The 144179-nt window shown below is 33.0% G+C and overlaps 3 protein-coding genes, 1 long non-coding RNA gene and 1 other non-coding gene across 7 annotated transcripts; 3 read left to right on the top strand and 2 right to left on the bottom strand.

The window, feature by feature from the left end:
• Nucleotides 1–10803: 10803 nt before the first annotated feature.
• Nucleotides 10804–15558, bottom strand: LOC110638962 (uncharacterized). Of its 2 annotated transcripts, XR_009148220.1 has the most exons (4): nt 14262–15558; nt 12114–12261; nt 11618–11676; nt 10804–11028 (listed from the first exon to the last, which is right to left on the bottom strand). XR_009148220.1 is itself a non-coding variant. In XM_021789708.2 (1 exon), the coding sequence occupies exon 1, from the start codon at nt 15460–15462 to the stop codon at nt 13729–13731; it is 1734 nt and encodes a 577-aa protein (XP_021645400.2). In that variant the 5' UTR covers nt 15463–15547; the 3' UTR covers nt 13655–13728. The 2 variants fall into 2 exon arrangements, 1 of the variants encoding a protein (XP_021645400.2); XM_021789708.2 differs by lacking the exons at nt 10804–11028; nt 11618–11676; nt 12114–12261 and having other exon boundaries at nt 13655–15547.
• Nucleotides 15559–34398: 18840 nt separating this feature from the next.
• Nucleotides 34399–70733, top strand: LOC110638964 (mannose/glucose-specific lectin). Of its 2 annotated transcripts, none has more exons than XM_058145538.1 (9): nt 34399–34712; nt 37974–38070; nt 46509–46715; nt 49416–49847; nt 63880–64323; nt 65108–65554; nt 67845–68288; nt 68425–68443; nt 68523–68700. In XM_058145538.1, the coding sequence occupies exons 3-9, from the start codon at nt 46521–46523 to the stop codon at nt 68555–68557; spliced, it is 2016 nt and encodes a 671-aa protein (XP_058001521.1). In that variant the 5' UTR covers nt 34399–34712; nt 37974–38070; nt 46509–46520; the 3' UTR covers nt 68558–68700. The 2 variants fall into 2 exon arrangements, with proteins under 2 accessions (XP_058001521.1, XP_021645402.2); XM_021789710.2 differs by adding an exon at nt 69884–70733 and having other exon boundaries at nt 34401–34712; nt 68425–68856.
• A 1120-nt stretch (nt 70734–71853) lies between these two features.
• LOC110638952 (receptor-like protein 6) lies at nt 71854–75529 on the top strand. Its single transcript, XM_058145539.1, has 3 exons — nt 71854–73369; nt 73413–75123; nt 75243–75529. Exons 1-2 carry the CDS (start codon nt 72027–72029, stop codon nt 75100–75102), a joined length of 3033 nt encoding a protein of 1010 aa, XP_058001522.1. The 5' UTR covers nt 71854–72026; the 3' UTR covers nt 75103–75123; nt 75243–75529.
• On the bottom strand, nt 73803–76955 carry LOC131179256 (uncharacterized). Its single transcript, XR_009148219.1, has 3 exons — nt 76797–76955; nt 74138–74355; nt 73803–73928 (listed from the first exon to the last, which is right to left on the bottom strand). It is a non-coding gene; the product is annotated as an uncharacterized LOC131179256 (long non-coding RNA).
• Nucleotides 76956–108662: 31707 nt separating this feature from the next.
• Nucleotides 108663–108769, top strand: LOC131179662 (small nucleolar RNA R71). The gene has a single exon (XR_009148550.1). It is a non-coding gene; the product is annotated as a small nucleolar RNA R71 (small nucleolar RNA).
• Nucleotides 108770–144179: the final 35410 nt, after the last annotated feature.

The following is a 144179-nucleotide window of genomic DNA, read 5'->3' as shown; positions in this document are numbered from 1 at the left end:
ACGGATTTTACTGTGTAAAATTTTAAAGTTGAGAGGGTTTATATTACATTTTTAAATTGAAGGATTATAGTGTTACAACTATATAAGTTCAAGGACAATTGTTAAAATTTACCCTAAAAAATCTGTCACTTAAATCTTTGTCAATAGTTTTTGTAACTAAATTTTTGTAGCCGTCGTTAAATTTTAACAACAACATTAGCATGTTAGAAATAAATTAGATCTTTATAGATTACATAATTAAAGAATATGTGTACCTGAAAATACGCTTGTATCCATGATTTCCTATGAAAAATGAGGAACGAAAGCGAAAAGGTAGGTTCACAACTCTCAATATCCATAGCCTTTAAATTCTATATGAATTCTATCTGATGTTAAATGAGGTTATCAGAAAATATATATAAAACTAAGAGTTGGGGCCTCTTCCTTAGTGGGCCTATGGACAACCTGACCCATTACAGGCTTGCCCAATCACATGACCCAATCCATTTAGATATTGTCAATTACTAAACTTATTATTTGATATCATTATTGAATCTGTCAATGAGCTTAACAATTGATTAATGCTAATACACATTCAGATACAAATAAATAATCCAACAATCTCCCACTTGGATAGCAGTAATCAATTTATTAAACTAAAAGTACAGATTAATAAAATATAAAACAATATCCAATAACAAGTAAGCAATTTAACCTATAAAATCCACTTAATGTAATGGCAAACAAAATAATATTGAATCCGATAGGGAAAATAATATTATATATATGTGCCAACAAAATCTCAAAAACAAAAGCTGAATTTAAATGGAATATGTGACAAGATATGTTCAAAAAATAATGATCAAAGCATTCCATATAAACACTAACCCAAATGTAACATAAAACAGACTCCCACTAAACCAAAGCATCATCAAAAGTTTTTACTACACCCATATGTGCAACATGCTTCCGAAAAATACTAATGGGCACAACTTTGGTTAACGGATCCCAATCATTCGATCCGTGGTAATATGTTCAATCCGAGTATGTGATTCACGAATCTTCTCTCGAACAAACAGGAATTTGACATCAAAATGTTTAGTTCGACTAGAATTCCTGTGATTTTGAGAGAAGCAAACAGCAGGAGCATTGTCACAATAAATGGTCAAGGGCCTTGAGATGCTCTCAACAATAAGCATACCAGAAATCAATTTCTTTAACCAAACAGCTTGACAAGTGGCCTCATAACAAGCAACATACTCTGCTTCCATAGTGGAGGTAGCGGTAAGTGTCTGTTTGGCACTTTTCCAAGAAATAGCTCCTCCAGACATCATGAAGATGTAACCAGAAGTAGATTTTCTATCATCTACATAGCCTGCAAAGTCAGAGTCAGAGTACCCAATGACTTTCAGATTGCTAGATCTTTTGTAAGTCAACATATAATTCTTAGTACCCTACAAATATCTTATAACTTTCTTTGCAGCTTTTCAGTGACTCCATCCAGGATTACTCAAGTATCTACCGAGGACACTAATAGCAAATGCTATATTAGGACGAGTGCATACTTGAGCATACATCAAGCTCCCAACTGCAGAACTACATGGAATCTTTTCCATTTCAGTCCTTTCCTTGTCATCCTGAGGACACTTAGCTTTAGAGAGTTTCTCACCTGAAAGAACAGGTACAATAAAAGATGAGCAAGTGTGCATGTTAAATCTCTTAAGAACTCGATCAATATAAGTTTCTTGAGACAAACCCAATGTGCCTCGAGACCTATCACGGTGAATCTGAATACCCAGAACATACGTAGCCTCACCAAGATCTTTCATGTCAAAATGACTAGAAAGCATGTATTTTGTCTCGTTCAAGAGATTGATGCTATTACTGGTAAGAAGAATGTCATCAACGTACAACACTAGAATAATGAAAATGGCTCCCACTCACCTTCTGAAAGATGCATTGACCTGAAGCATTCTCCTCAAAACCAAGAGAAGTCAAAACTTGATCAAACCTCAGATACCATTGTCTAGAAGCCTATTTCAACCCATAAATGGATCTTTTGAACTTGCACACTAACTGTTCTTTACCAGTTTCTATGAAACCGTTAGGTTGAACCACATACACATCTTCATACAAGTCTCCATTTAAGAAAGCTGTTTTAACATCCATCTGGTGGAGTTCTAAGTCATAATGAGCAACTAAAGCCATAACCACACGAAAGGCATATTTAGTGGACACTAGGGAAAATGTTTCTGTATAATCTATACCTTCCCTCAGATTATAACCTTTTGCTACTAGTTTGGCCTTGACCTTTCTACTTCACCTTTGACTCCACGTTTGGTCTTAAAGACCCATTTACAACCTACAGCTTAACAACCATCTGGTAATTCAACAAGATCCCAGACTTGATTGTGATACATAGAAGATAGTTCATCTTGCATGGCTCTCATCCATTCTGAAGAATTAGGATCACATATAGCCTCCTGATAAGAAATAGGATCAGAAATATCAACACCATCAAACTCATGTTCCTGCAAATAGACCATATAATCATTTGATATTGCAGGTCTATGAATCCTTTGAGATCTCCTCAAAGGTACAACTTCATCAACTGTATCAGGCCCCTCAGCATCTATAACTGGTGGTTCTAAATTGACGTCAACAGGATTCTGAACTTCATCATTGCCCTCAGGAGGATTAAAATCTACCGAGGAATGCAGCAAAGGCACAGGAAAGACAACAGTCTCATTTCTAAGATTGACAACATGAGGTATTTGACTCCCATTATCCATCTCATCCTCAAAATAAACAGCATGATCTGATTCAATCACTCTAATAGAATGAGTTGGACAATAAAATCTACTACCTCTAGAACTTGTATAATAGCCAATAAAGAAACCACTAACAGATTTAGCATCTAGCTTTTTGATCTAAGGGTTATATGGCCTGACTTCTGCTGTGCAACCCCATACATGAAAATGTCTCAAACTGGGTTTCTTACCAAACATTAACTCATAGGGAGTCTTAGGCACTGATTTACTAGGAACTTGATTAAGAATGTACACAGCAGTTTTCAAAGCATCATCCCATAAAAATTCTGGTAAAGAAGAATGACTAAGCATACATCTCACCATGTCCATCAAAGTATGATTTCGCCTCTCTGCAACTCCATTTTGTTGTGGAGTCCCAGGCATGGTGTACTGTGCCTCAATCCCACATTCTTATAAATACAAAGCAAAAGGACCAGGATTTCTACGAGTCTTAGTATACCTGCCATAATACTCACCACCCCTATCTGACCTTACACATTTAATCTTCTTCCCAGTTTTCAGTTCAACTGCAGCCTTAAATGCTTTAAAGGCATCCAAGGAACTAGACTTCTCATAAAGAAGATCAATCCAACCATATCTAGAATAGTCATCAATAAAAGTGATGTAGTATTTAAAACCTCCCATAGCAATAGGAGAAATGGGTCCACAGATATCTGTATGAATCAAATTCAACACATCTTCACTCCTAATTGCCCCTTTGTTTCTAGGTCTAGCAGGAAATTTTCCCTTAATGCAATCAACACATGTATTAAAGTTAGAGAAATCTAGACTATACAAGACACCTTGTTTAACCATCCTTTCTCATCTTTCCCTAGAAATGTGACCCAAACGTCTGTGCCATAACATTAAAGAGTTCTCATTAACTCTTTGACGTTTGTGCCCAATAACAACATTGATAGGAACATTAACAGATTGAAAAGGAACTGAATTTAAATCCAACATGTATAAACCATTGCATAAAACAGCAGAACCAACAATATCAGATTTAAAATAAGTAACAATTTTTCCATTGCCCTGAAGAAACACATAACCATGCTTATCTAAAATAGAACTGGAAATTAAATTTCTCCTTGAAAAAGGAACATAAACAATATCATTTAATTCCAACACATGTCCAGAAGATAAATTCAAAGAAACAGTCCCTATGAGTTCTACTATTGTAACTCCATTTACTCCTAAAATAGTCTTCTCCTTTTCAATTGGCTTCCTCACTTGTTTGAACCCCTTCCTTCTCATGCTTCTTCTTAAGCTTAAAACAGTCCTTTAACTTATAACCAAGCTTCTTATAATAGTGGCACTTGCCTTTGAAGGGCTTCTTCTTAACTGTTAAATTATGATCATGCTTAACACCATTCTTGTTCTCAAATTTAGCTTTAGGTTTCTTGTCCTTCTGAAATTTCTCATTAGTCTTGCTATTAGACCCTTTAAAAAACATAATTAATAGAAGGAGTATTCCCTTTCCTCATAGATTCCTCTTCTTGGCACACAATGGCTATCAATTGATCAACTGTCCACTCCCCTTATTGGGAGTTATAAGAAGTCTTGAGAATTTTGAATTGGGGTGGAAGAGATTCAAGAATGCGCCAAACCAGAAAACTTTCTCCCAAATCATCAAAAGACTTGAGCTTGTTGAAATAACTTATAAGTGTCATGATGTGTTCCTGTACACCACTGACACCATCATATTGGGTGTGCTCCAGCAAAGAAAGATAATAACTCTTTTGAGTCTTGTCAAACTTTTCAAACTTTTCAGCAACAGCCTGCAGAAATTCCTTAGCAGTCTCCTTATCAGGAATACCTTGTCTTATGGACTTATCTATAGTATACTTCATCACCATTAAGCAAACCCTATTAGAATTTTGCCACTTCTCATGATAAGTCTTTTTAGCAATAGTGGATTCATTAGTAAGTTCAGCAGGTGCATCAACCCTTAAGGCTAAATCCAGTTGGGCTATTACTAGGTACATGCTCAGAGACTCTTTCTAGTCATCAAAATTTGAGCCATTCAGAGTTTTCACAGCAGATAATTGCATAGAAACAACAGATGGAATTAAAACAATAGAGGAAACATAAATTATGTATATAACATAATCACAAAACTAAAGCTTCCTTTTAGATCCAGCTAAGTAAGCAATTATGAACAAAACTGTTATTTATTATAATCCCGCTTAAGGGTCCCGGAATACAATAAAATCAAGAAAAACTCATTGAACTCATCAAATATATATATATATATATATATATATATATATATATATATAAACAATAGAGGAAAAATGAATTATGTATATAACATAATCACAAAACTAAAGCTTCCTTTCAGATCCAACTAAGTAAGCAATTATGAACAAAACCGTTATTTATTATAATCCTGCTTAAGGGTCCCGAATTACAACAAAATCAAGAAAAACTCATTGAACTCATCAAATATATATATATATATATATATATATATATATATATATATAACATCTTTAACACTTTTATACTGATAGGGTATTAAAAAAAAATATTAAAGACAATTAACAAATAACATTACAACCAACAATAACTTATTATATTATATTAATAGTGTTATACCGATGGGCATATCCACTATTAATATAATCCAAATAACTCCTGAAATCCATAGAATGAATTTTAACCAAATTAACAGAACAATTTTATGACTAGTCCCACGATAGGTGAGCTTATAATCACAAAATGTTTACCATATTCAGAATTTCCATGGACACCATATTATGAACATAGTAACAATGTTACTACTCATGAATATGTTCTCAATATGCTTGAACATAATTAATCCAACAAAACCAACAACTATTAATAAACACATAATGTTATCATAGTTAATAAACACATAACCAAATAGAATTGTAAATATTTTATGCTATTGGCTTTTGTTAAATTAATTAAATATGATAGTATACATGTTTCATATGGGCTATAAAGTTCAATCATATTCAATCATAATCACTATATGAGTATATTATGTACTATTTCAAAAAACCAACATATAGCCATGTGGATTTTGAAATTATATATATATATATATATATATATATATATATATATATATAGGACTGAGAGTTGGGCCTCTTTCTTAGTGGGCTTATGGACAGCCTGACTCATTACAGGCTTACCCAATCACATGACCTAATCCATTTAAATATTGTCAATTACTAAACTTATTATTTGATATCATTATTTAATCTGTCAATGAGCCTAATAATTAATTAATGCTAATCCACATCCAGATACAAATAAATAATCTAACATAGCAATGGCATATTATCGTGAATAATGTTAGTGACAATAGATTATGTTGTCAATTTTGTTGTTAAGTCTCAATAACAATCAAATGAATTTCAATAATGTCATTGTAAATCAGTCACTAATTTTTTTGTTTAAAATAATTCATAGCAGATTCGTTAATAATTTGTTGTTAATTTGATATTATTCATCAATAAAATTACTTTTTTAATTTCTTCCTAAAAATTTATTAGGATAATAAATAAATACAATAGACCAGTAAGTAAATAAAAATTCAATCATATCATGTTTAAATTTCAAGGAGTAGAGTTCTTAAAGGCCAACAATATCCATCTTTACCCAAAAAAAAAAAAAGAAAAAAATGCTTGCAATACATTTGAATCACAATCAAGTTTCAACAAGTCACTATGCTTAGTCAAGCCATGACAATTTGGCCAATTAGTCAAGCAAAACTTTCAATAATAATTCTTGGAATCAAGAAAAGTGAGAGAGAGAGAGAGAGAGAGAGAGATTATCCAATACTACAAAAGCAATAATTAATGGATTTGATTCGTCATTGGTATGGGTGAGTATATTTCGGTTCAAATCAAAAAATTGAACCGAATCGAATCAATTTGGTTCAATTGGTTCGGTTTTAAAATTCAATCAGTTCGGTTCAGTTTTGAAGAGAAAAAAATCGATTAAACCAAACCGAATTGTATAGTAATTTTATATATTCAAATCGAATCAAATCAAACCAGATCAATTTTTGAATTGATTTATTTTTATGGGGAATTTATGAATTATATTTAATTATATATATATAAATTATTTATTTTTATTGATTAATGGTTATTAGTTTCAAACCAAAGTCAAAATTAGATCAAATAACTTGAAAATCAAGTCTAAATTAAAAAATCAATCAAAAATTAAATCCGATTGGTTTGAACCGAACCAAAATAGAGCGATTCAGTTCAATTTATTTTTTCATCCATTTCAATTTCATTTGGTTTGATTCAGTTTCTAAAATATGTAATTCAATTTTCATAATTGAATTCGGTTCAGTTCGATTTGATTCGATTTGAACCGAATGCTCACTCCGAGTCATTGGTATCCAATAGTTCCTACCCAATTACAAGAGCACTCATATTGTAAATTTATTAAATTTTTTTCTTCTATAATTCGTAAATTTTTAATTATATTATACAAATTGTATTTTTATTTTGTTGTAAATTTATTATTAATTCGTAATGAAATAATTTTATTATTAAATTGTGTATTTATTATTGACTCAAGGAGGCAAGTTATCAAAGTCCAAGTTTCAACTTGACCGCAACAAGCCGTAATCAAAGACCATTTTGGTTGACTTCAAAGTCGTTTTACATCCAATATCAAAGTCTAAAGTGTAAAAATGGTGGAAATGGAATGACTTGACTTTAATATATTAACGTCCAAGCCAGCATACAAATGCAATCAACGAGTTCTTAAGTGATAAAATATAAAGCTATGGATAAAACTTGTAAAGACTTCACTATAGGAAGAGATGATCAAGAATTCATCCAACTTAAACTACTTCAATAATTTCAGCAAAAGCAAACCAAGCAAGTCCAAATGAAAGTGAGGGAAGACAGCTCAAACATGTCGATTTATAGTGGTCTGGCACTCACGGGCTATATCCACTTCCTCACAAATCATAGTTTGAGAGTTCCTCATCGCTAATGGACTATTTTCACAAGCAAGAGTTAAGCCACTCAAGGTTTTCCTTAGAGCTTTAGAACCAACTACAAGAGAATCCTACGCCTATGATATCAACTTTCGCTCAATGCTTTGAAAATAATAGATTACTTTTTCTTGTAAATGCTTTCAGCATAGAAAAGTAATATATTACTTTTAAAAATAGATGTTCCATTTTCACTGCTATCCCAAAAATTTACACTTTTAAAATAGAACTTGAAAAATTTTTGTGATACTTTGGGACGTATTTCATGTTTCTAAAGATATGTAAACATTTAAAATAAGTACTCATTGGAAAACATTAATTAAAATGCATAATTTTCTCACTACCCTTACAAAGAATCTATACATAAGGTGATAAGTGTTTTTACGAATTTTTAAAATTAATTAAAAATGGAGTGTTTAATTAGAGAAAAGCAAAAATGCAACAAACTCATTTTGTGGGTTTATTGAAGTTACTATTGAGAAAATCACCTTTTTAAATACACTAGTTAAAAAGTATTAAAAATAATTTAAAAATTAAATTTAATAAGCTTAATTATAAGAATATTAAAATAATAAAATAATTTTTTTCAAATTATTTTTTTTAACGGTATCTAAAATAATATATTTTTTTTCTTAAAAGCAAATTTGACCCTGCATTCTCAATGCCAAACAAGTACTATAAATACATCTAAAATTAAGCTAAGCAACATAATATTAAATTACACATTTCTTGAAAATGTTTTAGGAAAAATTACTATTTAATTCATATAATTTAATAAAACTAAATATTTGGTCCTTATATTTTGAATAATACACTATTTAGTCTTTGATTTTGCTTTCGTTAAAGTATTTAGTCTCTTTGTCAAATTTTTCTTTAGTCAATACCAATTAAACTACTATTTAATTCCTCTATTTTAAAAAAATTAATTAGTTGATTCCTATATTTTAAAAAAACACTACTATTTATCCCTCTATTAGTGAAACTAATTAGTTGGTCCCTATATTTTGAAAAATATATTCTTAGATAAAAATAAAAATTTTATTATGTGGAGATTAAATCTGAATTTATATTTTTTAAAAGTATTTTTATTTAATTTTTTGGATATTATTTTTGCATTTTTTCTATTGGATTAACTTCTTTGTATAAACAGCATGTACCATTTTTTATTGAAATATGAAAAATATAGAAAGAACGAGGAGAAGAAGTGTGTGGGTGAAGAGGAAAAAAAACATAAAAAGAGAAAAATAAGGGAATGTAAGGGAGAAATAAGAGGGAGAGAATTAGGGTACTTTAACTATAAGAAAATAATTATAAGACTAAATAGTTATCAGAACAAAATTACAAGGGTAAATTAATGTGTTTTTTAAAATATATGACTAACTATAATTTCACTAAAATAGAGGAACTAAATAATAATTTGATTGATATTGACTAATAAAAAAATTGACGGAGAGACTAAACAATTTAACAGAAGCAAAATATAGGGACTAAATAATATATTTTTCAAAATATAAGAACAAAATAGTTAATTTTATTAAAATACAAGTACTAAATAATAATTTTTCAATATTTTATTTATTCCTATGCAATTTATTTATTTTAATTTCTTTCTCTTCTTAATAATTATCCTATTTATTTTTCTTAAATTTAATAAATTATTCATACTCTCTTGTTCTTTTTAACCTTTTGCTCTAATCACTATATCATATAAAATCTAACATACACACACGTATATATATAATTTATTATATTTTGTAGAAAAAAAAAAGCTAATTTTAGTCATGAAATTAAATTTTTTTTCAAAAATATGCTAGCACAAATAAATTAAACATCATGACATACACATCACCTATTTAAGCTAATAATGTTATCTTTATTTTTTTTAACATTTTATTCAAATTTATATCATAAAACACTTAACTTACCATTGTATACTAAAATGCATATAATTCATAGATATTTTATTCATAATAAAATTATTATTATCGATCAACTATATATTTTATTTTAATATCATACAATTAACTTATAATATTATTAATTAATTAATTTAAATTTTATGCAAATTTATGTCACTAATTCTACGAAAAATCAAGTTAATCAGAAGTACAAGTGAAGCTATAAATATGCACATAACGGGTATATTGTACCGTCCCTCTCAATTTTATGTAATTATTTGATTTTAATCACTCTACTTAAATTTATTAAAATAAAATCTCTTAACTTTAAGTTTTGTTTTAAAAAATTCTCCTAATATGCATTAACAGGTTTCCAACTTAAATTGAATAAAATTACTCTTTTACCCTCTTTTCTTTCTTTTTATCTTTCTTAGCCTTATTATTAAATTAATTAATAATTATTATCAATAAAATTATTTTTTATTTTAACTAAAATTATTAAAAAATTATTAATTATATATATGCTATTTATTAGTAATTAAATTTAATTTGCAACAATCTTTAATAATAATAATAATATCGAAATTTTAAAATAATATTTTATTAATATATCATATTTCATCAATATATTATTTTTTATATAACAAAATAAAAATAAACAATAATAAATAATTTATAAATTTATTTTAATTAAATATTAATTTAGCGTTAAAAAAAAACCTGAAAACTTGTTATGACAGGTCAAAGGAACTTTATATGAAACAAAACTAAAATTGAAGAATTTTATTTTAACAAATTAAAATTGAGTGACATGAAATAACTATTTAAGTTGAAAGATAGTTGATACAATTTATCTGCACATACTCACTTTAAGTGTCACAACCCAACCTATGGGCCAGATCGATACTAGGATCTGGACCAGCCTAAAGCCCCCGAGGCCCGTAGTAAGCCTAACTATTCTTCAACCCAACTCTAAGGCCCAATTGGGCCCAATTTCAAGAATTCAATCAAACAGAGTCTGACCATAAAATGGACCATTCAACGGGGAGTTTTGCCTCGCCCGACCTGTAAACTCAATATATAATAAATTAGGGAGCTCAGCTCACCCTCCACATAATCAAAATGTCATAACTCAAATAGGAGCTTAGCTCCCTCATCCAATCCCATCATGCATACAGTTAATAATTTTACAGGTCCAACATAACTTTTATAATACAGGCCTAAAATAAAAATAAGTGCTTCTAACACATGCGGAATCTAAAATTTAACTCAATTGTACAAAATACATTAAATACTATTAATGGAACTGCGAAGAAGAAGAACAGGTTAGCCACAACAAATAATCCTCCTGTAGCATGAAAAAATAGATGAACAGGAGTGAGCGTTCGACTCAGAGAGTAAAATACCAATTTTAATCATAATCTCTATAACTATCTAAAGTTAATGCACCCTGTGGAGTGAAATGCAATATCGTCATAATTTTCATATCATAACAGCAAAAAGGCAATTTGAAGCACTCACACACCCAACACTGTCAAGCAATACATATATGGGAGCTGATCCCCTATACAACCCTCTTAATCCAACCTCTGCCAGCGAGTGTCTCTCAAGCCGGACTTTGGCTTAATAAACCAAATACGGGGTCCCAGCTAGTGTCTCTCAAGTTGTGTCTACCCCAAAGGACCGAGTCCCAGCGAGTGTCTCTTAAGCCGTGTCTACCCATCCTGTCCATATCCAATACCATACCACACGCAAGCCACGCACACACACTGCTCCAAATTACCACAAACAACATCTATGGCACTTCAACAATTATGAATGTAATATAAAATGTGCCTAGTGTTTAACTACATAGATACATATTTATAAGTGATGCATGGGCAAGCTTGAACATATAATAATATCGAAATTACAATTAAAATTAATATTTTACTCACAAACTTGAATCGAGGTCACTGCGGTGGCTGGGCGGAGGAGAAAGGTTGTCCTGGCTCACCTGACAATTTCATTGCAATTATTTAATATATTTGACTCAATACAAGTTTAGAAAAGACCAAAGACACCCTAAGTTGTGCCGAAAATCTGGCAGAGTCTCCCATATACCTATGACCTACCCAACCTGCAAAATGGTTCAAATAACACTTCTAAACTTAACCCATATCTCATCATCATTATATGGCCCCTCCTCGACCCTCCAAACCAAGTAATAATCACAACATTAGACAACTCAATTATAAAACTTCAAAACTAATATTTTTCAAAAACTATCTAAACTAACTTTAAAAATTCTATAAACATGCCCCGCGGTCCTTAACAATATTATAAGGCTATTGCAATAGGAATCGTAATTTTTTTATCATCCACGAATATTTTATAAATTTTATTCTAACCCAGTACAAGGCAAAAATTGAGTAATGTAGAGTTCGAGTTTACCTATGCCAAATCTGACAACTGGAACGCGTCCAGAACGTCTGAAAACGGTGGGGTAGCCTATAATCTTGACCCGGTTCTGAAATGGTTCCAGCAGCTTATCTGCTCGGCTCGAAATTGCAGATCCGGGCGACGATCGAATTTCCACGAAATGAAAGTACATACGCGAAGTCCACAATACCAGGGTTAGAATAAAAAAAAAAAAAAATATATATATATATATATATATATATATATATATATATATATATAATTATTTGAAAATTAGGGATGTTACATTAAGAAAGGGTGTTCAAAATTTGAATTGAAAGTTGAGTATTATATTTAATTTTTGTTACACCATACAAGCAACAATTATTTAATCAATAATCTCTAATTCAGTAATGTTAGAATAATTTTTAAGTTTGTGATATCTCAAATTGAATCCCAATTGAAACTAGTTGTAAAAAAAAAGCAATTATTTAATATAATAATTAGTCTTGTAAATATTTATTCTTTTTACCAATTTATTCCAACTTCTATCACTTAAAATTTAACACACATACAAATCTACCATATTTGGTAGAAGAAAAACTATTTTAATTATTTTACACTCAGCAATATAATTAAATAATAATTTTATTTAATATAATAAATTATAATTTTTCCTTCTTAAAAATATAATTTTACAAATAAATTGAATATTATCATCCATAAATCACTTTTTTTAATGTAATAAATTACCTTTAACTCTTAAAACACTTCTATTATATATAAAAGCCCAGTTTAATTTAGTCTAATACTAAAGGCTACTTATCAGGTTCGAATCCTCAATCCCATTGTATAAAAAAATATATATTGTATATAAAAAGATTATACATAATCCCTAGATATTAAAAAAAAAAATTATTGCTAATAAATTAGTTTATTTTTAATATTAGAAAATTAATTTCTAATGTTATTATTTTAAGAAATGGATATATTATTTCTAATGGGTATTCTTTTTATTATTGGGAGAGATTATGTAAATCTTATTTTTATTAGAAATCTTTTTGCATATAATAATTTAGGTCAATATAAATAGGGTTATAATATTTTCATTTTCATATAGCAAAAAGTATGTAATTCCTCTAAATATAAGCACACTTCTCGAATCACATAAAATTCTTATATTCGTTTGTTCTTTCTTCTAGAGAGTATTCAGCTAAAAAGAGAAAGGCTAAAAGCCAAAAAAATAAGCTTAATTCACCAGCATTTTTTCTGTTTGATAAGCTTAATTTTATTAAAAGAGAAAGGCTAAAAGACAAAGAATAAGCCAGAAAATAAGCTAGAGATTTTTTTATCAAATTTAGGTGCATAATAGAACGTTCTATCAAATCATGTATTTGGCCTAATTTATGTGATTCTCTCCATTGCAATTGCAACAGTGAAAAGTAGTAGTTTTCTTGTATCAATGATATGTCCCCTAGGCAGTTTCCAAATCCAGCAATGTAAGATGAAAGGCTTTGAAGGGGCTTCTAAATTCCAAGTAATTAACAAGTGTATCTACGTATTGTTCTGAAGGATTGGGCACTAAATATATGGCATCCAGTGGCATTAAGAATAAGTTACAGCTAATCATGCACAAAGGAAGAAATAATCATGCATTAGCAGTTTTCTCTTGTACATTTTGGGTAAAACAAGGACTTTTCCTATGGATGACGAAAGGACACTGGCTGCACTGAAGAGCCAAGTCCTGGCAGGGGTCACCAATGTTTTCACCAACAGAAAAGGGCTCAGCACAATAATCACATGGAGGGTAGTGCTTTTTCCTTTGAACTTTCACGAAAGGTTTTTGGACTAAAGTAAGCGGATGTGGGTGAATGTCATACAAGTAAGCACCCCCAAACTTGATGTATGGGTACCTTCCAAGAACACATTCAGGATGAATTGAAATATCGCATTCCCTGCACCCATAGAACCAGGGTACACAATCAAAGATATGGGAACCCGGGTCTATTATCCACTCGCAAATCGCACAGTAATGCTCTATGTCTTTGCCACTAACAAAATTGTAGTCCAGTGTAAGAGGATGATTCTCATCAAATCTGTGACTAACCGAACTTGGCAAACTAGCACATCTAAAGTCCAACGAGAAGTCACATTTAGTGCAGTCAAAATAGGTGAACTTACCACAATAACAAGCACTACAATAAGAACCGTAGCTTCTTTGGCCTTTGACTAAGCGGAGGAGGTGATCATGTCCATGATGTTTAAGGTTTTCCGTAATGACAGAGCATCGAACATCAATAAAGAAATCACATTTGTCACAGTGGTAGCAAAATCCATGGCAATATTGATCACAAGCATCACATTTGAACAAGCCATCAACTGTTTGTGCCTTTGAGAGGAGATTGAGCGAGTGTTGATGAAGTGGGTGCTTCTTCTTGGTAGGTAATTCAGAACATTCCTTGTGAAGGAACATATCACACTGTGAACAACCGTTGATTGGAGCAGACAGGGGTAACATACACCCATCACAGCGTTTGTTGCCTCCAACCTCATCAATGATGCTTAATCCATGTTCATGACTGAAATGTTTGTTCTCTGTTTCCACTTCTTCCTCGCCCATAGCAACTTGTGACTCTAGGGATGAATCTTTGAGGGCGTTAATATTTAGGTTGTGATCTTGATCAGCTTCATCTTCAACCCTTATGTTATGTTGTAAGGCGCAATTCACATGAACACCATATCCACAATCTGAACAATAATAACCCCCATGGTCTATGTCCACTTGGGCATGACAAATTCCACATATTTGGGCCAATTCATTACTTTCTTGAAGGAAATAGAAGTGGGTAATTACATGTGCATGCTCTGTTATTCTGATAGTTTTTGGCAGATCAATGCATTTTTTATGAACCATAACTTGACACACAGTGCATAAATAAGGAGATTGAGTCCCTTCCACACCACATGCATCGCAAGTGAATGGGACACGGATTGACCTGATTAAGTGAATGAATTGATGACCGCGATTCCCTGCAGATGTACCAGTCACGCATGGCTGCAAGGCACATTGGATGTCGAGGTCGAATTGGCACAGAGAACAATTATAGACCAAGTTGTCCAAAGATTTGTCGCAAAGATCACACACGCCTTGTCCTGAAGGATATGTTGAAGCCATGAAGAGGGCAAGAGGGTGTTTGCTGTGCAAGGGATGCTTGATCTCTCTGGGCAGCTCTGCACATCTCTTATGAAGAAAGAAACTACATTTGGCACAATTGTAGTTAGGACCTGATATTTCCTTCTTACACCCGCAGCAAGCAACTCGCTCGTCATGATTTTCACTGTAAATCAGACGATGAATGTGGCTGAAATGTTCTAGCTCCATCCTCTCTCTCTCTCTCTCTCTCTCTCTCTCTCTGCGTTCACCCACCCTTCCCCACCTCTAAGACTGTGCGACTTTAACACCGTGTTTGGATAATCTTTTTTAGAAATGAAAGAAAATTAAGGGAGAAAATTATTTTTCCTTTGTATTTTTCTCCCTTTTATGTGGATGGAAAAATAAAAAAAAATAATAAATAAATTTATTTTTCTTTATTTAAAGAGGAGTGAAAATAAAGAGATGAATGAAAATTATAATGAATTTATATTTTTATCAAATATATTTAAAAAAATTAAATAAAAAAGATAATTTTATAATTTTATCATTAAAAAATAACTTTTCCTTACACTTTTTTGTTATTATCTCTTCAAATAGCAATAGGAAAAATAAATTTTATTTTCGTTTCCTTTTATTTTTCCTTATTTTCTAACCATGAAAAATTTCAATTCTTCATTATTTTTCTCAATTTAATTTTGCTACTGTTATTTTCTACACATTCAAACAGAGTGTAGGTTAACGTTGACTTTCACATTATTAATTAATTAATTAATTACTTTCTCGGTTGGCAAAGAGCAAATGGGAGACATGTTCCCACCTCTTTTAATATATATATATTTTAATTTTTAACTCTTTTAAAATAATATAATCTGGAATATTAAATATTTTTACTTGTCATTACATATTTTATAAATTTTTATAACATTAAATTCTTTTTTACTTTAATTTTAATATGTAAAATTAATCTATTCAAAATATATAAATAATAAATATAATTAATCATTTTACAAATTAATTTTATATATAACATTATCTTAAAAAAAAAGAATTTCGCTCTATGCCTGTCGGTTGGTAACACATTAATGTCATGAAATTTTGTAGTGTGCCCGCACAGTCCACAAATCATAATCCCCTCTCCTCATAGTTTGTTTATAGAGTCAAGATAATAGAAAATAAGACAATAAAGTAAGATAATAGAAAATAAGATATCAAAATCTCCCTAAGCCCTTGTGTTGGGAGGATGTTTTTTAAAATAATAAGAGATTTTTCAAAATTTAAAAATCTTGAATTTGTGTTTGAAAGAGTGAAAGGTTTTTTAAAGTATGGTTTTTGGAGTTTTTAAAAGCTTCTAAAAACCTCTGTTTTCTAACCTATCAAATTGATGAATTAACAAGATTTTCTCTTTAAAACCTCTAAATATTTTAAAAAATCTTTCCGTCCTTTCAATCACTAAAAAAAAAATTAAGAAGGCTTAAAAACCATAAAAAAATCTTATTTTAAAAAACCTTACTTTATAAAACCTTACTTTACTCTACCTCCTTCTAAGTGTAACTGATGAGGAGCTACAAGAACCACTTCCATTGTTCAGAGGAACCATTACTAAAGTAAGGGCAAGGGAACTATAAAATCTGGTCATTAAGCATTGGAGGCACTAGGAGAATTATGCCAATCACATTGGACTATCATGCTTGCTACTGGAGACTAAGTGGATCAGTCTCGCCTAAATAGGTAATGGAGATATGCCTCACGGTGCCACATTATCATCCAAGTGGTGACATGGCACTCACACCATTCGGCCAGCCTTGCATTTGGAGATTACTTGGCTATCATCTTGCTTGTACACATGGCTTGAGGTGATTCAGCCTTTTGAATTTAGGAGTGAGTCCCATGGAGAATGAAGCCTTTTCCTTGTGGTCCCAAATCTGGATGGTCCCCCCCATACCAGCCGCCACCTTTTGAGGGGAGAATATCCTCATTTGTTATTTTGTAGTGCCATGTAGGCAGAGTTCTGTTGGTACCACATATATATAAATATTCATCTTCTTCATTTTTAGGGCAACTTTTAGAGTCATTTTGAGAGAAAAACACTAGACTTATTCGGCCACCATTGTAGATTGAGTGAGCTATATATTTTCTTTCTTATTTCTTGTAAGAACTTGGATTCAAGCAATTTGATCACATTGCTTATCTTATTTTGATGATCAATGTGCTCTTTAGACAAGTTCTAATTGTATATTAACAATTGATTAATACATTTTGGACAGGTCCTTTGCATTTCTTCTTAGTGCCTTATCACATTGGTTGATATTGTGTTGAGTAAATGCAAATTCTACCTTGTTGGATGGATGAACTTGGGTGCTGTTTGTGAGTACTTATCATTTTGGTATCAGAGTATAGGACGTCCAAAACAAGGCATTTATTTCTATTATTAATGTTTATTTTCTGTTTGCTTTTTCTTCCATACTTGTGGTTTGGTTCTAGTTACTAAAATCCAATCGATTCTACTATAGCCTGTCTAGGGTTCATCTTGTGCCTGGTTCTTTATTGCAGGACTTTATTTTGCTTCTTAATGTGTCTCTTTTATCCATGTTTTATTCATTGTATGCTTGACCAAAATCAACTCTCGGGGTTTAGTATGATTTTTTTCTTGTTTGTTTAAAACCTGTTTTGTTGAGTATGTCTTAGGGTTTTGGGTTGATCAAGCTATAACCATCTTTCTAGCTATCTATTTTTACTTCTTTGAGTTTGATATCAAGCATAAGTGGTTGTTTTGGAAATGAGTTACTGATTGGGATGAGTTTTGTGCTATTGATGTGATTTGTTTTGCTGATTTGTGATATATTTATACCTAATGGCATATTAGACCTAATTAGTGACTTGATTGGTTCATTGAGTTAGACTTATCCATTCGACCTAAACTTTTACCAGCATTATTTGGGTGTGTTTAGGGCGTGGTATGTCAATTTTGAGGGTTATTTGACATTGTTTGCCTACTGAGCTAAAATTTCAGGTCAGACCTGATCAAATTTAGTTCACATAACAAATCAAACCAGAAAATTCTAAAAATTTACAGGTTGTTTATAACCCATTTCAGTAGTTTTCATATTAAATTTCAGCTCAAAATCCAACCGTTCGCGTAGGAACTGAATTCTGGTCACAGACTGCTTATTTATTGGTTTAAATAGTAATCCCGCCTAGAAAGTCCTAAAATTTCACGAATAATTACTCAGAATTGGGGTGCATTTGCCTACCAAATTTCATATCAAAATACATTCGTTTGTTTGGTGAACCAAAATTCATGCATTTCTTGGTGTATTATGTGAACTGTTGGTATTTGTGCTAAGTTGGTTGTGTATTTGAAATTTGATCTTGATATCACTCCCTTATGTTGTCTCTTTTTCTAGTTTACAAAATCTTTTCATTTAGTGTCTATCTTTTATTTTTGACTCTAGTATCACATTGCCTGTTCTTGTGTCACGTATTGTTCCTTATCGTTCTTGATCATTTGATAAGTTTGCAAGTGTTTTAATTGCTTTGTGTTTGAGTTCCCTAAACAATTAAAGGAAGGAAAACTGAGTGGTAAAAGGCCAGAGTGTTAAGAGCAATTAGATCATAAAAGCTTGATTGTGTGCTAAACACTTGAGAGGGTGAGTCATTTATCTACTAACCTTGTTTCTTTACAGCTCAAATGGATCAAAACATTTGTAGTAATAGTGGAGCTGGAGGTGAAGAAAGGAATTTTAAAGATGAAAGATTATATAAAGAAGCCTTGGCACAACAATTTGAAAGGATTTCCTTGCTAACAACAAATCATGATGAAGTGTTGAAGGAAATAAGGACTGATTTGAATAGGATGATGGAGTATTTGATGAGGAATGAAAGGAGGCCTAGGAATAGAAGGGAAGAAGAGGAAGTGAATTTGGGAAATGAATGTAAAGGCAGAAGAGGTGTAAGGGCAGAACCTAAGATGGAAGAGTATGATGAGCTGGTTTGGGATGAAGATGAGTTTGAGGAAGCATATGAGCATGGGAATAATCAATTTGGTGGTAGGGGATTTCGGCCACTAAGGGGTAGAGGAGTTAGAGGCAGATTTGGTGGGAGAAATTTCAGATATGATGACTACAAAAATAGGGAAGTGCATAATGACGTAATTGATGCAAATGTGGGGAGCATAAAGATGAAAATGCCATCTTTCTATGGTAAGGAGGATCCGGATTCATATATTAAGTGGGAAAGGCAGATTGAAATGGTCCTTGAGTGCCATAACTATAGTGAAGAGAAGAAAGTGAAGTTGGTAGCAATCGAGTTTAAGGATTATGATTTGGTATGGTGGGATCAATTAGTTGTAAGAAGAAGGAGAAATGGCTTGAGGGAAATTAGGACATGGGCTGAAATGAAGGAAATAATGAGGGAAAGATTTGTGCCACCATATTATGGTAGAGAAGTAAAGTTGAGATTGCAATAACTTACACAAGGAGCCAAGAGTGTGGAGGAGTATAACAAAGCCATGCAAATTGCTATGATTAGGGCTGAAGTGGAGGAGGATGAAGAGTCTACCATGGTTAGGTTCTTAAATGGCCTAAATCTAGACATTAGGTTTATGGTTGATTTGCAAAATTGTAGAATAATGGAGCAAATGATGCAAGTTGCCATTAAAACTGAAAAGGAAATGAGAAGAAAACGAGCTGTTAAGAACACTCAACCCATATACAATTCAGCCTCCAAGCCTCCATGGAAACTGAATTGGAGTGGCCCTTCCAAAATAGAGAAAGAGGAACCTAAATTCAAGAAGAAATAATGGAAGGGCAAAGGAAAGATGGAAGGGAAACCAGAAGAAAAGAATAAGAAGGTGGAGACCCGAGCTAGAGATGTGGCTTAGGAAGAGGACATTATGCAAATGAGTGTCCTAACAAGAGAGTGATGTTTATTAGAGATGATGGAGAATCGAAAAGTGGTGAAGAAGGTGCTAAAGGAAACAAGATTTCAAGATCATATTTTCCAGAACTCAACCTTCATATGTCTAACTCAATCTCCAATTGGAATCACATCAAAATCAAATCAGAAATTGCATAAATAATTAAAAAGGTGCAACCTGTCCAGAATCCAGTACATGCAAGATAGTAGTAAGGAAATGCAAAAATATCACCTAGCAGCTACCACAATTAGCTCTTGGCCATAACTACAAGGTTTTAGAGCATTCAATAAGTGTTTCAAGGACTCAAGAATCACATCATTTTAAGTTTTGTGGCTCCAGTTATGATTTATTGAAGGTGGCTATCCTGTTGCAGGAAATCAGCAGAACAGAGTCCACATCTGAGCAATAAAAATGTTTTGTCCTCAAACCCTAACCTAACATTAGAATCAGGTCTAACATAAAACTACAAAGTTTTAAAACATTCCTTAAGGTTTCTTTTGACATAAAAATCACCCTGATCTGATATCCCTAACTCCAGTTATGAATTTTTAAAATTTACTATTCACTCATATACTGTACAGATTCCAGATTTTCACACATCTACAAGTTCCTATGGCACCTAGTTGTAGGATTTACTAATTTCTTCCATAAAACACAGAAATAAACAGAAGTTAAAGCACTAACCTTTGTTGGAGAGTTTCTCCCACTTGCAAAACTTCTTTCTTTCTTCTTCTAATTGCTGCCTAGAGATAGTTTAAGATGTGAGGATGAGTTTTTGTGAAGCAAGCTTAGGATTTAATGAAGTTACATGTAAAAATTAATAAGGTGGAGGCCCATTTCAAGTCCAAAAATGAGTGACATGAGAAATTGAGTGAATAGGCTACCTTTGATGTGATTGTATCAGTTAAAACATTAATTTATGAGTTTAGTGCAAGAATTTGAAACTTTAGAATTTTAGGACTAGGGTTTGAAACTCAAATATGGGGCTAGATGCAATTGAACACAAAATGATGTTGTAATGGTCATTTAGTGACCATTTGGTAAGTTTTAAACTAAGTATGAAGTGAATTGAGTCATTGAATGTTGGAAAGGGTAAGCTGCCTTATGTGCCGCAGTCTAGACTCTTGGAGTCCAGTGTGTTTAGAGAGCCTTAACTGAACTTGTGTAGCTCCAATTGGTGCAAGGCCAATTGGAGGTGAAACTAGATACATAATGCCACAACTTTGGTGAAGGAACCCTGCCCAGAGAACTAACTTAAGTGGCCCTAAAAATTGACCTAATCTGGGTGACCAATATGCTGTCCCTGGAAAATGACCAAATGAACAGTATTCATTCATTTGGTCATAACTCAGTGTAGAAAGGTCCAATTGACCTGAATTTTATACCGAAAGAAATCTGAGACATAGCCCTACAACTTTCATGAAGAAAATAAACCTAAATTTTGATCATAACTAGTCCAAAAACTCACTTGCAGTCAGTGTACAAAAACTGCCAATATCCAACAATTGCCCAGAAATTCTGGGTAAAGGCAATCTAACAAGTTATGGTGAAATAGCCATAACTTGAGCTAGAAAATTCCAAATGGAGTAATTCAAAAAGTGAAATGTAACTAGACACAATAAGGAACAACTTTGATGAAGAACATTTGGCCAAATTCTCACTGTAGAATGGCCTAATGGAACAATGAACTCTAGCACCCAAAACTGAAATTTTTAATTTATTCTCTATTGGTTAGAAGTATGGATTGGCAACTAATGCCAACACTTTTGGGAACCAAAATGTGGTAGATCTATGTGATTAAAACTCATGTAACTATTATATATGAGAAAGTCAATATTTTGACTTAAATGACCAAATGAATAGTAACCTTACATGTTAAGTACAAATATTCAAGAAAAAACTTTGTAATATGCCCTAGTAGGCCTAGTGTGATTGGTTTGGATAGGTTGGCATGTCAATAGGGTTCTGATAGCAGTACTGCATATAGCTTCATGCCATTATGTGATATGATAGCCTATGGCTATACTGATTATGATGTTATACTTGGCTTTATGCCTTATTGCTTTTATGGCTTATTAGCCATTCTGTCTGCACACCGGGAGACACATTGTGACCGATGGTATGACGGCCCGAGGTACCTGGTACCCAGTGCTAGTTTACCCATTTATCCAGTCCAGTCAATTTATATAGGTTACTTGGGTATGGAAAAGTATTAATAAAATTAAATTAAGTTTAAAGGCAACAAATTGATGAAATATTAAGTTAAGAAACAAAAAATGATTCCAATAAAAATAAATGTTCTTAAGGATCAGAAAATAAAGATAAATAAATATATAAGGCTTAAAATCATTATGGGATCGATTAATAACATGCTAAGAAGAGTTAATATCATAAGATTTAATTAGCCTTAAACAAAACAAAAATTTAGAAATTATTTATTATTCTTATAAGCACAATAACTAAGAAATTATTATTTTTATTTGCATATTATATTTTCTTTTATTATTGGCACCACTAAGCTTTATGCTTAGTACGTCGCTTTTGCAACGCGTAGGTACTGAAAATTTGGCCAGAGAGCCCAGCAGACCACAAACTGGATGAGACTTGTATACAGATCTACATTGTGTCCGTGTCACCGCACAGACTTCAGTGCATTGGTAGAACACTAGATTCCATTTTGGTATTTTATACTATTTGTAATTAAACTTTTATTTTCTCATGTATAAATTGAAACTTATGTAATATAAATTGGTATGAATGTCAGTATTTATAAATTTGTGTTTATAAATGAAATGTATATTATTATGATGTTAAACGAATGAATGAAAAATGGAAGAATTTTTTAGAATTGATGAGAAAAATTGGGAGTTGTGGAATTGAATGACTATTGGAAGTGTTTTTCACAGGTTCTGAAGAATTGTTTTCTCCATTTTTAGCCGGTACTCTGCCGGATTTTCTATAAAATTTTTGGAACCTCAAATGAATTTATAATTTCAATAAATGACTTAAATGAGTCAAATTTCACAAATTGCATTTCATCACCATAAAGAAATAAATTAAGAAAGGATAAAAATAATTGAGATAAAATATGGTGTTCTGATACACTGTGTGGCATATCTTACTCTGCTACACTGTAGATGGGTAAGGGGTGTCACAGATGATGTCTTTCTGGAGGAGTTACCACCTAGATTACTACCCATTCGAGGGATTAAGCACCAGATTGATCTTATTCCAGGGGCGCCCATACCGAATAGACTAGCCTATAGAAGTAACTCAGAAGAAATAAAGGAGCTCGAAAGGCAAATAGAAGAACTCTTAGCAAAGGGATTTGTGCGTGAGAGCATGAGTCCTTGAGCAGTACCGATGCTTCTTGTGCCAAAGAAGGATGGGAGTTATTGCATGTGCATGGATTGCAAAGCCATCAACAAAATCACTGCAAAGTATAGACATCCCATACCTCGACTTGATGTTATGCTTAATGAGTTGTTTGGTGCTTGTGTGTGTTTCCAAGATTGATTTGAAAAGTGGTTTCCATCAGATTAGAATGCAAATAGGAGATGAATGGAAAATTGCTTTCAAAACTAAGTATGGCTTGTATGAGGGGATGGTAATGCCATTCGGTCTCACTAATGCACCTATTACTTTCATGTGTTTGATGAATCATGTGTTGAGATCATTCATAGGCAGATTTATGGTAGTTTATTTTGATGGCATTTTTATCTATAGCAAATACATGGATGAGCATTTACATCATTTGAGACTTGTGTTTGATGTGTTAAGGCATTAGAAATTATATGCAAATGCAAAGAAATGTTCTTTCTGCTTGGAAAAAGTTGTTTTTTTTTTTATTTTGTTGTGAGTGGCAAGGTTGTTAGAGCTGATGAAGAGAAGGTCAAAGCCATTAGGGATTGGCCAACGCCTAAAAATGCATCTAAAGTTAGGAGTTTTCATGGATTGGCTAGTTTTTATATGAGATTTGTGCCTCATTTTAGTTCTATTGCTCCTTCTTTGAATGAACTTATCAAAAAAGATGTTGCATTTGAGTGGAAGAAGAAACATGAACTTGCATTTGCTGAATTGAAAGATAAGTTATGTTCTGCACCATTGTTGAGTTTGCCTGATTTTGATAAAATATTTGAGATTGAGTGTGATACTAGTGGTGTAGGTATAGGTGTTGTTCTCATGTAAGAGAAATGACCTATTGCATATTTTAGTGAGAAATTGCATAATACTACCTTGAATTACTCTACTTATGATAAGAAATTGTATACATTAGTTAGAGCTTTCGAGACTTGGCAACATTATTTATAGAACAAAGAGTTTGTCATACATTCTGATCATGAATCTTTGAAGCATATTAAGAGTCAAAATAAGTTGAGTAAAAGGCATGCGAAATGAGTTGCTTTTGTTGAGATGTTTCCATATGTGATAAAATACAAGCAGGGAAAAGAGAATGTTGTTGTTGATGCTCTTTCTAGGAGGCACACACTATTATCTACTCTTGATGCAAAGTTACTTGGATTTAGGTTCATAAAGGGTTTGTATGTTAATGATGATGATTTTGCTGGTGTGTTTAGTGCTTGTGAGAAAGGTGCATTCCAAAAGTATTATAGACATAATGGGTACTTATTTAAAAAGAATAAGCTTTGTGTGCCTAAATATTCTATACGTGACCTGCTTGTTTTGAAGTCTCATAGTAGTGGTTGATGGGTCACTTTGGCATATCCAGCACTTTGGACATATTGCAAGAACACTTCTTTTGGCCTAAAATGAGAAAAGATGTGGAGAAGTTGTGTTCTAGTTGTGTTAAGTGTAAAAAGGCCAAGTCTAGGAGTATGCCACATGGTTTGTATACACCATTACCTGTACCTTAGGAACCTTGGATATATATTTCTATGGATTTGATATTGGGGTTGCCTAGGTCATAGCACAAACATGATAGCATATTTATGGTTGTTGGTAGATTTTCTAAAATGGCACACTTTATACCTTGCCATAAAACAGATGATGCTACATATATTCCTTATTTGTTCTTTAAAGAGGTTGTCAAATTACATGGCATACCTAGGACAATAGTAAGTGATAGAGATGTTAAGTTCCTAAGTCACTTTTGGAAATGTTGTAGGGTAAGTTAGGCACTAGGCTCTTGTTTTTCACTACTTGTCACCCACAAATTGGTGGACAAACTGAAGTAGTGAATAGGACACTTACCACTCTATTGCATGTTTTGATTCAAAAGAATTTGAAGTGTTGGGAAGATTATTTGCCTTTCATTGAGTTTGCTTATAATAGTGTTGAGCATTCTTCCACTAGTTTTTCACCTTTTCAGCTTGTTTATGGTTATAATTCTTTGACACCATTAGACTTGTTACCATTACCTATTGATCATATTGATAGTCTTGATGGTAAAAAAAAAAGCTGAATTGGTTAAGAAGTTACATGAGCAAGCTAGAATGCAAATTGAAAAGACAAATGTTCAATATGCAACTCATGCTAAGAAAGGCCAAAAGGCACTTGTGTTTGAACCAGGTGACTTGGTTTGGGTGCATATTAGGAAGGATCGATTTCCTAATCAAAGAAAGTCGAAATTGCATCCACGATGTGATAATCCATTCAAGGTGTTGGGAAGGATCAACAACAGTGCGTACAAGATAGAGCTACTTGGTGAGTATGGTGTTAGTCATTCATTTAATGTTTCTGATCTTTCTCCTTTTGTTGATGCAGGTCCGAATTCAAGGACGAATTCTTTTGAAGAGGGAGGAGATGATGAGGAGCCACTAGAACCACTTCCATTGTTTAGATGCCTCATTACTAGAGCAAGGGCAAGGGAACTTCAAAATCTGATCATTGAGCATTGGAGGCACCAGAAGAATTATGCCAATCACATTGGACTGTCATGCTTGCTATTGGAGACCAAGTGGATCATTCTCACCCAAATAGGCAATGGAGATATGCCTCACGGTGCCACTTCATCATCCAAGTGGTGACATGGCACTCACACTATTCAGCCAGCCTTGCATTTGGAGATTACTTGGCTGCCATCTCACTTGTACACATGGCTTGAGGTGATTCGACCATTTGAATTTAGGAGTGAGCAGAATGCGCCACTTGTCCCATGGAGAATGAAGCCTTTTTCTTGTGGTCTCAAATCTGGAAGGTCCACCCCCCCCCATGCTAGCCGCCACCTTTTAAGAGGTGAATATCCTTATTTTTCTTGTCTTGTAGTGCCACATGGGCAGAATTTTGTTGGTACCACATATATATAAATACTCATCTTCTTCATTTTTAGGGCAAACTTTTAGAATCATTTTGAGAGAAAAACATCAGAATTATTTGGCCACCATTGTAGATTGGGTGAGCTGTGTTCTTTCTTCCTTCACATTGTTTGTCGTATCTTGAAGATTAAGGTGCTCTTTAGATATGTTCTAATTGTATCTTAGCACTTGATTAATACATTTTATTAGATAGGCCCTTTGCATTTCTTCTTAGTGCCTTATCACATTGGTTGATATTGTGTTGAGTGAATGCAAATTCTACCTTGTTGGATGGATGAACTTAAGTGCTAGTTGTGAGTACTTATCAGAAACCCACCAATTTGGTGGGTTAAAAAAGTGAGGTTTTTAGAGATTTTAAAACTTCTAAAAATCTTATCTCTTTTAAAAACTTTCTTCTAGACAAGCTCAATACTTTAAAACCCATACATTACCTTTAAAAACTCCCTCACAAACATAATGTTAATGTTTAAAATTATTCATTGAGTAAATTATATATTAATTTTTGAAATCTGTCAAAAATTAGATATCAATATATGTATTTCTTATAAAAAATAATTTATTCCTCAAAATTTGATTTCTTTAATAAATTAATTCTTGCCATTTACATTAATTTTTAATTTCATTGCTTTTTTTAATTTAAAATAATTTAATTCTTAAAGTTTTGTTTTATTAATAAAATTAATAGCCCATATATTTAAATTTTATATTTAAATAATTACCTATTTTATAATAAATAATTATATATTATAAAAATATTAATTATTTTTACAATCACTATTATATAAATATAAAATATTGAAAATAAATAATTAGATAATAAATAATTACAATCACAATCATACATGATGACCTTTATATATAGGCTTTGATTCCCATTAGAATTAGGAGTTTGTAATTTAGTGGGACTAAGAGTCCACTCTGTTTGAGAGTCCTTATGTGCATAGAACTTTGATTAGGACAATTATCTCAGGATCAAGTGATCCGAGTATTCATGAATATGATTGGGCAAGTAATATTTTATCCAAGTGTCCAAGTATCCTTCGGGTTATATATTACTTGTTACTCGATTATTCACTATCCGTATTCCAGTACTGTTTTGGTGGTTGTAACATTTGTTGGTAGAAGAAACTAGTATTTCGATACCCATCCTTCAACCAACTCACCCTCAAACTGCTGCATCCATATATTTTCCTTCAATTTTGATGCCCTGTCCAATTCACTCTCCAGCATATGCATTTCATCAATCACACTCTGGTTTTGACTTTGACCTTACAAAACAACCATCCATTCCCAAATTCTTTTTAACTGATTCCTCGTACTACCAAAGTTCTCTCGCTCCCAAACTTACAACTCCTAGCCATATAATAATAACTTCTTATCAATACTACCACTCACTCATCAACCCTACTGTCCAACCCTCCCTAACTATTGCCTTATATCTATCGTTACTCAACCACATTTTTGCAAATTTGAATACTATATACGGACTCCAATTTTACTTGCTGCACATAACCTCAGCTAAGAGAAGCGGGGAGTGATCCAACCTATGCCGTGGCAAGTGAGTGAGCACCATATTGGGAAAGATTTCCTACCATGCTTTATTCAAAAGACATTTATCTAAACATTCCTGGACGTTGTGCCCATTAGCCTGTCTATTCGTCCATGTAAACGCATACCCGAGTAAATCTAATTCTCCCATATGACAAACAATTAGGTTATCTTGAAAGAGTCGCCTGGCCCCAGTCGGTCTCGAGTCACTGCCTCTTTTCTCACACGGCCTCAAAATCTGATTAAAGTCACACCCGAACATGGCTAAAGAATCGATGGAAGTTGCTACAACTAGCGAATGAAAGTAAAAGTTTGGTGTTTATTCTACTCTTCAGGCCACCCATAAATACCCGTAAATACCAGTTCCTGTGTCCACTATGACTCTGAATGGACATGTCAATGTGGTATAGAGAAAAAGAAAGAATTTTTGTAGAAATTAATCATCCTAGAAAAAAAAAAAAGAAATCAAATCCTTACTTCTTCGATGACCCTTCTCATCACAATCAACTGCAAATGCATTCTTAAAAACCAATTTTACACCTAACCTCTCTACTTCAAATTGTTTAAGACAAGATTCCATAAGAAATACAATAAAAGATTTACGAAATCCTGGGAACTTTTTAAGGAATTGAAGCTACCACAAGTCCCAAGCCCACAACAGTTCCATATTGAATTTTTCATAGCTGTCGACGGGGCTGGGACTCAGCCTCCGCCGTTGACAAAGTTTGTTGAAACAAAGAAACTAGAACATCTTCCTTAGCTCTCTTACCTAATGAAGCAACCACTGCATCCAAACCAAAAACCAAGTCACCATAGTATTTCCTTTTATGTCTCAGACAAACACTCAGTAGCCCTTCTTGAGAAACACCGTCTTATTCACAGGCAAGTTGCTCCACACTTGTCGCTCAGGACCCTAGTGGGCATCAGTTAAAACTTCTTGAATAGTAGGAGAAGTAGCTCGCCACAGTGTTTTAGGAGAGTTTTCCTTAACCAGGTTAACGAAATCGGGGTCACCAACTCTGCCTCAATCTGCTACGTCTCATTAATTGGTTTTTATCCATCTCCTTATGACCCACATCATCTTCGTAACATTCCATTTCTTCTTGCATAGACAGGTCCAGCCGATTATGTATGTTTATTCCATATAATTGCCTATTAATAAAAAGAGATGCATGATTTGGTACTTCTACTGCTTGGTGCTATATGTTCTCCGCAGTTGCTGCGGCATGGAGAGCTAGGAGGTTATCTTTAGATACAATTTTTTGAGGTTGCTCCCTAAAAGATTTTTATTTGCAGATAAACCATCATTATCTCCCTAATCAAAGTGTTAGTGTATATGTATTGTAGCCAATGTGTTAGTTATAGGTGTAATCATTTAATACATGTATTTATATTTTGTTATTAATAAAGGCTACATTATCTTTAATGTTCAATTTAATTTTAATGAATATTAACTAATAAAAATAAAGTCCATGAAACTTATATGTATAACAGTAAAAATTATATTGCTGTTATAATTATAAGGTTTCGACTGCATTATTACATTGTTTCAAAATATTCCTGGTCAATGTTATATCGAGATTGGACATTGATATAACTATTGAGACTAGTACATGCTGCGTTCTTTCCTTTATGAAAGGAAGCAACAATTCTCATTAAGCTTAAGTATATGTGATACCTAGAACCAACGTGTAGGTGCTATGGTGACAAGTTCACTAAACTGATTTGCACGAGGATTTCATATGGAAGTTTACCTATGTTTATGGAAAGACTCGCGTGACAGTCATGTAAGTGAACCTTAAACATAAGACATTAAGTTATCTTATATATGAAATATTGTGTTTTGATATTGCTCGCATGTCATTCTATATAAGGATAATAAATGTGACAGTTGTTGGATACAATATAAACTATATGGAGATATTTGATTGTCAAGATAAAATTCATCACCCTAGGTAATTAGGGAAAATATTTCAATTGTTCTTGGTCAGTGTGGATTGTTAAATTATTACGCAAGGTAAACACAAGATTGAGATCTTATTTAATTAATCAATCACATTAAGATGACAGAATTTATTTGTAGATAGCAGATATATTCCATGCTTTAATTTATAAATCAGAATATTATGATGAATGGATATTAATTACACTGACAGATTGATCACAGAAAGGTTAGTCAAACTATTTTGACAAGTTCTAATATTTAAGTGATCATTATACATTGCTAGATGTTAATAATGATCTATAAATATAATTAATCAATTATGAATTAATGATAAAATTAAAGTGTTAATTTTATTTAATTATATTTGTTGCCAATATATTAGGAACCTAATGGGTCACACATATAAAAACTATAAGTGAGAAATTAAATTGGGTTATCAAGTTGGACTTGATAAAAATAAAATAAAATTAATTCTGAAAGCTTATGGACTAAAACATAAATTTTATTTAGACTGCTTAATGTTCTAATAATTAAGTATGGACTTAATTTAAAGTTTCAAGAATTATGTGAATTAATTATGTAAATTTTAATTCCTATAGGGGCCAATATATAATTAATAATTTTAAAGGGTTAAATTTATAATTATTGAAAGTTGCTCCCTACAAAAGGAAGCTCATCTTACATTCTTGATAGAGCTTCCTTTTACTAGAGCTAACACTCAAAATTACAAATTCTATAAAAGAAGTTTTGGAGAATTTCTTTACAATCAGTCTATGTGAATACTATCAGAGGCTGGATATCTAGACGGCTGGTAGTCTAATACAACCCAGTTTAGTGGTTAGCAAATTCCCAAAGACATTTGAGGTAATTTGCTAGACAATGAAATTTTAAATTCCGCCATTCCATAGTTAATTAAGGTTGATTTTTGGGTTTAATTTTTCTGCTCAATTTGTTGTGCATTAATGCTTCCTAACACAAAGTGGTACCTAGACTTGTAAGAGAAAAGAGAACATTGAGTTGAGGAACAATAAGAATCCATGCTAAGTGAACACCCACTATGCCATGCTTCACTAGGGAAGCACTGATCCATTCTCCATATGGCAATTCATCACTATCAGTAGATGGGACTTCATCATCCATCAAAACACCACAATACTTGTGCATATGACCTATCTGTCCATAGAAGTAACAGAAGGATGGAAGTCATTCGTATTTGACAGGACCATAAATACTTGCATCATAGAGGGCTGGTCATCTCTAGATACATCTTTCAAAATAAACAGTATGCTTATCAAAGTGCCCAGGTTGAGATTCCAACAATTTTTGCTTATCGCATTAGTGAAAGAATTGAAAAGAAAAAAATTTTCTTGAATCAATCTCGTCTCCATTCTTTTCATTGGCTTCCAAGCTTTTGTCATTGTCTCCATGAAAGCATAGGTGTTGAAATGCTATGTTGTCCAGAGTTTACCAATAAGAGATAGTTTTGCTTTACTACCCACATCTCCTTTAGTACCCTCTAGAACATACACTTTGTCTCTTTCGCCAATCGTAAGATCTATTATCTTTGGAGGCTTTATTAGGAGATAAGGTGAGCCACTACTGAAAACAATGAAACCCAAAGGTACCTCTAAAACAGAAGAATTAAAACATACCAAAGAAACATTAAAGAGGATGTTTAGCTTGAATACTTACTTTTAATTTTTGACTTAAAATATATTTTTTTAACTTATAGGCTAATTTAAAAATAAATAGTTAATTGTTTATTCAAACTATTTAAAATTAACTTCTAAATAATTTAACTGTTTCATTAAAATGTTATTAAAAGGAACTTAATTTATCAAAATGACTAAAAAAGATATATCATTGAGTGTTATGGTTATTAGAATGAGGATGGTGTTGATATTTTTTTTTCAAATTATTATACTTTACTCTATCAAAAAATATATTTAAAATAAGTAAATAATACTTTCACTAAAGGAATTTGCTTATTCCTCAACTGCTTCATCTCTTTTGTTAGAATTGCTACTGGTTCTTCATCATATGTAAGATCTGGATTGACTTTAATTGACTCTAATGGCAATATATGTGAAGGATCAGACTTGTATCTACGAAGCATAGATATATTAAATATAGGATAAATTTTGACAACTGTCCCTGAACTTATATAATTGTAACATTTCAGTCCCTCAACTTAAAAATATAACATAAAACTCCATAAACTTTCAAATTTTGCACAGTAAAATCCATCTAACCTCCAATTATCAGTTTTTCAGTTAGACACTGACCTAGACAGTTCCAGCATTGAGCTTAGTCAGTATTTCTCTCTTCTCTCTCAAGCCATATGTAAATTGAATCCTTTTTCTCTCTATAGACAGAAAAATTTTTCATGTATAAAGAGAATAATTTTACACTTTGCATAAGAAAGGAGAGAGAAATATTGATAAAGTACCATGCGAGAGCCATTCACATCAGTTTCTAATTGAAAAATTAGTAATTGAAAGTCAGAAGGATTTTACTGTGTAAAATTTGAAAGTTTATGGAGGTTTATGTTACATTTTAAAGTTAAAGAACTGTAGTGTTACAACTATATAAATTCGTGAACAATTATTGAAATTTATCCATTAAATATATTATGGATTTTGTCTAGTTCCGATGGTAAGACTATTATATGCCAAAGGACCAACTCTCTCTAAAATCTCATACGGCCCAATGAAGTGTGAACTGAGTTTAAGTAGTAAAAATGGCCAAATCCCCAACACGGATAAATTTTGACAACTGTCCTTGAACTTATCTAGTTGTAACATTACAGTCTCTCAATTTGAAAATATAATATAAAACCCCATTAACTTTCAAATTTTACACAGTAAAATCCTTCTAACCTCCAATTATCAGTTTTTCAGTTAGACACTGACCTGGACAGTTCCGGCATGGAGTTTAGTCAGTATTTCTCTTTTTTCTCTTAAGCCATGTGTAAATTGAATACTTTTTATCTCTATAGACAGAACAATTTTTCAAGCGTAAAGAGAATAATTTTACACTTTGCATAAGAGAGGAGAGAGAAATATTGACAAAGTGCCATGCGCGAGCTATTCACATTAGTTTCTAACTGAAAAATCAGTAATTGAAAGTCAGAGGGATTTTACTATGCAAAATTTGAAAGTTTAAGGGGTTTTATGTTACATTTTAAAGTTAAAGGACTATAGTATTATAACTATATAAATTCAAGGACAGTTGTTGAAATTTATCCCCCTAACACACAGTGGAGAATTTTAGAACCTACGTGAACTTTGCTTGTTTTGAGGGGATATGGCAATGTGATAATTGCAAAAGATAAGAATCTAGATGGGAACCGATTTACCTGTGCGATATTTTACCGTGGGCAAGTAGATGGCAAGGAAAACAACCACAAAATTGGCAAGAGGAGTAGAAATTGAGTTTTGGAGATGGATTCCCACCTAGCACTTGTATGGAACTGGTGGGTGTTGCTCAATTGGGACATCTACAATTGATATTGACAATTGCTCAGATTTATTGTTTACACAAAAAAGAGAAAGAGGGAAAGGAAAAGGAATATGGAAGAGGAAGAAGAGGTGGTGTGAACAATTGAGTAGCGAAGGGGCAAAGGAAATTGATAGAATAAATTTCAGCAACTGTTCCTGAACTTATATAGTTGTAACACTATAATTCTTTAATTTTAAAATGTAACATAAAATCCCCTAAACTTTCAAATTTTGCACAGTAAAATTCCTCTGGCTTTTAATTACTGATTTTTCAGTTAGAAACTGATGTGAATAGCTCCCGCATAACGCTTAGTCAACATTTCTCTCTCATCTCTTATGCAAAGTATAAAATTATTTTCTTTACCCATGAAAAATTATTCTATCTATAGAGAGAAAAATGATCCAATTTACACATAACTTGAGAGAGAAAAGAGAAATACTGACTAAGCTCCATGCTGAAACTGTCCAGGTTAGCATCTAACTGAAAAACCGGTAATTGGAGGTTAGAAGGATTTTACTGTGTAAAATTTGAAAGTTGATGGAGTTTTATGTTACATTTTTAAGTTGAGGGACTATAATATTAAAACTAGATAAGTTCAGGGATAGTTGTCAAAATTTATCCGAAATTGATAGTTTATAGGAGATGAGAAGAACAGAGAAAATGAGAGAGAGAGAAAAAAAAAGAAAAGGAATGGGGTGGCTTATAACCAAATAACCTATTATAAGAGGTGAGAGTGATTATTTTTACAATTAAAATGAAGATAATGAATTTCGTTTTAACAAGTTAAAATTGAGTGATTGAAATAAAATAACATTTAAAATTGAGAGACAGTTAATACAATTAACCGAGTAAAATAATCATCCTCTTATTTTAAATAATTTTTTTAATTTATAAGTTAAATAAATAATAATTTATTCATAATTTTCTTTTTATAATTAGATTTAACTAATTTATAAACAAATAAAACATTTAAACCTTGAAAGCCCTCAACATTTTGTTAAGAATTTAAACGTCGACTTCCATACTCAGTCCCAACTCAAAATCCAGAGTCGTTCTCCACCCCCAATTCCCAAACACCAACCCACTCTTCTCGACTCTCTGTGTCTTGCCAAACAAAATAAAGGAGAGGGATGTAACAAAGCGTCGCTCTCGCTCCCAAATTCCCACCCTAAATCCCTAATTTTTTTGGTCCTTTGTTTTCACTATCATTTGGCGCTGTCTCTCTATCGGTCTTCTCTCTCCCAAGCGTCACTCTCCCCTTTGCCATCGTCGTCGCCGTCCATCCATAGAATTGGTATGCTTCTCCCTTTATGTTTTGTGTGCTGCTTCCTTTATTTTTCTTGGATATGCGATTCTTGCTTCTAGAGCATCTATATCAATAATCTTTTATCCCCTTTTTTTCCCTTTTGGTATTTTGTGTGCTTTGCGCTGTTTTAGTGCTTCCCTTTATTATCCTATGCACTATTTTTAGTATTTTTTTTTCTTAATTTTGTCTATCATCTTCGTGATTGATAGCTTGTCTACTATTTTTATGGTGAATTTGAAGTTAAAGTTACCATCTTGAGAGGTGAATCAAAGAAGATATTTAATCTAGCATATTAAGGTCTCTTTGAGAAACATTTATTCTTCAAAATCATATTTAAGATAAACATTTATTCTTCAAAATCATATTTAAGATAGGCTATTCCATACCCATCAGTTTGCAGAAGATGAAGGAACATTGACCTTGCTTATTACATGGAATTTAAGTTACTGTAATCCAGTTTATGACATGTCTAGAAGTCAAGATAGAAAACTGAACCTGCGTACAATTAAACTTAGGACATTGTAGGAAAATGGATCTAAGGACTTCTGAATTTTTATAAATTATAGTGACCTGTGCTGGACTAGGTGTATCATGGTATTGGGGATTTGGTTTTGAAAAAAAAGTGAGGAAAATGAATTGAAAAAGAAAGATGAACCATCTTATAGTATTAATTTGAATGATCCTGCTTACTTCATAGCTTTAATTTTGTCGTTTTAATGCATTACTTTAAAATGTTCATGGAAAATGGTAATATCTTGTTAAACCAAAGAGTATATACTGGTACTTGCCTGATGTAAAATGGAAAAGGGGGTGGTGATCAGATTTCTTGCATTGGATTTAAAATATAGGCCTCTACGTTATTCATTAAATGAATTTTAAATATGTTTCTAGTTTAAAGAAATGTGTGGTGACAATTATTTATTATATGGTCAGAAGTTATCATACCTAATTTTTCAAGGGCTAACCTTTGGACTTCTCTTAAAATGTTTGTATCAATGGTAAAGCGTAGTTTCAAAATTCTCTTTAACTCCCTTAGGTTTCTAGATCCAGGTAGCATGTTTCTAATCGCTTGGGAGCGCGATCGGGGTGATAGATTTCAAGATCTAGCTAGCATGTTTCAAATCGCTTGGGAGTGCAATCTGGGTGATAGGTTAAGCAATTTCATTTCAATGCACAAAGAGAAGGAGGAGAAGGAGAAGACAAAGAAATAAAGGAGAAGAAGAAATCCCTTTCATTTTTTCATTTTTTTTTTTATTAAAATAAAGGTACCCATAATGTCAATAATTTAATATACAAAGAAGAAAAAGAAGAGAATTAAAAACAAAGAATTAAAAGAAGCAGTATTAAAAAGAATTATAAGAAGCAGTATTAAATCCGAAAAGAAGTATGCATTGTTGAACTACATATGTGAATAAAATTATCATTAAAATGTATTATATTAATTTATTTTTAATTGTATCAAAGTTTTAATTTTTAATATTTTTACTGTATATTTAATTTAATAATATTTTACTATACATAATTTAAAATTATTTAAATTAGATTTTATAAATATATTATAAACAATTATGTATTTAATATAAAAATAATTTATTTAATATTTAATTTATAAAAAATAAAATTAAAAATGCATAAAAAATAATAACCATAGCCATTTAAGCTAGCAGCCCATTTAAATCACCAGCGGATTACCATCTTTAAACGCTTGGCACTGATGCATGCGACAACCTTGGATTGGACTCTAAGAAAAAAAAAGTTACTCAACAAAAGAAAAAGAAAAAAAAAAGTGAGAATCAACGAAGGAACAAAAAGGCAGAGGAGCATATCACTTCTTCAAGAAGCAGGAAAAAAATCCACCCAAATCATATCTTCAAGAAACAGTAGAAAAGCAAGAAGAAAGAATGAAAGAAAGAAGAAAGAGAAGAGAAAGAAAAAAAAAAAAAACCTGGAGATTCTTTTGTTGGAGCCTGGAGCAGCAGAAGTCGAGCCTTTCTTCTTCTTCTTCTTTTTCCTCCTGATAGTCTAAAGAAAATGGGTTTCTTGTGCCTGATGTGGCTGGGGCGCGCCTTGTGCCTCGGCTGCCTGTGTTCGCCTCATTAAGATTACCTGCCTGGAGAGCTTCAAGGCATTGTGTCGGGAGTTGGGGTCGCCTTGCGCCTTAGGCGCGTCCTTAATCTTGACTTTAGGAAATCATACAAGGACAAGAATTATATTTTTGATGCCTAAAATAAGGACTGTCTGTAATGTTCTACTTTTAGAGTAAGATGATCATACGAACCATTCCTGAAAACAGAAATGAAATTGTATATCAAAGTGATATGAATGGTTACAAAAGCCACAATGTCCTTATGCACAGAGTAGAGGTAGTGATAAGTAGCTCGTCTGCTAGTAATGAATTGATGGAAGTGACCAAAAGGTAGTACAGTTACCAGCTTTGACTTTGATAGCAAGTTTCACTATACCTCTGATCTGTAGCTCGGCTGCCCTCTATTTTGGTATCTCTGCTACTCCTCTTATTTGTAGCTCAGCTGCCTTTTGTTCTGGTAGCTTCGCTGCACTTTTGTTTAGCAACTTTGCTGCCCTCTGTTAAGCAATTATGCTTTAGTGATATTTTGCATAAATGTGTTGCTTCCTTTACCATGTTTGCTTAATCTTGAATGATGGATAAATTTCCAAGTTCTGCTTAGTGTTACCGTAATGAATATATGAAATTGGGTCTTGATGACTCACCATGTTATTTATGTTCTGTAAATCCTTAGAAAAGGTTGAGATAATGAACCAAAAACTTGTGGACTGAATTAACTAAGAATATAGATAACCTTATTTGCAAACAATTAGTTCTTTTTTGTCAACTTGCTAGATTGGCTCATGATTATCCTAAATGTATGGAAAAAAAAAAAATTGACATTGAGACCCAAAATGGTAAACCGAATGTGTGTGGATGAATATTTTTAGTGTAAGAATGAATATGTAATGACAAAAAGGATAGTAGAAATGAGTGCAAGGAAGTGAAAGTGCACCTTAATACGGAGATTCTTAATATTAACTATGAAAGTCATTTTGGAGTGTGATATGTGTTTGGGATTGCGATCTAACATGTTGAAAGTGATATCAGTGGCATGACTATGTTTTGATTGTTGCAGTAACACGCGTATATGAAAGTGTTATGGAACCAAGCGTACTTGTAACTTTTAAATTACTACTTTTATTATTTCTCGTTATTGAGAGTATTTTTCTTACTACTTGTAGGTATCCCATAGGAGATGGGTAGAGATAGCATATCAAAGTTTTGATGCTTTTGTTTCCTACAAGGGAAGAACCATAGACCTACTAGACATAAAGACAGGTAAGTTGTAAGAAATTTTGGTCATGTGCATGAGCATGAACATGATCATGTGTTATTTTGGATGTTTAAATTTTATTTTCATATTTATTATTCTGATTGCATGCATTATAAGCCTAAATGGAAGCATATTTTAGAAATGGATCAAGTGAGTGCCCAAGTCTCATTTATTTAAATGATATGCAAATTAACAGGTGGATAGGACTTTTATTCATAATACTAAATTAGCTGGGAATGGTTGAGGCCAAGTTGGTAGAAAAATTTTAGTTGGACACTATTCAGTATTCATAGATAAAAATTAAGGTTGAATTTATAGGGGAGACTTTATTGAATTTTTGGTAGAATATCCCTATTTGAATGGCATATAATGATGATGATTCAATGATGTATCAGAAAGGGGAACCTCTTGGATTATTATAGCATCCCTGACTGTGGTATTAGAGTTGTACAAAACTATAGTTATTGAGTTATATTATTTATTTTTTTTGAGAGGTGAGTTATATTATTTATTGATTATATATACTTATATTATTTAATCGGATAAAGGAAACTAAATTATATTAATCATATTAAATTAAAAATTATTTGCATATGTAAATTAAAGATTAACTCAATATTATATATAAAATTACTGCAATAATTAATTTTTAATGTAGCTTTATAAATAAATTCTACCAACTAACTTTAGATATTTGGCATATCTCGTTCATATTAATTTTGCATAATATGGGTTCTGATGCTACTAGCTCTCACCAAATAGTTAATATGCAAATGATACTACTCAAATACAGGGACGGACCTACAGCTAGGGTGAGGGGGACCTATATATATATATATCTCACCAAATAGTTAATATGCAAATGATACTACTCAAATACATGGACGGACGACCTACATTTGCATATTAACTATTTGGTGAGAGCTATATATATATACTACTCAAATACAGGGACGGACGACCTACATTTGCATATTAACTATTTGGTGAGAGCTATATATATATAACTACTCAAATACAGGGACGGACGACCTACATTTGCATATTAACTATTTGGTGAGAGCTATATATATATATAACTATTCAAATACAGGGACGGACGACCTACAGTCTAAAATATGATGCATTTATATATATATATATATATATATATATATATATATATATATAAATGCATCATATTTTAGACTTATATAATAGTAAAAAATTCAAAAATAAATGAATTTTATAGAAAATAATAACACAACTGAAATATATAGAAGTAATTTGTAAATTTTAATATTTTGATATTTCATTTTTAATTCTCTAATTTTCTATTTCAGTCATTATATTAAATTTATAAAACTATACTTTTCATTTTATGTAGTTTTAATTAAAAGATAAAAATTTGAATTTGACCCTTAATTCGAAAAAAAAATCTAGTTTCATCTCTGATAATAATGAAGTTTTTCTTTGAAAATTAATTTTTAAGAAAAATGATACATGAGTAATTTTTTTGCAAGTTAAATTATTTTAATTACTTTCAATAATTTTTATTTGATCAAATACTACTATCAGAAAAATCAATAATCAATCAAAAACATATTATTAGTTAAAAAGATAATAAATTATCTTTATACATGGAATTTATTAGGTTTTATGTATAAATAGTATTTTAAGTATTAAGTAGTCCTTTATAAATTATGACTATATATAGTAGTTGATCATATATTAATTTATAGTAGTGAATAATATGGTTTAAAAAGGATGCCAATTAATTTCTTTTGATTGGATTGAAATGGTATTAAGTATTAAGATTTTTTGTTTTCATACATAAGTTAAACTTATCAATTTAAATATGAAAAAAATTAAATTGATAAAATTTATTTATGCAAATATAAAAAAAATATAAAAAACACTTTTTTGTCAAGATTCCAAAATAATCTTCCTTATAATGAATAGAAGTTGGGTGGTTGTTATTGCAATAGGTCTATTTTTTAATCTTTATTTTTTGTTGAATCTTTTCTCCATCTCTCAGATTATGAATGTATGCTTAAGATTTTCTTACCTTTTCTCAGATCATAATTTTGCAAAAACAACTTTTGAGATTCTTACTGTAAATAGACTAGATTTGTAACAGATTTGTAGTAACTATGTGCATAATTAGGTCCTAGAATCATGTACCCTAATAAATAGGGGCGAACTTTTGATCGGTTTGATTTTGAACTGGACTGAACTGAAATAACTGAAAACCAAAATTCTCCTAAAATCAAGACCTAACCGAACCGTTTATTGAAGAATAAGCAAACTGAACCAAACCAACAAATGTTGGTTCGGTTATTGAAAAACAAAAATTAATTTTCTGTGACAGAAAATGCATTAAGCCATTAAGCAGAAATTGCAAGGTAGTTGCACTTGGTAACAATCAAATGAGTGAAAAATATAGAAAAGGAAATCTCTAAAACTTGTGAGAAGAAAAAATTGAACCTTGGAACAAAACTTTAATTCAATTCAGGGATGATAGAACAATAATTTAAACAGAATAATGTGAACAGATAATTGACTAATAAAATGAATAAACATATAAACCTATTTACTCTCATAGAAAATTAGAACATAAAAATTGCATGTTCTACCTGTTCTCTAATGTTGGTTTCTTCAAAGCCACAGACACAGATAAAGAGCAGGTATGATGGAGATATTATGACCCCATAATTATCACTATGAATTAGGAAATTTAAGTTTGTGCTTTTTCCACAATTAGGATCACTATCCATGCTTTTTCCACAACTACATAGTGGATTGGAAATGGAAAAATTAAATACTAAAACATAAATGAAGAAAGTAGAAATTGCCTAACAAGAAGAGAGAGTAGATAAAAGTAGGCACAACACACCGCACAGAAAAGACACACCAGTGTTAGTGAGCTGGGGGAAGGGATTTAGCTTTAGGGATTTGGGGATTTTTGTTTTGGGGGAGACGAGATTTGAGACTTGAGAGAGGTAGATAGTAAGAGAGTAGTGTAGTTTTTTAAGGTTCCTTATCCTTATTTGTCCCAAGCCTGGGGTGTGTGTAAACCTTGAGCTCTAGTTTAATACCCCATAGACAAAGGCCTTTTTAAATTCAGTTATTATGTTTTAATTGGTTATAATTGAAAAAACTATAAAACGAAAAACCAAAACTCCTTAAAATACATAACTTAATAGTATCGATCGGACCTGAAAAATTGAACCAAACAGCCCATTTCTTTTCGGTTCAATTTTTCGGTTTAAACCGAATATTGCTCACCCTTGGTAAATTAAGTTTGTAATCTTTATTCTTCCTTTTTAGTTTCTTGTAAACAAGTATATATACCCTAATAAGGTTGAAGGGAATAATCAAGCTTTACAGTTCACTCATAACGTTTTATTTTTTGCTCTTCTTCTATATGGTATCAAAGCCTTGTAAGCAAAGGCCTGTGTTTCTCTCTCTTTCTTGGTGCACTGTTCCTACAAGAAAAGGAACGGCTATTCAAGTGTGAGGATTCCTTGGAAGCAGTCAGCCTCACTGCTCCTCTAAAAAGTTTCCCCTTCCTCTGATCGGCCTTTTGCCAGAGTTTCATAGTCTGAACCCTTGCCGGCTACTCCCACACGCCATCATAGCGTCTTTAGGTCCATTACATACACTGGCGCTTGACGTCAACTCCGTCATCCTTTCTCATTGGAATCAACTCTTGCCATCTTGCCAGTCTCCAGCGACTCATCCTTGTGCCAACACCTCCTATGAATCTTTCGTCGTCTTACTCCCAAAGGGAAGCAGTAATTTGGCCTTAACCTAATCTATTTTTTCTTAACAAGTTCTTCCTCTGTGACTTATTCAACATGTCTGAGAAAGCTGAGTCATCAAATACAGGTGCATTCAAACCCTTTTCTCATCTATTTCTAGTTCTCCAATTGTAACTACTATTAAGTTACAAGGAAGTAATATGTGTCTTGGGCTGCATCAATAGAATTATGGTTTATGGGACAGGTATATGATGACCATCTAAGTGAAATGCCCTTGATATTGCTCTAATAGAACGAACAAGTTGGATAAAGATTGATGCTCAATTATGTAGTCTTTTGTGGCATTCATTAGACCCCAAATTACTTCTTTTTTAGTTTTGTAAAACCTGTTGCAAGGTCAAAACATTGTATGCTAATGATGTGAAACGAATCTATAAAGTAGTGTCAGATATAGTCCATTTACATCAAAATCATTAGGATATGGCGTGGTCAGGTAGAAACACTGAAAGATGGATTTAATTCTCTCATGCCCTTCACTAATAGTGTTATTGAACAACAATAGGACAGGTTTTTCATGGTCTTAGCTTTAACTGGGCTTTGTTCCAACCTTGGTTCTGTTAGAGACCAAATATTGACTAGCCTAGTTATTCCTACTTTGAAGGCTATCTCTGCCAGGCTTCTTCACATCTCTTTCAGTAAGAATAATTCAATAGAAGTTGAATCTTTAGTATTGGTTGTGCAGAATGAGAATTAGCAAGGATAGGGTGACTATAGAAAAGGCAAAGAGAGAAAGTCTCATTGCACCTACTGTGATAAAGGTGGTCTCACATGTGATACCTGTTGGGCACTCCATGGTCGGCCACCACGTACCAATCAGTCTAACAATGGTGTTCGATCAACTGCACATATAGCCCAATCAAGTGGTGATGGTTTACTTTCATTACTTCATGCAAAGGATGGTGCAACAGAGCTGGTCACCTTAACTAGAGTAGACTATAAAGAATATTTGTAGTACCAAGTAGGTAAGTCCTCAGCCAAAATTTCTTACTCGAGTAATTTCTTTGCTTATTTAACCAAGTCTTTATCCACTGTTCCGTGGATCCTAAACTTCGGTGCTTTTGATCACATAATTGGTAATAACAATATTTTCTCCACTCTTGTTTCTCCTTCCACATCACCCAAAGTCACCTTAGTTAATGGCTCACAAACAGTAGTTAAAGGAGTAAGAGAATTAAATCTTCTTCTTTCTATTCCCTTAACTATAGTTTTATTCATCCCGGAATGTCCATATAATTTGATCTCCATTACTAAGTTAACTAAAAACGTTAATTGTTCTATCACCTTTATCAATGACTCTGTTGTTGTGCAAAATCGCGGATCGCGGTTCGTAAAAAATGATTGGAGCAGGACATGAGTCACAAAGACTCTACCATCTCTCTACTCCAAATACTCTCGTTGCACTTGCCTTCATAACTTTTGCTAATCTTATTTACAGTCGTTTGGGCCATCCAAGTCTTGCCAAGTTACAAAAAATAATTCCTAGTCTTTCTGTATGGTCTTCTTTAGAATGCGAGTTGTGTCAGTTTAGGAAATAAACTTGTGTTTCCTTTCCCAAGCAAGTCAATAATAGGGCTACATCTATGTTTGATATTTTCATTAAGACATATGGGTCCATGTTGTGTCAGTTCAATTTTGAGATTCATGATTTTGTTAATGTTATTAATGATTATTCTTGTTGCACTTAGATATTTTTAATGAAGAATCGTTTTGATTTATTTTCTATCTTTCAAAATTTTTGTGCTGAAATTCGTAATCAGTTTGGTGTTTCATTAAAAGTTATACGCAATGTCAATGCAAGAGAATATATCTCCTTTGCCTTAATTCATTTCTTGCCTTCTTGGGGCATTTCTAATCAAACTTCTTGTGCATATACCCCTCAATAAAATGGGGTCGCCGAGTGGAAAAATTGGCATGCCTGAACTTTACTCATACATCATAATGTTCCTCTTTCTTTCTAGGGGGATGTTGTTTTTATTGCTTGTTATTTGATTAACAGAATGCCTTACTTTGTTTTGTGGCATCAAAATCCTTGTTCACTTTTGTTTCTAGACTAGAATTCCTATCAACTAAACTTGTGTGTGTTTGGATGTGTATGTTTTGTTCATAATCACACTCTTAGAAAAGACAAACTCCAACCTAAATAAATTAAGTGTGTTTTAGGATACTCTTGTTTTAAAAAAGGTTACAAATGCTATGATACAACTACAAACATATATTTTGTCTCAGCAGATGTAACCTTCTTTGAAACGTCTCTATAATTTTCATCAAACAACGCAGACATAAATCTCATTCCTGATGCCTTGCCAGTTCCTACTTTTCCGTAACCTCGAGTTAGCCCATCATCTCTTCAAGTTTACTCTCGTCGTCTTCATCCTCCTGCTAACATCACAAATGTTTCTTCACGTGATATAGGTACAGAAGTAGCTCCTAGTTATTCATCTCTTGTTCCATCATCACCAACATTGGTCATGCCTCTAGCAGAAGCAGCAACTCTTCCTATTGCCTTTTGAAAAGGCATTAGATCATCTCATACCCCTCATCCAATTTATAATTTTTTGAGTTATCACCGTTTCTCCATCCTACTATGCTTTTGTCTCAAATGTGTCTAATGTTCCTATACTAAATAATGTTAGAGAAGTATTGGACCATCCAGGTGGCGTGATGCAATGGTTGAGATGACTACCCTCCATAATAATGGAACTTGGGATTTTGTGCTACTATCATAGGGTAAATCTACTATTGGATGTAGATGGATTTATACAGTTAAGGTGGGATTTGATGGAAAAATTGATAAGTTTAAAGCTCGTCTAGTTGCTAAAGGGTACACATAGATATATGGGCTTGATTATAGTGATACCTTTTCTCCAATAGCCAAGATTGCATCAGTTTGTCTTCTCATTTCCTTAGCTGCAATCCAACACTGGACCCTTCATCAGCTAGACATTAAGAATGCTTTCTTACATAGTTAGCTATAGAGGAATTGTGTATGGAGCAACCTCCTGGTTTTATTGCTCAAAGGGCGTTTGGCTTGGTATGTAGTCTTAAATGATCTTTGTACGGCTTAAAGCAATCTCTGAGAGCATGGTTTGGTTGATTTAGTACTGTGGTCCAATAGTTTGGAATGTCTCAGAGTGAAGCTGATCACTTTGTATTTTTCCGACATGTTGATCATGGTCATTGCAATTTCCTGGTGGCCTATGTTGATGAAATTGTCATCATAGGGTTAGGGAATGATCACGATGGAATTTCTCAATTGAAACAACATTTGTTTAGTAACTTTTAGACTAAAGACCTAGGGAAGTTGAAAATTTTTTTTAGGGATTGAAGTGGCACCATTGAAGGCTAGTATTTGCTATTTCTCAAAGGAAATATGCTTTGGATATATTGGAGGAGACTAGGATGTTAGATTGCAGATATGTAGACATTCTTGTGGATCCAAATATTAAACTTGTTCTTGGATAGGAGGAGCCATTGGAAGATCCTGGAAGGTATAGAAGACTAGTTGGTAAACTCAACTATCTCACAATCAGACGACCATATATTTCCTTTGTTATGAGGGTGTTTAGTCAGTTTTTCTAGGCACTGTACAGTAGCTATTGGGATACAGTTATTTGTCCAAGGTCTATTATATGAAGATAAGGGTCATTCACAAATTGTTAGGTATTTAAATGTAGATTGGGTAGATTCTCCATTAGATAGGCGGTCTACTTCAAGATATTGTATAATGATTAGCAGGAATCTAATATCCTGGAAGAGTAAAAAGCAGGACGTGGTCGTCAGGTCAAGTGCTGAAGTAGAATATCGAGCAATGGCTTTGGCAACATGTGACCTTGTCTGGTTGAAGCAACTCCTTCAAGAATTGAAATATGGGAAATTAAGCAAATAATATTGATGTGTGGCAATCAAGTTGCCTTGCATATCGCCTCTAATCTAGTTTTCCATGAAAGAAATAGAGGTGAATTGTCAATTTATTAGACAGAATATTGAGTCCGTATGTATTGCCTCTAGTTTTGTCAATTTAAATGATTAGTTGGCAGATATTCTTACTACATGCCTCAGAGGTCCTCAAATTGAATATATTTGTAACAATTTTGGAGCATATGACATGTACACTCCAACTTGAGGGGGAATGTTGATGAGATTCTTACCATAAATAGACTAGATTTGTAGTAATTGTGTGCATAATTAAGTGCTAGAATCATGTATAGTAATTAAGGCTATAATCTTTATTTCTTCCTTTTTACTTTCTTGTAAACAAGTATATATATCCTAATATGCTTGAAGGGAATAATCAAGCTTTACAGTACTCTCATCACCTCCTATTTTTTGCTTTTTTTCTTCTATAACAACATTAAACAGGGAAAAAAAAAAGGTTTAGGACCGGTAGCTCAACACCGGAGAGCCAAATTGGGCCTTATATCACCACCCACCACCATCTAAGACTTATCAGTGACTCACCACCCATCTGTCAAATAGTACCAACTACCTTATCGATTTTACTAAGTTTCATCTCATAATAGGCATTGATTACTATTTGTAGTCAAGTTATTCAATGTAAGTTACATGTTATTTATTAAGATGTGGTCCTTCACTAAAAAAATTAACAAAGCATACACATATCTTCTGGAAAAATTTGACAGCATTTGAGCTTCATGAAGAAGACGTTAATTGCTGGGCCATTTGGAGGTGGGACTGGGAATTTATGGGATCATGGAGCTCATACCACAGTTAGACAATTGATTATAAGATCTGGAATGATTGTTGACTGCATAACTGTAGAGTATGATGAGAATGGGTGCTCTTTGTGGTCTGAGGCAAATGGCCATTTTGGTGGAAGTGCCCATGAGGTTAGTTGTTTTCTTTTTCGATTAGTGCTTTAGATACTTGCATTTCTTTTCAATTTTTTTTCTCTTAATTACTCCATTACTTGTGAATGAATATAGTCAACTCCATCTAATTTGGGATTAAGGCTTAGTTGTTGATTGTGTTACTCCATTACTTCTAAATATGCATGAAAATTTGTTTGCTTGTCTAAAATAATAACTATATAAGTTCAAAGAATTGGAAACTCTTCAGAAAATGTGTTTACTATAGCTTTCTTTCTCTAATAAAACTGTATGCAACTTCAATAGGACTTGAAACTCTAAAATTCTATTGATTGTTTAGTTGGTTAGGCCATTATAAGAACTCAATAGTGTAACAATCCAATTGCTAAACATGATTAACTAGCTAATCCTTTGGTTAGTTTGTTATTGATTTGCAATGGTATGTTTTTTTATCATTAATTAGTGACAGATTTGGCCGTTGGTAAATTTATAAAATGATTTATTATACTCGTCTTTTTGTTGAATGCTCATTATTAATCCGTTGTTAATTAGCAACAGAGTAAAGCAGTCATTAACTAGCAATGTATTTTTTTCATCATTTCTTTTATATATGATTAAAGTATTTATTTTTTAATGAATAGCGATAAATTTTGCATTTGTGATATGTTGCTATTTATTAAGTTTTTTTTTTAATTATATATTTAAATTTATCTATTTTCCCTTGTAAACAACAAATATCATAACTTGTTTCAACTATATGTAATTTAACTCAAAAGTTTTTCAAATAAGTATAAAAATAAAAATTGCGAAATGAGTAATAAATAATAAATAAATACAAAAACTATGTCCTAAAGTCATCAGAAAGTTAAAGTCAACAAAGTGCAATCATAAGAAAACCTAAACTAAGTAGCAGAGTCAAAAAGGTCTTTGGGACTATCTAAGCTATATGAAGAAGGGAGATCGATTCGGTTGGGCTGTATACCTATGTGCGAACTAATGCCAGGGTGAGCTATTACTTCATCTGAGCTTTTTTTTGTTTAATTCTTTTCCATTCTTTCTTCTTGTTGCTCAAGAGCCTACCTTTGTTGCTCCCAATTGCGCTCTTTCTATTGTGCACCACAGAAGCGTGTAAAATACAATGACATAAAGGAAATAAATCACAACAGAAGGTTACATTTATGGGCATGCCATCTTCCACTATTTTCAAAATAATTATCAATTACAAGCTCAAAGCTATCTACCTATCAATCCAATTCATTACATAATTGCTCATAGTAAATACATTAGTTAGTCTTCTTAGTTACTTTTAGACATAACTCAATATATTTAGTACTTTAACTACTACACTATAAAGGGTGTCTTCAATTATATGGGCAATAGCCCCTTTATCAATGAATTTGAATTCTATCCTCTTGAAATTTATATTATTTCTTCACCTTAGGCTGAAGCCTTTTTTCCTCCATGGGACTGAAATAGGCAATTGCCGCTCTCCTCAATGGGCAAAAGTCTTTTCTTCCTTGGGCAAAAGCAACTCTTCTCAATGGGCAAAAGCCCTTCTCAGTAATGGGCGGAAGTCCCTCTCTACAATACTCCTATTTATAATATTAGTCCCCTTAATTCCAATTTGATTAGGAGTCCTACTCAATTAATGAATAACACTATAATAAGAAAGTTATACTCTATATAGGAAATATTTCTCTATACAATTAAGGAATATTTTTCCAACTCAAATTAAGAAAATATATCTCTCCAAATCCAACTAGGATTTTGAGTTGCAAATGTAACACTTTCTTTGTAAGAATGGTCTCCAGCTCAAATATCATTGATGTCAGCTGCTGCTCTAAGTCATAGTATGCTTTAGATGAAGATATTGCTATGTTAATGAAGATAGAAAATATGCAAACGCCTTTGAGCCTAGGTGAAAGATTTTTTACTTCTCCAACTTGTAATTTGAATAAAAAATGGTGTCAATAATTTATTTTATTAGTGTGTTGAATAATAAAGTCATTTTTTATATCAAAAGAAAATAGACAAAATTTTTTCTATTTATTGTGTTATAAAATTTTAATATATCAAATTCATATTATAAAATTAATTTTTATTTTGATTAAAGAAATAGAGTAGGGATAGAAATGAAAAAAAAGAGTAAGGAGAAAGAGGGCAAAAATGTAATTTTTTTTGGCAGCCAATTAACCTGTTATAATAGGTCACAGTGACTTTTTCCGAACAAAAATTAATATGGAGTGATGTTTTTATAACAAATTAAAATTGACTGACTGAAATGAAACAATGTTCAAAGTTGAGTGACCATTAGTGTAATTTAGCCCTAATTTGTCCTTCCTGCTTAAAAAGGAACAATATTAAGGATGTGCCAGCCATGAACATCCCTAATTTCAATTTGATTTACTAAAAATGGCAATAAATTTATAATATAAAAATTTTCGAAAAGAGAATATTCCTAACGTCAATGCATCTAGAAAATTATAAGCAAATAGAAATCTGAGACAGTACCAATATAGCAAAATGCATTGCATACTATATAAAAATTAGTGGATTTCAAACAATGGAAAAGGGGATGCAATGGTTTGAAATTGTTAGCTGGTATTGATTTTACTTGTTTTTCTACAAATTGTAAGTGTAGTGAATGTTAATTGAATTTTAAGTATTAATGCATACAATCACATGCAGGTTAGCTAATTTTTGGATATGTAACTCTTGCAGATAAAACTAGATTATCCGGATGAGTATCTGACCTCTATCTCAGGTCACTATAATGTATACACAGGTCATATTTTTATCTCTTCATTATATGTAAAAAGCAATAAAAGAGCATTTGGACCATTTGGCACTAAAGGAGGCAACTATTTTTTGGTTCCATCTACTGCTGGCAAGATTGTTGGGTTCTTTGGGAGTGTTGGTCCTTACCTTAAATCAATTGGAGTACATGTGGAGCCAATTCATCCTTTCAAATCTATTGGTCCATTCGGAGGCAACACTGGAATTTCTTGGGACGATGGGGTGTACACTACTATAAGGCGAATAATTGTGGCATCTGAATCAATAATCAACTCCATTCTTATTGAGTACGACAAAGATGGGAGCTTAGTATCATCTTCTAGGCATGGAGGAAACAATGGAGGCAACACAAATGTGGTGAGTTTATCATTCTTTGCGTCAATATTTATGTAGTTTATTACGATTTTTTTTTTCTATTAATAAAATAATTTGCTCTCTTTTATATGATAGCTTTGTTTGTTTGTTGAAATTCTTTAAATTTAAAAGATTTAGCAATTGATTTGGGAGCACAATATATAATTGGAGTTTGACATGAAATCTTAGACAAGGAAAAGAAAAAACATTTATTGATTTCTGTTTCTATATCTAACAAATAACAACATAAGTTCTATGTAATCAACTTGGAACAGTGGTGTATCAAATTTCATTCTTTCTCAATTTACTTCATTTATTGATTTCTGACTCTACATCTAACAAATAACAACATAAGTTCTATGTAATCAACTTGGAACAGTGGTGTATCAAATTTCATTCTTGCATAATTTACTTTGACATACACTGACGCAGCGTAAGCTCTCATCTCTTAAGAAAATCACATGCTCACATACAAAGAGAGTGTTTGAGAAAAATATTATTTGTTGAAATTTTATTTAACCAAAACTAACCTGAAATTACGTAGTAATTAAAGGTATTTATAGAGGTTTTTGTCTCCCAGACCTAATAGAAATTAAAACTACAATTTAGGAAGTTAGATACACTCAAAGTGGAATAGGAATCCTAAATAAAATAGGTAAATAACTGAGACTTAAATAGAATAGGGAGGTAGCTAAGTCCTAAATAGAATAGGAAAACAAAATAACAAACTATATTTATGTCTCACCCAATACAAGAAGCTACATGGGTCTGGCTGGAAGTGGCAACCTGGGGTGTGTTTTTGGCCTTGGACTTGTGTTCCTTTCTGCCTTAATTGGTCCTCCAACTCTCAGCATAGTAGATGAAACATTTCTTTTTGCCTTAATTGGCCCTCCACGTCTCAGCATAGTAGATAACACGCCAAGGGTGTGTTTCTTGCTGCCTTCCCTGGTTCTGTCCAAAAGGCACCATGTTGTCCTCCCTCACATGGAAAAAAAATAAGGACAACAAGAAGCAATGATCCAAAAGTATTATTCCATAAATTGGCATAACATTGTCCCTCACTTTGAATAAATTCGTGCACGGATTTTGAATCGTAAGAGAATCAGAAACTTCGTTAGGGGAGCACACTGCCTTCATGTTTGAAGTAGATAATGGTGAATTGAGCAAGACTGAATTCGGCAACTTCACACTTCCCTTTGTATCCATAAGAACACTTCGAGAAATAAAATTAATGAAAAACAGTAGGGTGTAAAGAATTACAACCGTTAAATTTAGAGAGTGCGCTGATCAAATTACATTTTAATTCATTTTAATGCGGGCTTGTATAAGTAATTAGATTGCTTTACACATTAAAATGACTAGCCAAGTTAATGTTGCAACAAAACCACTTATATACTCTTTAATTTTTGTTTATTTCCGATGTGGGACATGGATTCCTAGTACTCCCCCTCAAATACAACCACATGGTTGTCACTTAATAAGTAGTTGGTGTTAACCCAATATGGGCCCCAATTATACATCCTTATGGGTGGCTGAAAACTCACAACTCAGTCAGGGCTCTGATAAAATATTAAATTTTGGAGAGAGTGTTGGTTAAATTACGTTTTAATTTATTTTAATTCGGGTTTATATAAGTAATTAGATTGCTTTACACATTAAAATGACTACCCTATTTTAATATTGGGCCACCTACAAATGTGTTTGTGTACAAACTTCACGCTCAAGCATGAAGTATCAAGGTATGGTATCATAACATGTCTAGCCCAGTTCAATTCAAGTGTCAAGGTTTCTGGTATTGCCACGATATCAAAATTCAAGGTTTAAGGAGAATTTCAAGGTTCAAGTGTCAACAACAATGGTTGCCACTTGAGAGGAAGGGTCAAGAGTCCCACATTGAGAGATTACGAGAAATTCAATGGGTTTATAAGAGTGAAGAGCTAGATAACTAATTAGTTAGTTTTAACCTTTTAGTAGTGGTTAGTCGTAGCTCGAGTAAGCCCATCTCATTTGTCACGGACGCTTGCCTCGGCCCACTCATTTACCTCTGCTTGTTTAATTCAAGTTTGTAAGATGGTATCAGAGCCTCTCAGGTAATGTTTGGGCCTCTCACACTCCAGGTATTCGGTCTTGAGTGTGAGGAGAGTGTGTTACGATTCTACATTGGTTTGAGATAGGGGTAATGTGTCTCTTATATGGCCTTGGACACTCCTCACCCTTGAGCTAGCTTTTGGGGTGAGTTAGACTTGGTCTATTTTCTTAAGAGTAACAACCATAGTTGAAGGTGTTACAATCAAGGCTCCAATTGATTAATTTTTCCCTTTTCAAGAGTCTCTTTTCCCAATTCTTCAAGAACACTTGATGTCTCTTTCTTTAACTTTTGCAAAAGTGTCAATTTCCTTCTTATAGATTCTTCATACTCAAAATCATCCTCCACATCCTCACCTTCTTTAGGTTCATAAAAAATTTCCTTTTGGTTTTCAACAAAACTCACGGTTTTCCTCCTTGGACATTCGTTGCATCAATACCCCTCCTCATTGCATCTATAATGTTTGATAGAAGCTGCTTTGGCATGGGGTTTATTACTTTTTGGAGGGTTGGAACTAGTTTCCTTGTTATTCCCACCTGTTGAATTCTTTTGGCTTGCTTTCTCCCCATTAGCAACACTAAGAACACTTTAGGAAATTTCCTCTTCCTTCATCTTTCTCATCTCCTGCCTATTCGTTGTCTCCACCATACCTTGGAAAGGATTCATGGTGAGTCCTCCCATACTTCATCATCTCCGCCTTTAACGTTGTATTCTTTACCTCGGACAATGGTTGCAGCACGTAGACTCCAATTTGATCTTTAATAGCGGGCCTTAATCCTTCCAAATTCCTTGCAACTTGTTGCTGTTCAGATTCTTGAAGATTGCTCCTCTCAGCTTGTCTCATGAGCTTAGCGGTGTACTCATGAACCGTTCGATTCCCTTATTGACACTATTGATAGTGTTGGAAAAGAATTTATTCATAATCATGTGGTAAGAATTCCTATTGCAACAAATATTTCATCCTATAACACGTACAAATTGGCCCCTTTCCTTCTCTCTCCCTCCTAGCTTGTAACCGTTCCTAGCAAGAGGAGGCTCCAGCCTTCAATCAACATACTACTACTTTGACTCTTCTCTTCGAAGCAGTCTCCATGTAGTGGAAGGATCTCTCCACATTGATTATCCAATCCAAGAATTCCTCGATATTCAAATCCCATTGAAGTTAGAAATATCAACTTAGAGCGAGAATTCTTTGCTACCTCTTATCATATCCTTGAACACCCCTTCTCCCATAATCACCTTCCATCGGTTTCTAGGATAGTAATAGTCATAGGGGGTTATAGATGTCCTCCTCTTCTGAATCTTCATCATAGACATTGCCTACAAGCAGGGATTGGTCAATAGCTGCACCATCTTGTGGCCTTTTATAGTCAACCTGATCCCTGTTTGCATTAATTCCCAAAGTATTAAGACAATATGCAAGCAATTTCTTTGAAGCATCTCTCTATATGCCCGAATCTGAGATCCATCTATTGCTCTAGATGTTTCAATTGTTGCAACGTTTGGTCCCTATAGTTAAGGGCTCTAGTTCCTCGATCACCATCATGAGAACCACTGTTATTACCATCTTCATCAAGGTTAGCCATTTTGATTGGGCAATTTCCCCACTTTGATACCACCTGACAAAGCGTAAGCTCTCAAGAAAACCACATGCTCACACTCAAAGAGCGTTTGGAAAAAAATCTCTGCTGGAATTTTATTGAATGAAAACTAAACTTAAATACATAGGAATTAGGGTGTATTTGTTACAAATAAGAGAACTTGGTTAGAAAGAATAAGCTCAGTGTAGTTAAGTGAGCTGACATGAGTTGTTAGAACAGCTGGCATGACTTGTTAAGGATGAGTTTAGGTGGGGAACAATTACTTGTAGCAGTTATTGCTGTATAAAAAAGTCATAACAGCCTAGTGTAATTAAAGAAGAATCATTACAGAAATAATAAACTCGTTCCTCCTTTCTTCCCATTTTCTTTCTATTTGTTTCCAATCCTCTTTCTTCTATAATTTCTCCCTTTTCTTCTTCTGTTCTTGTTTTATTATAGAAAGAATAATTTTTTAGGGATCAATAACCCTAACAATTGGTATCAGAGCGTTGTTGATCAATGGGCATCACTTGAAAATTACTATTTGGGACTCGCATCATGTCTAGATCTCAGGTGGTGAGTGTTGAAGTTGTGAGGATGGTAGAGTTGGAGGAGCAATTCAGAATTTTGAGAGAGACCTCTCGAAGGGATTTTGAGGAGATGAGAGCTGAGGTGAAGGGTATTAAAGTAGATATGAGGATGAATATCAGAGAAGAGACGGAAGCAGGTTCTGTGAACATCAAGATTGCAATCCTCGATGAACTGAAATCCTTGTTGAATTTGATGAATAATAAGGAAAAAGGAACCAATGTTGGAGATGGGAGGTGACAACAAATGAGGATGGGGATTTTGCCCATGCCATGGAATGAATAAAGGGATCAGGGCAACAACTCTCAATCTACAATTGCTTTGGATTCTTAAGGTAACTCTAGCATTCTCCCTAAAATAGAATTAGTTACTTTTGATGGCAAGGATCCTAGGGCATGGATTAGAAATTGTGTGAAATATTTTGAAGTCTATAAGGTTCCTAAAGAACAAATGGTGAGTATTACTAGTCTCTTTTTGGCGGAAAGGCCAGATGCATGGTTCCATAATTGGGTAAAAGGAGAGAGGACTAATGTATGGGAAGAGTCTGAGAAAGGATTGTATGCTAGATTTGGGGAACAGCGATTGGAAGATGTTGTGGAGGAATTTATGAAGATTCGGCAAGAGGGTAGTGTGGAAGAATACCAAGATAAATTTGAGAATTTGAGAATTAGAATGGAGAATTTTATGCCAGGGCTTGGACAAGCTTATTTTCTAGATTTAAGGATTTGAGAATTAAAATGGAGAATTTTATGCCAGGGCTTGGAGAAGCTTACTTTCTATTTGGATTCATTGGGGGGGGGGGGGGGGGTGTTAAGGGATGATATAAGACCTATGATTAGAATGTTGAAACCTACTACACTATACCAATCATTTGTAAGTGCTAGATTGCAAGAATAGTCAGTAGAAAATACTAGAAAATCTAGACCCTTCACTAAATCTAATACCTTTAATCTTGTGACCTCTAGACCTACTTCAACCTACCAGAATTGCAATAATTCTTGTAGACCCATCACAGCTAGTCAACACTTCATTTAACCACAAAAATCGCCAAATATTAAAACTCCACAATCCAGGAAACCTTAAACCAATAATTTTACTAATTTCACAATACCTACTGTAGAAAGAGATGATTCTCCTTTAATTTCAATTAATCTGTACATGAGTATATATATACAATTGATTTCTATAATTGTGTTCTACTAATTAGGAAGAAATCCTAAATAAGAAATCCTAAATATGAATACAGAATACAGAATACAGAATATACAGAGAAATAACATAGTGATTGACTTTCCATAACATTCGCCCTCAAGTTGGAGCATAGATGTTAATTATGCCCAACTTGTTACAAATGTAGTCAATCCTAGCTCCATGCAGAGCTTTTGTGAAAATATCTCCTAACTGCTCTCCAGTTTTGATGTGTCCTGTTGAGATGATCTGTTGTTGAATCTTTTCACGAACAAAGTGACAATCAATCTCAATATGTTTGGTCAACTCATGAAACATCGGATTAGAAGCAATATGGAGGGCAGCTTGATTATCACACCACAATTTCGCAGGCAGGGAGGTCTTAAAACCTGTCTCATCTAGTAATTGAAGTATCCACATTACCTCATATATTGATTGTGCCATGGCTCTGTATTCCGATTCAGCACTAGATCGAGAAACTATACTATGCTTCTTACTTCTCTAAGACACCAAATTTTCTCCAATAAAAATGCAATATCCAGTAGTTGACCTCCTGTCAACCTTAGATCCAGCTCAGTCGACATCTGAAAAACATTCAACATTCAAATGCCCATGATTACCATATAACAAACCTCTTCCTGGAGCGCCCTTCAGATAACACAGGATTTGTCGCAAGGCTTCCCAATGAGCAACAGTTGGGGAAGACATAAACTGACTTACCACACTAACGGCATAAGCAATGTCAGGACGAGTGACTGTAAGGTAGTTCAATTTTCCTACCAATCTCCTGTATCTCTCTGGATCTTCAAACAACTCACTATCCGCTGCTAACAGTTGCTTAGCACCTAATTTTTCTGTCTCTGTCAATAGATCGATGATATATTTTCTTTGAGACAAGAAAATACCCTTTTTATTTCTCATAACGTCAATACTCAAGAAATACTTTAACAATCCCAAGTCTTTGGTCTGAAACTGGGTTTGGAGGAAGGTTTTAAGAGATGATACCTGTAGAGTCACTCCCAGTGATGACAATGTCATCCACATAGACTACCAGGAGAATTAGACCAGTCTTAGATTGCCTATAAAATACTGAGTGATCACACTTACTCTTTTGTATACCAAATTCCTGTACTGCTTCATTGAATCTGCCAAACCAGGCCCTAGGACTTTGTTTCAAGCCATAAAGAGGCTTCCGAAGCCTACAAACTTTATTCAACTCTCCCTGAGCAACAAACCCAGGTGGTTGCTCCATATACACTTCCTCCTGAAGATCACTATGAAGGAAAGCATTCTTGATATCCAACTGGTGCAAGAGCCAATCATATGTAGCTGCTAAAGAGATAAACAAGCGAACATAAGTAAGTTTAGCTACAGGAGAAAAAATGTCAGAGTAATCAACCCTATATGTTTGAGCATATCCTTTTACCGCAAGGCATGCTTTTAACCTATTTACAGAACCATCAGAATTTACCTTTACTGTAAATACCCATTTGCAACCAATAGTTTCTTACCAGTGGGCAAAAGCAACAGTTTTCATGTACCATTAGCATCTAAAGCCTCCATTTTTTCTTTCATAGCAGCACACCAGCTAGGATGAGACAGTGCCTTACCAACAGTATTAGGGATAGAAATAGAGTCTAAAGAAGTAACAAAACACCGAGAACAAGAAGACAATTGATTGTAAGAAACAAAAGAAGAGATAGGGTAAGTGCATGAACGCTTACCTTTACGAAGAGCAACGGGTAAGTCTAGGTCAGAATCATGATCAGTATGAGGTACAGGATCTCCCAACGAAGTAGCTGGTGGAGGATCTAAGTCAGGAATCTCTTATCTCCTGGAATAAACATGAACAACGGGAGGTCGAGTAGGTCTAGAGACAGAAGGAATAGGTTGTGGGAGAGGACTAGACATTGGTTGGACAGTATATATGAAGAGATCATCCTCCTCTCCTTGACTCTCATACACAGATGATTGAGGAAAGAATGGAGTGGACTCAATAAATGTGACATCTGTAGAAACAAGATAACGATTAAGAGTAGGAGAGAAACAGCGATACCCTTTTTTGGAGCCGGGAGTACGTAAGGAAGACACATTTGAGAGACTTCGGATTCAATTTAGTAACCTGTGGATGAACATCATGCACAAAACAGGTATAACAAAAAATAAGGGGTTCAACAGGGAATAAAGATCTTGTAGGAAACAAAACAGTATAAGGAATATCCCTATTAAGGACAGAAGACGACATACGATTGATCAAAAAACATGCCGTAGAAACTGTATCCTCCCAAAAGTGTTAAGGAACTTTCATATGAAAAAAAAGAGCACGAGTTACCTCAAGAAGATGCCTATTTTTTCTTTCGGCCACGCCACTTTGAGATGGGGTATCAACACAGGAAGACTGATGAAGAATGCCATTTTGTGTCATATAAGACTGAAATTGTGCTGAAAAATATTCTTTGGCATTGTCACTTCTTAATATGCGCACAGGAATATTAAATTGAGTTTTGATTTTATTATAAAAGGCACAAAAGATAGAAAACTTAGAACCATTCTTCATTAAATATAACCAGGTAACACGAGAGTAATTATCAACAAAAGTAACAAAATAACGAAATCCAGTTTTAGAAGTAATAGAACAAGGACCCCAAACATCAGAATGAACTAACTCAAAAGGGGATGAAGCCCGTTTATTGACTCTAGACATAGAAGGCAAACGATGATGTTTTGCAAACTGACACGACTCACATTCTAGTACTGATAAAGACTGAAACTGAGGACACAGCTTCTTCATGGTAGACAAAGAAGGATGACCCAATCTATAATGAGCCTCAAGAGGTGTTAAGGTACTAGAGCAAACAAGCGACCGCAGTACATGATTTTCCATAATGTAGAGACCACCTGACTCACGTCCTCTACTAATAATCTGCTTCGTCGTAAGATCCTGAAATAAACACTGGTCAGGAAAAAAGGAAACAAAACAATTTAAGATACAAGTAAGTTTACTAATAGAAAGTAGATTAAAAGAAAATTTTAGTAGACACAAAACAGAGGACAAAGAAATTGACGAAGTCGAGTTCGCAGTTCCAGAACCTATGACACAAGAAGTAGAACCATCAGCTAAAGTAACAGTAGATGAAGTGAGATTAGACTGAAAAGCAGATAGAAGACTAAAATTATCTGTCACACCAGAATCAATAACCCATTTGGATGAGGAAGACACAAGGCATGTAGTGGATTTATCTGACTCAGAGATTGCAGTGACAGGGAAACTGGTGGGCTTTAGAGATGCCTGATACTGGGAAAACTGGGCAAAATCCTCTGCAGATATCAGAACAGTTTTCTCAGAGGAAGATACTGTAGAATCCTCTGCTGCCATATTTGCCATCTGTGATTGCTGATTTTTCTTATGAAGTTGCTGACTATTATATTTTATATGGTCAGGCTCATGGCAATAATAACAAATGACTCCTTTTGAGTCCTGATTAGAACTAGCCTCCCCATTACGCTGATTACCTCTGTTGCCTGTAATTCCTCCTCTACTTTTTCTTCTATTATCCTGTTGTCCATTTGGATTACGGCTAATAAGAGCACTACTGGCAGGCTGTGAAGATTGAATACTCTCTGTACGAAGGACCCGTGTGAGCGTTTCATGCAAAGAGGAAATCTCAGAACTGGAGAGAATTTGAGATTTAGCAGTCTCATACTCTGAAGGAAGGCTTGCAAAAAAACTCATAACAGCCAGTTGCTCCCGTTGGGCCTACTGAACTTTCACATCAGAACTAAAAGGCAATAATACATTAAGTTCCTCATATACCCGTTTAAAATCCATAAAATAAGCCGTGAGAAACTTATCCTCTTTCTCAGCATGGTAGAATGCCTTACAAACATCATAAATAAGGGAGATATTCCCTTTACCAGAATACAGAAAATCTAAGTAATCCATCAATTCTTTAACAAATTCACAGTGATTAATTAAACTAATTACCTCACTGTGAATCGAGTTCCGAAGCTGCAAAAACAACCGAGCATCCTCCCTTAGCCAAGTTTGCTGTGTATCATTAGTAGGTGGGTCTTTAGTAAGGTGATCATCCTTATCAATGCTACACAAATAGACCCTAACAGTCTTACTCCACTCCAGGTAATTCGAACAATTAAGTTTGTGTTCCGTGATCTTAGTCATCACCGGAATCACATCAGAAATAACATTCTTATTGTCTGTCATTTGTTGAGGCAAAGAAAACAAACTAAAGCGCTAATCCAAAGTGCTTACAGCCGCAAAATAACCCAAAATCACAAATCAAGCAAATACCGAAATAGGATCTGAGAGCTAAACCTCAGAAGTCCTTTAATAATGTATTGGATCAAGCAATAGCACACAGTGGTGGAATGAGGTGGTTGAGGCGATGCTAGTGATGCTGGCGATGCTGATCGGAGTCGAAATGGTCGGCAGACGTGCCTCCACGCCCCGGCGAGTAAAGAAACGGCGAGAACCTGAGTTGGGCGCGTGAGCCTCACGTGCTTGGATTCCGGCGACTGGATCAGAGGGGATGGCCGGTCGGCGGCCAAGGTCTCTCCTGAGCTGGGTGGTGAGAACAAATAGTTACCCTAGATAGATGACCTGCTCTGATACCATGTAGAAAGAGATGATTCTCCTTTAATTTCAATTAATCTGTACATGAATATATATATACAATTGATTCCTATAATTGTGTTCTACTAATTAGGAAGAAATTCTAAATAAGAAATCCTAAATAGGAATACAGAATACAGAATATACAGAGAAATAATATAGTGATTGATTTTCCATAACACCTACCATTTCCCAACTTGCCACTAGTAACTCTTTAGTCAACCAAAATTCAATTAAATGCAACCCTCCAAACCAACGACAACCTGATGAAAGAACCTTCAAACCTTGCTATAGATGTGGTGAAAAGTACTTCCCTGTTCACACTTGTAAACCAAAGGTAGCCATGGCAATTCAATTAGAGGAGCAGAAAGAGCAACTAGTTGAGGAGGGATGTCTTGATATGGAAAATGAGTTGAATTTGGGGAACCAAATGAAAGAAATGACACTTTCGGTACATGCAACGAAGGGAAGTCAAGGAGTTGATACTATTAAGGTGTTGGGAGCTTTCAACAATAGGTAGTTGGTCATTTTTGTTGGCAGTGGTGATACCAATAGTTTCCTTGAAAAGGGAGTTGCTGAAGAGTTGAAATTGTCTTTAGTGGAGGCACCAACTGCTTCTATTGTGGTAGCTGATGGTAGAAGGATTTCTAGTTCCTTAATTTGTCAAGGATTCACATGGAAAATTCAGAACAATAAATTTTCCTTTGACATGAAGATATTGGACCTTGGGGGCTTTGATATTATCTTAGTAGCGGATTGGATGAAAAGCTTCAATCCCATTCTTTTTGATTTTAGAGCAGCAAAGATTTCTTGTAAGAAGGATGGACAGTGAATTACCCTTTATGGGAAAGGAAAATTTGCTGAATAAATTCTATGATTGTCTTGCAGTTCCTATTCTCAATTAATGCACAAGCAAGGTGCAGATTTTACCACACCAATGTTTTGCATACATTTTTAGAATTCCGATTCAGTTGAGAATCATTGTATGGCTGCAACTTCAGGTGTACCTGGCTCCTTCCTTATCTTCTTTACAATTACTACTACAAAAGTATAGTAGTTTATTTGAGGAACCTAAGGGGTTACCACCATTTCGGACTCACATTCATGCAAGTCCTTTAGTACCTGGTTCTCAACCAGTAAATGTGAGACCATATAGGTATCCACTTTATCAAAAGGCTGAGATAGAAAGGCTGGTGATTGAGATGCTTGATTACTCTATAATTCAGCCTAGTAATTGTGCCTTGACTCCATTTGAGGCTCCTTATGGGTATTATCCACCTATTCTACCTATTGTGCCTCTTGAGCAAGTTTCAGTTGGAGAGTTGCAAGAATTTTTCCATGAAAGGCAGCAGATGACAATTTTATTGAAGGCTAATTTAGAGATTGCAAGGAATAGAATGAAGCAACAAGTGGATAAGAACAGGACTGAAAGGGAATTCTAGGTTGGGGATATAGTTTACTTGAAGTTGCAACCCTATAGGCAATCTTCAGTGGCTATGCGAAAATCACTGAAACTGTCAGCAAGACTTATGGGCCTTATAAAGTGCTTGCAAGGGTTGGAGCTGTTGCTTATAAGCTGGATTTGCCACCCTTGTCATTTGTGCATCCTGTGTTTCATGTTTCCTTACTTGAAAAGAAGGGGGAAAATGTGGTGTCTATGATAGAGCTTCCAATCTTTCAAGAAGATGTGGTGGAAGTTGTTCTAGAACAAGTGCTGAAAACTAGACCGATTTCTAGAAATGGTCAGCAAGTGGATCAAGTTCTTATTAAATGGAAGCACTTGGCTGTTGAAGATGCCACTTGGGAGGACGAAGCTCTTATCCTCAACCAATTTCTTGATTTTGCACATTCCTTTGGACAAGAATGTGCTTAAGAAGGAAGTATTGTTACATACAAAAGAACTTGGTTTGGAAAGAGTAGGCCTAGTATAGTTAAGTGAGCTGGCGTGAGTTGTTAGAATAGCTGGCGTGAGTTGTTAGAATAGCTGGCGTGGGAACAGTTACTTGTCGCTGTTATCGCTGTATAAAAACAGTCATAATAGCCTAGCGTAATCAGAGAAGAATCATTACACAAATAATAAACTCCTTCCTCCTTTCTTCCTATCTTCTTTCTATTTGTTTCCAACCCTTTTTCTTCTATAATTTCCCCCTTTTCTTCTTCAGTTCTTATTCTATTCTAGAAAGAATTATTTGTTAGGGTTCAATGACCTTAACAGTATTTATCGAGGTTTTGATCTCCTAAACCTAGGAGGAATTAGAACTAGATACACTCAAAATAAAATAGGAATCCTAAATAAAATAGGAAAATAACTAAGACCTAAATAGAATAGGAAAATATCCAAGTCCTAAATAAAATAGGAAAACAAAATGGAATAGGAAAACAATTTAAAAAATAACACGTTCATCTATGGCTTAATTAACTGGCCTTTCACATCTCAGACCAACAAATAAAACGCCAGGGACATGTTTTTGGTCTGATTAACATGCCAGGGAGTGTTATATGATGTATATGTTAAATATGCAAATTATTATAAAGGCCTTTATTTTTAAGTTTGAACTTTCAGATTGAATAATTTTTTGATATGATATCATAGCTTTTCAAATAAAAAAGTTCAAAGTTTAAATCACAACTACTCTTATTTATTAATTAAAAAATTTTAGTATAAGGTAAGGCATTTCAATAGTTTTTTGCTAGAAAGTATTTTTCACTTGTGACCTTTACTTGAAAAGTCATATGACACTCTCATCTTTAGTTATATCCTATTTGATGCAATTGGTGGATACGTGGACATGATTTACATGTACTTGACTTATCTTTATACTTTTATAAAGTTCAAGTATTTGATAGTTACACTTTATAAGTTTAGGGTTAACTAGTTATACTTTTATAAAGCTTAGGTATCAAATAAGATGCAACTAAAGGTGGAGGTGTCAAGTGACTTTTCATATAAAAGTCATGAGTCAAGTAATATACAATTGGCCCCTTTTTCTTTTTTTTTTAGTGATATACTCACAAATTGATCTGAATTCATTTCTGTATAATAATCTTATGAGTAATTTAAATCAATATGTAATCTTAAATGACTTAACTCGAATTCAATGACCGAACCCCATTTGTGACCTCTACTCTTAACGGATCATTGTCTTCATTTGTATTGACTTGTGAATGAAGATTCAGAAATGCAACAAAAATGTTTTTCTAGAAGTTCATTAAAAAAAAACTATCAATTGTGTTTTTTCATAATAATATTTGCCACGTCAACATAGGAAATGTTATAAAAAAATCCCAAACTTTGCCTTCTTTCACAATTTTACCCAAACCTTTTTTTTTAAACAAAAATATCATGAACTTTGAACTTCACTATAATTGAATTCCATGTTAGTTACCCCATTCAATACTAATAAAGGTACTAGGTAAGTACTTCTAATTCTCAAATTAATACTAATTAAATCTAATTTACAATAAAAGATAAAGAAAAATCATTTACAGCAAAATTGATATCACTTCCACCAATAACACATGGTTCATCTTCTACCTCCCCACTCCGCGACCACTAGCTCCTCTCAACTTCTATGCCTCATAAAGCCATTCCACACCTATCTCTTACACTCACTCACTCCACCTTCACCGACCACCGCACTTATTCCTGCCTTACTACATCATAGCATACAACCTGTCTCAACCATCCTTCATTACCTCAACAAACCATCACCTCTATGACGCTTATCTTTGCCTTTATGAAAACTCAACCTAGCTTCCCATCAACATCTGCTTTCAACAACTCAACTAGACCTACCTTGACAACCTCAAAACAGGGCTCATTAATTCATCAATTATGGTTTAATTTATTGTAAATTGTGTTCTTTTGATGCATGGTCATTCCTACTTCATTGTGTTTGAACATTAAGGCACAAGTATGCAAAACCACACACGCTTATCTTCATTTGTTTATCATTTTTGCAGGTTGAACTAGATTACCCAGATGAGTATGTGACTTCAATATCAGGATACCATGGTGCAAACTCTTCTCCTATTGTGGTTCAGTCACTTAATGTCCATACTAACAGACGAGTTTATGGACCTTTTGGTGTAGAAAAAGGAAAGTACTTTTCTTTCCCTCCAACTGAGGGAAAAATTATTGGTTTTCATGGCAAGTGTGGTGCCCATCTATATTCAATAGGTGGACATTTAGAGCCTACCTCAGATCTGTATATGGTGAAAACTGTTGGTCCATTTGGTGCAGGAAATGCTTTATCATGGGATGATGAAATTCATTCTGCCATAAAGCAAATAAGAATAGTGCATGGAAATTTTGTTAGTTCCATCTCTACTGAATACTACAATGATGGTGGTTCACTAGTGTGGTCCACTCTCCATGGTGGAGATTATGAATCCAAAATTGATACGGTTAGTCCATTTTGCACATGTTGTTTATGAGTATATTGTTTTAAATGATTTTTGTTATAGTCACAAATTTTCAATTTGTTGCAATTATATTATTTTTATTTACGTGATTTACCCTCTCAATATTGGGTTATATCTATGGGTATGCCATTTTATACCATCAATAAAATAATCAATCAATCATAAGCTTAAGGCTAAGTGTCTATCATCCCAATTATAGTCAGAAGAACCTTCATTGCATAACTACTTATAGTAAATACATTAATTAGTCATCTCAGTATCCTCTAGACATAACTTAATATAGTTATTACTTTAAGTACCTTATACACGCCAGAAGTGTCTTCAACTACATGGGCAAGAGCCCTCGTCATTGGATAATTCTTCTTGAATTTTCTGCCTTTACTCCACCTTAAGCTGAAGCCTAGTCTCTTTGATCCTAATTTAGTTAGGAATCCAACTCAATTTAGGAGTATCACTATAATACTCCATGTATTAAGAAATGTTTCTTCCGCTCAAAATTAAGAAAAGATGTCTTCCAAATCCACTAGAATTTTGATTCACAAATATAACACATTCAACTCAAGGCTACTTTTTATAAAGGAAAAAAGCAACATTTATATCATGTTAGATTTCCAGTGAAATTCTTGCTTGAATCTCGCTGAAATTTACCATGTAATTAATATAGAGAGTCGTTGATATGGTTTATTCAGCTTGCAGATCAAACTTGACATGGTTTATTCAGCCGTTGACAGGGTTTACCATTTAATTAATATTTTGGAATTTGCAGATCAAACTTGATTTCCCAGATGAGTTTCTAACTTCAGTTACTGGTTACTATGACTCTGTTAATGAAATGAACGATTACGCATTTACATCACTAACATTTCAAAGCAACCGAAGAACTTATGGACCATTTGGTCAACAATTTGGTACGTATATCTGCTTTCCATCATTTGATGGCAAGATTTTAGGATTCCATGGAAGATCCAGTGGCTATCTCTATGCAATTGGGGCACATGTGGAGCCAATCTCATATCCAAAACCATCTGAATTCATTGGGCCATTTGGAGGTCAAGGTGGTGACCCATGGGATGATGGAATGCATACTACAATTAGGCAATTGGTAATTTCTTGTGGATCTATGGTCAACTATGTTTGCATTGATTATGACAAGAATGGACACTCTTTATGGTCTTCAAAGCATGGGCAGAGCGTTGGAGACAAGACATACTCGGTTAGTTTAATTTCCCTTCTTATAATAATTTTATTTCCAACTATTTAGCCAGTAGTACAATTATCAAATCAGATCCCCTAATACCAAATATGAGCTTCATATACACTTCATTTCTTTAATTCACTAATTTGTATACAAGATAGATATTAGTAGGGGTTAAAAATCAGCATATAAATAATGATAATATAACAAGATAGATATATAACTTTTTCATATCTAAATTTTATTGAAGTTGTGGAAATTTTCTATATTATGCTCTATAATTAAGCAAAAAAAATTGTTAACCAAACAATTTCAAGCCAATATTATATCTTGATTTCATATCCTTGCCTTTGTTATTGTGCTCATTGGCTTTAGCAAGTACACTTAAAACTCCTTTCAAGCATCTGATCAATACCCGTTATGCCTATCAATACTATTGCAAGAACCTTGATTTAAGTTTCTTGGCCATTTCTTCTCAATTTTCCTCTTTTTTCTCTGCAGTTCAAACATTGTTTGTTTGACAGGCTTTTACTGGACTTAACATATACCGATGTTGCTGCCCAACTCTTGAAACTTTGCCATGTTTTCAAATCTTGAAACCTAGTAAAGATTTAGACTGCGATTGTTCATAGAAAATAACTTGTATATGAAAAATATTTTCCATTGAAAATGTTAAGCTAATGGTATGTGTTTGTGATATGCAGATATAAATGTTTTCACATTTTAATAAGATTGTCAAAATCTAGAAAATTACTTTCTTTTTTGAAAAGAGGAAGTGATTTTCCTTAAAAATAATTTAATTTTTCTATATTTTACGTTGACCCATATCCTTAGTGCCCCAAACACTAGAAAATGCAAAAAATATTTTCAATAAAAGAAATGGAACCCTAGATCAATTATGCCCTGTTTGAAAACTAGAATTTTATAAGAATTCAATTTAATTGATTTCTTTTAACAAGTGAAAGAATTCAATTCTTTTTAACTTAAAAAAATTTTTTGAAAAAAAAAATTGAAATCAAGCATGATTGCATAAGAATTCAATTGAATTATTTTCTTACAAATAATTTATTCTAAAGAAAGCCTTAAAGAAATATAGTAACCCGCTAAAGAAAATGAAAATGGGAATAAGTGAAAAGAGAATGAGGAAAAAGAGAAGGATAAATTCTGAAAATAAACTATCAAATAGGTTTTATATACTCAATAGAAAGGAAGTACATAGAATTCTAATGTAGATTAAATAGAATTCAGAAAATAATAAATAATTACATATAATATTGATTTTTTATAAAATTAAATATCAATTTCTATAAAATTTAGAAATGAAAATTATAAAATTCAAATAGTAAATTAGATAGTGTTCATTCAAAAGAAGATTCAAAGTTTTAAATATAAAGAATGTAGAATACAATTCATAAAAATGGTAGAGAAGATAACTCAAAATTTTAAATATTAAAAATAGATAAAAAAATGTTTTTTAACATATAGCATAATTATAATATATTAAATATAATTTTACTTATCTCATCAATGTGTGGTGGCTTAACGTGCTTTAAAAGTGCTTTCCTTTGGATTTCATAACTGCATACAAATTTGATCAAATGAAATTGGCATAGGCTTAACAAATCATTTACCTGGAAGACTTTGAGAGTGTTTGGTTTAATTTATGAAAATTATATGCTTATAAATTAATACAAGTTTATAAGCATTTAAAATTTTAAGCAATTATATGTTTGATTAAAGTGTCTATAAGTTGCTGTTAAATAGTTAACACATTTGATAAAAAATATAGATTTTTTTTTTTTCATTATAATTAGGGACTTTAGCATATGAGTGATAAAACACTTAATGACCTTAAAAGTAGTAACGTATTGATTTTTTTTTTCCATTATAATTAGGGTATATGGGTTCGCAAAGTTAGCATTGGAGTAATAAAACACTTAACGACCTTTAAAATGTTATTGTGACGCATTAAAAATACTTATATTGTCTAATGTGCTTTTATGAATTCCACATAAAAATAATATATTTTTTTTCTCTCAGAGCAGAAATCAATCCACCCAATTTTTTTTATATGGTGGGCTCTGAAAAGAAAAAAGTTAAATTGCCATTGTTCCAATTTGTGAATTGTTAAATTTGAATAAATTACACATTAATTGATTTTAATCTAGCCAAGTTAATGTTGTAACCCAATCACTTATATATATATATATATATATATATATATGAGTGTAAACTCTAGTTTTATGCCAATGGCTAGGTTCATTTTGAATTTTTGATCTCTTACCTCTTGCTACACTCTCTGGTGTAGATCAAACTTGATTACCCAGAAGAGTTCCTCATTTCACTTTCAGGCTCATACAGTACAAATGCTAGTTCCACCATAATTCAATCACTTTCATTCCAAAGCAACAAAAAAACATATGGACCCTTTGGTAGTGGGAAAGGAAACCATGAATTCTCGCTTTCATCTATAGCATATGGAAAAATAATAGGATTTCATGGAACATGTGGTGATTATCTTCACTCTATTGGAGTGTATTTAAAGCCAATTCCAATGTCATATCAGTACCAAACTTGTGAACAATGTGGAGGACAAGGACAGCATTGGGACGATGGAATTCACACTACAATAAGGCAATTGATCATAGGAGCTGGATCCATAGTTGATTCCTTGCATGTTGAGTATGATAAGCATGGTCGCTCTCTATGGTCTCAAAAGCGTGGTAGTAGCAATGGAGGCAGTAAATACATGGTTAGTCCATTAAAATTTTCAAATTTTTAATGGTCCTTGTAAATATTATTTTGATGAATTATCGATCAAAAGTTAACAGGGTTTAATAATCTGATTACCATACAAATTCTAGTGAGTTTTGATTGTGATCTTGCAGGTCAAACTTGACTACCCTGGTGAGTACTTGGTTTCAATCTCAGGATATTATGGCTCATTTACTAATAATAAATATATATGTTCTCTTACAATTCAAAGCAATAGAAGAACATATGGACCTTTTGGTACTATGAGAGGAATCCCTTTCTCAACACCATCTTTGCATGGCAAGATCATTGGATTTCATGGTTCGGCTTATGGCTATCTCACTTCAATAGGAGTACACGTCAAAGCAATCTCACCAGTTGTTCTTGGCCCGTTTGGAGGCCAAGGTGGAGATGCATGGGATGATCAATTTTACAGCACAATAAGACAGATACAACTAACAATTTGTGAATTTGGAATTGAATCTGTCCGTTTTGAGTATGATAAAAATGGACAACCTGTATCGTCTCCAAAACATGGATCAAAAGCTCAAGGCATGTTGAAAAAGGTTAGTAACTCTTGCCCTTTTATTATTATTATTATTATTATTATTATTTGATGGAAGCACAATGAACCGGATAATAATCGATGGCTACAAAGCAGAGTTAATCCTCTCATTTCTCACCATAAATGTGAATAATCTTGAAATAGTTAAATGGGAGACCCAAACTTGATACCTCCCCTCCCTCCACTTTTAAGGTGGAGGAAGACCAATGATACTACCCCTGATCGGCAATAACTCTTTCCCTTCATTTATTTATTTCATCTTGTATATAATAGTTATCTAACCTTGTTCCTCTTGGATTGAGATCATCCTATTTTTCTACTTTAAATTTATTTTTATAATTTTGAAAATGATTATAATACTGTTGAATAAAAACTGATCTTGTATTTTAATTAAAATCTTATTAGCAATATTTTTATTGTAGGAATATTATTAGTAATGTTTGATTCATTCTGACCCTTATATTCAAAATTGATGTATGTTAAATTATTTTTAAAATTCAAATCTTTGCACATTGTTATTCATAATAATGATTGGATATTTATATTTAGTTTTTTTGTAATGCAACCATAACCTTCATTCATTTGGCAAAAAAAAAAAAAAGGTATCCGATACATATTTCTAATTGTAAAATTAAATTATTATATAAAATATAAATAATATCAAAAAGTTGAAATGAATTTTATATATATATATATATATATATATATATATATATATATATATATAAGCCAATATTATAAAATTGGCCATATTTAACTTTTAATCCTTACAAGATTAAGTATCAATCTTATTATTTGCATTTTTTACATTTTATTTAAAAAGCATATATTTGTAAAATTTAATTTTTCTAAAACAAATACAATAATAAACACAGTATTATTTAATGAATATATGAATTCTATGAATATATATATATATATATGATCATACAGACATTAATGCAATAGATAATTAATGAAGATATAAATTTTATGAGGTTTTGAAGATATACTAGGATGGCTTATCTTCTAATTGATAACTCTTGCAGGTCATATTGGATTATCCAGGTGAGTTTCTGATTTCGGTTTCAGGAACCTACGGCAAGGAATATGGTTTAGAGATTGTGCAGTCTCTTACATTTCAAAGCAACAGAAAAACCTATGGACCATTTGGCTTAAACAAGGGAAATCACTTTTCACTGGCATCGGCTGGTGACAAGGTCACTGGGTTCCATGGAAGGTGTGGTTACTATCTTGATGCAATTGGAGTGCATATAGAGCCTATCTACCATTTATAATTCTCAATTACAATAGCTATTTTGGCAGAGCCGCAAACTTTCTTTTTTCTCTTGTTCTATTCTTCCTTTCCATAGGCGACTTACTCGTTTCACTGCCTCTGTCTGGCTGTCCCCTACCCTATCCAGGTAGGGGATGGCAATCGTCCTTGCTCGAAAGTGGGTTTCCTTCCCTCCACCTCTGGATAAGATTGTAAATGGTAGGATCTTTTGTTGATTGGGTTGCTAGTTGTGCTTTCCACTAGAGAGGGAGCCCGGAGATAGACGTTCTCTGTGGTGTTGTGACTGCATGCAGGGGGTCTCTCGATTTGGAGCAACTGTGGTGATAGCTATGCTGTCTATGTTGTGTTTGCGGTGACTCTGCTCTAGGGGTTTGATTTTATGGGTATGGTACCCTAGGAACACCTATACTTGCTGAAAGTCCTAGTTTCTAAATGGACATAGAATGCCTAAGGGCTCTGCCATATTGCCCCCGTGAGATGTTTTGGCCTCTTATTCAACTGTTGAATCTCTACGTTTTTTATGCTAACTGGAGATGCTTTTTGGCCTCATCTGAGCTCCAGTTTGTGAGAAATCAATTGCTTTGAGGCCTTCCTGCGTTCCATGTTACTAGCGTTGATTGGTGGTTAGTTCAGTTCGAAGTCAAACGTTGATATTTTTTTTTCTAAATTAATTTTATTTATTTAATTTTTTAAATAAACTAATTAATTTTAGATTAGAATCTCAACCCTGTCCTTAAAATAAAATTCATTTTAACTCGGTGGCCAAATTCAAAAACTATGAATTTGTAAATTGTAATCTGAGACCATCCCTTACAACCCGCAAAGACCAGACAATTTTTTTTAAATATTTTTTGGTGGCTTCCTCACATGCTATGCCCATCGATTTCTGTTTGTTGCCATTGAAAGCTTAGCCTATAATTTATTTATTTACTTTTTTGAAAGAACTGGGAAGTGAAGACTTGAACTTGAGTTTCCTGAACTTGAGTTTGTTAAGTTGAGCGATGTGCTTGTAGTCGATAAATCAAGTCAGACTAGCTAAGAAATAAAATAATTAGTCTTTGCATTAACGTTTTAAATTATAATTAAAGATAAACTAATAGGCACTTATCTAATCATGCTGTTTCATCTTCGTTGATCTTCATTTTTTTTATTGTAATTGACTTTGATTGTAAAGACAATGAACAGTATCAAGTCTGCACCTGGACTTGTTCTCTTTCAGCTCTATTTCTACTTTTCTTATTCTCATCCAACACATTGGAAAGTAGAAACCATCAATCATGCAGGCCTATTAAACAATTAAACCCTACTCTTTGAGCTTTAAATTATTTGAGTGGCATATATAAACTTGGGGTGAGCATGACTCTTTGGAGAATCAAATCAAAATCATGTCAGATTGGTGTCAAACCCAAATCAAACTAACAATTGATTTTTATGTGTTCTTATGATTTTTTAAATATATCATATACTTTCAATATAATTTTATATTTAAATGTAATTAAGATTGTAAAATATGTACATGCACACCATTATCTTTCATTTCTTATAAGTTTTCTTAGCAAGTGTATTACTATATTATTATTGAAAATTATATAATTAAGAAATAATTAAAAATATATTATATGACATTATTATGTATTAACTATCAATTTTAAAATTTAAATAATAATTCAAGTATGACTTTTAATGAAAATAATTGTATAAAATTATTTCAAGAACTGAAATGTAATAAATATAATTAGAATAGAATTATCAAGATTTGAACCCAATCAAAATTGAAATATCAAAATCAAACTGTAATTTAAATAGTAAAAAAATTAAACCAGAATTATATTAAATTTGGATTTGATTTTTGTTTCTAGACAAACCCCAAATCAAAACTGGAATTGTATGCCCTTATGAACTTATGGAAGCTGGCGATATATATAGACTATGATACTCTTTTTTTCCAATCATTATCTCTAATCTCTTCCATAAGAAAGATGAATTTCTCAGTTTCCAAACATCAAGTTACCTTCTTCCTCCTATTCCATTTGCATTGTCTATTAATAATATCATCATCCTCTACTACAGCATGCCTTGAAGATGACAGCATCTCTCTACTCCAACTGAAAAATGATTTTTCATGTGTTGAGTCTGCTTCGATAGACTATAAACCTCCTCATCCCAGGATGGTTTCTTGGGATGTCGGATCAGATTGCTGCTCATGGGATGGAGTCACATGTGATGGTGTCACAGGCGAAGTTATTGGTCTTGATCTTAGTTGCAGTGGTCTTAGAGGCAGCTTAACTTCTAACAGCAACCTCTTTAATCTTTCACACCTCCAGAGGCTAAATATCGCTTTCAATCACTTCAATCTCTCCAATATTCCACCTGAGTTTGGTAGGTTTGCAAATTTGACACATCTCAACCTCTCTGCTACATGGTTTTCTGGTCCTGTTCCATCTGAAATTTCTTACTTGTCCAAGTTGGTCTCACTTGATCTGTCCATCAATGAACCCTTGAGACTTGAAACGCCAACTATGCAAATGATCGTTCAAAACCTCACTCAAGTAAGAGAAGTTTTTCTGGATTATATAAACATGTCCTTTGTTACTCTCAATACTTTGGTGAATCTTTCTTCTTCTGTCACAACTCTCAGTCTTGTTTATTGTGGATTGCGAGGAGAATTTCCAGAAACCATTTTCTACCTACCAAAGCTTCAGTTCCTAAACTTAATGTTAAATGATGATCTATATGGTTATTTGCCAAAGTCCGATTGGAGTGGTCCTCTTGAGTTGCTGGTTCTCAGCTTCACAAGTTTCTCAGGAGAATTACCTGATTCGATTGGCAATCTTAAATCTCTGATGGTGTTGGAACTTGGTAGCTGCCATTTCAGTGGGTCAATTCCAGCCTCTCTTGGAAGCCTTAAACAACTTACAAGACTAGATCTTTCATACACCAATTGGACAGGAATGATCCCGGATGTTTTTGAAAATCTGAGCAACTTGGAATATGTCTCTGCTTCAAGCAGTAATTTCAGTGGTATGCTGCCATCGTCTATCTTTAATCTCTCAAAACTTTACTGGCTGGACTTGTCACAGAATCAACTTAAGGGTAGCCTTCCTAATCAAATATGTGGCCTTTCCAATCTAATTAGGCTTGACTTGTCTTATAACTTATTCAGTGGCACAATACCATCTTGTTTGTATGGTCTTCCATCATTGCTGTGGTTCTCGCTTAGTTTTAACATAACAGCTTGGTGAATTTCGATCGAAATCTTTGCTTGAAATATCCTTGGAAAGCAATAATATATATGGTTCAATTCCACCATCAGTATTTGAATTGGAGAACCTGCAAAATCTCCATCTTCCTTCAAATAATTTGAGTGGCATCGTGGACTTGAACATGTTCTCCAAGCTGAAAAATCTTCGGGGTCTTGATCTTTCAAATAACCACCTATCAGTCATCACTAGCAAGACCAGCAACACAACTTGGCCACAATTTTACAGATTAGGATTGGCATCTTGCAACATTAGAGAGTTACCTGGATTCTTGAAAACCCAAAATCAGTTGGGATTTCTGTCACTGCCCCACAACAGAATTCACGGTGAAGTGCCCAAATGGCTAATGGGCGTGGGAATGCAATACCTAGACCTTTCTTACAACTTCTTGACAAAAGTAAGTGAACTTTCAAGCAACTTACAATATCTAGACCTTAGTTTCAATGTACTTCATCAACCTCTTCCGCTTCCACCTCCTTCCATGTACATGCTTTTAATCTCAAGCAACAAATTGACTAGAGAAATCTCACCCTTGATCTGCAACGTAACAAACTTTCAAATTATTGACTTGTCCAACAATAGCTTGAGTGGCATGATTCCACAGTGTTTGGGAAACTTCAGTAGTGAATTGTCAGTGTTAAATCTGGGGATGAACAGATTGCGTGGCAGCATTCCAGGAATATTTACACAGGGCAATAAATTAAGGAATCTTAACTTGAATGGCAATCAGTTGGAAGGACCATTACCTCGATCTTTGTCCACCTGCAAAATGTTAGAAGTGCTTGATCTTGGAAACAATCAGATAAATGATAGTTTCCCTCCGTGGCTGGAAACTCTTCCAAAGCTACACGTCTTGGTGTTGAGATCCAATAGGTTCCATGGTTTCATAGGTGAACCTGAAGGGATATCTCCTTTTTCTAGTTTGCGAATCATTGATCTCTCACACAATGATTTCACTGGCAACCTGCCAACAAAATATTTTGCACATTTTCAAGCTATGATGAAGGTGGATGAGGTTAAGGAGGATGTAAAGTATATGGGGGAACTATACTATCATGATTCTGTGGTTTTGACGATGAAAGGAAATGAATTTTCACTGGTGAGAATCCTAAACATTTTCACAACAATAGACTTATCAAGCAACCGATTCGAGGGACAAATCCCAGAATTAATTGGGAATCTTGGTTCACTCCTAATGCTTAACTTCTCACATAACAGCCTAACAGGTCAAATTCCATCGTCACTAGGGAATCTGATAAATCTGGAGTCACTAGATTTATCATCAAACAAGCTTGATGGGGGAATTCCTGATCAGTTGACAAGTCTCACGTTCCTTGAAGCAATGAACCTGTCATATAACCAGCTTGCAGGACCCATTCCTCATGGCAAACAGTTCAGCACATTTGATAATGATTCGTTTATTGGAAACTTGGGGTTGTGCGGATTACCATTATCTGAGAAATGCAGCAGTGAGCTAGCACCACAACCACCTCCACCATCATCAATATCCTATGACAACAAAGATTCTGCAAGCATATTTGACTGGAAATTTGCTATGATGGGCTTTGGATGTGGATTGGTGTTTGGACTGTCTATGGGATACATTGTATTCGCAACAGGAAAACCACAATGGCTAGTGGGAATGGCTGAGAAAGGACAGCGAAAAAGGTTAACCAGACGAAATCAAAGACTTGTTAGAAGAAGAAATTAATAGAACAAGCAGTACTGTAAGGTAAGTTTTGCTTATTTTCTGATATGATCCTAGCTATTCTGTTTTTTCAAGTCTTTTAAGCTGTAACTTCTTTTAATATTTTGTTTCACAGTAATTTTTAGCTTTTGTCATCTTGTCAGGTAGGCGGATGAAGAAGTGCTTGGATGACGAAAATTTTCTGACAATATAGAACATCAAGTATAGTGTATTTTCAATGTGAACTTTCATGTGGAACAAAGAACTATAATTCATGAAGCATAGATGTATGTCTGTTTTGTTAAATTGAAGTTCTTTCTGTCAACTTAGGCTAGCTCAGTGCCTTAGGTGATTTATTAAGGGCGGAGATTTGGATCAAGAATTTACGTTTGAGTCATGATGCTCTCAATTTAAACATATAAAAAATATTTGGTATTTCCATTTCATTATACATACATGGAAGCCAATAAAGATTAGAGAGGTTTTCTTCTCTTTTTTTTCCCCTACCCTTCTTCATGTAGCATACATTGCTGTGAGTTTTTTGTACAGCTCAAGGGGATATTTTCAAGTGACTCCTAAGCAATTAAAGCAAGCATCAAGCCAAGAACGCTAAAATAAACTATCTCCACAATTACAAATCATCATTGGAACACTAATGTGTGCATTAAGCAGTAGATGAACTTGCAATGAACACGAACCAAATGGAAAAACAACTGATACTGATAAAGCATCTGTTATTTCAAATGATATCTTATTTTCATCACTCAATAATGTGTATCCCAAGAATCAACAGTGGAATAATCACCACATCAGCATTGGTAAAAGAGCTCCAAGACTTCACCATGAACATCAGGACTTATTTCTAAAAATGCAGGAACAACTTGCTGATAACAGAGAAACACATGGAAGCTAGAAATTTTTATGTCAAGGCCATGAACATCAACATGACATGTTAAATGCATTAGGTAATCATCTATTGAAAACTAAGAAAATAAATTACTAAAAAGGTCTAAATGTACCGCTGTTATGTCAACCAGGAAATTTCTGGATTTGCCCTGATGTTAGAGAAATGAGAGACTGAAGGTTGGCAACTGGAGAGGTCTTATCAGGAGGAGATTTTGAAAGAGAAATGCTCAAAGAGTGAAGACCCTCAATAAGCTTCTCTTTAGCTAATGCTGCACATCCTGCCCTATAAGCCTCATCTGCCATTCAGGCATCATATTGAGGAGCTGCATCCCCACCTGGGCTCTTATTCTTTAAGTGGGATGGAGATGGAGGGTCAAGGCGAGCAATGGAATGAGCATATTCCAAATTTTTTATTGATGGCTGTGTCAATCTGTGCCATGAGAGCATCTGGACTTGATGGATTAATTCTAATTCCATCAAAGATACTCCAGGAGGGATTTCCTTCCTCCAAACCCACATGCCTCGCTGGATGGGGATCGCTAGAGTGGTCATAATAGAAAGTTTCTTGGTACCATAAATTGACAAATTAGACTATTCCTTAACTATAAGGCTAAAGCATAATCAATAACTTCCCAGTTTCATTCCTTCCAAATTCAATGTCTAAGTAGAGCTAAACCTTCCTCTACTAACCAAAAATAATTGATCAAACAAATACAATATCAATTAATGATTTATTATCACTGATATGGTATTGAATTTCTTCATATTCTCAAGCATGAACAAGAAGTAGATAAAGAATGGCTGATGAAAACCTTAGATGAAAGTGCGTTTCTTGATTTGGCAGCCGAAGCTTTCAGCAACTAACAAGCTCTATAGCATCTCGGTGATTTCTGTGATTAGCCAAGGTTCCCAAGTTCGTTTACTAGAATCAAAATGGATAAAGCAGTAAGCTTTGCCTTTATATGAGTAGTCGCAGCTGTACTCGGATAAAAATTACTTAAAATAAAGTACTTATACATATCTATTTATTTTAAAATTATTTTTTATAAATAAAAAATTATTTTCTAATATTTTTTTAAGAAATCAATATTATTTTATATGTTTTTTTAAGTTATTTTGATAAATTAAATTTAACTAAATACTCAAATTATTTAAAATTAATTTTAAATAATTTTCTTAAATAATTAAATACTTATTTTAAATTAATTTATAAATTAAAAAGTACATCTTAAATAAAAAAAATAAGTATTAAGACAAACACCTGAATTAACATTAATTTTCATTTCACATGATTGTACATGTAAATTGACTTAAAATTCTTTACTTAGATAATTTAAATGGATTAATAACTTAACGGTCTGTTTGGTATTATTGTTGAAATTGCTGTTGAGAAAATTATTTTTTTAAATATACTAATCAGAGAGTATTAAAAAATAATTTAAAATTAAATTTAATAAATTTAAATAATAAAAACACTAAAATAATAAAATAATTTTTTTTAAACTATTTTTTTCAATAACATCTAAAATGATATTTTTATTTAAAAAAATAATTTTAACCTTTCAAACACAATATCACACAGGCTATTTAAATAGCACAATCCAAATATATATATATATATATAAACTCAAAATGACCAACAAATTGAAGTAAACAAATACTGAACGACTCAAATCCACTTAACCGGCACCCATATTAGAAATTAGTTACTTTACACATAAATTTATTAATTTTTAATATTTAAATTTTAACATATTTTTATTTAAAATTAATTAACGAATTATAATAAAAAAATATAAATTAATAGTACATAAATTATTAAAAAGAATATATAAAATATTAATAAAATAACTATTAAGCATAAATTTGCATTAATATTTCAAATAATTATAAAAAATGTAAATAAAAAGTAAAATAAAACAGAAAAAATACACTTTCAATTGAAAAATTGAAATCATTTCATTTTAAATATGATACAATCAATTAATAATTTTTTATTTTTATATTTTAAATTATTGTTAAAATTTTAAGAGTTAAATATTTAAATATGATACTATTAATCAATGTTACTAAACCCAATCTAGAGGTTGACTCGGTGAAGGAACCGGGTGAACGGGTCAGTGGTTCAACCAGTAAGTCATTAAAAATTAATTAAATATATAAATTAATTAAAATTAATTAAATATAACACCTATTAATATAAATAAATATAATTAATTAAATTTTAATTATTCAAAATAAAACTTTAACATTTATTAAGTTATATTTAATAAATTTTAATAATGTTTTTAAATTTTACACAAAAATATTCAAGTAATATAATGCATAAAAATTTTTTATAAATATATAATTTTTTTAATATTTATGAAATATTAAGTATATATTAAAAAATAAATATATTAAAATAAAAAACACATAGCTTTTGATTTTAAAGCATTTTTTTATGAGGTTTTAAGTTTAATTTTCTATACAAAAATAAAAAAAAAAAGAGAAATTTTATTGAATAATTAAACCATTCGGGTCAACAAAGTCACATCGGTTTACTAGTTCAACCTTCGGGTCAATCGGGTCACGCCGGATCACTTTCTTGTCTGATTCAATTATAAACCCATACTAGTTGAAGGGCCAATTCACCGGTTCACTAGTTCAGCTGGCTGGTTCAGTTGGGGTTTAATAACTATGCTATTAATCAATACATTTTATTATTTTCTGATTTACACATTTAAAGTTAATTTTAAAAATTTTTAGTGTTAAATAAGTGTAAGGACCCAAACCTAGGGCTGTTACCAGCGTTAAGGATCGAGTTAGTTTAAAGTTGTCAGAACCCGTAGCAAGCCTGAAAACCTGTTAAACATAAAATATTTTCTTCTTAACCATAAATGAAGCAATTCATATCATTCACACTTTGTATTTTTTACTTAAACATTTAAGATAAATTATGAAAAATTAGTTCTAAATTTGAACCTTTCATTGAAAAAAAAAAATCACAAAGTGTGACTTTCACATTAATATATTAGACATCCAGAATATGCTTAAAATATGATAACATACAACTTAAGCATCTTTTGAAACATAACTTTTACAACTCAACACAGTATTTATCCATCAATATTTACTTGTCCAGATTAATGCTTCAAACATATAACAAGACTAAGACATTTCCTGTTGCTAGTTGTTCCAAGATCTCTCTTTACTCCTATAGTCCTGCATTTGGGGTTAGGAAAAAGGGGTAAGCTTGCAAAAGCTCAATGAGTAAATTAACCATCATACATTACTAGTATCATTCATTTCATAAATGTGCAATACAACATCCAAATGAGTTTTCACATCATAGACATTTCACATAAGATGGACTTGTCACCAGTGGTCTCACAGATCCAATGTACTTGGCTCATACAGAGGCTCCTCAAGACTTCACTTAAATAAGTAACATATCTAATATGCCTGGCTCGTATAGAGGCTCCTTAGGACTTTCGCTTAAAATTAGTGTGCCAGGAGCTTATTAGGCCTCACTTGATCCTACCATCATAGATCATACATGATCACATCATAAACATAACATAGGGGAGGCAAGTGCGTCATCGAAGGTCCATTGAGTATCAATAACAAATATGCAAAAATATAATATATTCTCGCTCTAGATACATACACGCTGATAAATAATAAAATGATGCATGGGGATGATCATGAATTCAATTTAAAGAATTTACATTTATTAAGGTTAGAGTTACTTACCTCTTATAGCCTATCAACTAACTAACTCGAACCGAAACTATTCTCGAATCCTTAACTTTCTAAGTTTCTCAAGCTCGATCTTATAACATCAGACCCTAAAGAGTTACATAAGAATCTAAAACTCTTTACATATATTAAATATCTTATTCTAGGCCTTTAGGAACTATAAAATCATGTTTTGGAACTTTAGAAGGGAAGGGAGAATACGTCTAGCAGAACCCACTTTGGCTGGCCTTTTAGTCTAGCAGCTACTATGACTACCGAAGGCCTGGACTTTGGTTGCCAAATTCATGGGTCTCCAAAACCCCCTTTTTAGTCCAGTAGCCACTGCGGCTACTAAAGTTTTGGACTTTGGCTACTGAACCTAAAGATTTTTCAGATTTTTCCATGAAGCTGCATTTTTCGGCTGTTGATAGAACGGGTTTGGCAGTTGAACCTGGAAATTTTCAGAATTCTGTTGTAAAAAACCTATAGAAAACATCTCCCAACAACACCCAAACTCACTACAAAGCTCCAAAACACATATCAAACATATAAACACATGACTAGGTTCAAAAACAACTTGAAGGAGCTCCATTTACACATGTAATCCAAACTGAACTTGAATTCAAGCTTCAACCAAACTTCAAACATAACACCATTAAGAAATTCTTGAATCCATCAAAGGAAACCCGCCATTTAAGGTCTAAAGAAACTTGAAATCAAGTTCAAACTCACATGTAACCACTAAGAGCTAGAATTCCAAGTTCTATTAACTTCACACATCACATGACAAGAAAAATATTAAGAACTCAATATGCAACTCCATTCTCAATCTAGTCATACTCCAAAACTCCCCTAAACATTAGGCATTCAAAAACCAACAACTAACCCTTTCAAAAATATACTTAAACCATTCTAAAAGATCAAAGAAAGGGAGAGCTTACCTCTTTCCCTAGAACTTAAGAAAAAGGTGGGTGGCAAATCTCAACTTCAGTCCCCTCTCAATAAGCTTCCAAAAAGAGAAACAAGCTTCAAAGCTTAAGATGGTTAAGAGATTCTCTTTAGAAACTCATTTGCATATCACAGTAGTTTAGAGAGAGAGAGAGAGAGAGAGAGAGGGAAGAGAGAGTTCAAGTTCCTTTTTGACAGAAAAGCAGCTGTTAGCCATTTTATACCCTCACTGTCGAGTGATTTTCGACTGCCAGAAGTCATAATTTCGGCTACTGAAGTCCGTTTTGACCAAAAAAATTTTGAACAGAAAAAGAAACTTCAACTGTTGAAAGGCCATATTTCAGCTACTAAAGTTCCTTCTACCCAAAGAAACACTTAAAAACTTTTATGAATGAAAATCTTTAGAACATTTTCATTTTTTAAATACATTTTAAACACATTATATATATATATATATATATATATATATATATATATATATATATATATATTTTACCACCATTACCTTATTGTTAGAATCTTCGAATTTGCCAGAATGTTCTATCTACAACAGAAATTCCGACGTCGGGAAATGGTGAGTGTTATGATAAGTAATTAAATAATATTTTCAAGTGAAATAATATGAGATTATTTAAATAATGTTATGTACATTAACTGCATATAAGTAAGTTTAATAAAGGTTATTTAAGGAGATACTATTGTTATAATAATGCAAAATTTGCTCCAAAAGTAAAGGCATGTTTGCAATGGTAATAATGATATAAAATATGTATTTATTATTTAATCAATAAGAAATAAATTATAATAACTAAATTTTTAATGAAAAAAGAAAGATATTTCATTAATTAGAAATGAAATACAAAAATAAAATATAAATCAACATTTTATTTTTTTGCATAAACAATTTTTTTTTAAAGAAAGCAATATAACAAATTTTTAAATAGCACAATTAATCACAAAATGACTTGAATTTTGACAATTAGTTATTAAAGAAAATAATCATTAAAATCATAAAAATTGAGATAGTAATAACAATAATAATGATATTTGAGAGAAAAATATAAAGAGAATTAAATAGTTATCATGAAGGAAAACTAAACATTCATTATTAATAGAAAGTGACATAAGGCAGTATCATAGGAATTGAAAGTCATACTCACTATTCTAGAGAATTGCAGTGCTTTACACATAACTATTGATAATTTTAATATATACATAATATATAAATAATTTTTAATTTTAATATATGAAAATAAAATAATATTTTAAATTTTTGTTAGTTGCTACATTTTTATTCTTATTAATTTTCATGTAGACTAAACTTTTATCTCAATTTTTTGTGAGGATTTCATAATATTAGAAAAATAAAAAATATTTTTTATGAAAATAATAATAAAATAAAAATACATATTAAAAATATAGAATAATTTGAGATTAGTTAAATCATATCATCATATTCATCATTTTAAAATATAAAAAATTTTTATATCTTCTTAATATATTAAAAAATATTTAAATATTAGATTTTTTATTATTTATTATATTATTAAAAAAATATTAATAATATGAAAAGTATAATAATAATAATAATAATAATAATAATAATAATAATAATAATAATAATAATAATAATAAAAAGAAAAAAAAGAAAAAAATATATGTTTGTATTATATAAAGTTTAGATATGTAGAATATATATTAATATGTATTAATAGTATTGAAGCTAAAAGGGTGCGCTCACTTTGGTTTCGTGTTTTTTTTTTTTTTTTGTTTTTCTATAAAAACTGAAATCTTCGATGGTTAAATCTTATGTTTTTATATATATATGGTTAAATCGAAAGGGGGATAAATCAATAGCAAAGAAATTACTCTCTAAATCTTGAAAAATAAATAAATAATTAAAGAAATAAATAAAATATATAATAAAGATGGGAAATCTTCAGAAATGAAATTTAAATATGAAAAAAAAATATATATATATATATATATATATATATATATATATATATATATATATATATATATACTCAATAGGCAGCAGAGCCAGTCCGTTATGAATATATATACATATATTTATGCAGATTAAGCGGTTGAACTGGCCATATGCAAGCAAAGAAATTTGAAATTTTGTCAAAAGATTTGAAGAACTTACTTCAAAACTTTATAAATTTTGTAAGTTTTGTACAGAGATTTTGAAGATGTAATTCAAAGTAGGATTTTCAAAGGTTGCTCAGCACATGAGCTTTCTAAGATCTACTACAAAGAAATTACATTTGTAAGTGAGGGAGAGATAGGGTAAGATGGGAAGTGATCGACCTTCTTGCTCCTTCGTCGCTTCGGGGTTTTGGATAGAAGAAAAGCTTTGGATGCTTTCTTCGGATTCTTTGGCCTCTCAAATGTTTCGAATGCCCAAAGGATTTGAAAGGATTTCCAAAAGATTTGAAAGGATTTCCAAAGGATGCCTCTTGCTTGAAATGGGAGCCTCCTTATATAGAGGTATCTGAGGGCATGTTTTGTAATTTTGTAAACTTTAAACAGTGTCTACCACTTGATGTCTTCACGTGTAAACAGTGCCTTGAACAGTATCTGCCACTTGATGTCTTCATGTGAGAACAATAAAAGTGAACAGCACAAAGTACAAAAGGTGACAGGTGAACAGTGTCCTGTCAGGTTTTGAAATAAAGTAAAAGCAGAAAATTAAAAGTACAAGAATAATTACAAAAGTAAAGTAAAAATTTAAACAAGAGAAAAATGAAGAGTAAAATAGATAATTTTGCCGCCATAAATTTTTTTTTTTGCGGGTCTTTTGATATATTTTTTTTACAAGAGATTTTGTATGTGCGAAGAGATACCACAACATTCTTCGTTATCGTCTCCCAAATCAATGATGGGTTCTGAATCAGAATCGGCTGCAGAGGAATTGGTTCTATTTTACAACAATTGTTCCATTATTACAAAATATTCTTCATCATTTTTAGCTCTCACCAATCGAGCCATAGCATGTGGTCGTTGGACCAAAAACAACTAGTTTTGTACTGAATTTTGTGGCAAGAGATTTTTTCCCTTAAGCCAATTTTTTATTCCTTGATTTGTAATGGTTTTTGGGACATTTAGTGAGTCTCACCACTTTACCTTGAATCTTCTGGTGATGGAGTTTAATCTATCTTAGGGTCGAAATTCGAAAAACCAAATGAGGACCCAAGGTAAAAAGAATTTTGAACAAAATAAAAGAAGAGGTGGAAACCTTTTCTCTTTGGGTGAGGGTTTGTAATGGGTTTTGAAAAGGTTTAAGCTCTCTGAAACTTTTGGTGTAAGAGTTTCAGGTAGTGCACCGAAATACCTCCACCATTGAGCAAACCAAGTAGGGGTTTTGGAGGGATCAAATGAGTTTTGGAAATAGAACAGCCAAGAATGATTATTCTTACGATTTTGTATAAGAAAGGTATTATACCATGCCTATTGGTAAATCCAATAATTGAAATGTTGGCAATGGATAATCTTGTTTTGGAATGATAAAGGGAAAATTTTTTATTTTGTAAGTTTTTATCCCCAATCAGAAGGATTAAGGACGTTTTGAATGTGGCAAGTTGAATAAGCCGAATCAGCATGATTTTCTTTTACCTAAAAATATTTGAATTTTGCTGAACCAATAAATTCAAGAATCGCCTGGTAATAGTCTTGGGTCTTGGTAAGATCCCATGGTTTGTAATGCCATCCTTTCGGAAAAGCTTTTGAAACTGCTATAGAGGCATCTTTATGTAAAAACTCATCCTCTATAATCAGAACATTTTGAAAATGTTTTTTTGTAATCCATTCTGAGGACTTCTTTTTTAATTTTGTTTGAGATAAAATTATTTGAGAAGAATTCGATTGGGAAACGCTGTTTTAAAAATCAATTTGTAAAATCTCATCTGCTTCAAAAATATTTTGAGAAAGGGTTTTTTGAGAGGAAGACTCTCCTTTCTCAAAGGTTTTGGAAATGGATTTTGTAGATTTACCTTTCTGGGCCTGGGTGGCCTAAGTGATGTTTTGTAGGACCTGAAGAATTTCAGGAGATTTGGATAGTGATTCTATCCATTTTTTAATCTGGTTATCTATTTTTGGAGCCTGAGACTCAATATATTTTGTATGATCTTCTTCTCCTTCTGCTTCAGCTATGTCTGTCCAAGTTTGTATAGGCTTTGCATAAGAGATGGCTGGTTTTGTAGGGTTTGGTTTTGTAGAGGCTAAGGCTTTAGCCTTAGTATTTTTCTTTCTGAGCATTGGCCTATTTTGAAGAAATTCTCTGGTTAGAAAGTCTGAACTGGAATTTGTATCTCCTTTTATAAATTCAATTTCAAAATAAAAAATACTTAAAATTGCTTGCCATTGTGCAAAAATCTGTTTTGATGCAAGATTTTGAATATCTTTTTGCAAAACTTCTTTGGCTGATTTGCGATCAATTCTAAGTAAAAAAATTTTATTTAATAAATCGCTTTAAAATTTTTGTATGCACATGACAATTGCAAGAATTTCCTTTTTTATTGTGGAATATTTCTTTTGGCAATCATTCCAATGTGCTAAATGGAATTGAACTTTTTGTTCTTTTACATTTTGTACTTCTTTTAGAATTCCACCATAACCTAACTCTGAGGCGTCTGTTTCAACTACCTTAGAGGCTAATGGGTCTGCTAAATACAAACAAGGAATGGTTTGGACTTATTGTTTAATGTGACGAACCACCTCAGTGTGATGGTCTATCCATTGAACATGATTTTTCTTTAACCTATCATGCAAGGGTTTTGCTAGACGGTTAATATTGGGACAAAAATATAAGACATAATTCAGGATACCTAAGAATCTTTGGAGCTGAGTTTTATCCAAGATTTTGTCGGGGAATTTATTTGCAAATTCTAGGCTTCTCTCTATTGGAGTAATGGTTCCTTGGGAAATATAATGACCTAGAAACCTAACCCTGGTTTGGAAGAGATAAATCTTTGATCTTGAAACGGCAAGACCATTTTGTTTTGTAACATAGAAGAATGTTCTTAAGTATTTAAAGTGTTGTTCAATTGACTCTGAAAATACAAGAACATCATCTATATAGACTATGCAGAATTTTGAAAATGGATTAAAAATTTCATTCATAATCCTCTGGAATTCTGATGGAGTATTTTTCAAGCAAAAAGGCATGACCTTTCATTCATACTGTCTAAAAGGAATTGTGAATGCAGTTTTGTATCTATCTTTTGGATCGATTTGTATTTGCTAAAATTCTGATTTCATATCAAATTTGGAAAATACAAATGCAGAATGAAGTTTTTGTAAAAGATCTTGTTGGTTTGGAATTGGATACTTGATCCATTTTAAGGCTTTATTCAAAGGTTTGTAATTAATTACTAATCTAGGAGTGCCTCTTTCTATTTTTAAATTTTTATTCACATAAAAAGCTGCACAACTCCAAGGAGACCTAGATTCTGTAATTAATCATTTTTTCTTCAAATCCAAGATTTCTGAACGATAATGTTGTTCAAGTTCAACATTCATTTGGATTAATCTGGATTTTATAGGTATCTGTTTTTCATCGAAACCATTTTCATACGACAAATCTACCATATGTTTTTTTCAATTCCAAAAGGCATTTGGTAAATCAGAACAAATTTTCTTTTCAATTTGGGTTTTGAAATAAAAAATTTTCTTTTTTACCAAATCATTTTGTAATTGTTTTTCAGTTCTTTTTAAAGAAACATCTTGTTGTAGATGCTGCAAGTGTTACTTTTTTTCCTTCTATTAAAACATTAATCTCATTATTATAAATGGAACAAGCCTTTATAATATTGAGATTTCTTATTTTTAGTTTTGTAATAAAAGGGAAAAGAAGAGTTTGTTTTGTAGTTTTGAAAGAGATATTATCATTGTTAACCTTATAGGGAGTAATCAAACTAATGAAATGAGTCCCTAAGATTACACTATGATGAATATCTTGGACAATTACGAATAAGGTTTTAAAAAGAAAACCACCATTAGCTATAGAGGCTTCTATCTTATAGCTAATAGCCATTTTCGAATTATTTGCCGCTGAAAGCTTTTCAGTGGTTTTTTCTTGAAATTTCTTTGGAATAATTCCTTCTTTAATACAGTTCAAATCTGCATCTGTATCAAATAAGGCAATTGTATCTATTTTAAAATCTTTTAAAAAAACAATGGTGATTTGGATCAAATATTTTCTAGAAGTAATCTAGTTGAGAATAAAAAGAAAATCTTCTGGAGGTTTTTGAATTTCAAAACTATTTCCTTTATTTTCTTCAGATTCCTTCCGACGTTTTAAAAGCAAAACATCTAAGACTAATTCTTAATTTTTTAAAAGCATGTTGACCTCTTTTGTATCTTCTTTAGATTCCTTTTTGGAGTCTGAGTTAGATGAATCAGTAATTAATTCATCTGTTTTGGAGTTTGGAAAAGAATTAGTGCTCAGATTTTGAATGACCAATTCTTCTTTTCGTAACGATTTAGTAAGTTCAGAAAACTAGAACTCACTTTTTTGTAATTCTGGAATTTCTTGAGGGTTCGGTTTCTCAATTTTGTTGTTCTGAGTTTTGTTCTAAATTGTCAAGCTCCTTAGGTGTTACTAGAGTAGAAGTCAAAGCTTCTATCCTAGCTTTCAAGTCTTTCAAAGCTTGAATGAATTCAGAATTATCGTTTTGTATTTGTTCTTAATTTAATTTTTAGAATATTTGGAAACTCAACTTGTTGATTTTGTATTTTTGGAATTTTAGAAGTTTTGGACTTTTTGGAAAATTGATATGAAATGTTATGCTGTTTAGCATACATTTCAAACCAATCAAAGAAAAGAATATGAACTTTATGTTGATATATAAAGTGATAATATTCTTTTTGAATTTCTTTCCTTTGATGATTAAAGTTTTTAAAAAATCACATTTGCTTTTTATGATTTTTAGGAGAATAAAAATCATCATGCAAATATTGTTTATCTACTTCAAATTCTTTTTCAAGCACATTAAGTTCATGGCTTACATTTTTTGTAATGGCTGAAAAAGTAGTTGAAGTGGGTTCTGATTCTGTTTGGGTTTCAACCTGAATAGATTTGTTTTGTAAATTTGTATAGATTGGATGAAGAATATTTGTAGAGTAATCTATGTTTTGTAAAGTGGATCTAGGTATTTCTGAAGCAGAAAACCTAGAAGAGCTAGGTAAATCTGAGGTAGAATACCTAGGCTGAATGTTTTGAATTTCAATGGGTTTTGTAACAGGCAAACTTATGATAGAGGGTAAGCAAGAGGCTCTTCCTATGTCTACCGTACTGGATATTAAAGAATCATCTGAGAACCTAAGGTTTCTATTAAAGCTAAGGCTGACTCTTCCATCTTTATACTGAGTTATTTACCTTAATTGAACGTTTGGTTCAACTATTTTTGAAGATTCTGGTTGCACTGCACCTTCTAAGATCCATTCTTCTGGCAGAGTTATATCCTTCCATTGGATAGATCTAGGAATTACAGTGTTGGATTTTGTAAAATCAATTTGTAAAAGCAATGTTTCTCCTCTTTTACTTTGAAACTTATGTTTTGTAGCAAAAGCAGAAACCATAGCTTTGTAATGAATTTTGTAAATCAATGCAAGAGGAATAGATTCATCAAGCATTTTGTAATTGTGGGTTTTGATTTGTAAAACAAGGGATTTTGTAATGTTACTGTCATTCAACGAAATAATAAAGTTTGGATAGCAATCGAAAGAGATTTGTCCACTACACAAACTAGACTCTACTGAACTAAGCAATGAGTCCTGAAAGTTTATGAACCTAGTGTCTCTAAGAACTACTAAGATTTAGTTGTTTAACCCTTCTTTTGTAAGAGGTTTAATTCTAATTTGGACTAAACCTATGTGGATGTATTTGTATTGTTTTTCATGGTGTTTTTATAAAGATTTTTGAGATAGAAGAGAAACAAACTCAAAAGGTTTTGAAATTTGAAGGTCTCACTCTTCAGTTTTGATTGTGAAATCAGTTTTGAAAAAATTGAGTTTTGTAATATGATAGATCTGATCTTTTTGTACTTTTGGAATTTCCCAATTATCTATAAATTCTTCAAAATTTTCGATTATAATTTCTTCACTACTAACTATCTTTCTCGACTCAGAGGACGAGGTAGAAGAGTTTGAAGAAGAAACAGTCCTACAGAAAATCGGATTCATACTTAAAGAATTTCTGTAGGTTGATCTTTTGAGTTAAGTGAGGTAATCGCCAAAGGCATCACTGCCCTAAACACATGCCTTCACTCGGCTTTTAAAGATGGGACTTACAACCCAGGCCTGTTTACACCTATAAAGAAGCTGCCTTATCACCTTAAGATCATTTTACTAACCTTTTAAAAATGTTTAAATGTGAATCCAAACCTTAAGTAACAGTCTTTCCCCCCCAGGCTCTAATACCAAAGACGCCCAAGGATCGAAAGGGGGATAAGCAAACAGGGAAGAAACTATGGTCTAAATTTTGAAAAATAAATAAACAATTAAAGAAATAAACAAAATATACAAGAAAGAAGGGAAATCATGAGAAATGAAATTTAAATATGAAATATATATATATATATATATATATACTCAATAGGCGAAAGAGCCAGTCCATTATGAACATATATACATATATTTATGCAGATTAGGCGGTTGAACCGACCATATGCATGCAAAGAAATTTGAAATTTTACAAAGAGAAATTGAAGAACTTACTTCAAAATCTTATAAATTTGTAAGTTATGTACAAGGGTTTTGGAGATGTAATTCCAGGTAGGACTTACAAAGGTTGCTCAGCACATGAGCTCCCTAAGATCTACTACAAAGAAATTACAGGGTTTTGTAAGTGAGGGAGAGATAGGGCAGAATGGGAAGTGATCGACCTTCTTGCTCCTTCGTCGCCTTAGGGTTTTGGACAGAAGAAAAGCTTTGGATGCTTTCTTCGGATTCTTTGGCCTCTCAAATATTTCGGATGCTGCCCAAAGGATTTTAAAGGATTTCCAAAAGATTTGAAAGGATTGCCAAAGGATGCCTTCTGCTTGAAATGGGAGCCTCCTTATATAGAGGTAGCCGAGGGCATGTTTTGTAATTTTGTAGACTTTGAACAGTGTCTGCCACTTAATGTCTTCATGTGTGAACAGTGCCTTGAACAGTGTCTGCCACTTGATGTCTCCACGTGTGAACAGTACAAAGTACAAAAGGTGATAGGTGAACAGTGTTCTGTCTGGTTTTGAAATAAAGAAAAGTAAAAGCAGAAAAGTAAAAGTACAAGAATAATTATAAAAGTAAAGTAAAAATTTAAACAAAAGAAAAATGAAGAGTAAAATGGATAATTTTACCGCCATAAATTTCTTTTGCTGGTCTTTTGATTTTTTTTTTTTTTTATGAGTGGAGCGGAGCTGGGACCACTCCTTTCATCCTTCTATCATGTTTTGTAGGTTGTGCCATGTCTCCTTATCTTCACTCATTTCATCTTCTAACGAGACAGACAATAAGTGATAATAACTTTCATATTGAACCATGTATTTTTCATACTGTGTTTCAATATGAAAAGGTTTTGGATTTGGCAAATATTCATAATGAACAAACATCTGAGAATATGTACCCGTATGGACTGGTATATACTCTGGATATCGATACTTTTGCTAGTTATCGACAGCTATCTTTGCTCACCATTTTTTGAGTTGGGTGAAATGATCTTCATGATTGCATGGCCAATCTGGAAGATGGTAGAGAGGAGGAGGTTTTGTATCCAAGTAGAAGCAATGAATTGCCTATTATAGCTCTCCATTTGCTAATACTTCTGAAGGCGTTGAAATGATTTGTATATTGATAGGTTTTTGAAAAAATAATAGTCTTCTGACTTCTTTGAGGACTCTGTTTTCCAAAAATCTTGTCTCTTTACAATCAAATCGGTTTGTTTTGAAAGCAAATTTTGAATTATTTTTGAATCCTGAGCCTATTTTGCCTTAAGCTGTTCAAGTTCACGTTTAATGGTTTTTTCTTCTTCTTGAAGGCTTTGAACCGAAACAGTGGGTTGTTTTGAATTCTTTTTTCTCCCCAATATGGCCGTAAGGTCATATATATATTCATAATGGACTGGCTTTGCCGCCTTTTGAGTATAAATAAATAAATAAATAAATAAATATATATATATATGTCACACATTACCCCTCTGTAAGGCATAACATGATCCCGTAAAATAATTAATGAACTACCGAACTTCACCTACCGATAACTCATTAAGTACCCTACAAGGGATTTTAAAACAATTTTCTTACTTTTATAAGTGGTGAGTATTTTCTAATAGATATTAAAATCATTTAATAAAAGTTGAAAACTAGTTAAAATTTTTGGCTCATTTTATATTTCCGCAAATTTTATAAAAATTTCGGCAGAGTGCCGTCTGTATTTTGAAAAAACAGTTCTTCAAATTCCTGTAAAAAGCACTTCCAATAATCTGTCTCAACAACTTCTTCAAATTCACAATCAATTTCAATATCATTTATCAATCTCCAAAAATTCAAATCCATAATTTTCAATATTCAACAATCATCAAAATACTTTTAATCAATTTCATTCAATTTAAAACAAATTACTTCCATTCATATTTCATTAACGATAAAACAATTTATATACATCATTATAAAAATTTATATTAAGAGAAATTCAAACTAAAATTTATTACAAACTTTATACAAACTACTCTAGACCAGTTTTACATGTCCATACCTTTACATACATTACATATATCAAAATAAATTTTTACAGTCAGGGTATAAATTATACCCGATAGCTTCAAGGCAAGTAGCTCCTCAATCCTCAGTAGCTCAATCTGCTGCTCCTCTAGTCTCTATATCTCATGATAAAGAATAATACCATCACTGAGTACTAGGACTCAGTGGTGCACAATATACTAAAATAATCTTTATGCAGAATTTAAATTATATTTATTCAAAAATTGGACTGAACATGAGAATTAAATACAAAACATGAATTATGAAATTTTAATTCAAACAATTTCATTTCGAAGTGTCAAAACCAATTTCATAAAACCCACAGTTATATCATGCTATTCGAAACAAATATAATCTCAATAGCCAGAGGCTAAAGAGAAGTCACATCACAAGGCGAGCTAGCTCAAATATATGGATATCCATTCAATTTCTTCTTCTACTGGCACACACCTCAACACTTCAGCCAGAGAAGGAATCAAAATTCGAAACTGATTACCCCCACTAGTCATGCTAGTGAGGTGTTCAAATATATGGTCATGATACTGTGGTTTCAAAACTTATCTTAATAATTTACTAAACATTTATGCCATCTCAAATATATACAAATAACTTCCAACAATTTAAATTAAAAGCATCATAAATACTTCATCATAATAATGTCACAATTCAATATTTCAAATTATTCAAAACATTATGCAGAAGATAATTTACAGAAATTATATGTTGTGCACAAACTTTATATGAGTCGCCTTTTGGCCTTGACTCGACACCTTGGGTTCCTTCCTGGTATTTTTTTCCACTGAAACACACAGTTTCACAGTGTTTCAGTATCATAACTTAGCATAAGTCCAAAATAAATTTAATTTCACTTTTACCTAGCTCTAATGTACTAAACTTGACGTTCTTTAAAATTTGTGTTTCGGAGATACTATTTACTACACTATTCAAGTCAATTTGTTGACTTTCTAAGGCTTAATAGGTATGGGAATTCCAACTTCACCCACATACCACATTTTGGTTACTAAATTTGTTGGTTTTGGTTGTTTACTCAAAATCTAAGTCTTTTAGGCAAATTTGCAAATTTTCAGTTTTGGTGTCTTAAGTTGCACTGTTCCATTGGTCATTTTTCTGTTAGAATTTGGTAAAACTTTCTTCATAGAAAATGTTCCCTATTTTCTTAAATTTATTCTCCTTTTTGAATCACTCCATTTGGAGTTTTATAGCTCAAGTTATAGGAATCATGGCTGCCGGATTGGACTTAACCCATATTTCTGAGCACCAAACTGGTTCTGGCAGTTTTAGGTCACCAACTTTGGGTGGCCAAATGACTTGGTTAAGGGCATAATTTGGGTTTGTGTTCTTCATGAAAGTTTTAGGTCTATATCTCAGTTATCCACTGGTAAAATTTCAGGTCAATTAGACCTACATAGCCCAAGTTATGGCCAAATGAATAAACACTGTTCATTTAGTCATTTTTGTACAGGTCAGACTGTAGAAATCCGGATTTGGTCAATTTGTTCACTAGGTTTTGGTCACTTTTTGGGCATGATTCCTAAATGAAAATTGTGTCATTTTGTGTCTATTTTCATTCCCACTTTTACCTAGCTGACCAAAATTCATGTTTAACAAGACATGCATAATTTTTGAGATTTCTAAATTTAAATCCTCATCTTCAAGTCCACTTCCATGCATACATAACTAATTTAACTTAAAGAAAGCTTACCTCAATGAATCTTTTCCATCTTCTCCAATTCTTAAATTTTCCCCTTTCTTTTTCCCTTCCAATCTTCAAATCAAGACTCCAGGATAATTTTTTTTGTTAAGGAAAGTCTATAATTGATGGTTACTTTTAGGGTTTTGGAAAGCTTAAGTAAGCTTCCATTGAGGATTTTGAGAGAGAGAGAGCTTGGGAGAGAGAGGGACGGCAATTGAAAGAAGATGAGTGTTTTCTTGTTTTTTTTTTCTTTTATTAATTTATCCCTTAGGAAGACCAAAATTTATCCAATAATTAATTTTTAATTATATTGTTTATTGCATCATGCATGATGTCATGCATTATGTCACCAATTTTCACTTTTCCATTTTCTTCTTTTTTTTATTTTTTATTTTTTCCATTAGTTCTTTAATTTAATTCCCGATTCTGAAATTTTCTTTTCTCAGAATTTATTTGACAGTTAGGTCAGGAGTCAGCTCTCGGGGTCAATTGACCAAATTGCCCCTCGCCGGTTCAACCCAATTTGCAAATAATTCAATATTTCTTCCGGATCCCTAACCTAATTATTTGACTGGCTTAACAATTTTTTTTCGTGATTTTCTCTTTTCCACTGTGTTCGCAATAGTCTTAAGGACCGCGATGTCACATTTTACGGTTCGAAATTTGAGTTTAAATCGACTTCGCAGTCCTTCCCGAGAATGTTACCCATCGCTATGACTCTCGGCTTGTTTAACTTCTTATACTTAACTAATTGACAATTACTAATTATTTAGGTTTATGGCTATCTAGTTGTCTTAGATGTGGTTCTAATCTCCTTAATTGTCCGGACTGACTCCGGTCACCGGAATAGTGAAATATACCAGGCTATACAAATAGGGGTGTTACAATTCTCCCCCCCCCTTAAAATAATTTCGTGTCGAAATTTTACCTGGTATCAATCTCTGAACAGCTGTGGGTGCTGTCTCCTCATGTCCTCCTCTCGTTCCCAAGTAGCCTCCTGGCCCGAATGATGGTTCCATAGCACTTTCACTAACGGTATTTGCTTGTTCCATAGTTGCTTCACCTCATAAGCCAGAATCTCTATGGGTTCTTCCTCATATGTGAGGTATGGATTCACTTCAATTTCCTCTACTGGTAGTACATGAGATGGGTCTGATCGATACCTCCTCAACATAGACACATGGAAGACGTTATGTATCTTTTCTAACCCTGGAGGTAGTGCCAAACGATATGCCAAAGGACCCACTCTTTCCAGAACCTCATATGGCCCAATGAAACGAGGACTCAGTTTTCCCTTTCTGCCAAATCTCATAATTCTCTTCCAAGGAGAAACCTTGAGGAATACTTTCTCACCCACTGCATACTCAATATTTCTTCTCTTCAGATCAACATAGGACTTCTGAAGGTCTGATGCAGTCTTAAGTCGATCTCTTATTAATCTAATTTTCTCTTCAGTTTGCTAAACTATTTCTGGCCCAATCATCTTTCTTTCACCTACCTCATCCCAACACCATGGGGTTCTACATTTTCTGCCATACAAAGCTTCATATGGAGGCATTCCAATGCTTGATTGGTAGCTATTGTTATAAGCAAACTCAATCAAAGGCAAGTGTGTGTCCCAACTGCCCTCAAATTCAATCACACAAACCCATAGCATGTCCTCCAAGATTTGAATTACCCTCTCGGACTGGCCATCTGTCTGTGGGTGGAATACAGTACTGAAGTTTAATCTAGTTCCTACGGCTCTCTGAAGACTACCCTAGAATCTAGAAGTGAACCTAGGATCTCTGTCTGATACGATGGATACTGGCACTCCATGTAGTCTCACAATCTCATCAATGTACAACTTGGCCAATCTTTCTAAACTGTAGTCCATCCAGACTGGCAGAAAATGAGCAGACTTGGTTACTCTGTCAACAATGACCCAAACTACATCATGACTCTTCTATGTCCTCGGAAGTCCCATAACAAAATCCATAGTTATTCTCTCCCATTTCCATTCTGGTACTGGTAGTGGATGTAACAACCCAGCAGGTACTTGATGCTCTGTCTTCACTTGCTGACAAGTTAGGCATTTAGAAATAAACTCTACCACATCTCTTTTCATACCCATCCACCAGTAATGCTCCTTTAGCCCTCTATACATTTTTGTGCCACTAGGGTGCATGGCAAAAGGAGACTCATGTGCTTCCTTCAAAATGATCTGCCTCAAATCAACATCATTAGGAACACACATTCTGCTCTGGTGTAGCAGTAGACCATCATCTCTTATTGAGAATTCTGGTTTCTTGCCCTGCCTGACTTCTTCCAACAGCTTTTGATACCTTTCATCATTCTGAGCAGCCATTCTGATTTGATCAATCAACACTTGCTGTACATGCCATGCAACTGTTATCTGCCCCTCATCATTAATCTCTAAGCTAGCATGTAATGATCTCAACTCATGTACCATAGATAAAGGAGTAACCCGTAGACTTGCCATAGTCTTGCGACTTAAGGCGTCAGCCACAACATTAGCTTACCCTGGCTGATAGTCTATCAGACAATCATAGTCTTTTATCAACTCTAACCATCTCCTCTGTCTCAAATTCAACTCCTTCTGAGTGCCCAAATACTTCAAACTCTTATGATCTGGGTAGATATAGCACTTCTCTCCATACAAATAATGTCTCCAGATCTTAAGAGCAAACACTATAGTTGCAAGCTCCAAGTCATGTGTCGGATAATTCCTCTCATGCGGTTTCAACTAGCGTGATGCATAGGCAATGACATTTCGATCTTGCATCAATAAATAGCCTAACCCATTGTGAGAAGCATCACTATAAACTGTATATTCTTTACCCGGGATAGGTAAAGTCAGGACTGGAGCCTCAGTCAAACATCTCTTTAATTCATCAAAACTTTGTTGACATTTATCTGTCCACTGAAATTTTACATCTTTCCTAAACAGCTTGGTCAGTGGAGATGCCAACATGGAGAATCCATTCACAAATCTACGGCAGTATCCAGCTAAACCCAGAAAACTACGAATCTCCGTGATATTTCTAGGTGGCCTCCAATTAAGGACAGCTTCAATCTTACTTGGATCTACCTTGATGCCCTCTACTGATACTACATGCCCCAAGAAAGATATTTCTTTTAGCCAAAATTCACATTTTGACAATTTGGCATATAGCTGTTTCTCCCTCAAAGTCTGTAGTATAATCCGCAAATGTCTATCATGCTCTTCTACACTCCTCGAATAGACCAATATATCATCTATGAATACCACAATAAACTGGTCGAGGTATGGTCTGAAGATAGTGTTCATCAGATCCATAAAGGCAGCCGGAGCATTAGTTAACTCGAATGGCATGGCCAAGAACTCATAATGGCCATAGCGAGTTCTAAAGGCAGTTTTAGAAATACTCTGCTCTTGTACTTTCAACTGATAATAACCTAATCTCAGATCAATTTTGGAGAACACAGCTGCACCCCTCAACTGATCAAACAAGTCATCAATGCGGGGCAATGGATATCTATTCTTTATTGTCACCTTATTCAATTGCCGATAATCAATACATAAGAGGAGAGTGCCATCCTTCTTCTTAACAAACAACACTGGCGCTCCCCAAGGTGACACACTAGGGCGGATAAAGCCCTTGTCAAGCAATTCTTGCAACTACACTTTCAGCTCTTTTAATTCTGCAGGTGCCATTCTATATGGTGTTATAGAGATTGGGTCCACACCAGGCATAACATCAATCTCAAACTGCACCTCTCTTTCTGGAGGTAATCCTGGCAATTCATCAGGAAACACATCCGAAAAGTCACATACTGTAGGGATGTCCCTCAGTGCTAGGCTCCCCACTTGGGTGTCTAGCACATGTGCCAAGTATGCTTCACATCCCTTTCTGATCATCCTTCTGGCTAGTACAGCCGAAATGATGTTTGATGGCAGTAAATGCCTCTCCCCATGTATTACCACATCACCGTACAGAGGGAGACCAAAAGTGACTATTTTCAGTCTACAGTCAATCATGGTGTGATGCCTGGCTAACCAATCTATGCCCAAGATGATATCATAATCTCTGAAGGGCATTTCAATCAAATCTGACAGAAAAACATGTCCTTGTATCACTAAAGGATAGTCTCTATAAATTCTGTTGACCCGAACCTCTTGTCCTAACGGACTAGTTACTAGCACTTTAAAACCCATTTGGACACATGGGACAACAAGTGAACTGACTATGCTAGCACTAACATATGAGTGGGTTGAACCCGGATCAAACAACACAAATACTTCTTGATCAGAGATAGAGAATGTACTAGCTACCACATCAGAAGTTTCAGCCTCTTCTCGCTGTCTCATTGTGTAAACTCTGGCTAAAACACTTCCTTGTGCTGACTGACCAACAGTGCCCTGACTATCAGAAGCTGTGCCTCTACCTCTCCCTCTTCCTTTGCCAACTGATTGTGAACCTCTGGGAGTAGAACTCTGAATAGATACTTCTGCAGTCGTAGGAACTGGACCATATTTAGGAGCACTAGTGTAGTCTTTAGCTAAATGGCCCTTGCCTCCACAGTTAAAGCAGGCTCCCGTAGCCCAATAGCATTCTCCCCCATGAATCTTGCCACAAGTCTCACAGGGGCGGGTAGGATATGAACCCCTGCTTGACTGCTGACCAGACCTAGGGGGTCTCTATCCAGAGAATCTAGCTCGTCCAAACCTTCTACCTCGACCTCTGCTAGGTCCATCAAATTTCTTCTTCTTCCAAAAAGTACCACCAGAACTTTGTTCAACTGATTTTTCCCCCTTGTCTTTCTTTGATTTTTCAACTTTTTTTGATTTTTCTTTTGTTGGGGTTGCTTCTGATTCAATCCTTTCTAGCTCAAGTGCTTGAGAGATGAGCTCAAAGAAGTTGCTGTGTCTGAATCCCACTACTTGCATCCTCAAACTGGGCTTCAAACCAGTCTCAAATCTCTTGCACCGTTCCTTACTGGTAGAAAGGAGACTCCCAGCATAGTGGCTTAAACGGGAGAACTCCCTCTCATACTCTGCCACTGATCTACTCCCTTGCTTTAGACTCAGAAATTCTTGTAACTTTTGATCCACATATGCGTCTGGGATGTATTTTTGTCTGAATTCTCTGATGAAGTCATCCTGTGTCAAGATCGTGGTTCAAATAAGCCGCGGGGATGGTCTTCCACCAATCATACGCATCCCCTTCCAGTAGCGACACGGAGTATTCAAACTTCAGTTCATCTTGGCAGTGCAATTTCTTGAATACTCTATCCATCCTTTCAAGCCATTGCACTGCCTCTAAAGGGTCTACTGTACCCTTGAATTCCGTAGCCCCATACTTCAACAGCTTGTCATACTGTCTGACTGGAGCTTGAGGTTGCACCACAGAAATCTGGGGTGGAGCTTGAGCAGGTATACCCCCAGCCATTTGTTGAAACATCGCAGCCATCTGCTGTGCAAACTGTGCAGGAAACTGCGGCATTTGTGGGGCTGGTGTTACTGATCCACTGACATTCTGTAGAGCTGGGGCTTCCCCTTGTGCCTCAGCTTCAACAGATTGCTCGACTGAGCGATCCCCTTCTTTCATTTCAGTCTAAAGTTAGGGTATCTCCTGAACAAATAACACAAGAAGATTTCCCTCCATTAGTTCATATTTATGATGTAATGCATTGTATGTAATAAGTAAGGACATTGAGCAGTTGTACTTAACAATTAAAGACACAAATTCTCAAATTAAAACATACTTTAAAAATTTTGCTCTGATACCATTAAAACATGTCACACCTTACCCCTCTGTAAGGCATAAGATGATCCCGTAGAATAACTAATGAACTACCGAACTTCACCTACCGATAACTCATTAAGTACCCTACAAGGGATTTTAAAACAATTTTCTTACTTTTATAAGTGGTGAGCATTTTCTAATAGATATTAAAATCATTTAATCAAAGTTGAAAACTAGTTAAAATTTTTGGCTCATTTTATATTTTCGCAAATTTTATAAAAATTTCGGCAGAGTGCCGTCTGTATTTTGAAAAAATAGTTCTTCAAATTCCTGTAAAAAGCACTTCCAATAATCTGTCTCAACAACTTCTTCAAATTCACGATCAATTTCAACATCATTTATCAATCTCCAAAAATTCAAATCCACAATTTCTAATATTCAACAATCATCAAAATACCATTAATCAATTTCATTCAATTTAAAACAAATTACTTCCATTCATATTTCATTAACGATAAAATAATTTATATACATCATTACAAAAATTTATATTAAGAGAAATTCAAACTAAAATTTATTACAAACTTTATACAAACTGCTCTAGACCAGTTTTACATGTCTATACCTTTACATACATTACATACATCAAAATAAATTTTTACAGTCAGGGTATAAATTATACCCGATAGCTTCAAGGCAAGTAGCTCCTCAATCCTCAGCAGCTCAATCTGCTGCTCCTATAATCTCTATATCTGCGACAGCAATAACAGCCATCGCTGAGTACTAGGACTCAGTGGTGCACAACATACTAAAATAATCTTTATGCAGAATTTAAATCATATTTATTCAAAAATTGGACTGAACATGAGAATTAAATACAAAACATGAATTATGAAATTTTAATTCAAACAATTTCATTTCGAAGTGTCAAAACCAATTTCAGAAAACCCATAGTTATATCATGCCATTTGAAACAAATATAATCTCAATAGCCAGAGGCTAAAGAGAAGTCACATCACAAGGCTAGCTAGCTCAAATATATGGATATCCATTCAATTTCTTCTTCTACTGGCACACACCTCAACACTTCAGCCAGAGAAGGAATCAAAATTCGAAACTGATTACCCCCACTAGTCATGCTAGTGAGGTGTTCAAATATATGGTCATGACACTGTGGTTTCAAAACTTATCTTAATAATTTACTAAACATTTATGCCATCTCAAATATACACAAATAACTTCCAACAATTTAAATCAAAAGCATCATAAATACTTCATTATAATAATGTCACAATTCAATATTTCAAATTATTCAAAACAATATGCAGAAGATAATTTACAGAAACTATACATTGTGCACAAACCTTATATGAGTCGCCTTTTGGCCTTGACTCGACACCTCAGGTTCCTTCCCGGTATTCTTTTCCACTGAAACACACAGTTTCACAGTGTTTTAGTGTCATAACTTAGCATAAATCTAAAACAAAATTTAATTTCACTTTTACCTAGCTCTAATGTGCTAAACTTGACGTTCTTTAAAATTTGTGTTTCGGGGATACTATTCACTACACTATTCAAGTCAATTTGTTGACTTTCTAAGGCTTAATAGATATGGGAATTCCAACTTCACCCACATACCATATTTTGGTTACTAAATTTATGGTTTTGGTTGTTTACTCAAAATCTAAGTCTTTTAGGCAAATTTGCAAATTTTCAGTTTTGGTGTCTTAAGTTGCACTGTTCCATTGGTCATTTTTCTGTTAGAATTTGGCAAAACTTTCTTCATAGAAAATGTTCCCTATTGTCTTAAATTTATTCTCCTTTATGAATCACTCCATTTGGAGTTTTGTAACTTAAGTTAAAGCCATTTGAATCATGGCTGCTGGATTGGACTTAACCCAAATTTCTGGGCACCAAACTGGTTCTAGCAGTTTTAGGTCACCAAATTTGGGTGGTCAAATGACTTGGTTAAGGGCATAATTTGGATTTGTGTTCTTCATGAAAGTTTTAGGTCTATATCTCAGCTGTCCACTGGTAAAATTTCAGGTCAATTAGACTTACATAGCCCAAGTTATGGCCAAATGAACAAACACTGTTCATTTAGTCATTTTTGTACAGGTCAGACTGCAGAAATCTAGATTTGGTCAATTTGTTCACTAGATTTTGGTCACTTTTTGGGCATGATTCTTAAATGAAAATCGTGTTATTTTGTGTCTATTTTCATTCCCAATTGGTCTCATACCAATTGGACTTGTAAATTTTCAGTTTTGGTCCATCAAAGGGACCTTGGTCCTGCTGCCTGCAGCATGACCCTAAGCAATCCGAATTTGCATTTGGTTCCAACACTTCTAACATACTCCATTTGGTCACAAATGACCATTTCTCACCTCAAACCAGGTCAAACACACCATTTGACCAATTCTCACATTTTTTTCTCTTAAACCCTAGGTGCCAAACCCTAACTTTCATACAATTCAACTTATATACATTCCAAACACCAATCCATAGTTTATATGAGGAAAGTCTACAATTGATGGTTACTTTTAGGGTTTTGGAAAGCTTGAGTAAGCTTCCATGGAGGATTTTGAGAGAGAGAGCTTAGGAGAGAGAGGGACGGCAATTGAAAGAAGATGAGTGTTTTCTTGTTTTTTTTTTTCTTTTATTAATTTATCCCTTAGGAAGACCAAAATTTATCCAATAATTAATTTTTAATTATATTGTTTATTACATCATGATGATGTCATGCATTATGTCACCAATTTTCACTTTTCCATTTTCTTCTTTTTTTATTTTTTTTATTTTTCCATTAGTTCTTTAATTTAATTCCCGATTCTGAAATTTTTTTTTCTTAGATTTTATTTGACAGTTAGGTCAGGAGTCAGCTCTCGGGGTCAATTGACCAAATTGCCCCTCGTCGGTTCAACCCGGTTTGCAAATAATTTAATATTTCTTCCGGATCCCTGACCTAATTATTTGACTGGCTTAACAATTCTTTTTCATGATTTTCTCTTTTCCACTGTGTTTGCAATAGTCTTAAAGACCGCGGTGTCACATTTTACGGTTCGAAATTTGAGTTTAAATCAACTTCACAGTCCTTCCCAAGAAGGTAACCCATCGCTGTGACTCTCGGCTCGTTTAACTTTTTATGTTCTGTTTTTCTTATTTATACTTAACTAATTGACAATTACTAATTATTTGGGTTTATGGCTTATCTAGTTGTCTTAGATGTGGTTCTAATCCCCTTAATTATCCGGACCGACTCCGATCACCGGAATAGTGAAATATACCAGGCTATACAAATAGGGGTGTTATATATATATATATATATATATAATATGTAAATTTCATTTCTGAAGATTTTTCATTTTTATTGTATATTTTGTTTATTTCTTTAATTGTTTATTTATTTTTCAAGATTTAGAGAGTAATTTCTTTGCTATTGATTTATCCCTCTTTCGATCCTTGGGTGTCTTGGTATCAGAGCCTAGGGGAGAAAGAGTGTTACTTAAGGTTTGGATTCACATTTAAACATTTTTAAAAGGTTGGTAAAATGATCTTAAGGTGATAAGGCAACTTCTTTAGAGGTGTAAACAGGCCTTAGTTGTAAGTCTTGTCTTTGAAAGCCGAGTGAAGGTGTGTGTTTGGGGCAGTGATTCCTTTGGCGATTATCTCACTTAACTCAAAAGATCAACCTAGAGAAATTCTTTAAGTATGAACCTAATTTTCTGTAGGACTGTTTCTTCTTCAAACTCTTCTACCTCATCCTTCGAGTAGAGAAAGATAGTTAATAGTGAAGAAATTATAATCGAAAATTTTGAAGAATGTATAGATAATTGGGAAATTCCAAAAGTACAAAAAGATCAGATCTATCAGACTACAAAACTCAATTTTTTCAAAACTGATTTCACAATCAAAACTGAAGAGTGAGATCTTCATATTTTAAAAACTTTTGAGACTGTTTCTCTTCTGTCTCAAAAATCTTTACAAAAACACCGTGAAAAACAATACAAACACATCCACATAGGTTTAGTCCAAATTGGAATTAAACCTCTTACAAAAGAAGGGTTGAACACTTCAATCCCAGCAGTTCTTAGAGACACTATGTTCATAAACTTTCAGGACTCATTGCTCAGTTCAGTAGAGTCTAGTTTGTGTGGTGGACCAATCTCTTTCGATTGCTATCCAAACTTTATTGTTTCATTAAACGACAGTAACATTACAAAATCCCTTGTCTTACAAATCAAAACCCATAATTACAAAATACTTGATGGATCTATTTCCGTCACATTAATTTACAAAATTCATTATAAAGCTATGGTTTCTGCTTTTGCTACAAAACATAAGTTTCAAAGTAAAAGAGGAGAAATAATGCTTTTATAAATTGATCTTACAAAATCCAACACTGTGATCCCTAGGTCTATCTAATGGAAAGATATAACTCTCCGAGAAGAATAGATCTTAGAAGGTGCAGTGCAACCAGAATCTTCAAAAATAGTTGAACCAAATGTTCAATTAAGGCAAATAACCCAGTATGAAGATGGAAGAGTCAGCCTTAGCTTTAACAGAAGCCTTAGGTTCTCAGATGATTCTTCAACATCTAGTATGATAGACATAGGAAGAGCCACTCGCTTACCCTCTGTCATAAGTTTACCTGTTACAAAACCCATTGAAATTCAAAACATTCAGCCTAGGTATTTTACCTCAGATTTACCTAGCTCTTCTAGGTTTTCTACTTCAGAAATACTTAGATCCACTTTACAAAACGTAGATTACTCTACAAATGTTCCTCATCCAGTCTATACAAATTTACAAAATGAATCTGTTCAGGTTGAAACCCAAACAGAATTAGAACCCACTTCACCTACTTTTTCAACCATTACAGAAAATGTAAACCATGAACTTAATGTGCTTGAAAAAGAATTTAAAGTAGATAAACAATATTTTCATGATGATTTTTATTCTCCTAAAAATCATAAAAGACAAATGTGGTTTTTTAAAAACTTTAATGATCAAAGGAAAGAAATTTAAAAGGAATTGATAAGTGCATAATTTATTAATTTTACTCCTATCACATTTAGTGTTTCTAGTATATTTTTATGCCTAATTCAGTTGATTAAAGTATAATTATCAATTAGGCATATTTTTAGAGAGTTGTTGGAATAATTGTGTTGAATGGAGAAATTTTCAGCATTTGCGTTAATTTGACCTTTGCTGTATTTTTTAGGTGTTTCTAAAGTTATGGTTCTCCAAATCCAATGTTGTTTAATTCATTGAAAAGCTAAGTCAGAGTACTACAAATGACAAAGAGGGACCAAAGCCCAAATCAGTTTCCAAGGTTATCAAAGTGAGCTATGGATCTATTACAAAAGCCCACTCTTGATGTGTCACGACCAGTTTTGGGAATTATTTTATATCTGGAGCTCTGGAAGTCCAAATGAAGCAAACCTAGGCCTCATTGAACCTTAAGAGCCACCTCTACAATTTCTGTGAAGGGCTGGAAGCGAGATAAGGCCGTTTTAATTGTCAAAAATGGAAATGAAGTCGTCATTATGGGCTGAATACTCTGTCAGAACCAGTTTTAGTTTTTGGCCCATAACTTGAGTTGTAGACTTTTGATTTGGGCAAATGAGTACCCGTTGGAAAGCTAAGAAGTAGGGCTACAACTTTCCTGAAGAAGTCAGAGGCAGAATTGTAAGGGAAGAGGCTGAAAATTGGCCATGATTACAAAGCAAAGAATCTGTCTTTTTGAATTTCGAAAATTTTCCAAGTTTGGTTCTTATCTTTGGGATTAGGTTTTTTATTATAAAGACATCTTTGGCTGCAGTAGAGACACACATCCATTCAGAATTGCAACATGCCTTCAACACCTTCATTCTCCATTCACGTCCATAGTTTTAGATTTCTTCATTATTTCTTTATTTTTCTGTAAGCCATGAGCGGTTAGGTTTTTAAATTCAGTTCAAGGAATTCTAGTTCTTATGCATGATTTGTGAGACCAGGTTCTTAATTTAAATTATTTCTTTTTGAATATCTATTGTTTTCCTGATTTCATTATTTTTGATCTATTGAATGATTTGCTAAAAAGGCCTATTAGTTAATTGTTTGATGTGATAAATTGCTAGTTCATCTTCATAATCCGTAATTGTTGTATAAGATTGAACGTGAGTAGCAATTAGGTTTTATTGATTATGATATAAGTTTTCGATAATAACCTAGGGAAACAATAGGTGAATTAAATTATTTATGCTTTATAAATCATTATTCAGCTTAACTACTTCCTGTTCTTAAAGCAGTTATTAATTTGATGAGGATTGCTTAATACCAATTCAGTTAATAATTAGAGTCAACAAGAGTGCTGGGCTTGAACTGATGAGTATAGGGAAGTTAGGGGTTTTACCTCATTGTTTGGTAAATCTACGTTAAGTATTCAGTAAGAGATAATTATATTTCTTTTGTCTATGATCGAGTCATGCATTGGAATGCGAATTACCTTGGACTGAAGTTTGTTTAAATTGAGAGTTTCATACCTAAATTTAGTTTTTTAATTTCTTCTAATTTAGTGTTACAACCCCCCCCCCCCCACCTTTTCTTTTCCTGTTACACAAGTGCACGAAATTTAGTAATTTAGTCTCTAGGGTTCGATCTGGATTACCACTTATTGTAGAAAATATTTCATTACTGGTAATTTCAGTTAATTTAATTTTTGGTGGAATCGACAACCATCAAGAATTTTTCCCACACTTATTCCATGCTTGTCCTCATGTATGACTTAAACTCTCAATCAACTCCACTTAGAAGTTCACTTAACTTCACTCTATCACAACATTCTCTAATAAAAGATTAAAAGATTGAAAGAAGAGGCAAGTAAGGTAATAACCATTACAATAAATTCCATCAACACTATGCCAATTTATCAACAATTCTCCAACACAAAATAAAAGGCTTGAAATCAATTAAGCTCACACAATTAAAGTTCCATAAAATTTTAAATCAATACATACCAAAACACAAGGCTAATTTATCAAGGCACAATAATTATAGCTCTTTGCAAATCTTAGGGGAGATAGAAATGACATTTTTTTTTTTTAAATTTGAAATTGGTACTTCTCTCTTGTCACAGTTATTTTTTATTTATTTATTTATTTTAACCATCACCTTCAGAAAAGTACCTTGCTCATATCCTAGCTAGCTTTTGGCCTGAGAATCGACATGAAGTTCATGAAGACCCCTGGTTACTTTGCTTAACTAAAATAGCGGAGCAATTTTCAAGTTCAGCCTTTTATTTCTCCCAATTTATGTATCTACATATTATAAAGTACACTGATAGATTAACCAAAGTTCTGAAATATGCATGACCCTAGTTTAAAGTACACATAACTAATCATTTCACCATTAAATCAAGCCTAAATGATTTATGCAGGAAAAAAAATTTCTCTATGGTATGGAGAAGAGGGAAAATCCATCATTAAAGTTACTATTAAATTGCCTAAAATCTCAAAAATTCAACCTAAAATAGAAAAGTATTTCAATGATAAAGCACTTCTCTCTGAGAATTAATATAGAATTATGAATCAAGCTTATGAGAATGATTTTTTTTTTTTTTAGAAGATGTTAATTAAAAAAAATTGTAGCAATAAATTTCTCATCCCCCACACTTAAAACTTACATTGTCCCCAATGTAAAGCCCAAATGCAAAAGAAAAGAAAAAAAAAATCCTAAAAAATAAAATAAGATAAGGGAAAGAAAACAAATATGATTGTGGCTAATAAGCCACCCATGGGTTGCCTCCCAAGTAACCCCTTTGTTTAATGTTGTTAGCTCGACACAAGCACAACAAAACTCCTTAATCCAGATAAATTGGATCACTCAAGTTGAGCTCCTCCAATGAATGCTCCTGAAACCCCTCATAAAATGGCTTGAGTCTATGACCGTTAGTCTTGAACACTTTGTTAGTTTCTAAACTTTGAATTTTAACTGCACCATAAGGAAAACACATTAGTAACAACAAAGGGTCCAATCCAACGAGACTGCAACTTATCAGACATCAGCTTCAATATGGAATTATACAATAAAACCTTTTGCCCAATCACAAACTACTTCCTTAGTTTGTCATGGAATGCCTTGGTCTTTTCTTTATAAATCCTAGAATTCTCATAAGCCTCAAGTTGAATTTCCTCTAATTCATGCCATTGTAATTTTCTTTCTAACTCATCCTCCATGCTTAACTCAAAAACATCCTGCACAAATGTATCAACAACATCAATAGAAAAGACAGAATGATCATCAGCAGGATACTTTATGGCATCAAAGATATTAAATTTAACAGTCTCCCCATCAAACTCCATAGTTAAAGTACCATCATCCACATCAATTTTTGTCTTGGCAGTTTTTAGAAAAGGTCTTCCAAACAAAATCAAAGCTGACTTTGATGTGGGAGAACTATCCTCCATATCCAGAATGTAAAAATCTGCAGGAAAAATCAATTCTCCAACTTGCACCAACACATCCTCAACTACTCCCAATGGGTAAGCATTAGAACGATCAGCTAATTGAATAATGACACTGGTTTCTTTCAAAGAACCCAAATTTAAAGTTTGAAAAACTGAATTTGACATGACATTAATAGATGCTCCTAAATCTGCTATTGCACTTTCAAATCTAGAATCACCTATTTTGCAGGGAATAGAAAATGAACTTGGATCCTTACACTTAGGGGGTAATTTCCGCTGAACTAATGCTAACACATTTTCCCCAATACTGATCTTCTCATTATTCCTCAACTTGCGCTTTGTAGTGCAAAATTCCTTAAGGAATTTAGCATACCTGGGGACTTGTTTGATCGCATCAAGTAAAGGTATATTAACCTCTACCTTCCTGAAAGTCTCCAAAATTTCTTTCTCTTGTTCTTCTTTCTTAGTCTTAGCCAACCTGCAGGGGAATGGAGGAAGAACAAATTTATTAACCTTATTTAGTTTAGGTTCAGTATTTACCTCAACTTTAAGAACTTCAGACTCTTTTGCTCCTTGCTTCTTCTTTTTCATTGACTCATGTGGAGTCTGATTATCAACTTCCTTCCCACTCCGCAACACTATAGCACTTGCATTTTTTCTGGGATTCATGACTGTTTGTGATGGAAGCTTTTCAGAACCTTGAGCTTCAAGCTTACTCACAGATGAAGCCAATTAACCAATCTGCCTCTCTATGTTTTGAATGTTATTTCTGGTCTTCTGTTGGAACTGTTATGTATTGCTAGCCAAAGCCTTAACAATTTCATCAAGTGACATACCTTGATTTGAAGGGGGCAAAGGTGGTTGATTCACTTGTGGTCTCTGTTGGTGGTATCGATTTTGTATAGGTTGATTCCCATAACTCAAATTGGGATGATCTCGCCATCCTAGATTATAAGTGTTAGAAAAGGGATGATACCTGCATTGTGGCTGTCCATAATTTCCTACTGCATTAGCATGTTGCATTGATTCATCCTCTTGTAATGTAGGACACATGTCAGTAGCATGACCCGAACTCGAACAAATTCCACATACCTTAACAGTTTGCATGTTCCCTACAGCCAATTGCCTCACTAATGAAGTTAAATAAAAAATCTGTTTCTCAAGGTTAGATGTGCTTACCTCATTAACCTTCTTAGGTGTGTGATCCATTCTCATTCCAAATTGCTGAGAGTTTACAGCCATGTTAGCAATCAGCCTCCTTGCTTCTTCTGATGTTTTGTCAACCAAAGCTCCTCTACTAGTAGCATCTATCATACTGTGGTCCGTTGGTAGAAGTCCCTCATAGAAATACTGAATCAAAAGCTGTTCACTTATTTGATGATGGGGACAGCTTGCACACAGCTTCTTAAATCGCTCCCAATACTCATTCAAACTCTCTCCATCGTACTGCCGGATGCCACAAATTTCTTTTCTTATGTTGGCAGCATGGGAAGCAGGAAAATACTTCTCCAAAAATATTTGCTTCATTTCATTCCATGAGTTGATAGATCTAGAAGGAAGGTAATACAACCAATCCTTAGTTGTGCCTTTCAGTGAGAAAGGAAAAGCTCGAAGCTTAATCTGGTCCTCTGAAACTCCTTGAGGTTTCATGTTAGAACACACAACATGAAATTCCTTTAAATGCTTATGTGGATCCTCACCTGAAAGATCATGAAACTTAGGCAACAAATGGATTAGTCTAGATTTTAACTCAAAAGCAACATTTAAAGTAGAGTATTGAATACACAAAGGTTGTTGATTTAGATCAGGAGCAGCCAACTCTTTCAAAGTCCTAGCATCCATGGTTTTATTTTCAGAATCTGAATCCGAATCTAAACTTAATTCCCATAGAGATTGGACTCCTTCAGATGTACTCAGAATCTGCTTAGCTTGCTTAGCCAATTTTCTCAACTGTTTAGCTGTTTTTTCTACTTCTGGATCAAAAAGCAATTCACTAGATTGAGAAGTTCTTGTCATAAACAAAATAAAAAATAAAAAATAAAAGTAAAAACAAAAAAATGCCTTAAAACCCTAGAAAACAATGGAATTTAGCCTCAAGAGGGTGGGGCCAATGATTTATTGGCCTTGATCAGAATGTTGTTTCCTTCAAAACAACTATAGAGCGCTCTCCTAATTCAACAAAAAATCTATCGATGAATAGTAACACTGTAATTTTCACCGAAAACCTGAAAACAGCAACACTTCACAAACAGAATTAATAATAAAATATCCTAACACTAAAAACATGAAATCCAATAAACTTCAATCCCCGACAACGGTGCCAAAATTCTTGATGGTTGTCGATTCCACCAAAAATTAAATTAACTGAAATTACTAGTAATGAAATATTTTCTGCAATAAGTGGTAATCCAGGTCGAACCCTAGAGGCTGAATAACTAAATTTCGTGCACTTGTGTAACAAGAAAAGAAAAGGTTGGGGGGGGGGGGGGGTTGTAACACTAAATTAGAAGAAATTAAAGAACTAAATTTAGGTATGAAACTCTCAATTTAAACAAACTTCAGTCCAAGGTAATTCGCATTCCAATGCATGACTCGATCATAGACAAAAGAAATATAATTATCTCTTATTGAATACTTAACGTAGATTTATCAAACAACGAGGTAAAACCCCTAACTTTCCTATACTCTTCAATTCGAGCTCAATAATCTTGTTGACTCTAATTATTAACTGAATTGGTATTAAGTAATCCTCATCAAATTAATAACTGCTTTAAGAACAGGAAGTAGTTAAGCTGAACAACGATTTATAAAAGCATAAATCATTTAATTCACCCAATTGTTTCCTTAGGTTATTATCAAAAACTTGGATTATAATTAATAAAACCTAATTGCTACTCACATTCAATCTTACACAACAATTACGGATTATGAAGATGAACTAGCAATTGATCACATCAAACAATTAACTAATAGGCCTTTTTAGCAAATCATTCAATAGATAAAAAACAATAAAATCGAGAAAACAATAGATATTCAAAAAGACATAATTTAAATTAAAAACTTAGTCTCACAAGTCATGCATAAGAATTAGAATCCCTTGAACTGAATTTAAAAATCCAGCCACTCATGGCTTATAGAAAAATAAAGAAATAATGAAGAAATCTAAAACTATGGACATGAATGGAGAATGAAGGTGTTGAAGGCGTGTTGCTAGTCGGAATGGATGTGTGTATCCACTGCTGCCAAAGATGTCTTTATAATAAAAAACCTAATCCCAAAGATAAGAACCAAACTTGGAAAATTTTCGAAATTCAAAAAGATAGATTCTTTGCTCTGTAATCATGGTCGTTTTTAGCCTCTTTCCTTGCAATTCTTTCTCTGACTTCTTCAGGAAAGTTGTAGCCCTACTGCTTAGCTTTCCAACGAGTACTCATTTGCCCAAATCGGAGGTCTACAGCTTAAGTATAGGCCAAAAATCGAAACTGGTTTTGATAGAGTATTCAGCCCATAATGACTACTTCATTGCCATTTTTGACAATTAAAACGGCATTATCTCACTTCCAGCCCCTCATAAAAATTGTAGAGGTGGCTCTTAAAGTTTAATTGGGCCTGGGTTTGCTTCATTTGGACCTCCGGAGCTCCAGATATAAAAAGATTCCCAAAACTGGTCGTGACACATCGAGAGTGGGCTTTTGTAATAGATCCATAGCTCATTTTGACAACCTTAGAGACTGATTTGGGCTTTGGTCCCTCTTTGTCGTTTGTAGTGCTCTGACTTAGCTTTTCAATTAATTAAACAGTATTGGATTTGGAGACCCACAACTTTAGAAGCACCTGAAAAATACAACAAATGTCAAATTAATGCAAATGCTGAAATTTTTTCCATTTAACACAATTATTCTAACAACTCTCTAAAAATATGCCTAATTAATAATTATACTTTAATCAACAGAATTAAGCAAAAAAATACACTAGAAATACTAAATGTGATGAGAGTAAAATTAATAAATTAGGAATATTATGACTTTATATATCAATATAAAGTTCATATTCTTTTCTTTGATTGGTTTGAAATGTATGCTAAACAGCATAACATTTCATATCTATTTTTCAAAAAGTCCAAAACTTCCAAAATTTCCAAAAATACAAAATCAACAACCTCAGTTTCAAAACCCACTAAAATTTCAAATCAGCAAGACAATTGAACTGAGTTCATTGAAGCTATTAAAGCTCAGATAATAAAGTTAAAGATCCGTATATCCCAGCAAAATAGCATCACCTTAGAACATAACTCAGAACAACAGAATCAAGAGGAGTAAAACCCTCAAGAGACTGTAGAATTACAAAAAGAAGATTTAGTCATTCAAGATACAAATACTGATTCTTCTGATACTTTTCAAAATATACAAACAGATGAATTACTTACTAATTCGTCCAGTTCAGACTCCGAAATGGAATCTGAAGAAGATACAAAAAAGGTCAACATGCTTTTAAAAAATCAAGAATTAGTCTTAGATGTTTTAAAGCATGGAGAAAACAAAAAAGAATTACAAAACCCTTCTCTTTTACCTCCCGTGAAAAAATTCACACCAGAAAAAGAGAAGCTTCCAAAATAATCAATGATCTCAGTCCAAAGCCTCTAGAAAGAAATAAAAATCACTAAAATTGAGCTTAAACAACTAAAAGAAAAATAGGCACAGGACTCAAAAGTAGTTCAGCTTTTGCTTTCAAAACCTCAAAAGGAATCTGAAGAAAATAAAGGAAATAGTTTAGAAATTCAAAAACCTCCAGAAGATTTTCTTTTTATTCTCAACTAGATTACTTCTAGAAAATATTTGATCCAAATCACTATTGTTTTTTCAAAAGATTTCAGAATAGATACAATTCCCTTATTTGATACAGGTGCAGATCTGAACTGTATTAAAAAAGGAATTGTTTCAAAGAAATTTCAAGAAAAGACGACTGAAAAGTTTTCAGCGACAAATAATTCAAAAATGGCTATTAGTTATAAGACAGAAGTCTCTGTAGCTAATGGTGGTTTTCTTTTCAAAACCTCATTCATGATTGTCCAAGATATTCATCATAGTATAATCGTAGGGACTCCTTTCATTAGTTTGATTACTCCCTATAAGGTTAATAATAATAGTATCTCTTTCAAAACTACAAAACAAACTCTTGTTTTCCCTTTTATTACAAAACCAAAAGCAAGAAATCTCAATATTATAAAGGCTTGTTCCATTTATAATAGTGAGATTAATGTTTTAATAGAAGGAAAAAAGCAACACTTGCAGCAACTACAGTAAGATGTTTCTTTAAAAGAAATTGAAAAACAATTACAAAATGATTTGGTAAAAAAGAAAATTTCTAATTTCAAAACCCAAATTGAAAAGGAAATTTGTTCTGATTTACCAAATTCCTTTTGGAATCGAAAACAACATATGGTAGATTTGCCATATGAAAATAGTTTTGATGAAAAATAGATACTTACAAAAGCTAGACCAATCTAAATGAATGTTAAACTTGAACAACATTGTCTTTCAGAAATCTTGGATTTAAAGAAAAAAAAGGATTAATTATAAAATCTAGGTCTCCTTGGAGTTGTGCAGCTTTTTATGTGAATAAAAATTCAGAAATAGAAAGAGGCACTCCTAGATTAGTAATTAATTACAAACCTTTGAATAAAGCCTTAAAATGGATCAGGTATCCAATTCCAAACAAAAAAGATCTTTTACAAAAACTTCATTCTGCATTTGTATTTTCCAAATTTGATATGAAGTCAGGATTTTGGCAAATACAAATTGATCCAAAATATAGATACAAAACCACATTCATAGTTCCTTTTAGGCCGTATGAATGGAAGGTCATGCCCTTTGGCTTGAAAAATGCTCCATCCGAATTCCAGAGCATTATGAATGAGATTTTTAATCCATTTTTAAAATTCTGCATAGTCTATATAAATGATGTTCTTGTGTTTTCAGAGTCAATTGAACAACACTTTAAACACCTAAGAACATTCTTCTATGTTACCAAACAAAATGGTCTTGCTATTTCAAGATCAAAGATTTCTCTCTTCCAAACCAGGGTTAGGTTTCTAGGTCATTATATTTCGCAAGGAACCATTACTCTAATAGAGAGAAGCCTAGAATTTGCAAATAAATTCCCCAACAAAATCTTGGATAAAGCTCAGCTCCAAAAATTCTTAAGCAGCCTGAATTATGTCTTAGATTTTTGTCCCAATATTAACCGTCTAGCAAAACCTTTGCATGATAGGTTAAAAAAAAATCTTGTTCAATGGGTAGATCATCACACTGAGGTGGTTTGTCACATTAAACAGCAGGTCCAAACCATTCCTTGTTTGCATTTAGCAGACCCATTAGCCCCTAAAGTAGTCAAAACAGATGCCTCAGAGTTAGGCTATGGTGGAATTCTAAAATAAGTACCAAACGGAAAAGAACAAATAGTTCAATTCCATTCAGCACATTGGAATGATTGCCAAAAAAAATATTCCACAATCAAAAAGGAAATTCTTGCAATTGTCATGCGCATACAAAAATTTCAAAGCGATTTATTAAATCAAAAATTTTTACTTAGAATTTATTGCAAATAAGCCAAAGAAGTTTTGCAAAAAGATGTTCAAAATCTCGTATCAAAACAGCTTTTTGCACAATGGCAAGCAATTTTAAGTATTTTTTATTTTGAAATTGAATTTATGAAAGAAGATACAAATTTCATCCCAGACTTTCTAACCAGAGAGTTTCTTCAAAACAGGCCAATGCCCAGATAGAAAAATACCAAGGCTGAAGCCTTAGCCTCTACAAAACCCTGTAATTTCTTTGTAGTAGATCTTAGGAAGCTCATGTACTGAGCAACCTTTGTAAGTCCAACCTGTAATTACATCTTCAAAACCTTTGTATAAAACTTACAAAATTTATAAAGTTTTGAAGCAAGTTCTTCAAATCTCTTTACAAAATTTCAAATTTCTTATTTAAATTTCATTTCTAAAGATTTCCCATATTTTTTTGTATATTTTATTTATTTCTTTAATTGTTTATTTATTTTTCATAATCTAGAAAGTAGTTTCTTCCCTGCTAGCTTATCCCCCTTTCGATCTTTGGGTGTCTTTGGTATCAGAGCCAGTCCGTTATGAACATATATACATATATTAATGCAAGTTAGGCGGTTGAACCGGCCATATGCATGCAAAGAAATTTGAAATTTTATAAAGAGAAATTGAAGAACTTACTTCAAAATCTTATAAATTTGTAAGTTTTGTCTAAAGGTTTTGGAGATGTAATTCTAGGTAGGACTTACAAAGGTTGCTCAGCACATGAGCTTCTTAAGATCTACTACAAAGAAATTACAAGGTTTTGTAAGTGAGGGAGAGATCGGGCAGGATGGGAAGTGATCGACCTTTTTGCTCCTTCGTTGCCTTGGGGTTTTGGATAGAAGAAAAGCTTTGGATGCTTTCTTCAGATTCTTTGGCCTCTCAAATATTTCAGATGCCCAAAGGATTTTAAAGGATTTCCAAAAGATTTGAAAGGATTGCCAAAGGATTCATAGCTATTATCCAAGATATTCATCATAGTATAATCTTAGGGACTCCTTCCATTAGTTTGATTACTCCTTATAAGGTTAACAACGATAGTATATCTTTCAAAACTACAAAACAAACTCTTTTTTTTCCCTTTTATTACAAAACCAAAAACAAGAAATCTCAATATTATAAAGGCTTGTTCCATTTATAATAGTGAGATTAATGTTTTAATAGAAGGAAAAAAGTAACACTTGCAGCATCTACAGCAAGATGTTTCTTTAAAAAGAATTGAAAAACAATTGCAAAATGATTTGGTAAAAAAGAAAATTTCTAATTTCAAAACCCAAATTGAAAAGGAAATTTGTTCTGATTTACCAAATGACTTTTGGAATCGAAAACAACATATGGTAGATTTGCCGTATGAAAATGGTTTCGATGGAAAAAGGCTGACTCTTCCATATTCATAATGGGTTATTTGCCTTAATGGAACGTTTGGTTCAACTATTTTTCAAGATTATGGTTGTACTGCACCTTCTAAGATCCATTCTTCCGGCAGGGTTATGTCCTTCCATTGGATAGATCTAGGGATCACAGTGTTGGATTTTGTAAGATCAGTTTGTAAAAGTAATGTTTCTCCTCTTTTACTTTGAAACTTATGTTTTGTAGCAAAAGCAGAAACCATAGCTTTGTAATGAATTTTGTAAATTAATGCGAGAGGAATATATCCATCAAGCATTTTGTAATTGTGGGTTTTGAAAAAATTGAGTTTTGTAGTCTGATAGATCTGATCTTTTTGTACTTTTGGAATTCCCCAATTATCTATACATTCTTCAAAATTTTCGATTATAATTTCTTCACTATTAACTATCTTTCTCGACTCGGAGGACGAGGTAGAAGAGTTTGAAGAAGAAACAGTCCTACAGAAAATCAAATTCATACTTAAAGAATTTTTCTAGGTTGATATTTTGAGTTAAGTGAGGTAATCGCCAAAGGAATCACTGCCCTAAACACACGCCTTCACTTGGCTTTCAAAGACGGGACTTACAACCCAGGCCTGTTTACACCTCTAAAGAAGCTGCCTTATCACCTTAAGATCATTTTACCAACCTTTTAAAAATGTTTAAATGTGAATACAAACCTTAAGTAACACTCTTTCCCCCCTAGCCTCTTATACCAAAGACACCCAAAGATCGAAAGGGGGATAAGCTAACAACGAAGAAACTACGGTCTAAATCTTGAAAAATAAATAAACAATTAAAGAAATAAACAAAATATACAAGAAAGAAGGGAAATCTTCAGTAATGCAAATTTAAATATGAATATATATATATATATATATATATATATATATATATATATATATATATATATATATATATATATATATATATATATATATATACTCAATAGGCGGTAGAGCCAGTCCATTATGAATATATCTACATATATTTATGCAAGTTAGGTAGTTGAACAGACCATATGCATGCAAAGAGATTTGTAATTTTGTAAAGAGAAATTGAAGAACTTACTTCAAAATCTTATAAATTTGTAAGTTTTGTACAAGGATTTTGGAGATGTAATTCCAAGTAGAACTTAGAAAGGTTGCTCAGCACATGAGCTTCCTAAGATCTACTATAAAGAAATTACAGGGTTTTGTAAGTGAGGGAGAGATAGGGTAGGATGGGAAGTGATCGACCTTCTTGCTCCTTCATCGCCTTGGGGTTTTGGACAGAAGAAAAGCTTTGGTGCTTTTTTCGGATTCTTGGGCCTCTCAAATGTTTCGAATGCCCAAAGGATTTGAAAGGATTTCCAAAAGATTTGAAAGGATTGCCAAAGAATGCCTTCTGCTTGAAATAGGAGCCTCCTTATATAGAGGTAGCCGAGGGCATGTTTTGCAATTTTATAGACTTTGAACAGTGTTTGCCACTTGATATCTTCATGTGTGAACAGTGTCTGCCACTTGGTGTCTTCACGTGTGAACAGCAAAAGTGAATAATACAAAGTACAAAAGATGATAGGTGAACAGTGTCTTATTGGGTTTTGAAATAAAGTAAAAACAGAAAAGTAAAAGTACAAGAATAATTACAAAAGTAAAGTAAAAATGTAAACAAAAGAAAAATAAAGAGTAAAATGGATAATTTTACCACAATAAATTTCTTTTGCCGGTCTTTTGATTTTTTTTTTTTTACAAGAGATTTTGTATCTGCGAAGAAATACCACAGCCTTCTTCATTATCGTCTCCCAAATCAATGATGGGTTCTAAATCAGAATCGACTGCAGAGGAATTGGTTCTGTTTTGCAACAATTGTTCCATTATTGCAAAATATTCTTCATTATTTTTAGCTTCCGCCAATCGAGCCATAGCATATGATCGTTGAGCGAAAAACAACTGGTTTTGTACTGGATTTTATGGTAAGAGATTTTTTCCCTTAAGCTATTTTTTTATTCCTTGATTTGTAATGGCTTATGGGACATTTAGTAAGTCTCACCACTTTACCTTGAATCATCTGGTGATAGAGTTTAATCCATCTTGGGGTCGAAATTCGAAAAACCAAATGAAGACCCAAGGTAAAAAGAATTTTGAACAGAATAAGAGAAGAGGTGGAAACTTTTTTCTCTTTGGGTAAAGGTTTGTAATGGGTTTTGAAAAGGTTTAAGCTCTCTGAAGCTTCTGGTGTAAGAATTTTAGGTAGTGCACCGAAATATCTCCACCACTGAGCAAACCAAGTAGGGGTTTTAGAGGGATCAAATGAGTTTTGGAAATAGAACAGCCAAGAATGACTATTCTTATGGTTTTGTATGAGAAAGATATTATACCATGCCTATTGGTAATCCCAATAATTGAAATGTTAGCAATGGACAATCCTGTTTTAGAATGATAAAGGGAAAATTTTTGGTTTTATAAGTTCAACTAATAGCCATTTTCGAATTATTTGCCGCTAAAAGCTTTTTAGTGGTCTTTTCTTGAAATTTCTTTAGAACAATTCCTTTTTTTATATAGTTCAGATCTGCACCTATATCAAATAAGGCAAATGTATCTATTTTGAAATCTTTTGAAAAAACAATGGTGATTTGGATCAAATATTTTCTAGAAGTAATCTGGCTGAGAATAAAAAGAAAATATTCTTGAGGTTTTTGAATTTCTAAACTATTTCTTTTATTTTCTTCAGATTCCTTCTGAGGTTTTGAAAACAAAAGCTGAACTACTTTTGAGTCCTGTGCTTGCTTTTCTTTGAGTTGTTTAAGCTCGATTTTAGTGATTTTTATTTCTTTCTGGAGGCTTTGGACTGAGATCATTGATTGTTTTGGAAGTTTCTCTTTTTCTAGTGTGAATTTTTTCATAGGGGGTAAAAGAGAAGGGTTTTGTAATATTTCTTGATTATCTTCATGCTTTAAAACATCTAAGACTAATTATTGATTTTTTAAAAGCATGTTGACCTTTTTTTGTATCTTCTTCATATTCCTTTTCGGAGTCTGAACTGGATGAATTAGTAAGTAATTCATCTATTTGTATATTTTGAAAAGCATCAGAAGAATCAATATTCGAATCTTGAATGATTAAATCTTCTTTTTGTAATTATACAGTCTCTTGAGGGTTTTGTTCCTCTAGATTCTGTTTTTCTGAGTTTTGTTCTAAGGTGATGCTATTTGCTGGGATATAAGGATCTTTAACTTTCTTTTCTGAGCTTTAATAGCTTCTATGAACTCAGTTTGATTGTCTTGTTCTGGTTTTGAAATTTGAGAAGATTTGGAAACTGAGCTTGTTGATTTTGTATTTTTGGAAATTTTGGAAGTTTTGGACTTTTTGAAAAATGGATATGAAATGTTATGCTGTTTAGCATACATTTCAAACCAATCAAAGAAAAGAATATGAACTTTATATTGATATATAAAGTCATAATATTGCTTTTGAATTTCTTTCCTTTGATCATTAAAGTTTTTGAAAAACCACATTTGCCTTTTATGATCTTTAGGAGAATAAAAATCATCATGCAAATATTGTTTATCTACTTCAAATTCTTTTCAAGCACTTTAAATTTATGGTTTACATTTTCTGTAATAGCCGAAAAAGTAGGTGAAGTGGGTTCTGATTCTGTTTGGGTTTCAACCTGAACACATTCGTTTTGTAAATTTCTATAGACTAGATGAGGAACATTTATAGAGTAATCTATGTTTTGTAAAGTGGATCTAGTTATTTCTGAAATAGAAAACCTAGAAGAGCTAGGTAAATCTGAGGTAGAATACCTAGGCTAAATATTTTGAATTTCAATGGGTTTTGTAACAAGCAAACTTACGACAGAGGGTAAGCGAGAGGCTCTTCCTATGTCTACCATACTGGATGTTGAAGAATCATCTAAGAACCTAAGGCTTCTGAAAAATAAATAAACAATTAAAGAAATAAATAAAATATACAAGAAAGATGGGAAATCTTCAGAAATGAAATTTAAATATGAAATATATATATATATATATATATATAGAGCCAGTTCGTTATGAATATATATACATATATTTATGCAGATTAGGCGGTTGAGCCGACCATATGTATGCAAAGAAATTTGAAATTTTGTAAAGAGATTTGAAGAACTTACTTCAAAACTTTATAAATTTTGTAAGTTTTGTACAGAGGTTTTGGAGATGTAATTTTAGGTAAGACTTACAATGGTTGCTCAGCACATGAGCTTCCTAAGATCTACTACAAAGAAATTACAGGGTTTTATAAGTGAGGGAGAGATAGGGCAGGATGGGAAGTGATTGACCTTCTTGCTCCTTCGTCGCCTTGGGGTTTTGGACACAAGAAAAGCTTTGGATACTTTCTTCGAATTCTTTGGCCTCTCAAATATTTCAGATGCCCAAAGGATTTTAAAGGATTTCCAAAAGATTTGAAAGGATTGCCAAAAGATGCCTTTTGCTTGAAATGGGAGCCTCCTTATATAAAGGCAACCGAGGGCATGTTTTGTAATTTTGTAGACTTTGAACAGTGTCTGCCACTTGATGTCTTCACGTGTGAACAGTGCCTTGAACAGTGTTTGCCACTTAATGTCTCCATGTGTGAACATTACAAAGTACAAAAGGTGACAGGTGAACAATGTTTTGTTGAGTTTTGAAATAAAGAAAAGTAAAAGCAAAAAAGTAAAAGTACAATAATAATTACAAAAGTAAAGTAAAAGTTTAAACCAAAGAAAAATGAAGAGTAAAATGGATAATTTCTTTTGTCGGTCTTTTGATTTTTTTTTTTTTTATGAGTGGAGTGGAGCTGGGACCACTCCTTTCATCCTTTCATCATGTTTTGTGGGTTATGCCATGTCTCCTCATCTTCACTCATTTCGTCTTCTGACGAGAGAGACGATAAGTCATAATAACTTTCATATTGAACCATGTATTTTTCATATTGTGTTTCAATATGAAAAGGTTTTGGATTTCGCAAATGTTCATAATGAACAAATATCCGAGAATATGTACCTGTATGGACTGGTATATACTCTGGATATCGATACTTTTGCCAGTTATCGATAGCTGTCTTTACTTGCAATTTGTTGAGTTGGGTGAAATGATCTTCATGATTGCATGGCCAATCTGGAAGATGGTAGAGAAGAGGAGGTTTTGTATCCAGGTAAAAGCAATGAATTGCCTGTTGTAGCTCTCCATTTGCTAATACTTTTAGAGGTGTTGAAATGATTTGTATATTGACAGGTTTTTGGAAAAACAATAGTCTTTTGACTTCTTAGAAGACTTTGTTTCCCAAAAATCTTATCTCTTCATAATCAGATTTTGTAACTTGGACTCCAGCTAACATTCCCCACTTGAATAGTTGTCTTGAGTCTAGATATCGAGTTGAAGATATCTGGGCTGTTTTGAAGTGAGGGATGCTGAAATCTAAGCTGTGTTCACAATTTGGATAAGCAAGAGGAATTCTGGTTGAATGTTCCTGATTGCATTGGAAATGAGGTTTTGAATGAAATTCCCATTCCCATGACCATCCATTATGATTATGCTGATTATTTTTTGTAAATTTGAGACATTTTTGGAATACATCTAGCTGTTCTTTAGTTCTGTACTGGATGATGTTTTTTAATATCTTCTCAAGAATCTCTTGAGGAAAACCATTGAGAACCTGCTGTCTGAATCTCTTCGAAAGACACCAGGTTTGAACATATTCTAAGGACCTATTGGCACTAAGTGAAGTAAAAAGGACCTCACTATGGTGATAATTTTTCACATTGACCAGTGGGGCTAATGGTAATTTTACACTAGAATCCAGTGGGGATCCTAGGCCTTTACTCCTTTGCTTTTATAATTTTACACTAGAATCCAGTGGGGATCCTAGGCCTTCAGTTACCTATTTTTGTAATTCAAGGTGATGATTTTGGTTAGAAGTGCATGGATCTGATGGACTAATTCTGGATGCATAAGTTTTGTATAAAATTTGGTTTTGTAAAAACTCAATGAATGATTGAGCTACTATGATATGATCGTCATGAAATTTAATTCTGCTAAGAAGGTCAGCCGCGTATTCATTAGCTTCCTCAAACTCAATACAAAGTGCATTAAGAGTAGTTACTCCCAATCTTTTGTTTTGTATTAAAGTCCAAAGGTTGTCTAATAAACATTGGTGCTTTTCTATGGGAACATATGCAGTTCTGGCTACATTAATTCTGAACTTCTGTGCAGGAGTTTTTGAAAAGACTATGGGTCCAAAGTGGACTAAATCACCGCTGTTTGATGATTCTGCCATCTGCAAAAACTCATAAGGGTTAGTTTGTAACAAGCAATAATCAAGAAATTGATTTTTGAAAACAAAATGGTTTTGTAAAGAAATTTGGTTTTGTAAATACTGTCTTGTTTCCTGTGCCAAAACATTTATTTGATTATAAAAAGTGAAATAAGCTTTGATAAAGTTCAAATTCTTTGTTTTTCGTTTTTCAACAAAAGGGAAAACAAGATTTTGATTCTTTGTTCTAAAAGAAATGCTATCATTGTTTACTCTGTAGGGAGTTATTAGGTTAATGAATGGTGTCCCTAGAATAACACTATAACTTATATCTTTTATCAGAACAAATGAGGTTTTCAAAAGAAGATTGGAATTGGCTATTAAGGCCTCTGTTTTGTAATTGATTTTGATTTTGGAATTGTTTGCAGCTGAAAGTTTTTCAATAGTTTTTTCTTGAAATTTCTTTGGAACAATACCTTCTTTAATACAGCTCAAATCTGTACCTGTATCAAATAAGGCAATTGTATCAATTCTGAAATCTTTTAAAAAACCCATGGTGATTTGCATCAAATATTTTCTAAAAGAAATCTCATTAAAAATGAAGAGAAAATCTTTTATAGGTCTTTCAAGATTTTGAATTTCTAGATCATCTTCTTCGGGTTCTTCTTTGGTTTGTTTTGAAAGCAAAATTTGAATTGTTTCTGAATCCTGAGCCTGTTTTGCCTTAAACAGTGGGTTGATTTGAATTCTTCTTTCTCCCTAATATGGTCATAAGGTCATATATGTTTTTTGCAATAGAGGGCAGAGTAGAAGGGTTTTGTACTGATTTTTCTTAAAAAGATTTTAAAAGTTTTCCTAAAAATTCTTTTTGCAGTTGAGAATCTTCAACTTGCATAAGGATTTCTAAGAGTAACTTTTGATCTTTTGAAAGAACATTGATTTTTAATTTGGATTTTGTAAGTAGTTCATCTTCTGTATCAGAGTATGAACTGGATGATGAACTTGTAATTAGTTCATCAATTTGTAATCCCTCTTCATTTTCTGTGGGTTCAGAAGAACTGAACTCACCTTTGGTTTCAACTAAAAGAGCAATTATTTTATTAATAACCTCTTCTTCTAATTGTAACTCATGAAGTTTTGTATTTAACTTGTAATAATTTGCAGTATGACCCTTTTTACCACACTTATAGCAAGTTAAGTTTTGAATTTTGTTTTGGATGTGGAACTAGCTTTGCTAGCCCTTTTTGAAGGTTTTTTGTAATAGGAATCTTTTTTTGGTTTTGAAGGGGTTTTGTATTTTTTAGATGATTTTTTGTAATGTTTTCTGCTACAACTTCCTCCACAATCTGTAGTAGAATTTTTTATTCCTAATTCAAATTGTTTGCAGAAAGATCCTAACTCTTGGCGAGTTTTCTTCATTTCCCATTTTAAATGTTTTTGTAATTTCAAATCCTGACAAATCTTTAAACCTTCTTTTTGGGTGAGACTAACTAGTTCACCATAGGTTAATTGATTATACGGGATCTGATTTCCAAATGCTTTCTTGATTTTATTCTTAACCTTTTCTCCTAAAAGGGTTTGAAGTCCTGCAAGGAATTTTTCTTTTCAAAAGGGTTTATTAGAACCTTCTCTAAGCATTATCCTAGTAAGGAAAGTATTTTTGTAATACTGAAAATCACTCAGTTTTTTGCATCTAAAATTTGAAAGGAGTTCGGCATTTTTATCCTTAAGATGAGATGGATCACCAACGAAATGTGAGGAAATTGTTACAATCAAGGTGGCTACTGCATCTGGGATTTGTTGGCGTAACTCATCAAGAATTGGCATACAATCTTCTTGGGTTTGTATGGATTCTAGAATCTAATATTTTTATAGGTTCGTGAGATGATAATCCCACCATCCTTTGAGCTATCTTGAGAATCCTGCAATGAGGAGTTCAACAATAGCTCTGTCCGGGGTTCCAGTTTGGGTTTTATAAGCATTTGCTACTATGGTCATTTGCTGGAGCAAATTCAAGATATTATATTCAGACATACCATCTATGTTTCATTCATAGACAGTAGAGGTATTAAATTTAGATTGGGTTAGAATTTCAGATCTATTTTCTATGCTTAAATCTAGAGCTGTTATTGGAAGGGGCATTGCTACCCGCGGCCAATAAAGTCGATTGATTTGTAAAGGTTTTGAAGACTGAATTTCTTCACTTTGTACAGACTAGTTTTCTTGGCTTTGAGCATCTGAATCTTTCTCAATTATATTGACAATTCTTTGGGAAGTTTGAGGTGTTTCAGGTGCTACTGGAGTAGAAGTCGAAGCTTCTAACCTAGTTTTCATGTCTTTCAAAGCTTGGATGAATTCAGATTGATTATTATTTTGTAAATCTTTCTGGCTACTTTTGGAGATTTGGAATGGTTTGAAGACTGGGTTTTTCAGTTTTGTATCGGGCTTAGTTTCAACCTAGGAAACTGTAGCCAGTTGGGTTTGTTCCATTTTTTGTAATTGCTTACCAATGGTATACAAACGAACATTTGTAAAATTATTCTGTACAATAATATTTTTTATGTTTACAGAATCATCTTCATTTACAATTTTGTAAGGGGCTGCATCTACGGGTTAATCTAAATGAGGAAATTTTATCTTCCTAAAAGGAGGATGTTCAGATTGTATTTTTTTACCATTTGAAATTTCCCATTCAGGAGTTTTGTTTCTTGTGGTAACAGGGTTTATAGACTTATCAGTATCTAACCTTCTTAATTGAGCTTTAATAGCTTCAATGAATTCAGTTTGATTGTCTTGTAACTCCTGTTGATTTGATTTTTTTAATGGGTTTTGAAACTGGGGGTTGTTAATTTTGTATTTTTTGAAGTTTTGGACTTTTTGGAAAATGGATATGAAATGTTATGCTGTTTAGCATACATTTCAAACTAATCAAAGAAAAGAATATGAACTTTATATTGATATATAAAGTCATAATATTCTTTTTGAATTTCTTTCCTTTGATCATTAAAATTTTTGAAAAATCACATTTGCTTTTTATGATTTTTAGGAGAATAAAAATCATCATGCAAATATTGTTTATCTACTTCAAATTCTTTTCAAGCACATTAAGTTCATGGTTTACATTTTCTGTAATGGCTGAAAAAGTAGGTAAAGTGGGTTCTGATTCTGTTTGGGTTTCAACCTGAATAGATTCATTTTGTAAATTTGTATAGACTGGATGAGGAACATTTATAAAGTAATCTACATTTTGTAAAGTGGATCTAGGTATTTCTGAAGTAGAAAACTTAGAATAGCTAAGTAAATATGAGGTATAATACCTAGGCTGAATGTTTTGAATTTCAATGGGTTTTGTAACAGGCAAACTTATGACAGAGGGTAAGCAAGAGGCTCTTCCTATGTGTAACACCCCAAAATTTTAAATTTTATTATTTTATGAGTATTATTGATATTTTAATTTTAATTAAATTTTAAGAAATTATTTGAGATTTTTCTGATTTTAAAAATCGGGTTCGATTTTTTGAAAATATAAACTTTGATGATTTTTAAAAATTAATTTAAAGACCACGTGGCAAAACTAAAAATATATTTGGAGTCTACGAATTTTTCTGAGTTTTCTGGATTTTTTTCGAAATTTTTAGACCTCGTTTTCGGTCCCGAGGCAGAGTAAAAATTTAAAATTTTGTATCCTGAATCTGATCGTCCGAATCGAACCGGACCGGATCGGACCGGCCTTTTCTTTTTCTTCCTTCTTCTTCCCGCCCGCGTCGACCTCCTCCCCTTCTCTCTTTCTTTTCTCCCTCCTCCCTCCTCCCCTTGCCGTGCCGCCACCTCCCCTGCCTCCCCACCTCGTCGGCGCCCCACCTCGGCCCTTCCCCACGGCCGGCCGCTGCCTGGAACGCCGGAAAACGGCCTTAGAAAGGACACGCAGCGCGCGCGCGATGCCTGGACTTCCCGACCAAAATCCAACCGATCCGACCACCAATCGGACCGGGTCTTGTGTCTAAACTCATCTACTCAACGAGAGCTTTCCATAGACACCAAGAACACCGAAATCCATCGAGCGGTTTGTCCAATTTTTGTCCGGGAAGTTTTAGCCCATTTTGACTTTTGGGCTAGATTTCTCACAAACCGTAAACCCCACGAGAAAACCGAGAGTACCCGAGCGCTCCACTCGTCGAGAGCTTCGCGGCGACATAAATTTCGAATTTTTCCGACACCGTTTTTTCGGTGGGTCTCACGGAACTTCGCAGTGTTTTTCCGAGTAGTAAATGAGCTTAGAAAATTCTGAAAAATTTATGTGCTAACCCCCGTGTTATGGGCTTCGTGTAGGTATCCTCAATTCGCGGAAATTCGACAGTTGTCCGGTGCGTGAATTTCCAGGCATGCACTGCACTGGAAAAGTCTCCGAATTGGATCGAGGTTTTGGCTATCCCCCCATTGTCAGACGTCCCGAGCGCGTCCCCGAAGTCGGAATCGGCAAAGGTAAACCCGAACCTTGCTTTTTCTTAATTTTCTAGTGCTTAAATAGGATTAAAAATCCATAAAATATTTGTGGTAGCTTAGAAAATTATGATTCTTTTTGCAATAGCTTTGTAATATTGCTAAGGACCGCGGGGCAAAGTTTTAGAATTTTTAGAGCTTATTTGGGCAGTTTTTGCAAAAATGGTCAATTATAAGGACTAAATTGAAATTTTACATATTGTGATGGATGATTGATTTGATGGGCCGGGAGGGCTGTGTGATATGATTGAGTTTGTGGATATATAGATTGTAAATATAGAAGTGTGTTTTGAGCCATTTTGCGGGTTGGGTAGGTCCTAGGTATAGGGAGACTCAGGATTTTAAACACGACTTAGGGCGTTTGGTCTTTTTCTTTGTTTGTATTGAGTCAAATTTATTAAATGATTACAATAAAATTGTCGGTGAGCCGATGACCTTCTTCCTCCGCCGCCTCAGTGACCACCGTCAAGTCTGTGAGTAAAATATTAATTTTAATTGTAATTTCGATATTATTATATGTTCAGCATGCCCATGCATCACTTATATGCATATATTTATGTAGTTAAACTCTATGCACGATTTATGTTGCATTCATAACTGTTAACGTGCCATGGATGTTGTTGTGGTAATTTGGAGCAGTGTGCGTGCGTGTGATGTGGTGTGGACTATGGATAGGACGGGTAGTCACGGCTTGAGTTCTTCGCTGGGACCCGATCCTTTGAGGGGTAGTCACGGCTTGAGTTCTTCGCTGGGACCCCCGATTTGGTTTATTAAGCGAAAGTCCGGCTTGAGTTCTTCGCTGGCACTAGGTTGGATTTAAGAGGGCTGTATAGGGGATCAGCTCCCATATATTATAATTGATGTTACAGGGTGCGTGAGTGCTCCAAATTACCTTTTTGATGTTATGATGTGAAAATGTTATTGATGTTGCATTTCACTCTACAGGGTGCATTAGTTTTAGATAGTTATAGAGATTATGGTTAAAATTGATATTTTACTCTCTGAGTCGAACGCTCACTCCTGTTCAATATTTTTCAGGCCACAGGAGGATATTTTTGAGGTTAACCTGCTTTTCTCCCTCGCAGGTCGTTTATCAATATTTGTGTAATTCTATGAATTTCTAGAATTTTCGCATGTGTTAGAAACCTTCATTTAAATTGGGCTTGTAATATAAGTTCTTATTGTGGACCTGTAAAATTATTATATGCATGTTTGATGGACTGGATGAGGGAGCTGAGCTCCCATTTATCTTTATGATGATATGAGTATGTGGAGGGTGAGCTGAGCTCCCCAATGGATTGTATATTGTGTTTACAGGTCGGGTGAGTCAAAAACTCCCCGTTGAAAGGTCCACTTTATGGCCGGACTCTATCCGGTTGGTTTCTTGAAATTGGGCCCAAATGGGCCTTAGAATTGGGTTAATGAATAGTTAGGCTTACTACGGGCCTCGGGGGCTTTAGGCTGGCCCAGGTCCTAGTGCCGGTCAGGCCCATAGGTTGGGTCGTGACACTATGTCTACCGTACTAGATGTTGAAGAATCATCCGAGAACCTAAGGCTTCTGTTAAAGCTAAGGCTGACTCTTCCATCTTCATACTGAGTTATTTGCCTTAATTGAACGTTTGGTTCAACTATTTTTGAAGATTTTGGTTGCACTGTACCTTCTAAGATCCATTCTTCTGGCAGAGTTATATCCTTCCATTGGATAGATCTAGGAATTACAGTGTTGGATTTTGTAAGATTAGTTTGTAAAAGCAATTTTTCTCCTCTTTTACTTTGAAACTTATGTTTTATAGCAAAAGCAGAAACCATAGCTTTGTAATGAATTTTGTAAATCAATGCGAGAGGAATAGATCCATCAAGTATTTTGTAATTGTGGGTTTTAATTTGTAAAACAAGGGATTTTGTAATGTTACTGTCGTTCAATGAAACAGTAAAGTTTGGATAGCAATCGAAAGAGATTGGTCCACTACACAAACTAGACTCTACTGAACTAAGCAATGAGTCCTGGAAGTTTATGAACCTAGTGTCTCTAAGAACTGCTAGGATTGAAATGTTCAACCCTTCTTTTGTAAGAGGTTTAGTTCCAATTTGGACTAAACCTATGTGGATGTATTTGTATTGTTTTTCACGGTGTTTTAGTAAGGATTTTTGAGACAGAAGAGAAACAGTCTCAAAAGGTTTTGAAATCTGAAGGTCTCGCTCTTCAATTTTGATTGTGAAATCGGTTTTGAAAAAATTGAGTTTTGTAGTCTGATAGATCTGATCTTTTTGTACTTTTGGAATTTTACAATTATCTATATATTTTTCAAAAATTTTGATTATAATTTCTTCACTATTAACTATCTTTTTCGACTCGAGGACGAGGTAGAAGAGTTTGAAGAAGAAACAGTCCTATAGAAAATCGGATTTATACTTAAAGAATTTCTCTAGGTTGATCTTTTGAGTTAAGTGAGGTAATCGCTAAAGGAATCACTGCCCTAAACACACGCCTTCACTCGGCTTTCAAAGACGGGACTTACAACCCAGGTCTGTTTACACCTCTAGAAAAAGTTGCCTTATCACCTTAAGATCATTTTACCAACGTTTTAAAAATGTTTAAATGTGAATCCAAACCTTAAGTAACACTCTTTCCCTCCCAGGCTCTGATACCAAAGACACCCAAAGATCGAAAGGGGGATAAGCTAACATGGAAGAAACTACTCAAAACATACAAGAAAGATGGGAAATCTTTAGAAATAAAATTTAAATATGAAAATATATATATATACTCAATAGGATATATATGAGTATTTTTATTTATTTTCTAGTTACACCAAAAACATTTAAATAAAATCTTGCAAAAAACGGTTTTTATAAAACATAAAATAAAAAAAAAAAACTCTAAACAATTTTTAATTAATTGATTATCATTTTATTTATAATTATCTCTATCATGGTTTATATACTTTTACTAAATAAATGCAATTAAAATAATAAATAAATAAATTTACTTTTTTATTTTAAATATATATATTATTTTTATAAAAATTATAATAAATAAATATAAATTATAAAAAATAAAAATTAATTTTAATGATTTAAATTATATATTTATTATTACTAATTAAATAATTATTAATTAACATATTAATTCCTTTATTAATTACCACATTTATAAGCACATGAAGCTTCACTAGAAAACACGACTCAAGCTATTTTAAAAAGGTCAGCCTAGCTTTGCCTCCCATATTTCATGTAATTGAATATTTCAAGGTGGGTTTTATTTTATTTGTATTTCTTAATTGCCGAGAGCCTTTCACAATCAAAAGGAATAATAAACTATTGGTACTTGAATTTTTATAATTTTATTTGTTCATATTATGTTCTTTATTATTTTTTTTTTTCATAAAATAGATTTTACATACTCTTATGCGAAAGCCACTGAACTTAGAAGCACGGATAAGAATGTTGTAATTTTTAATTAATGAGAGGTTCTGCAAAATTCAGTTGGGTTTATAACAAGCTATAATATAATAACACAAATCAAATGCCAATAATAGATGAAAACTAGCCGTCTTGATTTTCTTCATATGCTCAAGCATGAACATGTGCCCAAGAATAGCCGAAACCCTTACCTCAAAGTGGGTTTCTTAATTTCACCGACGAAGCTTTTCGCTAGTGGCAAGTTCTACAGCAACTCAGTGACTTCTCTGAATTAACCAAGCTGCCCAAGATCGATTTCAAGAATAAAAATGGATAAAGCTGTAATCTTTCTTGGACCTGGGGAGAATTCTACTCTAATAACTATAATCCTCGCACAGATGACAGAATAGTGTCAAATTAACATTTATTTAAGATGTAGTTTATAGTTCAGTGATAATTGTATATATATTGAACTTAGAAGATTCAGGGTTAACTCTCTTTTTCTTTACATATATAATAAAAAAAAATTATTAAAAAAATTGAGAGAGTGAAAATTATATTTAATTTTATTAACATTTATTTTCTAAAAAAAATCCCGTATTAATTTATAAATTACAAATTATTTTAATCAAAGCATTAACTTTTTTAGAAACATATTTAATTTTAAATTAAATTTTAAGATAATAAGGGCAATTTAAATTAATTAATTTTATATTGAATTATATACATAGTTGAATTAATTTTTAATTTTATAAATCATTTAGATTTTGGATTATTTTAAATTAAATATAAATTTAAATAGGTTGAGATAGAATACAGAATTATGAGAACCATAAAACGGTCTACAAGTTAGAATTACATAAGACTTTTAAGGTCCAGAATTTGTTTTCAATTACTATAATGGTTAACCGATCAGTTTTAATTTAGTGATATTAAAACTATTTTCAAAACAATGAGATCTTAAGTTCGAATTTCAATCAAAATCAATATATAAGTAAAAAATTTTTTCAGTAATCTCCAATTTAATTTACTTTTAATTTTTTTTTTTTTTACTCTTTATAAACTTAAAATTTGCTCCTACCGAGATACATAAGTTTTAGAATTGAAAATAAGTTTACCATAATTTTAATTTTGCTCTAAATAGATGCATAAAAGTTTTCAATTGATTTCATGCTAATATCTCACTGGAAAGAAAATGGGGAATTTAGTGAATATAGGGAAGAATTCCTTCTTTATTTATTTATTTATTTAAGTTTTACAAAAGATAAAAAAGGATAATTAAATTTTGAAACCTTACTGCCTTCTTCCCAATTATACTAATTGGAAAACACTTACACGTACAAAGAGTATTCATTTGTTTCCTTATTAATTTATTTTCTAATGGTACTTCCATCATACAATATTTTTTAAGAAGAAGAAAAAAGAAAACCCACAATGATATATAAGATAAGCTACAGCCAGTCTATATAATTGCATCAATCAGCAGCCTCAGTTGATCATCAAAGAAATAGCAGCATCGAGTACTTGAGTTTTGTTATCATCTTCAACAGCATTCAAGCTACTACCAGAAAACATGACCTCCCGTTTAAATTCAATCTTCCTCTGAATTCTCACAACTCTATTGTGTTTTGGACCACTTCCTGAAGAGATTTTTTCTTTATCGCATTTTCTAATAAATAAAGATAAAACAAAAAGTTAATAATAAGCAAAGATGTGCATATATGTGCTCAAAAGATGTATCCAATAGCTTCTATGTCTATCTTACAGTAAAAAGATGTCATAATATTAAAAAAAAAAAAAAAAGGAAAGAAAGAAGATGAAGAAGAAAAGGAGGCATTAGAGGAAGATGGTCACTCACATGATAGAGGATTTTCTTTGGAGTGGCTTAAGGTTGGGCATATGAAGCATGGTCTGCTGTGGCAAGAAACTGCTACCCAATAGAGCCATGAGGAGGAAAGAGTGAAATTTCTCTCTTGTTTTCTCAGTAAGCTCTGGGTTTAGATTACAATGTGATTAGTAAAGAATTCAGAGGACATATTTATAGGCACATTCTGAAGCTTCAATACAAAATTTCAATCAATCATGCCACTATTTTAATTCAAATGTTCTCGATCATTGAGAACCGTGTGGGCTGAAAATATATAATTCAAATGTCTAAATAATCCTAAACCATAATCACAATCAACTACCTACCTCTACGCACCTTATGCATTACCATCGTGTCTGAACGGTAGTTAAATAGGATGAGAAGAAATGGTCAAACATTGAGAGAAGTAACAAAACAGTGTAGTTTGATTTTTTCTAATTCTTTGTTGAAGGTTGACGCAAATTGACAAACTGTGTGTTTCTGTGGATATATATTCGCCATTTGACTAACGCTCCCGCGTTTGGTACGCGCAATTGGCATATTATTGAATAGCAAAATTGGCAAAATGGAGATTACTTTTGTTATTAATTAGAATTTGATTTTATAAAATGTATTTTTTAAAAAATTAATTTTAAATATATTATATTAATATATAAATTGTATTTTAAAATCATATGAAATATATATATATATATATATATATATATATATATATATATATATATATATATATATATATATATATATATTTTGCACATGCACTAAACCAAAAAAAAAAATGAAATCATTGATTTATAATATTAAAGTGTATATCACTAAAATTACATGGCAAACCTGTAACTTAGTCATGGGCAAATTTACATGGCGAAGTGGGGTGAATTTATTTAATTTTTATTTTTTCAAAAATAATTATATAAAAATTGATGTATCATCAAATAAAAAAAAAAGACAAATTAAAAAAAAAATATTTATATATTTGTGTGAAATTTTAAGTCAATTGAAATAAAAAAAAATTAAAAATCTTCTTAATATTATATTCTAAAGAAATCTTAATCAACTATTCTTTATAATTCTATTTTTTGTCTTATTCTCATTTTAATATTCACAAGAATCACAATTTTTTCCTTTCTGTCATTTTTCTTTTTTTATTCTTTTTTCATTCTTTATCGATTAATTTTATTTTTCTTTTTATTTTTATTTTTGTAAGAAACGTAATATAATTATTTTAAATATAAATGCTATGTATCAAATAAAGGAGATATCTTGACAAAAAAATTTATCAAGTCACCAATTAGTACCATTACAAAAAAATAGTTATTTTATATAGTCATAAATTTACAACTTCAGGAACTTAATAATCATTTTAATGAGATAGATACTAAATTGTTTTTTTTGTATATCATGCTTAAATCCAAATAATTTGTTTTCATTTGTTATTTTATAAAAATATTTTCCTTTAATTTTTGTACTATGTTGTTGTTAAATATAGAAAACTGGAATGGATTATTTTTTTTTTTCATGCATTATTTTTTTCTTGATATTTTATTATTCTATATAATATTTTTTTTGTTTGAATTGAGTAAAATAAATTTTTTTCACCCCACTAACTTAAATTCCTAGTTCCTTCCCTAGGCCCCAATATTGTTGCACTATAGAATGAGTGCGTTGTTTGTGGGGGTATGTGGTTTCGATTCTAGTTCGGTTCTTTGTTGGAATCAGAACCAAAGTTCAGTTCTTCCTTTATTTTTTTGGAATTGAAACTGAAACCAAATTCTGATTTGATTCTTAGTGCTTTCGATTTCATTCCGGTTCTAATTTTGGATCTAACTTTGATTCCAATTTCGGTTCCTATGCTCAAAATTGAAGCATTATTTTTATTTTATTCCCAATTAAATGATCAAAAGTATTATATATTTTTAGCATCAAAATATCAATAAAAATAATAATACTAATATTAAAATAATAATCCTAATATCAAAATAAAATAACATAAAATCAAACTAACAATTCTCACGTACAAATACAAGATAATATCAAATTTCATAATAAGTAACATAATTTTTTAACGTTAATTTAAATTATTAAATAACTGTAAATCAATAAAAATATTATTATTTAACAAATTAATCATTTATCTATTTATAATATAGTCATGAGATAAAAAGGGGCTAAGAGAACTATGATAGAGTTTTAAAGGTAGCATATGGAAAGAAAAATAATATATGGAATGAAATAGATACATTATGATAGGAGGGGAAAAGAGAGGATTCATATAGAAATTTTCTATATATTTTCATTAAAGTCTTTAAAGTTAAAATCATAAAACTTTTCCGGAAAATACACAATTTTAACTAATTTAAATTTTGAATCACAATAATAAAAGTATTAAAAATAAATTTAATTTTAGTGTAGTAGACATTATTTATAAAAATTTTGTAAATTATAATTAAAATTTTTTAAAATTAGAAATAAGACAACTAATGTAAGTTTAAGTCATTTCATAACATATATCTTAATATGCTTATAAAAAAATATATCTTAATAAATAAAACTATATTCTACTTATCTTATAAATATTTTTTAATTATATAATTTTTAATTAAAAAACATTCTACATGACTAAAAGTTGATTTTGTCATATAATAATAATTATTATATGGTCATCCGTATGTTGAGTGGAGCGAAGATACCAAAGGATTCACTTCACGGCTATCATGTGACACCTTATGGACGGCGTACAAAATATCTGGACGGGTGAGAGATAAATATTGGAGCCCTCCAACAATTCTGTAGTTTTGCTTCGGGTCAAGACATAGCTCTCCGTTGGAGCTTAGTTTAATACTTGGATAAGCTGGAGTGGATATTGCATTACAACTTTTCATTTGTTCTCTGTTGAGTAGGTTTGCGATATATTTGGATTGAGTAAGCAAGAGGCCATTTTCAGTTTTGTGAGCTTCTACGCTGAGGAAGTAGTGTAGGTCTCCAAGTTCTTTGAGCATGAAGTCTATTGAAAAGAAGCAATTAGTTGATTGAGAAATGTAATATCATTCCCTATAAGCAATATGTCATTGGCGTATATCAAACAAAAAGCTTGCCATGAGCCAACCTTATGTTGATCCCACAAGCTCAAAGGAGCATAGATTTTGATGATACCAAAACTCAACTAGAATCAAACTAGCATTGTTTTAAGTGTTGTGCTTCTCAAAGAACAAAGGAAAATACTAAAGGATTTCATGATGGATTCGTGCTTTTGAAGAAATGATGACATTCTAAGATAACACAGGACGAATCAAAGGAGATAAAAGAAGAAAATGTTACCTTCCAAAGCTGCATTGAAGATCAAATTTGAAGGTACATATAGTATAAAAGTTAGTTTTAACTTTTAGGATTGCTTGTGAAAAGAATTGAGGAGTAAAAGTCCATGATACTTATTTTTAATTCCTCAAAAAATTTTTCTTTTAAATATTATTATTGGCCTAAAAGCATTTGATTATGATTTGGTGTAAAGTTTTATAGTTTTGAAAGTTATGCAGAAAAGTTTTCCTGGTATGCTAACTGGTTTGCTACTTGTTTTAGTATGCTAACTGGTTTGCTGTTTCCTTCCAGTATGCTAACTGTCTCATCTCTGCACAACGTCGCAGAAAAAGACAAAATAACGGCTATTTTCTTGAAATTCGTAATTGTAATGTTCAAATAAGTTCTCAAACGGTCAAAAACGTTCCAAAGCTATAAAAACACCTACCCTTGGCCATTTTGCACTCAATGAAAGTCGCTCCACTGTTCAAAATCATAAAAGCTTTCATTCAAAGTGCTCAAAGTGTTTTTATTGCTCATCATTGGCTTATCTACTCATTTCTTCTTTATAGATTCTGTTGTATTGAGTGAGAGTGAGTTTTAAACACCTTACTATCATTTATGAGAGGTCATTCAAGCACCGATTGAAGCTTGATTGTGAAAAGTGTTTGGGATAACACTTGGTGGAAGTGTGAAGCTACTTGTAAAAGCTTTGGTGAGAAGATTTGTAAAAGGCTTTTTGTCTTTTGCCTTTAAAAGAGAAGAATAGTGAAGTGAAGACTCAAAGTGGGATCTTTGAGAGAGTGGATGTAGGCTAGTTGAGCCGAACCACTATAAAATTTCAGTGTTCAATTTTTTCAACCCTTACTCTTTACATTTATGCATGTTAACTTTCTGATTGATGTGCTTTTGCTGATATAAAAGTTGATACTGTTTATTATTAATCTTGCTGCACACTGAAAAAATTGGTGTACTGCTGAATTTGCTGTCATCTGAAATAATCTGCTTATTGTTTGATTTGCTGTCAATTAATATATCTGGTGTACTGCTCTAGTTGCTGTGTTGTAAACTTATCCAGATTACTGAAAATCCTACTGAATGCTAATATAATCTGTTGGATCAGTATACTGATTGCATATAGCTTAACTTTGAATCAACTTGTCAATAGAGCTGTATTGTTCATATTTCACATTAGACAATCAAGGTGAACCAAGCTGCAATTTTTCAAAGGTTTTGAACAAGAATCAAAAAATTGTTTTTAGAGTCCAATTCACCCCCCTCTTGGACATATTTTGGGACATCAATTTGGTATCAGAGCTTGTCTCTCTTGCTTGAGGATTAAACCCCTTAGAGTGATCCATACACATGGCTAGTTCATCTAGAAACTCAGCTGGTATACCCGCCGCCTTAGCTGAAGGTTATTCTATCACTAGACCACCACTTTTTAATGGCACAAATTACTCCTTTTGGAAAACTAGAATGAGAAACTTTATATAATCTGTTGACATTGATGCTTGGAGAATAATTAATGATGGTCCTTATATTCCTTATAAAACCAGTGAAGGAACTATACAAATTCCTAAAGCTAAAGTTGAATTTGATGATAATGATTGGAAGAAAATTTCTACAAATGCCAAGGCTATTAACATTCTTCATTGTGCTCTTGATATTAATGAGTATAATCGTATTTCAGGATGTCAAACTGCAAAAGAAATATGGGACAAACTAGAAGTCACATATGAAGGAACTGATGTGGTGAAAGAGTCAAAGGCAAACCTCCTCATCCGTGATTATGAGTTATTTGAGATGAAACCTGGTGAAACTATTGCTGAAATGAGTACCAGATTTACAGATCTTGTCAATCTTCTTAAAGCTCTTGGAAAGAGATTTGAGGAACAAGAACTTGTAAAGAAAATTCTGAGGTCTCTTCCAAAGTCATGGGAAGCAAAGACTACTGTTATTCAAAACACTAAGGATTTCAGAAAATACACCTATGATGAGCTAATTGGTTCTCTCATTGCACATGAAATGATCTATAAGAAAGATGAGAAAGAAGGTGATCAAAAGAAAAAGAAAGGTATAGCTTTCATATCCGAAAAGGTAGATGAGAAAAAGAAAAGTGTTGCTTTTAAAGCTAGTTCAAGTGATGATTCAAGTGCTTCAAGTGATGATGATGAAGATATGGCTATGATAGTCAAAAGATTCAAAAGAGCATTTAGAAAAGGTGGAAGCAAATACAAGAAGTTCACAAAGAAATATGCTCCAAAGACTCTAAACCATTCAAGTGAAATAGTTTGTTATGAGTGTAACAAACCAGGCCATATTAAGCCAAAGTGTCCTACATTGAAGAAGAAAAACAAGTTTAGAAAGGATAAAAGCAAAAAAGCAATGGCAGCAACATAGAGTGATAGTGACTCTTCATCAAATGATGAAACAAGTGACAAAGAAGCTGCAAACACTTGTATGATGGCAATTGAAGAAAAAGGTGAAAGCTCACACATCGAAAATAGTGAAAATGAGGTAAATCTTGAACTTTCTAATGTTGATGAATTAGAACTTGCATTTCTAAAGACATATGATAAATATAGAACTTTTAAAAAGAAATGCAAAATTCTGGTTCATGAAAATTGTGCTTTAAGATTAGAAAATATTTCCTTGAGTATGGCTTCAAAGGAAAATGAATTTTACAAATCTCAAATAAAATTATTTAAGGAAGTTAATGATGAGCTTCAAAGATCAAAAGAAGTGTGTGAACAACTTCTTGAGAAAAACAGAATTCTTAAAGCAAAAGTTGAATCTTTGACAAGAGATTTAACTAAATTTACAAAAGGAAAAGAAACACTTGATATACTTCTTGGGAATCAAAGATCTACAAAAGAAAAATTTGGAATTGGTTATGATGGATTTATGAAATTTGGAAAATACAAACATTATTTTGTTAAAGCTACATTTTTTTCTCAACCAAATATTACATGCTTTTGTTGTAATCATAAAGGTCATATGATTAATGCTTGTCCTATTAGGAAAGGAACCTTTAAGGCAAAGAAAGTATGGGTGCCTAAAGGAACCCTACCTAATATTACTAACACTCTAGGACCCAAAGTTGCTTGGGTACCTATGACGCTTAATCGATTTGTGTCCGCTAAGGAGTATGCTGAAAACAGAACATTGGTACATAGATAGTGGCTGCTCTAGGCACATGACAGGAAATAAAGGCAAGTTTTCCTCTCTTACTTTAAAAGAAGAAGGTTATATCAAATTTGGTGATAAAAGTAAAGCTAAAATTATTGGATGTGGAACCATTGGTAAAAATCCTTGTATTGAGAATGTTGCATTAGTACAAGGATTAAAATATAATCTCTTAAGTGTTAGTCAATTATGTGATAATGGTTTTAAAGTCATTTTTACTTCTACACATTGTGAAATTCATGGAAATAATGTTATGTTTGCTGGTGCTAGAATAGATAATATTTACCTACTTGATTTAACAAGTCTTGAAGAGAAATGTGAAACATGCTTTATGACTTCAGATGATAATGCATGATTATGGCATAGAAAATTAGGACATGCTAGCATGAGTACACTTGCTAAACTCTCAAGAAGGAACCTTGTTAGAGGACTTCCAAAGCTAAGATTTGAAAAAGAATTTCAGTGCAAAGCATGTGCACTTGGTAAGCATACAAAATCATCTTTTAAATCAAAAAATGTTGTAACTACGTCTAGACCATTGGAATTATTACATCTTGATCTTTTTGGTCCAATCACACCTGGAAGTCTAGGAGGTAAGGCATATACATTTGTAATTGTTGATGATTTTTCAAGATTCACATGAACTTTCTTTCTTGCTCATAAAGATGAAATCTTTGATATATTTGAAGCTTTTTGCAAAAGAACTCAAAATGAAAAAGGATATTGCATTACATGTTTGAGGAGTGATCATGGAAAAGAATTTGAAAACAGTTTGTTTGAAAATTTCTGCTCTCAAAATGGTATTTATCATACGTTTTCAGCTCCTAGAACTCCACAACAAAATGAAGTTGTTGAAAGGAAAAACAGATCTTTGCAAGAAATGGCTAGAACAATGCTGAATGAAAACAGTTTGCCAAAATATTTCTGGGCAGAAGCTGTAAATATAACATGCTACATTTTGAACAGAGTTTCCATTAGAGCTATTTTAAAGAAAACTCCTTATGAACTTTGAAAAGGAAGAAAACCCAATATTGCATATTTTCATGTCTTTGGTTGAAAATGTTACATTTTGAATAACAAAGACAGCAATCTCAAAAAATTTGATGCTAAATCTTATGAAGGAATATTTCTAGGTTATTCAACAAATAGCAAAGCATATAGGATTTTCAATAGAAAAACCTTGACCATGGAAGAATCAATGCATATACTTTTTGATGATGCTAACACTTCCTTGCAAAGGAAAGATTCTTGTGATGATGAAATTGAGCAGATTCTGAATTCAAAGAATTCAAATAAAGATGAGCTTGATTCAAAACAACTAGTGGAGGATGATCAAAATGACAAAGAAGAAGAACTTCCTTACTCCACAAATATTGAAATTCAAGAAGACTCCCAACCAAATGTGGAAGAATTACAAATTGAGGAACCTCAACATCAAGACATTCCACAAGAATGGAGGTACCATAGAAATCATTCCAAAGATGACATTCTTGATAGTCCATCACAAAGAATGATGACAAGAGCTCAACTTAGAAGATATTTTGGTAATGTTGCTTTTGTTTCTCAATTTGAACCCAAAAATTATGATGATGCTCAAAATGATGAAAATTGGCTTTTTGCTATGCAAGAGGAATTAAATCAATTTGAAAGAAATAAAGTGTGGACACTTGTTCCTAAACCTAAAAAGCATTCTGTTATTGGAACTAAATGGGTATTTAGGAATAAGATGGATGAAAAAGGACATGTAATTAGAAATAAAGCTAGATTAGTAGCTCAAGGATACAACCAAGAGGAAGGTATTGATTTTGATGAAACCTTTGCTCCGGTTGCTAGAATTGAAGCTATAAGAATGTTATGTGCATTTGCATGTTTTAAGAATTTCATGCTTTATCAAATGGATGTTAAAAGTGCATTCTTAAATGGATATATTGATGAAGAAGTTTATGTGGCTCAACCTCCTGCTTTTGAAGACCCTCATTTTCCAAATCATGTTTACAAGCTTACTAAAGCTCTCTATGGTTTAAAGCAAGCTCCTAGAGCATGGTATGAGAGACTTAGCAAATTTTTGCTTCAAAATGATTTTAAAAGAGGAAAAGTGGACACTACTCTTTTCATTAAGAAACTAGGAAAAGACATGCTTATTGTGCAAATCTATGTAGATGATATTATTTTTGGTGCTACTAACCATTCTCTTTGTAAGAAATTTTCCAATATGATGAAAAGTGAATTTGAAATGAGTATGATGGGTGAACTTACTTTCTTCCTTGGATTGCAAATTAAACAAATGAAAGATGGAATTTTTATAAATCAGTCCAAGTACATAAAGGACATGCTAAAGAAGTTCAAAATGGAGGATATGAAAAGTATCGGAACTCCCATGAGCTCAACAGTTAAATTGGAGAAAGATGAAAAAGGTAAAGAGATAGATAACAAACTCTATAGAGGTATGATTGGTTCTTTACTTTACTTGACAGCATCTAGACCAGACATTCATTTCAGTGTATGTTTATGTGCAAGATTTCAATCATATCCAAAAGAATCTCATCTTGTAGCAGTTAAAAGAATTTTTAAGTACCTCATTAGCACTCACAACATTGGCTTGTGGTATCCAAAATGTGAATCATTTGATCTCATTGGTTATAGTGATTCAGATTTTGCTGGTGGTAGACTGGACAGAAAAAGCACTTCTGGAACTTGTCAATTTCTAAGTCATGCATTAATTTCATGGCACAGTAAAAAGCAAACTTCTGTTGCACTTTCTACTGCAGAAGCTGAATATATTGCAGCTGGAAGTTGTGTTGCACAGATTTTGTGGATGAAACAACAGCTTGAAGATTTTGAAATTAAATTTGATCACATTCCCATAAGATGTGACAATACTAGTGCTATAAATCTATCAAAAAATCCTGTCCAACACTCTAGAAGTAAGCATATTGAAATTAGACATCATTTTATTAGGGATCATGTTGAAAATGGTGATATTCAAATTGAATTTGTCCCTTCTGAAAAACAGCTTGCTGACATTTTTACAAAGCCACTTAGTTAGGAAATTTTCTGCAAAATAAGAAGAGAACTTGGTATGATTGATGCTCTTGATTAAGTTTTGGATGCATTCTCATGTTTCTAAATGAAAATGAAGTGATATGTAACATTCTCATTTTAGCTAGTCCGTACAGTCTACAGTTCCGGTGACCAGTGTTGGTCCGGACAGCTAGAATGTTCGGAAAAATATTTAAACTAAAGTGAGGAACCAAAAATTAACTCAAATAATTAATAAGAAAAAAAATTAGGAAAAATTATAAAATAATTCTTGAGACTCTAGAGAAGGGTCATTGAGGTTCTTATGGCATTAGAATGCCAAGAAAATACTTAGAAAAATTTTTCAATCGGTAAAGACAATTTTGGCCCGTTAATCCAAAAGGAGGGCATTTTAGTCATTTTGTCTTCAGAGATGATTTTTGGGCCAACTTGTCCAGTTAAATAAATAATTTATATAACATAAAATATGATTAAATGTTGTTAAAAATTTAATTGAAATTAATTGGACAAGAAAAGGATGGAAAAATGAAAGAAATTGAAATTATGACATCATAAGGATGTCATTAAAAGTCTCCAACCCAATCAAGTGTTGGCACATGTCACCAAGGTATATAAAAGAGGCCAAATGGGCTGGAAAACAACAAAAAAAAATCAGAACCTCTTCCTTCTCTTCTTCTCCTTGACGTAAAAACTCTCCCACCATAGCCCTCCATAGCCAAGCTTTACCCAAGCTTGATTTCTTGGGTTTTCATCCATTAAAACTTAAATTTCTCAACACAAAAACTTGCTCCTACACCTTGGTGATCCTTTTGGGAGCAAAAAGAAGAGGAAAATAAGAGTTTTAGCAAGTGGGAAAATCTCACTCCTTTGAGGTTAGTGACCTAACCATGAATTTTACTTTAAATTCATGATAAGGACTTTGAATAAGTGTAAATTACAAAAAAAAAAATTGTTGAATACCATTTGTATGTAAACCCTAGATTTTTGGTAGCCATAGTTAGGGTTTGATTGTGTTGAGTTTAATGAAATTAAAAGACTATCATGGCTGCCCATAATATGTATTTACTAAGTGGATTGAAGAAATGCAATGAAAATGTATGAAGGGTAATGTGTGAGTTAGGGTTTGGGGTGGAAAAATGGGATTTTAACCATGTGATGATGAAAATAGATTTTAATGGTCAATTAGTGACCATTTAGTTCTATTTAAATCAAAAATGAAGTGTGTTGAGTGATGGGATTGGGTTTGGTGTGGCTGCCATGAAAGTGACCTGTAGAATTGGACTTGAGTCCAGTAGGTTTGGACAACCATAACTTGAATTGTAGAGGTTCAATTGGTGCAAGGCCAATTGGACATGAAACTAGACACACAATGGCACAATTTTGGTGAAGAAACCATGCCCATAAAACCAAACCAAGTGGACCAAAAGCTTGCCCTAATCCGGGTGACCTGCAGTCTGTTTCTGCAGCATGACCAAATGAACAGTGATTGTTCATTTGGCTATAACTCAATGTAGAAAGGTCCAATTGACCTGAAATTTTACCAGCAATAAGCTGAGATATAGACCAACAACTTTCATGAAGGAACCTAACCCAAATTATGACCAGAACCTATCCAACAAGTGAGTTGTAGTTACTGTTCACTGCACTGTAGATATGGTCAGTCCAGAAAAATTCCAATCCGGCCAGTTGTGGTTTTTAGACCATAACTGGAGCTACAAAACTCCAAATGGAGTGAATCAAAAAAGGAAATTCAACTAGACAAAATAAGAAACAACTTTCATGTTGATCATTTTGCCAAATTCCCACTACAAAAATGAAAAATGGAACAGTAAAAATGAAGCATGAAAACTGAAAATTTTGCTCAATTAGCATTAAGCTTAGAAATGGTATGGGCAACCAATACCAACAAATTTTGAATACAAAATGTGGTATGTTGGGAGTATTAAAACCAATATACCTATTGTCTATGCAAAAGTCAACATTTTGGTTGACTAATAAAATGAATAGTAACATCGAAACTTGAAATTCAAAAATTGTAAAACTCAAAAGTATAAAATGCCCTAGTATACCTAACAAGATTGGTTTGGATAGCTTGGCATGCCAATAGGGTTCTATTAGTAGTACTGCATATGGCTTCATGCCATTCTGTGTTTCATGGCTTTCCCATGCCATTCTGTAAAATAATAGCCTTTGGCTATGTTATTTGAGTTGATATACTTGGATTTTAACCCTGATCATTATTACAGCTTATTAGCTGTTCTGTTGCACACCGGGAGACACAATGTGACCGATGGTGTGATGGTCCGAGGTACTTAATACCTAGTGCCGGTTTATTCGTTTATCCAGTCCAGTCAACTAGTATGGGTTACTCGAGCAATAATAATAAACCTTACTACATTTTAAGTGAATAATACTGCAAATAATACCAGAAATTAAGTTTACCCAAAAATGAAATCATACATTCTGCATAATTATTTTATTCTATTTTATTTTATTTTATATTGTCATCACTAAGCAGAATTGCTTAGCGCGTCACTTTTGCCACGCGCAGGTACTGGAGACCTAGCTGGGGAGCCCAGCAGACATCAGACGGGGTGAGCCTTCAGAGCTGCATCCGAAATCCAGAGTCACCTCACATCTGCACTGCATATGGTAGGACATTAGGACTATAGGTGGCCCTTTTGTATTTTATATTTTGTATTAGTTTGGATTGTAACTCTAAACTCCTGTAATTATGTATTAATATAAATATATAAAATTTCATATTATTGAGATCTTTTGCATAATGTATGTTGATAAATGAAATGTTGAGAATTAATTGTGAATATGCTTCAAGTGATGAAGTGAACAGAAAAGTTTTGAAAATACTATTGTGATTTGAGATTGAGATTTTGCGATTGACTTGAATGTGTATAATGGAGTTTGGATTTGGAAATTATTTTGGAAGTGTTTTTTTAAACAGGTTCAGAAGAACTGTTTTTCCAATTTATAGCCGGCACTCTGCCGGATTTTCTATAAAATTTGCAGATAAATTCAGATTTATCAAAATTGAGAATAAATGAATTATAAAGGGATAAATTGTAATAGAAACATAAATTGGTGCTCCGGCACACTGAGTGGCATAACTTGTTCGGCTACACTGTAGACGGGTAAGGGGTGTCACATGATAAATGTTGGTTTGTAGTGTTAAAGATGTGTTCTGATATTTTTGGTTCAATTTGAAAAATTCTGGGTCTGATCTGATATGAATAGTATTTTGCAGAATTTGATCACAGTGGCATACTAATCTGTTTGCTAATTTTCTTGTTTGCTAAATGCTTTACCACTGCTTCTAACTTTTCGTTGGCACAC

The sequence above is a fragment of the Hevea brasiliensis genome, chromosome 4 (assembly GCF_030052815.1).
Source record: "Hevea brasiliensis isolate MT/VB/25A 57/8 chromosome 4, ASM3005281v1, whole genome shotgun sequence".
In the NCBI taxonomy this organism is placed as follows: domain Eukaryota; kingdom Viridiplantae; phylum Streptophyta; class Magnoliopsida; order Malpighiales; family Euphorbiaceae; genus Hevea; species Hevea brasiliensis.
Note: the sequence above shows the minus strand (reverse complement) of the source record. Positions and strands in the feature narration are given on the sequence as shown.

Coding starts and splice junctions, on each gene's coding strand:
- LOC110638962 (XM_021789708.2), bottom strand. CDS start 15,462: ATGGAGCTAGAACATTTCAGCCACATTCATCGTCTGATTTACAGTGAA.
- LOC110638964 (XM_021789710.2), top strand. CDS start 46,521: ATGAAGAAGACGTTAATTGCTGGGCCATTTGGAGGTGGGACTGGGAAT. Junction 49,848..63,879: donor ATGGAGGCAACACAAATGTG/GTGAGTTTATCA, acceptor TCATTTTTGCAG/GTTGAACTAGATTACCCAGA. Junction 65,555..67,844: donor TTGGAGACAAGACATACTCG/GTTAGTTTAATT, acceptor TCTCTGGTGTAG/ATCAAACTTGATTACCCAGA.
- LOC110638952 (XM_058145539.1), top strand. CDS start 72,027: ATGAACTTATGGAAGCTGGCGATATATATAGACTATGATACTCTTTTT. Junction 73,370..73,412: donor AGTTTTAACATAACAGCTTG/GTGAATTTCGAT, acceptor ATCCTTGGAAAG/CAATAATATATATGGTTCAA.